Here is a 144,179-nt window from a genome sequence, read left to right on the forward strand (position 1 = left end):
GTCCCCGATCCTGTCCCTGCATCATCTTGCACCAGCAGGGATGCCTACGTCCAGACCCGTTTTCAGGCAGGGGATGAGCTGACGTCAACTGGCCTTCCTCTGCCTGCGGACGTGGCTATCCAGGTCCGGGTTGAGCCTGTCCTGGTTGGTGTGGCGTTGCGTCAACGGGCCATGCGAGGTGACCTGCAGTCTTTTCATGGAGAGACTGCACGTCATCTCGAATGGCTCGTTGACCACGTCAGCCTGCTGGGACAGGTCACCCAGACCGGATTCCTCCGTCTGATGGGGCTTGTTCCGACCCCCTCCTCAACTGGACCCCCTACGCGCCAGTCGTCCTCTGTGCCATCTTCCCACCCATCAGTCACCTGGGTGCCCTGTGGAGCTGCCTCTGACAGTGCGGCCAGGCTGGTGGAGGAGGCATCCCTGCCACAGTCGGGAGTCGGACGTCCAGCAGGGGTGGCCACATCAACAGGTGCACCCCAGCCGGCGGAGGATGTGCAGGCAGCAGGAGGCAGTGCACGGGCAGAGGCAGAGCAGCAGCAGCAGCAAGATGGTGGGAGCCATGAAGGCTCGGGGCCTTCGACATCGGAGGGGCAGGCATCGGCCGGAGGGCAGGAGGACCCAGGACAGAGAGTGTCTTCCGTGTGGCAGCGGTTGGGCCACGCCATAGGTGCGGAGCGGCGGCGGGCGGAAGAGGCGCGGCTCACAATGGTCAGGGCGGAGAACTCCATGCGGAGGGCCCTGAGGCGGGCCGAGTGCCTCGAGGCTATCCGCAGGGGGTTGGAGGAGGACACGGCGTCGTCCCTGCGGACCCTCGGGGCCATGGAACTGGACCGCCTCCGGGACATCGAACAGGAGTTCGATGATGCCCTGGCCCGGAACACCACAGAGTGAGCCGCTGGACTTGCCCGCCGCCTTTGTATATAGTTCTTTAGTTTTAGGTTTCCTTTGGTTTTTCTTATGATTTGGAGTCGACGGACACTGCTCCACTTTTTGTATATAGTTGATATTTAGGTAGGTTTTTTAGGAGGTTTCCTTAGTTCTGTTGTGATGATGGACCCTTGTTATTTTTGTACATAGTTCTTTGTTGCACGGAGAGTTTTGACATTTGACTTTGGACAAAATTTTTTGGATTAGATTTTCTAGTTTTGTGTTTTTATGCGGACATGCAGCTTCTTTTTTTCACATTTACATTGTAGTTAGTTTTCTTTCTTTAGCATTCGTATTTTTTTCTAATACATTTTTTTTTACATTGTTCACTGTGTGGTTTCATCTCATTGGTTTCATGCATGTCATGTTGTGTGTTTTCCCATTCAATTGGAAAATATGTGTGTGACGGACATGGGTTCATTTGCTTCATGAACATTGGGGGTGTAACATGTGATTTCCATTTCCATGTGGGTGAATGGGTTACTTGGTAGGGCTTTTTGGCTGTGGAGGCTGACCATTACGCACATTGTGAGGACCTGGTGGGGGCTGCACATGGTGGCAGGGGGGTGGGGGTGGTGGGAGACATGAGTGGGGGCCTGGTGGAGGGTGACCCTGGTGGCTGGGGGGTGGGGGTGGTGGGAGACATGAGTGGGGGCCTGGTGGAGGGTGACCCTGGTGGCTGGGGGGTGGGGGTGGTGGGTGACCTGAGCGGGGGCCTGGTGGAGGGTGACCCTGGTGGCTGGGGGGTGGGGGTGGTGGGAGACATGAGTGGGGGCCTGGTGGAGGCTGCCCCTGCACTGCTGGGGGGTGGGGGTGGTGGGTGACATGAGTGGGGGCCTGGTGGAGGGTGACCCTGCACTGCTGGGGTGTGGGGGTGGTGGGAGACATGAGTGGGGGCCTGGTGGAGGCTGCCCCTGCACTGCTGGGGGGTGGGGGTGGTGGGAGACATGAGTGGGGGCATGGTGGAGGGTGACCTTGCACTGCTGGGGTGTGGGGGTGGTGGGAGACATGAGTGGGGGCCTGGTGGAGGCTGCCCCTGCACTGCTGGGGGGTGGGGGTGGTGGGAGACATGAGTGGGGGCCTGGTGGAGGGTGACCCTGCACTGCTGGGGTGTGGGGGTGGTGGGAGACATGAGTGGGGGCCTGGTGGAGGGTGACCCTGGTGGCTGGGGGGTGGGGGTGGTGGGAGACATGAGTGGGGGCCTGGTGGAGGGTGACCCTGGTGGCTGGGGGGTGGGGGTGGTGGGAGACATGAGTGGGGGCCTGGTGGAAGCTGCCCCTGCACTGCTGGGGGGTGGGGGTGGTGGGAGACATGAGTGGGGGCCTGGTGGAGGGTGACCCTGCACTGCTGGGGTGTGGGGGTGGTGGGAGACATGAGTGGGGGCCTGGTGGAGGGTGACCCTGGTGGCTGGGGGGTGGGGGTGGTGGGAGACATGAGTGGGGGCCTGGTGGAGGGTGACCCTGGTGGCTGGGGGGTGGGGGTGGTGGGAGACATGAGTGGGGGCCTGGTGGAGGGTGACCCTGGTGGCTGGGGGGTGGGGGTGGTGGGAGACATGAGTGGGGGCCTGGTGGAGGGTGACCCTGGTGGCTGGGGGGTGGGGGTGGTGGGAGACATGAGTGGGGGCCTGGTGGAGGGTGACCCTGGTGGCTGGGGGGTGGGGGTGGTGGGAGACATGAGTGGGGGCCTGGTGGAGGGTGACCCTGGTGGCTGGGGGGTGGGGGTGGTGGGAGACATGAGTGGGGGCCTGGTGGAGGGTGACCCTGGTGGCTGGGGGGTGGGGGTGGTGGGAGACATGAGTGGGGGCCTGGTGGAGGGTGACCCTGGTGGCTGGGGGGTGGGGGTGGTGGGAGACATGAGTGGGGGCCTGGTGGAGGGTGACCCTGGTGGCTGGGGGGTGGGGGTGGTGGGTGACCTGAGCGGGGGCCTGGTGGAGGGTGACCCTGGTGGCTGGGGGGTGGGGGTGGTGGGAGACATGAGTGGGGGCCTGGTGGAGAGTGCCCCTGGTGGCGAGGGGGTGGGGGTGGTGGGAGACATGAGTGGGGGCCTGGTGGAGGCTGCCCCTGGTGGCGAGGGGGTGGGGGTGGTGGGAGACATGAGTGGGGGCCTGGTGGAGGCTGCACCTGGTGGCTGGGGGGTGGGGGTGGTGGGAGACATGAGTGGGGGCCTGGTGGAGGGTGACCCTGGTGGCTGGGGGGTGGGGGTGGTGGGAGACATGAGTGGGGGCCTGGTGGAGGGTGACCCTGGTGGCTGGGGGGTGGGGGTGGTGGGTGACCTGAGCGGGGGCCTGGTGGAGGGTGACCCTGGTGGCTGGGGGGTGGGGGTGGTGGGAGACATGAGTGGGGGCCTGGTGGAGGGTGCCCCTGGTGGCGGGGGGGTGGGGGTGGTGGGAGACATGAGTGGGGGCCTGGTGGAGGCTGCCCCTGGTGGCTGGGGGGTGGGGGTGGTGGGTGACATGAGTGGGGGCCTGGTGGAGGGTGACCCTGGTGGCTGGGGGGTGGGGGTGGTGGGTGACATGAGTGGGGGCCTGGTGGAGGCTGCCCCTGCACTGCTGGGGGTTGGGGGTGGTGGGAGACATGAGTGGGGGCCTGGTGGAGGGTGACCCTGGTGGCTGGGGGGTGGGGGTGGTGGGAGACATGAGTGGGGGCCTGGTGGAGGGTGACCCTGGTGGCTGGGGGGTGGGGGTGGTGGGAGACATGAGTGGGGGCCTGGTGGAGGGTGACCCTGGTGGCTGGGGGGTGGGGGTGGTGGGAGACATGAGTGGGGGCCTGGTGGAGGGTGACCCTGGTGGCTGGGGGGTGGGGGTGGTGGGAGACATGAGTGGGGGCCTGGTGGAGGGTGCCCCTGCACTGCTGGGGGGTGGGGGTGGTGGGAGACATGAGTGGGGGCCTGGTGGAGGGTGACCCTGCACTGCTGGGGTGTGGGGGTGGTGGGAGACATGAGTGGGGGCCTGGTGGAGGGTGACCCTGGTGGCTGGGGGGTGGGGGTGGTGGGAGACATGAGTGGGGGCCTGGTGGAGGGTGACCCTGGTGGCTGGGGGGTGGGGGTGGTGGGAGACATGAGTGGGGGCCTGGTGGAGGGTGACCCTGGTGGCTGGGGGGTGGGGGTGGTGGGAGACATGAGTGGGGGCCTGGTGGAGGGTGCCCCTGCACTGCTGGGGGGTGGGGGTGGTGGGAGACATGAGTGGGGGCCTGGTGGAGGCTGCCCCTGCACTGCTGGGGGGTGGGGGTGGTGGGTGACATGAGTGGGGGCCTGGTGGAGGGTGACCCTGCACTGCTGGGGTGTGGGGGTGGTGGGAGACATGAGTGGGGGCCTGGTGGAGGGTGACCCTGGTGGCTGGGGGGTGGGGGTGGTGGGAGACATGAGTGGGGGCCTGGTGGAGGCTGCCCCTGGTGGCTGGGGGGTGGGGGTGGTGGGAGACATGAGTGGGGGCCTGGTGGAGGCTGCCCCTGCACTGCTGGGGGGTGGGGGTGGTGGGAGACATGAGTGGGGGCCTGGTGGAGGGTGACCCTGGTGGCTGGGGGGTGGGGGTGGTGGGAGACATGAGTGGGGGCCTGGTGGAGGGTGACCCTGGTGGCTGGGGGGTGGGGGTGGTGGGAGACATGAGTGGGGGCCTGGTGGAGGGTGACCCTGGTGGCTGGGGGGTGGGGGTGGTGGGAGACATGAGTGGGGGCCTGGTGGAGGGTGACCCTGGTGGCTGGGGGGTGGGGGTGGTGGGAGACATGAGTGGGGGCCTGGTGGAGGCTGCCCCTGCACTGCTGGGGGGTGGGGGTGGTGGGAGACATGAGTGGGGGCCTGGTGGAGGGTGACCCTGGTGGCTGGGGGGTGGGGGTGGTGGGAGACATGAGTGGGGGCCTGGTGGAGGGTGACCCTGGTGGCTGGGGGGTGGGGGTGGTGGGTGACCTGAGCGGGGGCCTGGTGGAGGGTGACCCTGGTGGCTGGGGGGTGGGGGTGCAGGGGGACATGAGCAGGTGTGCAGGGTAGTCCCCTGTTTTGTGGGCTGCCTGCAGGGGCCGTGGAGGGTGTACAGGGAACACCTGTGAGGACCCACCCAGCCTAATTGCGTGTGATAATTCCCGCACACCCCTGTAATACACGTACCTGGCCAAATCGCATGTGAGAATTCCCGCGCACCCCTGTAATACACGTACCCAGCCGAATCGCGTGTAGAACTTCCCGTGTACCCCTGTAATACACGTACCCAGCCAAATCGCGTGTGATCATTCCCACATACCCCTGTAATACACATACCCTGGCCAATCGCGTGTAGAACTTCCCACGCACCCCTGTAATACACGTACCAAGCCAAATCGCGTGTGATAATTCCCACGCACCCCTGTAATACACGTACCTGGCCAAATCGCATGTGAGAATTCCTGCGCACCCCTGTAATACACGTACCCAGCCGAATCGCGTGTAGAACTTCCCGTGTACCCCTGTAATACACGTACCCAGCCAAATCGCGTGTGATAATTCCCACATACCCCTGTAATACACGTACCCTGGCCAATCGCGTGTACAACTTCCCACGCACCCCTGTAATACACGTACCAAGCCAAATCGCGTGTGATAATTCCCACGCACCCCTGTAATACACGTACCTGGCCAAATCGCATGTGAGAATTCCCGCGCACCCCTGTAATACACGTACCCAGCCGAATCGCGTGTAGAACTTCCCGTGTACCCCTGTAATACACATACCCAGACAAATCGCGTGTGATAATTCCTGCGTACCCCTGTGATACACGTGCCCTGGCTAATCGCGTGTAAAACTTCACGCGTACCCCTGATATGCACGTTACCCGCTTTGCGTTCCTTGTTTGGCAGCCCTGTGGACTGGTCCAGGGTTAGCGCTGCCCTTTGCGATGATTTAGCGATTTTGATGGCTTTTCCTTGCGCGAGGGCGTTCTTGGGGGCGTTACTGGCGCTGCTGCAGGGTCGCTGCGATACTCTGCGCCACGGCTGGTTTGGGAGCCTGAAATCCATGAATACGCTGTGCGCGGAAATCGGTTTTAGCGCACGTGCCTGGCGCAGTCAATCGCACGCGAACACTCTGCGCCAGCCGCTTGCGACACTTTTCTGCGAAATTCTATGAATTACCCTGTTAATATCATAGCATAACAGGACATTGCAGAGTGTGGGGCAGTATTCTGGACGTCACAAATAACTTCAGTGGCTGGGAGCAACAGGGGAGAAAATGTAATGTTGGTTCAACCACAGTTAGTATGCTATACTAGAAACACTGGTGCGCTGACTGGCTGGAGAGACTGTCAGCCTGTCAAATCAAGTGATTGGAGACTGGGGGAGGGCCAGTGCAGCAATTCTGCAATGATATGTGACAGTATTGGAGCCACTAGCACAGAAGCACCAGGGTACACCAATTTGCTTAGCTCCTCTGAAGTGCTTGCTTGCCTTCCTGGTGGAATCTCTCAGCGCCGCAGCCCAGGTCTCCTTTCTATGAAGTGCCACTGCCAATCCAAAAATACTGCGCATGGGCTGGCAGAAGTTTGTCTGGGGTAGATGGTAGCCGCACCACGGTAGGGGCCCTCAGCCCTACTCCCAATTCGCCTCTGCAGGGACTCACGGTTTTGGCACGTGCCGTGTCCTCTTCTATCCCCTTCTGGTGAATTATTCATCAGCTCACCTCCTGTGCTTGCTTTGGGTCAGTTCTGCCTCTTCGATGCCTGTTATGGTCAGATCTCTGCTACCAGTGCTGACCCACCCAGAAAGCACCCAGGATCACTGTTTGTAGGCAGAAAGCCAGTCTCAATGGAGGGGTGTGCCCCACCTTTGCTGTGTCCACTCAGGACGTAGTTGATATTGTATGGCTTCACCCTGACAACTCTTCCGATCTTTTGAGGTGATCAGTCCACTCTCCCAGAGCCCCTCTGACTTTTGTGGTGTGCTGCTTCCCTCCTTGATTGAGTAAGCATCACCAAGTGGGTGTAGATTTCTCTGATTCCATTCTATGGTGAGTGGGCTGCATCCTTGTAGATGTCAAGACAGGCAGGCAGCAAATAATGCACACGCTAGAAGCTCCATAGGATTGGTTCATACCAGTTCCATCAATCCATTTTTGGAGGGTATTCTAGAGAGAGAGGGTGTAAAATGCTGTAGCCTGAATGTTGTAGCACAGTCCTGGAGAGCTGGACGCGGTTCCTGAATGGGTGTATTCTCTAAGGGCTGGATCCCATTCATACATTTGCCAATCTCTTTCTCAGGAAGACGCTCCTCTCAGTATGCCTGGTAAATAGCCCCAGGGTAACGGGGGCCTTCCCCTGACTCCACCCCCGTCATGCCATACCGTCCATGGGTAGAATCTCACATACAGGACACTGCGTGCCGGTCTCCGGGTCAGTGGGACCCCCCCATATGTTTCGCTCTCCGGCGGTAGATTCAGAGCCTGATAGCGGTCCCGGGACAGCCCGCTGCGTGCCCCGTCACGGAGCTGGAGCTTCTAGTCTGTCCCCAGTGTCGGACGCCGGGAGCCGGCAGCAAGAACCTTTGCCCCTTCTTTCAGCACCGACCAAAATTCTGCTTGCACCTTTGGGTCGTGGAGCACTCTTCTCTCTGACCCTCCATAGATGTGGTGCTGCAGCTGTTGAGTGGGTCCTGGTTCATAGACATAATTTCGAATACAAAATATTCGAAAGTCAAAAAGTCGAAAAAAAAACGTCGAAAAAAAAATGTCGAATTTTTTTTTAATGACGTTTTTTTTTCGAAATGGGGGGGTTCCCCCCCCAACCCCCCTTTTTTTTTATTTTTACCTATTTTTTTCACAGAAACTAGAGCCCAAAAAAAAATATCGAAAAAAAAAACAATTCGACATTTTTTTTTCGACATTTTTGATTCGACTTTTTTGACTTTCGAAATTATGTTTTCGAAATTATGACTGGACACCGTGGGTCCTCAGCGCCTAGCTGCCATTTTGTCGAGTACGGGCTGAAGATTTTTGGTGGGCTGTTCTCGCCGCTCCGTCAACCAATCTGAACAAGATTTATTGGCCAGCCATATGTTTAGGCACCACTTCCTTACTTGTTAGCCGGAATTGGGCATTTTTCAGGGGGTTAGGGGGCATATGGAATGGGCTCAGATCCATGCAGCCTGAGGAGGAAACCCAGAAATAAATATAGCATGGCTGGAAGCGCGAGCCAAAGCAGAAATGTGAGCATCCAGGCTCAGGCTGTGTATATTTCTGGGTCCTCCTCCGACCCTGACTACAGACCATCGCGGGAAGTGGGCCGCGGTAAAATAGCAGAAAAAAATATTTTTTTTCTCACTGAATTGGGCATGTTATTGTCCATGAACAGTTGAGTGCAAAAAAACCCAAAAAAAACCCAAAAGAAAAAACATTTTTTGTTGCTTTTTCTCAGGGTGGCCAATGGGGGGCCTGCATTTTTATAAGGGTGGCCATGGACCCCCCTGGCCACCTCTTGGTGGCACCCCTGCATGGGTAGTGTACATTACTCAGGGACCTTGACATCCGATACAGCACTCACACAGATGAAGTCAGAAGGCCCATGATGTACTCACATGTGATGGGTTTGTGGCAGAGGAAGAATCAGAATGCATGTTGAGCACTGTATGATGCATTAGCCGGATGTCCAACATGATACACGTAGATTTGCCCATCATGCTTTCCACTATGTGATGACACCATGCATATGTCCCTCAACACCTTCACCCATGTGACCATGGCAGGATGGAATTGGTGGTATGGTCCGCCAGTGTAGGGATACGTTCCTTTGATAACGCAGGATGTAAACTGGCATGGTGGAACTGAGGTACTGTGCATTGTTCATGCTCCACTGGCACATATGTTGGTGATGTTGACTATTTGATGGAATTTGTTTTCTACATGCATGTGACATTGGATTAATAGGTGTCCCTTCAGCTGCACGGAATTGCATAGTGGTCTGCGGTGTTCCTGTCGGGCAGGGCCAGTGACAGGGGATTCCCTAAGAGGCATTCATTTTTTGCCCAGTCATGGCTGCATGTCCTGTGATGTGTTTTGCTGTGCTCATGTGAATTTTGCTTTCTGACTGCAGGATGGTGCATTGTGGTACCTGTGGCTCCGGTCTGATGATTTACCATTTACACATTGCAGTGCGGCTATAATAATAATAAATAATAATTAGGCTTTTATATAGCGCTACAAACCCTCAGGTATCTGAGCGCTGCTTATTATTACCCACGGTGTGTGGTGCTCATTTATCGACCTCGGAAGGATGAAAGGCTGAGTTTGGCCCCGCCGGGATTCGAACCTGCGTTAACAGGCTCTGCACGGGTGTCAAAGCGGGCGCTCTACTCGCTGTGCCACTTGACCGGCACATCTGCATCCATTGTGGTACATCTGCATCCATTGTTAGTCTCATGCATTCTGTAGAATTTGTTTGGGTCACAGTGGTGTTTGCCACCCAGGAGCGTGTCCGCACCCAGCAACATCCCCCATGGCCCAAACAGCAGACAGGTTGCAAATGCTTATGGTCTGCCCCCAACAACAACCCCCATGGCCCTGTGGTCAGACTTACGCAGCAGCCGGGCATGTTGTGCAGCATGTCGTTCCATGTAGCAGGGAAGCAGTGGTAATGGATGCAGCACCATTGCATCATGTGTGGATCCCGGGTATCTAGCACAGCAATGCATAATTATTTTGCTTGCACTGCACACCATCTGGATGTTGAGGGAGTGGTATAGCTTCCGGTTATGGTAGACCACCTCTGCGGCATGCTGGACTACCAGCTCCACATGGGTGCAGTCGAGGACACCAACGACGTTTGGCATGACTGCCAGTGCATAGAATACAATTTTGGTGGCATTCACCTCCTCTGCAGTCTGTGTTAGGGATATGTGGAGACCTTGTGTGCTTCAGGAGTGTATCCAGCACCTGGTTTAACACACCGGAAAAACATGGTTGTGAGATGCCATGCAGCTGAACCACTGTGTGCTGGTAGGTGCCTGTGGCCAGGAAGTGGAGCACAGACACTACCTTCAGCAGTGGAGGGATGGCGGTGCAGATGGTGATCAGGCTGACCAGGTGATCTTGGGTGAGGTCCACTATGGTGGTGATGGCGTGCCTGTCCAGGAGGTAGAAGGTGTGGATCTGTGCAGGTGTTAAGTCTAATGGACTGGCTTTATGCGTGGGATTGGTGGCTGCCTGCGGGGTACCACTGCCTGCACTGGTGGTATGTGCTGGCCCAGTCTCACCCTCCTTCTCCTCCTGCACCTTCTCTGCCTTCAATGGTTTACTGCCTGCTTAAGGAGTAGCAGGGCAGGCATGTCCTCCAGCTCCTGTATAGCAACTGCTAGTGGTATTATTTTGGACTTGGAAGGAGTGTGGTGTGTGGGTGTGCTCCTTTTGTGCTGGGCCAGACTCCATTGCCTTCACCTGTGCTGATTGTGTGCTCCTGTGGCAGGTCTGGACACAGCAGATTGCTGTTAACGGCTGCCCTACGATGCCAGCGTTACCGGCATCGTGGTGACCCTTCTTACCAGAATCTAGATGCCGGTAAGTGCTTGTCCATGCAACTCGTAATGTACCCTACTTTGCGGCATGCTGTTGTTACTGGCATGGCTGCTGCGTGCCCGCGCCCATTCCGGGTTGGTGCTACCCCGTCACAACGGGTCCCTGGTGATGCCGGTAGCACCGGCATCGTGGGTCATAATACACCGGTCTGGTAATGGATGCCAGTATTGCCTTACCGGTATCATTATTACCAGAATGTCGACCTTGTAATTAGGCCCTTTGTTTCCGCAGCAAGGGTACAGTCTTTGTTGGCTCTAATGAATGTTGCAGTAAGACCCTCTTGATTGCAGACATGATGAAGGGAACAGCGGTGATGTTGGATTACTACTGGGTCTGTGGCCAACAAGCTTACTTGCACCTCCCACTATCACGGGGGTGGTGTTGTTCACTCTCCACATTGCACTCAGAGCTATTAGTAATCCCAGAAGAACACCTGAAGGGGAGAGCACTGCCTGCCGAGGGGCAAACTAGTCACCCCACAGTTGAAAACAAAGATAAGGGACCGTGGCCCACACAAGAGTGCCACATCCTGCCAGGAAAAAAAGGACAGTTACAACAGCTAAAGAGGACGAAAAGATTGAATTACATATCCAAAGACTCTTCTGCATTGCTTGCCGAAATACCAGAAGAATACAGGCTCTTCAGCTCAGCAGAATACTTTTTTGCATCTTTACCTTTCCAGGCAGTGCAGGCCGCAGAAAAGGCCAAGTGGTTACAGATCGTGATCAAGGTTGAGTTGCGTGCATTTAGACTTACGACGATGCAAAACTGATACGTGTTCGACATGTTGACAGCAATGGAAGGAGGGGTTTGCAAAACATTTGGCGATTCCTGCTGCACATTTGTGCCTCCAGAGGATGTGATGGATGCATCATTATGCCACATCATTGCAGCTGTCCATGGCCTGGATGTCCACATGAAAAAGGAGTGGGGAGTTCATGACAGTGATTGGTTTATGTTGCCATTCAGTTGGGCCCTGTCGCGGCTTGGAGTGATCATGAAGATGTTAATGCCCATCATTGTGTTCATCCTTGTTATTTTCTGCACCTGTCAATAGGGTCTTTGATGTTCTGCCAATGTGGCACCTAATAGCGCAAGAATGATGGTATAAATTGGGGTTCCAAAAGCACCTCGCAAGATATAAGATAGTGAAGGACAGACTGATAGCCCACAAAGTGACCTCAAGTACGAAATGCTCACCATTCTGTACGGAGATGAAGTTGAGCATCTATACCACACTATCATTTCTCTAACCCCTGATTTAGAAAATTACACATAGGTCTGGGTGGACTTGATGGGGGAGGGAGGATGCATCTATATGACTTGCTCACCTGAAGAGTACTTGCATAGGGGGAAGAGTTTGCGGTCAGTGCGTAGGGCCTTGGTGACAATAAAGGGAACTCAGCCATATTTGGAAGCAGAGAGGAGGTAGCGGGAACATAGAGGTATTACAGTGTTTGTTACTGTAAAAGTAATGAAAGGGGGATGTTGGGAAGAAGATAGTACCATCCCACCCCCCTAAGTGCTTTAGAGTGACGTGAGATGCATTCAAAGCACTATGATAGGCCAGGGAGGAGTGGGGACGGTGAAAGGACCACCTCACAATACAAAGGAAGGGTGCTGCTGAGGAGAGAAAACAAAGTGGTAGCAAAATACGAGAAATTTTGAAATGAGATGATGTATGCCCAGGAGGAGCTAGATACAAGGAACTATGATAAGGTGTGATACACAGTAGCAGAGTGGTCCTGCGAGGCAGAATCACACATTCAAAAGTCTCTGTGAAATGTTCTGAGTTGAAGTCAATTAAAACAGGAACCTGTTGGGTGTCCTGACCCACGTTTGGACTATTATGCTGCAACATTTGGTGCTGTGGGCTTAGGAAATCCAAGAGGGCGGAAAAGCCCACATTTGCGCCAGAATCCAGGAGAACCGTGCAGTTTTGCGCACACCAAAATGGTCCCCTGACCTGCCACCCACCAGTGCAAAGAAAGATGGTTCTGTTCAAAACCCGTTTTTATTAATGTCAAAAATTGTTAAGATCATGGGCCCAGAACCACCAAACAAAAATCCAACTATGGTTGAGTGTTTTACTTTACTCTACTACTGATCCACATCAATACCATGTCAAACAAGGATCATATACTATCAAGTAAAATCCTTTCCTTTTGAAATGTATTAATTCAAGACAGCTGTCAAAAATAGGTGCAGTACCGGCATTGGACACTGACCGGCGCTGGCGCTCTATAAATCCTGACAGGAGAGCTGTCTTGCAGAACAGGGCAGTGAACAGAAGGGGGTCTTATGTAATTAAAAGTTCAAAAGACTGGCCTTTCCTGAGAACTCTTAACACTCCAGAGACCCACACCATGAGGCAGGATATCACATGGCTCTGTTGATTGAGAGGGAGGGGACTTCGCTGCAGCCTGCTGGACCCAACACAATAGACCCTTTCAATTGAATGGAGTATGCTGATTGTGGGTGTGGACTGTAAACAGAGCTCTGCCTGAAAGGAGAGACATGTGATCCCTGACTCCCCCAGTTCCTAGGGGCGGGCCAGACAAGACTTTGGATTATTATTTCAGCAAATATATGTTTAAGTTAAATGCTTCTAAATCTTGTATTAAGCTCACAGAAATGTACAATTTGGCGATCCTGAAAATGAAAAATGCCCTCACGATTTGAGCCCAAATTCCACTTTGTACGGTGTTCTGGGACCGAACCCCACTATTTATTAATATTGTAGACACTGTGTTTAGGCTAGAGACATAGTAATTTCCAGTAATATGCTCAGGGAAGTGGTGCAGGTCTGTGTAAATTTTGAGGAAAAACCAATATGGCGAAAGTCACTAAAAAGCACAAAATGTTGCCATTTGTGAACCCAGGCTCTGAGGGGGATCAGAGTTGGGCGAGAGTGTATCTTAAATGAATCTGTGAAATGTGTATGTAATTGCAACAACATGTGTATCTGGGAACCCTGTTATTTATGAAAAATTCATTTTCTAAGTAAAAGCAAGGGGGCGTTTCTTCAATAGACTGTAAGACTCTGACTCACTCTGACACACTATCCCTTCTCAAATCAGGTCACAGAGAATCCTTGACCTATCAAATCATGAGAGGGTTGGGCATGCAGAATGAGCCGACCCACCCACTTTCAAAACACATAAAAAGAGACTGCTTGGACAGGCAAGACATTCACTTTTCATTTTCTTGTGGAGCGTTTTGCCGGACCACACAACATCTAGAAGGAACATCCAGAACTTAGACTCCAGATATACTACAGAACTTAAAGCGAAGGCCTAACCCACAAGCTGAGAACTCTTCTCAGCAGGCCTTCAGAATCCAGCAATCCAACCAACTATTCTACAGCCGGACGAGCTGTTGGATTCATTGCCAAGAACTTTTGCCAGAACCGGTAGCAGCCCCAGAAAGCAGTGCTGTATCCAGAATCCATTTGATCCAGACCAGCAGAGCCACAGACCAGACCGCTGTGAAGTGCAGAGCAGAGCTGACCCAGAGAGCTGTGACTTCAGAACCACCCGCCCAGAGTCCAGTCCAACCTGCTGACCAGACCCTGACGGCCTATTTCAAATTCATAGTGTGAGTACTCAGCCAGAACTGTGCAAAACCAATCTCTTAACTTAAAATAATCTGATTCAAAACATTTGAACCTGTCCAGAACTGCATCATAGGAATCGTGTGTTCATTCTCCGATTTTAAACCTGTCAAAGTGTCATTTTGCCATTTCGAATCATAATTTCATTCTGAAAAACTACCTTCATAAAATCGTCCATATCTTTGGAATCGTAGGTGCTAGGAACGAGATTTAACTTTCATCTTAAAGCTAGGATTCTAATCTTTCCCGACTTCCTACTCCTTATGGTTCCTCCATAATCGCGATCGACGCACTCAGAAAAAAGTGCAGCGAATTGGCAGTTTGCTTAATTTCAAGCACGTGTAAAAATATCTGTCTTTTGCTTCCATTGCTGAATCCCGTTTTCAACCTGATAACCATCCCTGAATCATTGGTAGGGCTGACCTGAACTGATTTAAAGTATCTCTCACTGACCCTGAACCTCTAGAGGGAATTAAAAGCATTTTCAGCATATTTTTCACTTCATTGCAACCACATTTAAAAGGATCTTGCCTGCTTTAAAATCATACCTGTTTTCCTCTAAGCTTGCAAGGGGGAACAGGAAATTTGTATTGCATTTTGTATTTCCTGAGAATTGTGTGCTCTCCTTCCATCTCCTTATCTTGCAAAGGGGGGAGGGAATTGTCAAAGAAAAAGTGATCATATTATCTTTTGTTGAAATCATATCAAGTTTATTTCTGTGCTGCATTTTTCCCTCATTGCTTTTCCTTGAAACCATAAAAGTATTTTCTGCTACCTTATCCTTCCTATACTAACTCCTCATTGATTGTAAAGAAGTGTGCTAGTGTCAGATTATCTCTTGTTGATCAACATTATATTCATAAGTGTGCTATCAAATATTAATTTATTATAAAAGTGTGATATATATATATTGTTTAATTTTTCCAATAAATCTTTTAAATTGCAAAACAAACCTACTTCTTGGCTCAGAGAGGTCAGTAGGGTTCAAAGAGAGGGGCGTTATATAAGGGTTTATCATCCAGAATATAACTTGTCATAAAAATATATAAATAAGGGCTTCCTTTGAGCAATCCCAGACAAGGCACTAACTTAGTGGGAGGGCTTGATTGGAGTCATTTGACAGATTGGGGGCTCGTCCGGGATTCTGGATTAGATCTATCACTTGTGCAGATTAATACAGTGTGCTAACTGACAGGATATATAAATTCTGTTGGATCACCATGCCGTGTTACACTGTAAAAACACCCCTCAAAGGAACGCTCTAAGGAAACGGTCTGTTTTGCAAAATAAAATACAAACTTCTGTAAATCAGGAAAGAAATCAAATTCCAGAATGATGACCTTGGTAGATATCAAAATAGCCAGAGAACACCTCTTACATAAGCTATTTGTGAGAGGTGAGTGGGCTCATCAGGACCAGGTTGCAATCGCACCCCAGATCACTGAAACAGGGTCAGATACATGGAGCGATCAGGGTCCCTTACATGTGGCCCTGAGTGAACTATATATGGCCCCTAAGGCCAAGGATGAGCACAACAAGATTGCCAGGGTAGCGGCATATTTATATTTATATATGGGAGCCATACAGGACAAATGTGCTGAAGGCCAAGATCTGGCAAATAGGCAGCTGATGGCATTAGAGAAGGCCCAATCTGACCTGGTCTCTTCTGAGCAGAGGCTGCAGAGGAGCCAGGAGTCAGAAAATGATAGTAGGCAGTATATTATTAAAATAAATGAGGATATGGATATCCTGCAACAGGAAAAGGCTGACCAGGATACCAGATTTCTGGCCTTGCAGAAGGAGTACCAAGAAGGTTTGGACTCCCTACTGCAGAGCCAGAAAAAGCTGGAGCAACAACTAGACTTTAACAGGGCATGCACAGAGCAGGTAGCCACCCTGCAAATCCGACTAGACAGAGAGAAAGAGGAAAGCAATAAATTGATTTTGAAAGACCTGGATACCCAGGCAAAGTTTGATCAAAAACGCCAGAAAGCTGGTGCCTTTCAAAGGCAGAGGGACGACGTGGTGGCACACATGCAGGCTCTTAGTCAGGAAAGGGACACCTTAGGCCAGGAAGTCTGCCAATTAAAAGAAAAATTGAAGAAAATCACTTGGCCCTCCAGGGACTGGGTGACCTCCAAAAAGAGCATCAGAACTTGTTAAAGCACACCAGGAGGGTGGAAGATGCTCTGGCAAGAAAGGAAGAAAGGAACAGGCCGGTAGGGATGGGACTCAGGAGGTAACCCTCCTGCAGCAAAGACTGGTCCAGTATTCCAGGACCAACCAGGAGGCACAGAGAGAGAATGAGGCTCTCTGTCAGCACAATGATAGGCTCCAGCAACAGGTAGCCATGCAGGAGAGACTGATAGAGTCTAGTAAGGCCTTAACTGAGGAACTGAAAGCGCAGGCTCTTGCATTGCAACAGGGAGCAGGGGCTGATAGAGATGAGGTTCGCTGGGAAAGGGAAACACCGGAGCATAACCTCAGGATCCCCAGTACCAGAGACCTTCATCTCTCCCAGTTCTTGGACTCTGCCACCCCCATGTCCCATGGCGCACATGAGCCCAGGGCCATGGGGATGGCCGATTACTATCCAGCCAAAAGTATGGGGTTCATAGGCCAGTACCTCCCAGGAATGGATGGGCGAGCATACGGGTATGGGCACCCAAGCACAGTGCAATTTAGTGGGGAACCCCAGGAAAGTAGGCCCACTAAGGGCATCCTAAAAACCTCTGCCCAGTTAGGTCAGTGGGGGGGGGGGTACCCATCAAATCCTGGCAGCAAGGAGGGATCTGAAGACTCCTCTGAGTGGCCCAGGACACAGGAGACTAGGTCTCCACATCCTGCCAGCCATTCCCAGGCTCGCAGAATCCGGGAAAACCTGGAAGATCAGACGGGCACCTCTGGGAGCAGTGCCTCTGAGTCAGAGGATGAGTGGACCAGGGTTACCCGAACCAAAAAGGCCAATAAGGCAAAAGGGCCTTGCTTAAGGACCCCTTAAAGTAGATCAAGGCAATAAGGAGTGTCATCACCCCTTATCACAAGAACGCCAAGTATTCTGTTTGGGAACACTTGGAGCTTTATGAGCAAATGATGGAGACTTTCCATTTGAAAGACAGCAATAGCTGCATTCAGTATGTAAAATGGACATTCTCCCCAGAATACTCCAGTTTCTTTGCAGGGCTGGAGGACCAAAATCATTCAAGATGGTCCACCTACAGGGCGGCCATCTTGAAACATTTTTCTGTTCACAGAAATCCCCAAGAGGCTCGCAAGGCAGCCTACAATTTGCAATGTGGGGAAGATCAGGCCCCACAAGAATTTGTGCAGGAGTTAAAGCGTGCTTTTGCGCAGACTACAAAAAGGGTACGCACGGACAGTAAAGAATTTGTTAATACGTTTTTCCATGCCTTACCCAAATACATAATGACCCAGCTCGTGAGAGACTTTCACGAGAAAGATCTTTAGACAGGGTCATTGAGCAAGCCACCCACATCTATGAGGTGCAGAAACCGGTGGAAAATAAGAATCAGCCCAAAAACCCCAAAACCAACAGCACCCCTGCTGCTGCCAAGGTGGCAGAGGTAAAGGTTGCCCCCGTTTTAGATTTGGAGATGGGGGGACCTAAAAACCTGCCGGCACCAAATAATTCTAAGCCCAGAAGGCCTCAGGCCAGTCACAGACAGGGAGTTGAGGAGGTAGTCCCACAAATGGGGTCCCTCGCTCCCCTGACTATGTAAGTCCCCGCTATAAGGGAAACAGTCCAATCCTGGGTTATGTGTGGACTCCTCCGGTCCAAGGGGGGGATCCAACCAAGCGCCCAACCCAGGGAACTTCCCTCCGCACTTCCCCCAGGAGGGCAGAAATTCACCAAATCCTGGGCAGAACTTGTTCCCCGGGTATCCACCCAACGTCCAGCCCCAAAATCATCCATCCTCCTTTCCCCAATTCCCTGAGCCCAGACAACCGAATCCGGGAGAGGGGAGGCCAAGGGTGGAGGGGTACCCAAATCTTCCCAACCCGGGGCACTACCAGAGAAGGGATAGCTACCCTTCCCGGGATCATCCCAGGGGAGAAAATAGAACCCCGTATCAGCCTGAGCGGGTTTCACAGTTGGAGCGCCAGGTCCGAAATATGGCACGGGATCTGGGTCACATACTGAGGGCTCAACAGAACCCTCAGATGAGCATGCCACCGCAGAATGCCCCAAACCCTGGGCCTGGTGCTCCAGAACAATGACGGGGGCAGCACCCCGATAACCCACCGGTTCCCAGGGAGGAGACACAAGGGGAAGGGGGCTGTAAAGCCTTGGAGGAAGCTTCCTTCCCCACTTGTAAACAGCCCCTGGAAACCCAGGAACCAAAATCTCCTGCCCCTGAAAGTCTGCCTCCCAAGGAGCAGAGGGTGGGGTAAGAGAAACAAAGGACCCAAACAGACCCATTTTGTGGAGGAGGTACAGGTCTTCCAATTTGAGGGAGAGGGATCCTCAGAGGATCCTGGGAAAAGGATCTTCTCCTTCAGAGATGGGGGAACTCCTCCCAAGGAAAAATGGGTCCCAAGGGATTCCAACCCAGACTGGGTAGATGTGGGGATTGAGCTGTCGCCGCCCATCATTCTATCCCAGAACCAACAAGACCGAAAACCCCTGGTTCAAACCCATCCTGGCGAATGCCTCCAAAAAGGGGGGGCGGCCCAGAACTGGAACCAGGGGAACCCAAAACCGCATCCATAGACTGGGTAGATGTGGGGATTGAGCTGTCGCCGCCCATCATTCTATCCCAGAACCAACAAGACCGAAAACCCCTGGTTCAAACCCATCCTGGTGACTGCCTCCAAAAGGGGGGGCGGCCTAGAACCGGAACCAGGGGAACCTAAAACCGAATCAATAGACTGGGTAGATGTGGGGATCGAGCTGTCGCCGCCCATCATCCTATCCCAGAACCAACACTACCAAAAACCCCTGGTCCAAACCCATCCTGGTGGCTGCCTCCAAAAAGGGGGGGGGCGGCCCAGGACCGGAACCAGGGGAACTCGAATATCCTCTTTCAAGTTGCCAACTTTTTCTTGCAGATTCCCATGACTCTCCACAGAATTCTGCCCAAATCTCTTCTCTCCCAATGTCCAAAACCAGAAAATTAGCCCACCAGTTGTCCAAAAATGTGCATTATCTGTGCCCCCTTGAGGAGAAGGAGGGCAGATACTATGCCCCGGTACAAGTACAGGGGCAGGGTACAATTTTGGCACTGGTGGACACTGGATCCCAAGCTACTCTTCTGTCCAAAAGGGCCTTTGATGAACTAAAAGCAGGAAGGGGGGAGAATTACCGTATTCCTCTCACCTCTCTTCCTGGACAACTCCAGAACTTTGACGGGAAGGAAATTTCCGTCGAGGGGACTGCAGATTTGGACATCAAAATTGGGCGACATAAGGTGAAACACCCGGTCATAGTAGTGACTCCAGAGGGCACCCCTTGTTTACTAGAGAATGACCTCCTGAGAAGGTTGTCACCCCTAATAGATTGCGTAAACAAGGTCCTCTGGACCCAGACTAGCCGACCAATAAAATGAAAACAGAGCGTTAACCATGTTAGTTTAAATGGCACCTGCCACATGGTTGAACAGAAATCTGACCAAGTAGAATTTCACTTCCAGAACAACCAAATTCCAGACGTGACAGTAATATCAATAGGACAACAGACTGGTGATGGGGGGTCCTCTCTATTTCTGAAAATCAACCTCCCTTCCAGTTTAAGGTGGTATTCCACACTGGAAGGAAACACTCTGAAGTTCTTTACTAATCCACAATCAGAAATTCCCTCTCCGATAGTCCGGAAAGATGTGAAATCAGCTCAGAGCCTGGCTGATGTTCAGCAAATTGGAGAGCAGGTGTTCATCCCTGTTCAGTTAAATGAAGGGAAGGACTCTGTTCTTGCCCGCGTGTGTGTGAACAATGGTAAGAGCTTCATCAGCGAAGCCATGTTCCTCCAACTCCCAAAAGATCCAGCCATTCCCACATTCAAACTGATAGACAAATGGGAAATGGATCTGGAAACACCCAATTCGAAAACATCTCCTGCTAAGCAGGTGTGTGCTCAAAATCTCCATTGGCAACAAGAGCATAGTCCATAATTGTTGGGTCGTGCGAGACCTCACTGCCGCCTTTTACTTAGGCAGTGACATTCTCAATCGCTTTGCCATTAGTTTGGACCTAATAAACTTCAAAGCTTGGTCCCGATTAGCGGATAATCCCATGGGCTTTGATGATCCAGAAAAAGCATTTAGGTCAGCTCAATTGCTACCTTATGCAGTTGAAATTCAGGTTAAAGAGGAAGTCACCAACCCAGAAAGGACCCGACAATTCTCCCTGGGAGTGACAGTTAAAAGAGGACGAAAATTGAAAAACTCTGATGCTTATATTCATCTAAATGCTTCCCTCCAACAGCAAGGGTTAGGGGTAAACCCAACACCATTAGTCAACATAGAACATGACACCATTCCAATAGAGATGGATAACAGCGACTTAAAGAGTATTACTCTAGCCGCGGGCACCATTATTGGAATGGCGGTTGATGACCGACATTTCTCCATTGATTTAGGGAATGAACTGTTAGGACCGATCCCCAAGGACTGTTTTGACAGTGACAGTGAGGACAATACAACACCAGACAGGATCTTTACCCGGCATGAAGGGAACTTCCTGGTGTACACTTCCTGCCCTTATGGAAAGGAAGATGTGACTTGTGACTTCAGAAGGGATGAGGTGATTTTCCAGGTCCATGAGGGCTGCCTTTCCCACCTGAAGCCACCAGTCCAAATCAGCACTCTGACCAGGGACTTCTCCACCCAGCGAAACCAGAAGTCTTTTCAGGCTTCAGGCAGATGGTGGAAGAGAGAGTCAACCTAGCTGATGCTTGCGTGACTCTGGAACAGAAGCAAAAGTTGAAACAAGTTTTCTTGGATTTCCAAGATCTCTTTGCGGTAGACTCATATGACTGTGGTCGCACCGACATCCACACAACAACAATTCCCACGGACCATGGCATGACTCCAGTGTTTGTGAAGCAATATCGTTTGCCCCTCGCATCCATGGAGTCCCTTACTGAAATAATTAAGAACCTTGAGTCCCGGGGAATAATCCGTCCAGTCCACAGCACCTTAAATAATCCGGTGCTGGGAATATTGAAGCCAAACGGCCAGTGGAGACTCTGCGCCAACCTTAGGAAGCTCAACAAACGGGTCCATACTTCCCGATGGCCTCTGCCCTACATTGACCAAGGGCTGGCCCAGATTCAGGGGTCACAGGTATTCACTGCAATGGACTTGACCAATGGATACTGGACCGTGCCTGTCAGTAGGGAGGACCAATACAAGCTGGCTTTTACCTTCGGGGGTCAGCAGTACACATGGACCCGAACTCCCTTAGGATACCTCAACTCCGGCAATGAATTCAACATTTTCCATGCCCGACCTGGGTGCGAGGGGTAACCTGGCTTATGTAGATGATGTCCTCATCAAAAGTTCATCTGTGGACAAACATATAGCGGAGATCCGTTATGTTATGACCCAGTTGAGGGCCGCCGGAGCAAAACTTTCCTTTCAGAAAGCACAGTGGTGTAGAACCCGTGTTAATTTCTTGGGGCATGAGATTACTCCTCAGGGTCTCTGTCCCCAAGAAAAGAAAGTGGAAGCACTTCAGAAACTGAAAGACCCCACAACGCTGCGGGAACTAAGGAGCCTCCTTGAACTGAATAATTACAGCAGAAAGTTCATTGAGGGCTACGCAGAGATCACCAGACCCCTGATTCATCTCTTGAAGAGGGGGTCAAGTGGGAATGGGGTCAAGAACAATCCGAGGCAGTAGTTTTTCCTGGAGACAGGGTTCTCTAATACGTGCTTGACGGCAGTATTATACCAAAAGCATGACAAGGTCAATAAAGTAATCTCTTATGCGAGCAAAACTTTATCCTCTGTGGAGGAAAAATTCAACGATTGTGAGAAGGCACTCCTGGCAACGGTGTGGGCATTGAAGAATTACCGCCCGTTCATCCAGGGGGAACACATCATAGTGGAGACTCCTCACCAGCCTCTGCAATATCTCCAAAGTGACAGAATCCGAGCCGGAAATGTGAGTAATTCCTGGATTCTGTCAATGCAAGGCTTTCCTGTGGAGGTCAGATATGGCCAAAACAAGAAGAGTCCCCTAGCGCAAGGTCTGGCTGACTTGCATGATTGTGCCAGAGAAAACTGTCTCGAGGACGAAAGTCTGAAAATCAAGGACAACATGGAGGCATACCTTAATTCCCCACAGAAAGTATTTGAAGAAGACAAGTGTGAGGGAATGCCCACTGTCTATGTGGATGGATGCTCTTACCATGTTGACAACAATGGGGAGAAAGAACTGGTGGCCGGCGTAGGGAATGCATGGGTGAATGAGTCCCCAGAACCCTCCGCTGGGTACACAATTGGTCCCAAAGTAGTCAGGTGGCAGAATTGATGGCTGTGCCTCAGGCCATCCTCACAGCTGTCCAACATCAACTCCACGAACTGGTCAGAATTACAGATTCAGATTATGTATGGAACGGGTTTGTGGAGCACCTGGTTAACTGGAAAACCAGAGGCATGTTATGTGCTAATAACAAACCCTTGAAACATGGGAAGTTAATCCAAAATATTGATGATCTGGTCACCTCGAATGGGATGACCATCTACTGGAAGAAGATCAAGGGTCATTCCAAAGTAGAGGGACCAGACAAAACTGGAAATGACTTAGCTGATCAGCTGGCCAAAACCGGGGCCATCCAAGGGGATCTAATAGAGATTGAGTCCATGTTGGGGGAAATCCAGGTCACTGCTATCACTAGGTCCCAGACAAATGCTCACAATGATCTTTCAACTGCACAATGGAGTAAGGAGACCCCAGATGCTGATTTGATTACGGCTCAAAAAGGGGATCCAATAATTGGTAAGTTTTACCAACACATTGAGGACCCTGAGAACTTTCCCCTGACGGATTACGATTACATTGGGAAAGAGGACCTTAGAGTGTTGATGAAATGTCCAAAAAATGTTCCGAATCCAAGACGGTTTGTTGGTAAGGAAATCCCAAGCTGGCCATGGTCAGTGGGTGGTCCCTACCTCATTCCGAAGCCTGATGTTAAGTCACGCCCATGATGCGGCCACCGCCGGTCATAGGGGGTTTCATACAACACTTGAGATCTTAAGAGAGGTTGCTTACTGGCCACACATGGGGCAGGACCTCGACCAATACTTGAAGGGGTGTCTTGTGTGTGCACAATTTCAGCCAACATCCCTCACACACCGTGCGCCTCTCCAAAAGAGGGGGATGACACTGCCATGGTCAGATTTGCAAATCGACTTCATAGGCCCCGTGATTCGCTCCTCTAGGGGGAATAAGTACATGTTGACAGTGACATGCTTATTTACCAAATGGGTGGAATGTCTCCCGGCCCCAAACTGCAAGGCAGAAACATCAGCTGCCCTGATGATCAACCACATCTTTTCGTGTTTTGGTCTACCCCAAAGGATTGAGTCAGACAAAGGTAGCCATTTTACCAGCGAAGTAATGACTAAGATGTGGGAGATACTGGGTGTTAAAAGGAAGCTACATATTGCTTACCGGCCAGCCTCTTCTGGTGCAGTGGAGAGATACAACAGAACCATAGTGAGCATATTAAAAAGGTTTGTGGCAGATTCTGGGCCAAGTTGGGATATCCGATTACCTCTGGTCCTAATGGCCATCAGATCTACCCCTTCATCTGCAACTAAAATGTCACCATTTGAGCTGATGACTGGACGCAAGATGGTGCTTCCCCAGCATTTGCTCTATAGGACCCAAGAGCAGACATTGATAAATGCCTCCACAACTCATGAGTATGTGGAGAATTTAAGGAAACACCTTCAACATGCTTTTGCCTATGCTCAGCGGAATCTAGAAAGATCAGCTGATAGCATGAAGACCCATTACGATTTGAAGACCACCCGGAAAGAATACGATGTGGGAGCCCGGGTCTATCTATACAATTTCCAAAGAAACCAGGCCAAACAGCGAAAATGATTGCCTACATGGAAGTGTCCTTTTGAAATTATAGACAAGATCTCCCCAGTTGCCTACAAGATCCGCATCCCAAAAGGTAGTTTGGCAGAAGGTGAAGACAAGTGGGTCCATAAAAATCAGTTTAAGTGTTGCCATCCCAGGCACACTCTGCAGCAACTGGAGGAGTCCTCTGCAATACCAGAGGGGGCCGCTCCAGAGTAATTCAGTTCCAACCCTAAAATATCCCACATATAGTCTCTAAAATATTATGATTCTTGAATGAAATGTCTTCTAATTATATCTTGTTTTTTTTGTAAAATAAGAATGTAAATGTCTATTGATTTATAAAATGTATATGCCGCCCCACTATATCAATAGTGGGGGAGAAATGTCTACGAATAGGTATTGCCGCTTTGCTTTGTCATCCTAGGAGAAAGAAAACCTAGAGACTGACAACGGAAAATGACCCGGGGACCGGGAGCAAAGATCCGAGGGGCCCGGGGTACCGCCCAAAACTCCCATCAGGACCGGCGAGGAGAACTGATCGATCCACCCTGATGGAGGAAAAGATGCTGAACTTTATCATCTGCGGAATCGGAAGAAGATGATGCGCACATCCCAGCGTGTGGATCAAAACATCCTTTGCACCCGACTACCCCTCGACTCGAAATCAAAGCGCAGTCGGGCGGGGAGGCTTGTTGGGTGTCCTGACCCACGTTTGGACTATTATGCTGCAACATTTGGTGCTGTGGGCTTAGGAAATCCAAGAGGGTGGAAAACCCCACATTTGCGCCAGAATCCAGGAGAACCGTGCAGTTTTGCGCACACCAAAATGGTCCCCTGACCTGCCACCCACCAGTGCAAAGAAAGATGGTTCTGTTCAAAACCCGTTTTTATTAATGTCAAAAATTGTTAAGATCATGGGCCCGGAACCACCAAACAAAAATCCAACTATGGTTGAGTGTTTTACTTTACTCTACTACTGATCCACATCAATACCATGTCAAACAAGGATCATATACTATCAAGTAAAATCCTTTCCTTTTGAAATGTATTAATTCAAGACAGCTGTCAAAAATAGGTGCAGTACCGGCATTGGACACTGACCGGTGCTGGCGCTCTATAAATCCTGACAGGAGAGCTGTCTTGCAGAACTGGGCAGTGAACAGAAGGGGGTCTTATGTAATTAAAAGTTCAAAAGACTGGCCTTTCCTGAGAACTCTTAACACCCCAGAGACCCACACCAGGAGGCAGGATATCACATGGCCCTGTTGATTGAGAGGGAGGGGACTTCCCTGCAGCCTGCTGGACCGAACACAATAGACCCTTTCAATTGAATTGAGTATGCTGATTTTGGGTGTGGACTGTAAACAGAGCTCTGCCTGAAAGGAGAGACATGTGATCCCTGACTCCCCCAGTTCCTAGGGGCGGGCCAGACAGGACTGTAGATTCATATTGCAGCAAATATATGTTTAAGTTAAATGCTTCTAAAATCTTGTATTAAGCTCACAGAAATGTACAATTTGGGGATCCTGAAAATGAAAAATGCCCTCACGATTTGAGCCCAAATTCCACTTTGTACGGTGTTCTGGGACCGAACCCCGCTATTTATTAATATTGCAGACACTGTGTTTAGGATAGAGACATAGTAATTTCCAGTAATATGCTCAGGGAAGTGGTGCAGGTCTGTGTACATTTTGAGGAAAAACCAATATGGCGAAAGTCATTAAAAAGCACAAAATGTTGCCATTTGTGAACCCAGGCTCTGAGGGGGATCAGAGTTGGGCAAGAGTGTATTTTAAATTAATCTGTGAAATGTGTATGTAATTTCAATGACGTGTGTATCTGGGAAACCTGTTAGTTATGAAAAATTCATTTCTAAGTAAAAGCAAGCAGGCATTTCTTCAATAGACTGTAAGACTCTGACTCACTCTGACACACTATCCCTTCTCAAATCAGGTCACAAAGAATCCTTGACCTATCAAATCATGAGAGGGTTGAGCATGCAGAATGAGCTGACCAACCCACTTTCAAAACACATAAAAAGAGACTGCTTGGACAGGCAAGACATTCACTTTTCATTTTCTTGCGGAGCGTTTTGCTGAACCACAAAACATCTAGAAAGAACATCCAGAACTTAGACTCCAGATAGACTACAGAACGTAAAGCAAAGGCCTAACCCACAAGCTGAGAACTCTTCTCAGCAGGCCTTCAGAATCCAGCAATCCAACCAACTATTCTACAGCCGGGTGAGCTGTTGGATTCTTTGCCAAGTACTTTTGCCAGAACCGGTAGCAGACCCAGAAAGCAGTGCTGTATCCAGAATCCATTTGATCCAGACCAGCAGAACCACATACCAGACCACTGTGAAGTGCACAGCAGAGCTGACCCAGAGAGCTGTGACTGCAGAACCACCCGCCCGGAGTCCAGTCCAACCTGCTGACCAGACCCTGACGGCCTATTTCAAATTCATAGTGTGAGTACTCAGCCAGAACTGTGCAAAACCAATCTCTTAGCTTAAAATAATCTGATTCAAAACATTTGAACCTGTCCAGAACTGCATCATAGGAATCGTGTGTTCATTCTCCGATTTTAAACCTGTCAAAGTGTCATTTTGCCATTTCGAATCATAATTTCATTCTGAAAAACTACCTTCATAAAATCATCTGTATCTTTGGAATCATAGGTGCTAGGAACGAGATTTAACTTTCATCTTAAAGCTAAGATTCTAATCTTTTCCAACAAGCCTAAAACCGACTTGCCACGAATTGACAGTTTGCTTCATTTTAACCACGTGTAAAATCTGTCTTTTGCTGCCATTGCTGAATCCCGTTTTCAACCTGATAACCATCCCTGAATCATTGGTAGGGCTGACCTGAACTGATTTAAAGTATCTCTCACTCACCCTGAACCTCTAGAGGGAATTAAAAGCATTTTCAGCATATTTTTCACTTCATTGCCACCACATTTAAAAGGATCTTGCCTGCTTTAAAATCATACCTGTTTTCCTCTAAGCTCGCTGGGGGGAACTGGACATTTGTATTGCATTTTGTATTCCTGAGAATTGTGTGCTCTCCTTCCATCTCCTTATCTTGCATAGGGGGGGAGGGAATTGTCAAAGAAAAAGTGATCATATTATCTTTTGTTGAAATCATATCAAGATTATTTCTGTGCTGCATTTTTCCCTCATTGCTTTTCCTTGAAACCATAAAAGAATTTTCTGCTACCTTATCCTTCCTATACTAACTCCTCATTGATTGTAAAGAAGTGTGCTAGTGTCAGATTATCTATTGTTGATCAACATTATATTCATAAGTGTGCTATCAATTATTAATTTATTATAAAAGTGTGATATATATATATATTGTTTAATTTTTCCAATAAATCTTTTAAATTGCAAAACAAACCTACTTCTTGGCTCAGAGAGGTCAGGGGGGTTCAAAGAGGGGGCGTTATATAAGGGTTTATCATCCAGAGTATAACTTGTCATAAAATATATAAATAAGGGCTTCCCTTGAGCAATCCCAGACAAGGCACTGACTTAGTGGGAGGGCTTTATTGGAGTCATTTGACAAACCAAAGGCAAGAAAGTAACCGTGATCCCTAACGAAAGTTGAATAAGTGAAAAGCAAAGTATGTGAACTCTTAATATGTCAAGAGGGAAAAGTATATGAACTTTGAAAGAGGCCAAGAGGGCAAAGTAAAGAGAATAAGAAACTACAAGTACCAAGAGGCATTGCTGTTGCAAGATGACGAAAATTGTTGACTGTTGAATTGTTTAAAGAGAGGTTGAAGTGGTCATGCAGAGGTCTAGGTAAAATCCTTCCTGTTTTGAAAGTCTTCGACAGTAAAAAGATATAAAACAAGTGGGGAAGGTAACCCCTCCAAAGAGAAAGACAGGCTCGAGCCTGGCAGAGGGAAGCCTGTGCTGAACTGTGATGAAGTGGAACTGTGATAAAGTGAAAAGGTGCATGTGAAAAGAGAGGCAGGACCAAGCCCAGCAGAGGAAAGCCTGTGTAGAGATGTGGAAAAGTAAAAGTCAAGAGCAGTGCTGTATATTTGTGACAAGTCAGACAAAGCCTAAGGAACTGATTGAACTGCCAAAAGCTTGAAGCTCAAGCCTGAACTGCTGAATTGTACCAGTAAGCCAAAGTGTGCAAAACTGATAGAACTGTGCCATCCACCTATCCTTTTTAAGAAACTCTCGAGACCCTTTGCTGCTGAACATGGAAAATAGAGTTGTTACCTAAGCCATTCTGACATTTCTATTTTGACTAGACTGACTTGGACATGTTATTTGTTTAGTGGTCGAGACTACTCCCATTCTAGAGTTAGGACCAGTTAGGAATTCTACCAACCCAACCAAAATGCCAAAATAAAGGTTTTCAAAACATGCATCTATTGTGTGTGTGTCTACTATTGATACCATGCCTTCCCTACAAATGGTGTTAGTAGTGGGATGCGGCCCATTTGAAACAAGTTGGGGAACCCAAACATACAAAGAGAGACCAACCTTGAAACCCAATACTTTACCAAGAGTGGTAGGATGAGAGCATAGGAACTACAGCTCTCCCTCGGGTGATTTGAAGACCCTTCACCTTGAAGAAAGACATATACTCCAGCCCATTTTTCCATCAATGGGGTGAAATCTATGGAAAGACCATGAAAACCCACTATAACCACCTTAGGACAAAAAGTGGGAATCCAATTATTTCCCTTAACTAAACAAGCCATCCTTCCAGTTAGGAAAAATGTGGAAAGTAATATGTACCATCTTTTATTCCCTCGTACCTGTCAAATACCTAGCAGAGATAAGGTGATAATTTCCATAGAGATTAAGGCAGAAATACCAATCCTTACTGTCATGTATCTTATACCCCTAGGTGAAACAAGACATAAGAGGTGATTTAGGGTGTTACCCCTTTTGGCCAATGGAGAAGAAGTAACATTGGCACTCTTAAATCTATTATATAGTCTGATACAGGTTAAGAGGGGCGAGCTGGTGGGACCCCTGGTTTATGAAACCCTGTGTGTAAGCCTGGCCACACCAGACCTCTGGAAGGGAGACAAGGAAATCACGGAGAGACCATTAGACCAGAAAAAGGCCCAATATTCTTTTTGGAATGATTCCCAACTGGAGGCATATAAAAACACTGTCTCTAGTTATAAGGTAACTGAGTCAAGTAAATTAGCGGAAACATCTGGGAGTTTCATCTTACAAGGAAATCATTCCCCTGTTTCCCCAACATTTTGCTATGATCAAAGGTCCAATGGAACCTACATACTGACCCTGAAATATCATACTCTGAAACCAGGTTGGGGACTCTATCATCTCACCAATCCCCTCATCTAGTGAGGATGCTTTTTTTTAAATCCAAGTATATCTCAAATATCAGACTGATGAGGGTGAAGAAAAAGAGGATTCCATAGTGCAAGGAGAGGGCGAAAATTACTCTGACTACTTTGAGGAGCGGTATGGGTCTCATACGTGACACCTAGACCCAGAGCAGGAGGAGTTTCTGCATGAAAAGTTAGAACCTACCTCCTTTAACTCCCTCACAATTTACAATTACCCAGAAGAAATCATTTTCCCAAATAACAGCCAAAACCTAGTGAAATCCATAGAATTCCACAATAAAGATCTAGAGGAGGGTAGTCCCATGAAGGAAAGAGAGACAGTGTTAATTATGAAGATACACTATCTCCTAGACCATCAATCTACATGGGAGATGAGTCGAATTCATCAAGAAAGAAATTGACACATTTTCCAACCCAATCTTCTGTAATGCAAAAGGAATTAGAACTGTCTACCCCACAGGTTTCATTCAGTGGGCTAGTAGAAATAAGTAAGAATATGAAAGGAGCGATCCCTATCATAATGAGAACCATTTGCAAAGACCAAACCTCAGAAAGCCCCAACGAAATGCCAACCTCTTCATTAGAGTCAGTAAACAACCTACATACCCAAATAGATTTTCAGTTAACTTATGAAACTATAGACCATGATCAGAAATCTAATCCTTCAGATCGGGGGGAACTGGTACTCATTAGTTTTGTCCTTAAACTGTTTTTTTCTGTCGGGAGGTGGGTCATAGGGCATGACACTGTCCTTGCAATAATAAAATAAATCCCACTACCACCTTGCCAGAAAACCCTATTCAAGACAGACTGAGCAGAAAGGATAATATTGAATCATCCTGTATTCGTATTCTTTATGCCCATCCTAGTGAAACACCAGTTGAGAGGGAAGAGAAGCATAAGAAGCCCTGCTTCCAAAGTAAAAAGAAAATCCCAATACAATCCAGTACCTTCTTCTATACTGGCGATACAATGAGCTATACAAACCCTGCCCTTAAAGGAGAAAGAACTGTAGTGGCCCACTTGGATAGTGGCAGTAAGAAATGTGCGTTACAGGCTGAGAGGAGGAAGAGAGCAGGGAGGAAGAATATCCGTTGTGTTCATGGCCGTGATGAAAGCCATACCCTAACACAAGCCCTTGTTACCATCTTTGGAGGGGAATTGTATCTAACCATGCCAGTCACCCCCAACCTGCTAGCCTAATTAATCTTCGGGACTAATTTACCCCAATTTGATCAGTGGGTTTCGAGGGTGGCTGAAAGGAAAACCAAAATGAGTTTTAAAGAAGATCATCATCATTTGAAACGGTCCAACCCAAGAGTTATGCAATATGTTCTGGAGTCACAAACCCTCTGCTTCCCAGTTGAACATCAAAAGGGACAGGAACCAAGCACCATAGCTTCCTTTTGAGGTACCCTTGTAAGGCAGTCTCATCCAAATTGCATTGGGGAAAGGTATGTGAAAAACCTAAGGGCTTTTCCCACCTTACTCCCTGAGGATCTCCTACACAGGTGGCCAGGGAACGGCCATCACTCTTCGATCCCAATACTGGGTGTGGACTACGGAGGGAGGACTACCTAGGTAGAGGGCCCTCAGGGATTGTGGAAGGAGTGCCTTAGGGTGAGCCATGGTATCCCACCTTTCCTGACAGTAGTCTACCCAACTTTCCGTCCCTTTTAGTGGGACACTACAACTCCCATAATTCATGTTTTCCTTTTGACTGCCAAAGCACTGGGACAAGGAAGAGGCAACCAGGACAGGAGTGCTGAAGATTACCCAAAGGAACAACACTGGGAAAGAAAAGACCTCCTATACTCCAACACTTGATTGTCCCACTAATGGAGTCGGGCATTTAAAGCTAAGTACAATCACCTGAAAGCCATCAACTCTAGCTGGCAGTATAAAAGCAACATCTAGAAACAGCAGTCTGAACGAGTTTGGGATGCTGCATGGTCCACTGTAGAAGAGCAGATCCAGAGAGGATTGGAGAGGACAGAACACAAGAACGCTGGCCCTGTGTGCAGAGAGGGTTGCAATGTGGCGAGGGAGCCATGTCTCCAAGGAGCCTTGAGGGAGAAAGCTGTGTCTGGCTGGTCGTGCCCAGGGCATTGTTTGTTCCTCTGAGACACAGGTGCCAGGGGTCTCAGAGGGGCAGTGGATGAAACCCTGACCTCAACACGTGTATCCCGGCAAGGCAAACCTGCCAGCACTGCGCTACGGGAGAGTTTCTTATTCATGTGGAAGCGAGTGAAAATCCATAGCGTGTGAGTGGCTGCAGCCGTAAAAGGGATAAAGTGACAGAATAAAGACCCCTGGCAAGTAAAAGGTGCAAAAGGGGTGCAGAAGTAAAGTAAGAGACAAAGGATAGAAAGTAGACAGGAGGTGCAAGGGCACCTGAGAAGTGCTGAAGCACAGCATTATGGTACTTGAAGTTTAAGGGAACAAATGAGACAGTATCACAGCCGGGGAAACCTTGAGGGAGGAAAGAGACCGCTGTATGAAAATGCAAATGGACGAACTTCGTCATGTCTTTGGCAAGCGCATCTCCAAAAAGACAGCCTTTCACTGTAGTGACTTCTACGGAAGATGTCACATTTCAAGCTTCTGATCCATTTTCACGGGTATAGATCTGCGCCGCTCCACCGCGATGGCGTAGTTTTTATTGCCGACAAGGCAAGACGTTTGCTGGGCCCAACCTGCCAAGACTCGATCGGAGCGGCTGTCTCCCTGGCCTCCTCTGACATCTCCATGATTTTTGCCAATGGCCCTGTGATGTCTAGAAGCTTATCTTGGCAAGCAGTTCATGATATATCTATCCCCTTGCGTGTGTCTTTGGCATACTACACAATGAATGTCAGCATTTTTGAGTCAATCACATGGGCGTCGTCCTCCTTGTCTGGCAGGAGAGGCCTAGGGCATTCTGCCCTGAGCTTGTTGTGTGCTTCTTTGCTAAGTGGCGTTCTGAGGCATACACTAAGGTGGGCCACTGCCTTGACCGGGGACTCCAACTCGGATGACCTGGGATGCACCAAGGGGTGGGGGTCAAATTCTCCTTTCGATTGCTCCAATGGGCTCTTGTCCCGCTTACGCTTGCGCGATTCCTGCTGTGGCGTGCTATCTTCCGAGCTGAGTGACAACACTGATTCGTCGTGGCCCGTGTAGCTGGGCATATCACTGGCCTCATTGCCCTGTTGATTCGGCTCCGGGCTCGAGGGTACATCCTTGCGCTGTGCACTATACCTGGACTGTGGCAGCTTCTTGGAATGGTGAGAGCTCTATTGACGATGCTTACAAGGGGAGCTGTGGGGGGGGTAGCGGCTTGTATCGCCTTGCGTCTCTGCACTTACTAGCGCGATCTTCCCCCTGCGTGCCCTTCTCTTTTTGAGTGGGCCAAAAAGCCCTGGGGCCTTGCAAAAATGACAGCCAGTCACTGAGGAAGTTCGCCTTGCCAGACAGAAGCCCCAGCCCTGCCCTACCCAAACCACCTGTTGTAGCAATTTCTCCTTTTCGGACTGATTCACCCATATGTGCCATGGCAGGCTGCTGCTCACTGCCTCTCTCCAAATGGGAATGCAAGGACTCTGGCACAGGGAAGTACACCAGGATGCTTGGCCGTGGATCCGTCACACGTGGGGTTGTGCTTGCCAAAAAAGAGCAGGTGGCATGCTTCTGCTACTTGTCGAGCCAGACTGCGTTGTATATGGAAGCAACCAGCAGGCGACACCTGTCACGTATTCTTCAGCGGACCGGGAAGCGCTTTCCACTGTAATTATATGTAGACGGATTACTACAGTTTCACTGCCTTTATCAGAGCCACTGGGAACAAAACCTGTCCACTCGGGCCGTGGAGGGCATGTGACGCAGGTGCCCGGAACTTCGTAAAAAGGTCCTGGCGCCACGCGGTCTCACTTCTGCCCAGGTCGAGCTCCAAGCTTGCAGCTTCGTGCTGACACCCCAGCGCAGTTTAATGAGCAGAAAGCTCGGAATGCTGCGCCATGAACGCGCGTTCTGTACACCAAAGCGCTGAACTGACTAATTTGGCACTAAACGCTCCCCCAGCACACAATGAGAAAGAAAGGAACTTATCTGCCGCTCAAGCAGCGAACAAAGAGGAAGAAGAGGAAGGACGCATAGAGTTTATGAGGGGATCCGTCTATGACTGGATGACAGTGTCACATGGGAGTTGATGTCAGAGCAGTCAAGTTTCATGTACAAGAGACTGTTATTTCATAGAAATAGAAGTTCTTGTAGTTAAAAAAAATGAAACTTGTGTTTTGCTGCTGGAGTAGTGTATTAAAGAGTTGGGCATAATACGAGCCTCTATGTCTTTGTACTGGAGGTTTGGCTTGTAAAAAACGATAATGTTCCATCCTGAGGTTGGGCCTGTGTGAAAGCACAGCTGGGGCTGCCTGGAAGCACATCTGGATAGCACAGGTTCAACCAGAGAACCGGGAGAGATGCCAAAAATACTGACGCACTGGCTTCCCAACAGATGCATCCTGAGCCCTGACTGTCAGCCAGTGCAGACACCTAGCAGCCTCCAAAGGTCATGCTTGCAGGGTAGTGCAGGCAACAGGCTCCCTCTCTACCCACAGCATTGGAAATGTTACAGGCAGTTGAGATGATAACATTAATCTGAAGCCTGATGTACAATAGAGAGCGCTCTTCCTATCTCAGAAGGCATTTCAGCAGGCGACTGACTGCCCCAAAACCCCTTGCACAGATAGCTTTCACCTAATTATTGGGTAGCACATATAATGATTTGTCCCACTGAAACTCCACTCTAGCCTGGCTGTACAGAGGGCATGCACACTGTTCCTTTGTGGCCTCAAGTTCGACAGTAAAGCTTCTTAGATACATCTCTGGCGTTGCAGATATCCCGCCTCAAGGAGTCATCTTGAGCGGCATTGACTCTGTTTAGGTAGCCTCGCTGGCAGTAAAGGGGGCAACCTGCCTCCTTGTCACCTCAACTGTCACTTACAAAACACATAATAAACACTCTACCTGCCCCAAGCAACCTATTACGTCTGACAGGTTTACAATTTGCTTCCCAGACACCAACAGCCCGACAGGCCCCATGAGTTATGGTCCATCTTCCAGTAATCCCACCTTATTTGGCAGTTCTACAGAAGAAAACCTGTTTTGTGCATCTCAACCCTGCCAAGTTTTATAGGCAACAACTTACCTTCCTGGCACCATTAAGCCCTCCTGACTTGTTGTTTACCTGTGGTTGCCTGGATGCTTACTGTTTGCATTGCCATTGGAAAGTTTTCAAATAATGCCAGCCGTTTGGTCGGCCATCTTTATATTAGTGTCATTGAAGCATGTGTCTTTGAGTGTGTTTATAAGCATACATATAATTATGAGAGTGCATATGTAAGATTGTGTGAGTATACGTGTTCTTTTGAGTACCTGCACCTGTATGCAAATGTATGCAATGGGTCTTGACACGTATGTTAGGACAGAATTCAATTTTCCGGCATTTCTGCTGTCCAATTTCACGTTTTTTTCTTTTTCCTGTGGGTTTTTCCAGCTCTCTGACCTCATGGTTGTGGTTAGAGGTACTTCTAATAGAGCCCCCCACCACTGCAACTCTTTTCCCCATGCTGCCATGTTAGCCCACATGGCCCCTAGGAAATGGGTGCTTTCTGCGGAATCCGTTTAGCCCTACAGTGAATATATCTCTCTACACTTGTGTTTTGAGGCATGCTTGAGGCAGCTGCAATTTCGTTTTGGCTTTTCCAGAGGTGCAGCCGATTTTATCACATTAGAAGCCCAATGTACCAGCCCAATGTACCAGTATGGTAGCCATTGGGGTACTAACACATTTTCTCGGCCATTTTGCTTTCGGCCACCCCCTTATGGGACCCATGAGGCAGGCTTAAAAAGTCTGGTCACCCGTGCACTCACTCTGAGCAGTGCCCAGAACTGTGTATAGTGAGCAGTACTGGTCACTTGTTTCAAACAGCCCAATACACAAATGGTTTTGATGGACCTAGGTATTTGGCAGTTTTGAGGGCCACCCCTATTAGCTGTTGACCAATTGTGCGTCTAGTTGGAGTGTGATTGAAGAGCTGGTGTAGGCCAACCTTTGTGTGAATATGTTTATCTAGGGTGCAGTACATTGACAGATGGCTATATTATCCCACTCCCTGGCATATGTTCCCATTACCCAGTCACACAATGACACTGTCTTAGAAGTGTCATTCATCCACTGAAACACTGACACACTATTTTATACAAAACTAAAATACACACGTCCACTAACAAAACCACGCAGACCCAAATTATGCTCCTTGAAAACCAACACATCCCAAATGTTGTATCCCTCCAGACTCTTGGCTTTGACAATGCCTGATTTACGTAGGAAAAACTACACTTCTTTTCAAGCCTACCAAGATGTTTCATCTTTGTGTACATTCATAATAGAGATACCTTCAGGAAGTCACATTTAGTCAGCCACCTTGCAACACTATAATTTAGTTGCATATTAGATATCCTTTGGGTCCACACAATATAGCTCAGCAGGTTAATGTTCATGTTGCAGAATCGTTTCTGCATAGTCTCTCCTACTGGATCCTTGAAGGTTCAATGCAGGCTTTCATCCTGGCCACATTTGTCAAATGAGTACCGTTAAGTTTGGTTATAATAACCTCTGTTATCGCAGCACTCGGATATATCATTGGGGTTATGCACACAGCAAAAAGAGTTCACTATGATTATTCCGGCTGCTGTGCCTGAACGGTAGTTCCGGCATTACAGAATTAAGACTGCACTACAAGTAGCCCAAGCCTGACTCACAGAACAGCTCAAATAGCTTTTTCTGTGAGAAAGAAAGTCCGAAACCTGGAGCTGTCGGGCAGTGCCACTGTAACTTTTTTTCTTTGGTGAGCCCAATGAGGAGTCTTAATGTATAGGGGGGGGCTAAGGGGGCTATAGCCCCTGATCTTTTGGTTGTAGCCCCGGATAGAATCTCAGGAGCTACAACCAAAAGACTAGCTAGCCCCCAGTCCCAACAGTTCCGACATCAGCTTAGCCCCGGGTCTTTTCCAGACCTAGCAACTCCCCTGCTTAATGTTATGATACATTCTCAATGTAAGTATAATACCCGAGGGACCCACAGTGGCTTGGCGCCAGGTACACCGTTAGCAGGTAATGCCAGTTTATTTGAGAGGTTGAAGCCACATCTGGATACTTTGCCCCTGAAAAAGCCTTCAAAGTTAAAATGCGGTTGGCCCCACTGATTGGGTGGTGCCCAAAATGCATGAATGAGTGCAACCCTGTATTTGAGCACAAGGCCCTCTCATCTTAAAGGAGAGTTCCGGGACTTTTTTTTTATTGTCCCTACGGTTCGGCCATGTGTTTTTAAGCATAACTCGGTAGATCGTGGAAAACTTTCCTATGGACCTTACCCGACTTTTCGTCCATTAACACACTCGAAATCAGCCGCCATTTTCTGATAATCCTATCACTTGCCGCATCGCCCTGGCTCACCTGCTTTTGCGGCACTAAATCAAATCCCCCGCCCCCGAGGCTGACATCAGCAGACGCGTACCGCCCATTTCCCAACGCCAAAGCACGTTTCGTGTCAACAATCGCTGCGCCTCAGCTAATGAAGTGTCGCCATGGAAACGGCAGGACGCCTCTTTCCTCAATAAGTATAAACACACCGTTTCACAACACACAGCAGCAGATTTTCGATTCCATTACTCTCGCTGTGTTACTTTGAGTATTCTGTGACTCGTTTCTGTGCTCTGGTCAGCTACCTTCGTTGATTGTAGCCCGTGTGAACAGATACCAGTACCACCGCTATAAATTATTTTACTTTCTTTACCACACAATGGCTACAATAATGCCGTATATGTACGAGCCCGAGTACACCGAGGAAGAACTACTGGAAAGGCAAGCACGCGAAAACGATGGGGATTCGGACGGCAGTTGGGAGGACCAGTCAACGGATGAAGAGCCTGGACCATGTCGCATGGACGGCGTCTCCACCTGGTGCACGTGCAATCCTTGCGAGCTAATGCCAACTGAGGAGGAGAACTGCTGCTGCCGTGAAAATTCCGGGTGCTTGGCCTACATTTCGGAAGGCGAGCCAAGTCCGCAATGCATCACCGAGCTGCCAGAGTTCAGGGAAGCCTGCCTCTCACGGACAGTGTTGAGGATGATGATGGTGCTTATGCACGAACTTTGCGGCACTGTTCGTCCGCGTAATCCGAGTAACGAGTAAGTATACTCTGGTTGTGATGTCAGTGATGCCACTACTATTTCATGGTCGTCTCCCACATATAAAACTACATCTACATATCATTCGAATGCATGTAAATTGGTTCCATGTTGTGCATTTTCTAGATAGAATTTTTTTCAAAGCAGAATGACATTTTTGTACCTGAATCGACAGTGATAAGAAAGTTGTCATTTTAATACAGTTTGCATCTTTCATTTTCACAGGTGATACAGGCTGGTGGCCTATCGTTGCTTCACTTGGTGGCTTCACGGGAGGCTCGGACACCGCGTTCGGAGAGTAATACCTGCCTGTGCGGTACTTGCCATTAGACAACATTTCCCCAGCGACAGTGGACAATACCGCGGCTTTTCCCGGGATGTGCTGCAACCGCAACTTTACAATGTGTAATGTTTATTATTTATGTTCAATTGAAATTAAGATCTAAAATAAAACCCAACATATATTTTAACAATGGTTGTTTTGATTTTTTAAATGAATCTAGTGTGTCTCCATTGAATAGTCTTCCTGTGCCTTGTCTTGTCACACCACATGTCTCCGGCCAGCATCCTCCCTCACGCTGGCCGCCCACCTTCAATCCACATAACCGTTGAACCCATATGCAGCAGACATACATATGTTATTTTGCGGGTTGGCATCAAGCCTCCCGGCCTTGCCTCCTCCCCCAAAAATACTTACCACACCACTTTGTTCAGGGTCTCCAGGGTGAACTGCACCCATATATTCTCCTGGGAGGCTGAGGTATTTATAAACTCACCCCCCTGCCTTCCATGTACTAGATCCTGCAGCCTGCCTCTTACATGCAGTTAGATGGCCTCTCCTCGGTGAGGCCCTACGGCAAACGAGTCTTGTCTGCACGACCACCGCCCGCACCGGGGTACTTGCGCTGGCAAGTGGAGCTGTCAGGGAGCGATAAAGGCCAAGAGGTGCCAAAGACCATGTACACTTCAAAGTGGTCTATAGAGCATGGGTTGTTGTTCCCATGTCTACCGCCAGACCCCGTGTCTCCTGCCAAGCATCTCCCCTCACGCTGGACGGCCCCCTGCAATCCACATAAGTGTGTCTCCATTCACGAGTCTTCCTGTGTCTTGTCTGCACGACCACCGCCCCAATCCACCCCCCGCCCTATCAAAGGCAGTTCGCACCGGGGTACTTGCGCTGGCAAGTGGAGCTGTCAGGGAGCGATAAAGGCCAAGAGGTGCCAAAGACCATGTACACTTCAAAGTGGTCTATAGAGCATGGGTTGTTGTTCCCATGTCTACCGCCAGACCCCGTGTCTCCTGCCAAGCATCTCCCCTCACGCTGGACGGCCCCCTGCAATCCACATAAGTGTGTCTCCATTCACGAGTCTTCCTGTGTCTTGTCTGCACGACCACCGCCCCAATCCACCCCCCGCCCTATCAAAGGCAGTTCGCACCGGGGTACTTGCGCTGGCAAGTGGAGCTGTCAGGGAGCGATAAAGGCCAAGAGGTGCCAAAGACCATGTACACTTCAAAGTGGTCTATAGAGCATGGGTTGTTGTTCCCATGTCTACCGCCAGACCCCGTGTCTCCTGCCAAGCATCTCCCCTCACGCTGGACGGCCCCCTGCAATCCACATAAGTGTGTCTCCATTCACAAGTCTTCCTGTGTCTTGTCTGCACGACCACCGCCCCAATCCACCCCCCGCCCTATCAAAGGCAGTTCGCACCGGGGTACTTGCGCTGGCAAGTGGAGCTGTCAGGGAGCGATAAAGGCCAAGAGGTGCCAAAGACCATGTACACTTCAAAGTGGTCTATAGAGCATGGGTTGTTGTTCCCATGTCTACCGCCAGACCCCGTGTCTCCTGCCAAGCATCTCCCCTCATGCTGGACGGCCCCCTGCAATCCACATAAGTGTGTCTCCATTCACGAGTCTTCCTGTGTCTTGTCTGCACGACCACCGCCCCAATCCACCCCCCGCCCTATCAAAGGCAGTTCGCACCGGGGTACTTGCGCTGGCAAGTGGAGCTGTCAGGGAGCGATAAAGGCCAAGAGGTGCCAAAGACCATGTACACTTCAAAGTGGTCTATAGAGCATGGGTTGTTGTTCCCATGTCTACCGCCAGACCCCGTGTCTCCTGCCAAGCATCTCCCCACACGTCATTCATTCACAAACACACCCCTGTTTCGAATTCTTTATAACCCACTTCATATTTCTAATGAGAACTTCTTTGCGCTTTGCTAGTCAACCCGTGAAGGTGCTGGTTGTCTGCTCTTCGTCTCTGTGAACTTCCGTGACCACTTTGAGCAAACTCATCAGTTTGCAACCTGTGAACTGCTCCCTGTTCTACGACAAGAAACTACTCTGATCCCTGCATCTAACTGTTTGCTCGTCAAGGTAAGGCCATGTACCATACTCATTTTGCGTCCAATTTCTTTTCGTTCAAGACAGTACATGCAAGGAACTAGTCACATGTTCTGAGTTTAGTCAAATTATTTTTGTATTTTTTTAAAGTTATTCAAATACTTATCCGCATGTGAATACCGTGTATAGTTCCAAAAACCAAAACATACCTTGCATTGAACCTTTTATGTATTTAATTTTTTAACACATTGGTATTCATAGAGAATTGTTGATCTTTACTTTTCAGAACTTTCCACAATGCCTGCCTGTTCCATTGGCGGTTGTCCTTCGAAGACCCATAATAAATCTGAAGGTACTATAATGCATGTTTTCCCTAAAACAATAGATCAGATAAGAGAATGGGTCCGATATTGCGGATATCCACCCTCTGAGCTTGAAAGTAGAGTCCTAGAAGTCTTTGCGGACAAGAGGGGTGATCGATACCGCATCTGCAGCAGGCACTTTACCTCTGACATGTACTCCACATCATTGCTAATAAAGAAGAACACACCGCGAGCGAGGCGAAAATTGCTCTCAACCGCTATTCCCACTCTATTCGTCCACATCCCTCCACTGGTGAGTCAAGTTTACGTATTTATCTCTCGGCCTTGCGGTAGTGTGTAGCATTAGCTAACAATAATTTCCCCATTTATGTATCCACTCAATATGAAGGCGGAAGATTCTCCATCCGTGTCGTTATTGCAGTCATCAGCCACTTCAAGCGCCTATCGGGTAATATTACTAGGCTATTCTGCCACTGACTTGTTTTAGGCATGTAAATCAATAGTTTTAATTTATCGTGTAATTATTTTACCTAATGGTACACCCTTGTACTCGTCCTCTAGTCTTTGTTTTCAGTTATAATTATTGTTATCCAAAATAATTCAAGTACTGTCTTTCAGGGAGATGCTGAGGAGTCCAACGTATTGACGACTACCGTTGATGTCACTCAGATGCTCGAGGTACGTTTCAGGACAGTTCCATCAATGGAGATCATCAGATCTTGCATTCTTGTAGCGTGATTGTTACACACAATGTTTCTTTCGTTTTTAGCCATTGATATGTCCTTCTGTCGTCGCCCTCCTATGTGTCTTCTTTTTTCAATATTGTGTTCATTACTAATGAAAGTCCTATGTTTCAGGGAGTCGATGGAGCATTAGTCCAAGAAGAAGGGGGAGCGTGCAGTTACGGGTCGGCGCAACAGCTTGCAGAAGTGTGCACCGCAGTTACATCGTCCCTTGATGTTCTTATGCATTTCGAGGTATGGATACTGACAGCTCGATCAAGCGAGATCATATGACGTGATTACATCCGCTATACTTCCTTCTTTATTAACGCAAGTACTATGTTTCAGGGAGATGACGGAGCTTCTTCTACAAGAACATCACCCCTAGTAGTTGATGCAGATCTCTGGGTGGTGACACTTCCAACGATCGAGCAAATCGAATCATATTTAGATATCCATTATTTATTTTAGACAACTGATCATTTGTGCAGGTCTATTTAGATGAGCCGTTGACGCCTGCACAAAGTGTATGTTCTTTTTAACAAAATAGAAAACCATACTAATGCAATTACTGTGTTTCAGGGAGTTACTGAAGCATCATCTTCAATAATATCATCAATGGAAGTCTATGAGGAGCCCGAGGTATGGATCTTGACAGTTCCATCTAACTAGATCAACAATGCGTGAATAATTGTCGTTTGAATGTTCTACACAAAGCGTTCATTCGTGTTTTGCTATTGAGATGTACGTGGGTATTGGTCCCCAAGTACATTTTGTGTTTTCGATATTATTATACATACTAATGAAAGTTCTATGTTTCAGGGAGTCCATGGAGCGTCAGTGCGTGATGGATGTGCTTATCAGGAAAACATAGTCGTTGCAGCGCAAGAGGAAGTGGAGACATGCACACACGAGTCGGAGCAACAGCGTCCTGATGTTGAAGTTCGAGGCAAGAAAGTTTCAAAGAAAAGAAAGCAAAAGAAGGTTAGTGTCCTGGTCACTATATTATGTTGTTTTTCACTGTTAATAGTTCAATACTGTAAGTTGTGTTTAAACTGAACACCCCTTTTCCAATCTGTCCTCTAGTTGCGAGTGGGTGTACGAACTAGATCTACACAGACAGTGAAGCGAACGAGAGATGTTGCTTGTCAAACCTTTTGGCAGGGACTTGAGACTGGAGAAGCATCGTGCCAATGGGAAGAATATGAAGTGATTGACAACGGAGCTATACCACCACCAGCCATTGATAGTGAATGTCCTCCTGGTAGTTCGGATGCAGTCGGAGATCAATTCACAGAATCCACACCCGCAAAAACTAAGACGGCGAGAAAGTTGAAGAAATTGTTTTATTCACCCATCGCCGGAGAAGGAACAGATGTTGCAATGGAAGAGAATGAAGTAGACGACAATGAAACACCATCAATATCACTGAACATAGCGGAAGACGATATCAGAGATTCTACCTTTCATGTGAGTGACATGTCCTCAACGTTACAGGCCGAACCAGCTGGGATGCAGAGTGACAGTATAAGGAAAGAGGCCAAATTCATTGTATTCGATAGTTGTTTGATTGATATTATTATTCGGATTAAATGTGGGCATTTGGTAGGTGGGGAAGTATGTGGGGAGCCATTGATTAATGTGACTCGTGCAATTCGAGGCACTAACCTTAAAATACATGCCACCTGTACAAAATATCATCCTTTCACATGGTCTGCACAACCTATGCTGGGACAACTGCCAGCAGGCAATCTACTTTGTGCAGCGGCTGCACTTTTTAGTGGTTCAAGTTTTAAAAAATTAGAGTCTTTCTTTCAGTTTGTGGGAATCCATTTCATTGCGAAAACTCAGTTCTACAAATACCAAACCGATTATCTATTTCCAGCCATTAGCGAAGCTTGGAGAATGGAAAAAATGTCTATTGATAGTACATTCGCGGGCAAACGGTTCAGGCTAGCCGGTGATGGACAGTGCGACAGCCCAGGATTTTCAGCCAAGTACTGCACCTACCACTTTCAGGACATGGAAAGTAAGAAAATTGTGAGTTCGGTGGTCGTGCAGGTGTCACAAAGTACATCCTCAGCGGCCATGGAGAAAGTTGGCTTTGTAGCATCATTGCAAGAACTACAATCGCGGGGAATGGTGATCGACCTGATAGCCACGGACAGACACGTTTCAATTGCCAAGACAATGAGAGAACAGTACAAAAATATAAATCACCAATTAGACGTTTGGCATCTTGCAAAATCAATCAATAAAAAATTGTCGGCTGCAGGTAAAAAAAAAGAATTGCAAGGTATTTCACAGTGGTCCAAGTCAATCAGCAACCATCTTTGGTGGAGCTCAAAAACATGTGGAGGGTCGTTGGAAATTCTACTGGAAAAATGGCGGTCAGTAATGCCACACTGTACAAATGTTCACCGATGGAACACGAACCAACATTTCCACAATTGTGAACATGGCCATTTGTCCACAGAGGAGGCACGGAAGAAGAAGTGGTTGATTCCTTCATCACCCACTCACAAAGCCATTGAAAAGATTGTATTTGATAAAACTATAACAAAAGCTTTGAGGGGACTCACGGAATTCTGCCACACAGGAGATTTGGAGGTGTTCCACAATATGTGCCTAAAGTACAGGCCAAAACGATTGCATTTTGGCATGGAGGGCATGATAAATCGGACTCTTTTAGCGGTCTTGGCACATAACCATAATGTTGGCCGTCAACAAAGTAGGACGACCGGAACTTTAGGGACGCTTCGCTACAATAAGGCCTTCACTAAAAGAAGTAAACAATGGGTGATCAAACCAGTGTTTGAGGATATGCAATATGAGTTTATTGAGAAACTTATTGTTGACGTCCTAGATAGGCACATAAATGGAGTTGTGAACGAACCTGTGCAGGGGACAACTGCATTGCCACCCAACATTGCATCTGTTCCATGTCCACCTAAAGAAGAACTCATTGAGAAATACACATCACGGTTTAAATGATTGTAATTTGATTGTCTGTTCTCTCAAGTCTCCTCATGTCGCAGGCCCATTGAATATGTGTATCTATGTATTGTGTAAATAAAAGTGATTGCTCAGTGTACATGCAATGTGTCTCTCCACCCTTGTTCATTTGCGCATTAAATTAAACCAAACAGTAATATAAATCATTTTTCAATAAATATAGAATCTCTCCGTATTTATGGTTCTGTGTGGCTGCAAAGCACGCAGACAAAATGCAAAGATGGAGTGTAAATTTCAAGTCCTGTGAGAATGCCTTACACTGAATGTAGCTAACTTGGAATGTGTGCTCGTTCGAAGTGAAGGTCAGCTGCTTTGATTTTTTCTCGGGTGCCAGAATGGCCCACGACTCAGAATAAGGTTCTATTGTATTTTGACCTTGACAGGCCTGGACCACGTAAGAAACGATAATGAATATAATTTCAGAAACGAAAGCCATTTCATGTTCGTTCATTAGAAGAAATAACGTCGGCATAGAAGGAGTGGTATTTCGGGGCTGCCCTACGCACAGACGCAATGGAAAATGCAAATATAATGTAAGTAACTCTTTAGATGAGTTTATACCGCAATTTAATTACTATACAGTTGCTTTAAAGACGGGTTAAGTTGTACTTGTTCGTTCTATGTGGCATGTTGTTTTGTACCGCACACTATCTTGGGGAGAACCGTCTACTTTTACGGAAGCACCTCAAAACCTTTGCTTCTGCTTTCTCTCTCCCTCTCCCCTGCAACAACTGGTCCACTGTCTGCGATCTCGGTCCTGGGCCCTTCCACTCTCCACCTGCACTCCCTGTCAACCCCTGCACTGAGGGACTGTCTCAGTATCCTACAGCCCCCCCTTGACGTTTAAAACCCAGTTGCACTGTCCTAGCTATGAAATAATTTACCGACCGAATATATAAAATGAATAATTTTAATAAAGATCTGATGGTGAGACTAATTTCATTGTTTATGTTTTTCAAACAGGTACATCATGCATTACTGCATGTGTCACGAGTACCAGACACCGGCGGACGGCTTCTTTAACCGCCAGTTGCTTCTCCGCGTGAACAACGTTACCACCCTGACCATTTTATGGGACGATCGCCAAGTACAAGTATGCCCTTACGCGGTACTAACGGCTAGATGCAACATACAGACCGTTGTGGTGGCCTAGTGCCTCGTTGTTGGAACAGCCATGCGATTATCAGTGCGACCGAAGAGCTTATTTTATCGTAAACCAACACCATATCTACTGCACACGAACATCGCTTGCCTCAAGACGAAATATTTTGGATCGAGAGCAAATAAAAATTCATTTATCTAAGACCCTGTGTACAGCAAAGGAACATCGTGTGCCTCGAAACGAACTTTTCGGAACGTGAACAAATAAAAATGCAAATCGCTGAATATTCTCAAAACATTTGATGTCAAATAAATGTACTTTGCCAAATGTACAATCTTGCCGTTTGCTTTTAAACCACTGTTTCATATTCCGAATTGTGGCGCTGTATTGTGAGATGATCTAAGACCCTGTGTACAGCAAAGGAACATCGTGTGCCTCGAAACAGAACTTTTTGGAACATGTGCAAATAAAAATGCTAATCGCTGAATATTCTCAAAACATTTGATGTCAAATAAATTTACTTTACCAAATTTACAATCTTGCGGTTTAATTTAAAAGTACAGTTTCATATTCCCAATTGTGGCGCGCTGTGTTGTTTGAGCTCATCTGTGTTGATTTCCTGGTTCTGTGTGGAGTCGCGTAGAAGACGCCTGGGCGCGTTTGCCTACGCAGCTCAGTCACGTCACGGATAGAGGCGGGGAATATGAATGTTTTGATCAAGTCTGTTTCAGGGGCGGGGGATTTGATTTAGTGCCGCAAAAGCAGGTGAGCCAGGGCGATGCGGCAAGTGATAGGATTATCAGAAAATGGCGGCTGATTTCGAGTGCGTTAATGGACGAAAAGTCGGGTAAGGTCCATAGGAAAGTTTTCCACGATCTACCGAGTTATGCTTAAAAACACATGGCCGAACCGTAGGGACAATAAAAAAAAAGTCCCGGAACTCTCCTTTAATTACAAATGCAAGTGGAGGGATAGCTCTAAAACATGTGTAGAATAAGTGTGCTCTTATGTAGACTCTGACTTGAAGAATGCGTGTGAAGAAGCCCTGCCAGAACCAGCAATCTTCTGGGAACTTGCTGATGAAAAGGCACCATCCTTCTTCTGCAACCAATTTCAGACCACTCCCCATTTATCAGCTGCACCAACCTTGAGACAAGCCAAAATCCCTTCTGTGTCCTCTGAAAGCCTTGCTGGAGCTGATCGTTGCACTCACCCCAAACATTAAGACGGAGTAGCACGATCACTGTCATGCCCCAGATAGTGACAGACCTTACTGAACTTCACCTGCCTATGACTCTGAAATACAAACCAATCTACCCATCCAAGTTGCACACCACACTGAGGAGGGCCTCCTTAGTGTGGTCACTGGAGTCCGCCTGCACCAACAAAGGTGCACTTTAGTTCAGGGTTTCCAGTTCAATTACAATGTTTCCTATATGTTCCTTTGTCCCCACAATCCACTTGCAATTGTTATCCGAGGGTACAGGAGCCATAAGACACTTAGAAATCCTTCCCTGGAGTCAGTGAACATAGCTGGAGCTGACCAACTGCAAGCTGGGGTCAGAAAAACCAGAAGAAACTTGACTTCAATGGCTCTGGGCATCTACAGATCCACCTAAGAAACCATAGGCTCCCTAACTCAAGGCACCTATGGACCACAAAGACAGGACAAATCCTCCCTCTACTAAAGAAACCCACTCTGGATCCTGACAACCTAGGTAACTATCGCTTCATCCCCCATTTCCCCTTTCTAGGTAAGATCATTGAGAAAGTGGTGGCCGTGCAACTGCAGGAACACATCAACCCAAACAACCTCCTCCAAACCTACCAATCCGGGTTCAGAACCAACTGCAGCATGGAGATTGCAACCATTCAGGTGGATGACGATGCCCTGAACATCCTTGACGACGGTTACCCCTGCCTCCTGGTTCTACTTGACCTTTTTCCGCTTTCAACACAGTAGACCACCAGATACTCATGGACACCCTACCTCGGGACGTGGGGATCAGCAACCTTGTCCTATGCTGGTTCAATGCCTACTTCGCCAACCAACAGCAGTTTGTTCAGATGTACTCCTCTAGATCACCAATGCTACACGTCACCTGTGGAGTCTCCCCAGTGATCTTCAATCTATACATGGAGCCACTTGCAACCCTTGTAGCCACATGCAACATCCACGTCCACCAATATACCAACAACACACAGCTATACCTCAAGATTGACTCCATCAAGGACATCAGTAGGCTCAAAACCTGCATCTTGCTGATCCAGTCTTGGATGTCCAGTGCATACTTGAAGATCAACCCCTCAAAGACTGAATTCCTACTCCTCACCAACAACAACGAACACCCAGACACACAGACCTGGCTATCAACCATGAACTCTGAGGGCTTCACACCTGAGCTCCTCTCCTGTGCCAAGTCTCTTGGCTTTCACATCAACAAACACCTCTCCTTAAAGACACACATAGCTATAAGAAAACTCAGACAGCTTGGTATCAGCTCTCCCTCCTGCAAAAAAGTAAAGCCCTTCCTCCCTCTAGACAGCTTTAGATCCACTATTCAAGCACTGGTCCTATCCCACCTGGATGGGGGCAATGTACTCCTCAAAGGCCTCCTGTCGTCCAACCTTGTGTCCCTGAGAAGTGTCTTACACACGGCTGCATGCCTCATCAATGGTCTACGCAGATATGACTACATCACCCCGGCCCTCATGAACCTTCACTGTCTCCCACTGCATGCACAAATCGCCTTCAAGTCTTTCTGTATCATCTACAAGGCAGTCACCCTCAGGTCATCCAGCTACCTCATTGAGAAACTCAGCATCTCCGGTGGATAGCACACCACCAGAAGCCAGGGCACCTGCAGACGTGAAATCTGCCGCTGCAAAAAGGAACCAGAGAACAAGCCTTCTATGCCTAGGTCCTAAGACTATGGAACCTCCTCCCTGTCAGCATCAGACTCACCCCTACGCGCCTACAATTCAGAAAAGAACTCAACACCCAACTCTTCAAGGAGTCTCTCCTCCTCAACACCTAAGCCATCACGTCGCCCCTCGCACCACCTGCCTCGCTAGACACCGCCTGCTCCTCTACTCCCTGCAACCCGGCACAGATGTACCCATCCTCTGTGCCCCTCTGTTTCCTATTCCCGCTGTATAAATCTGTTCTGTTGTTACCTTTGAAAAGCACTCTGCTATGCATCTGTAGTGTTGTATCCCTCTGTAAAGCGCTCCTTTGCTTCTCAAAGCTAGGTCCATGCTCAATAAATACCTTCATAATTATAATAATGATAATAACAATAATTGGCTGCCCTAGTACATCTTCTAGGCGTGACCAGCCCCAGAAATCCACCTTCATAACTTCATTACAACGACTTACATGGAGGCTAGGATGAACCTGGTTTGGAAAAATCTGCTCTGTCCTTACTTGGCACTTTACCGAAACCATCATACTGATTCATCTGCACTACTTTAGCAGCCTACTCCTGGGCCTTCACCACTCCTCCGGCTCCCACTCTCGACAACATGCTTACCTTCACCAGCCTTTACCATCTACAGTTTCCCCATTTCTCCCCTGATTCCCTTCACCAACTCCGTGCCAGCTGGCTCTCTATGCAGAACCCGTCCTTATTCAAATTACTACTTCTTGTCCTCAAATCTCTGCTTGGCTCACACCCGAATACCTGGCCGACATTATCTCCTGCTACTTTTCCCCATTTAACCTCTGCTTAATCGAGCTGCCTAATCTCTATTTAAATGACTAGCCTAAGCATCCTCTTGCTTTTGTTCCTTCTCCTTCCCCACTGTGCACCACTGGACTATCGTATCCTCTTTTTGAAAACTTTATTACCATGCACTCCTTTAAACTTCACTTTAAGACCATCTCATTAGCTGTGAGTGTGAACCCTTTACTACCCCCACATGTCCACCCCTCCATCACTACCCAGCACTGAACTCTTCTAAATACAGAAAATTGCACATAGGCTGTCGACGTCTGTCTTTTTTTGTGTCTTGTCCCTGTCCTGATCAGATGTTCATCTTCCATAACATCCTTCCCCCTAACATACAACACCTGTTTCAGGATTGCTCTGTTGACTCTATCCTTGCTAAGTGTTTATGGGTGAAATAAATTTGCACAAATAGAAATATACATAGAAATTCAAGAATCTCTTCTAGAGTACCAAATTGATCCTGTGAAAAAGATACTACTCATGGTGTCTCACTAACTTCTAATATGTGGCTTTCATTTCCTATTAATCTTTCAATTCAAAATACTATTTAACAGACAGATCGACTGTAGTAACAGAACACGCTCAATGGCACTTAATGCTCACTCAACGAATTGACCAACTATGAACAACATATAGCAACCCTCTTTCAAAACCAGCGGAATCCTCAAAATGCAATATATTTTAGACATGTAGCCCCCTTTTGTCTTTGTACATCTCCATGCAATCATTCCAGACACACACTAAGTCCCATGTATGAGAGCAAAACAGATGTATTGTTGGGATCCCTTCAGCCAATTGAAATACAGGGACCTACTTCTCGCTCACCCTCTTGCGTCTCTAACATATATTTTTGACATCATTGTCAAATTAACGCATAGAAAGTATTGATATTAAGTCAAAGCAAAACAGAAATAAATTAATTTCTACTGTACACATTGGAAAACATCCGAAAATGTTGTTCTCTTCCATATTTCGTTAAGGGAATATCGTCATAATGTGGGGTAATAAAGTTATAGTGACTAAATTGCAAATATGGTGCGGAATGGCAGGTGGGATGTATCATTAAAAATATATACTGATGGTAGCAATATCAGTTACCTTGATTTACAGTCATATGACCCTGGCTTAGGCATGTTCTTTTCACCAAATACCCTCCTTAAATGTAGATGGACTAGGGGGCAATGTTCTCATATTCTTGATTTATGAGGTATGGGTGCCATGCTGATTGCCTCAGCACCTACCTTAACCAATTTGATCGTATTACCTTCAGGGTTGCGGTCTTGTGATACAATCTTCAGTGTAGTGGGATACTGGGACCTTAGTCCGCTAGGAGAATGTGACCTCTGCACTCTTGTTGGGGTGGCTGGAAACTGCAGTATTTGTTTCATGGAAGGACAGAACCCAATTACGGTGCAAGCAGAGTAGATGATTAAGGAGATCTCCATGATCTACCTTAACCATCTTTTCTCTTTGGGGCCCTCAGGTTTACCATTGTTGAATAACGTATGCTCCTCAGTAGAGTGAAATTTGACCCCTGCACAGTGAGTGGTCTTGGGCTTAACACAGCAGTGTGGGGACGGCAGGATGAGAGTCTTCATTTTAATCCCTCCACTGGCAATCCTGTGGCTGCAAGGATCAAGTTCAAGACCCTCTGCATGATCCACAAGGCTATCTATGTCCGGCCCACATACTATCTACAATGCCCTCTTCCTAAATACTCTCCCTCGAGAGTCCTCTGCTCGTCCTCCTCCAATTGTCTGCGGGTGAGCCGCTTTCACAAACAGAGGTTTGGGCGTAGATCTTTATCCTCTGCCGGTACCTCACTCTGGAACAGCTTCCCTGACTCTCTTCGTCTTGAGCCAGAGCACCTAAAGTTCTGGAAACTCCTCAAGACCTTCCTCTTCTCCTCCTCCTTCTCTGTGCCTCTCTCCTGCTAACCTCCGTTCTCGTTTCTCTCCACCCTCCTTCTCATCCCTAACTCTGTTCAGTTTTTGCATACATTTGCATTTCTTGATCTTAAACAACATCCTTGCAACTCCATTCTGAGCTCTTTGCCTTCGGCTGAGTTGTTTCGATGTAAATCCAAGATAGATGGAATTATCAAAATCGAATCTGCATGAGACAAAGGCACTGGGCCTCATTATGAGTTAGGTGGTATCCCAACAGGGATACCACCCAACTTTATTTGCGTTAGCGGCCACTTGTTCCAGCGGTATTACCGCCGGATCACGGGTTGGGCGATAAACATCACTCCCCATTCCCCACTGGGACCATTGGACCCAATGGGGAATTTTCAGTGCAATTACTGCGTGGTAATAATGGGCATTTTCCCAGCATGTTTACCCCCAGCTCTAAATTGGGGGTAAACACGCCGAGATCGACATTTAAGGGCTATCGCCCAACTCATGATGTTGCCCATTGAGGTAACGCATGTTATTACTGCCAATGTTTTACTCGTGTGCACTAATTTTGTTCACTTTTTCTCGATATGCTTTTCATCAAACGTTTTGGGGGAACGTGTTTGTGTTTGTGTGGTGGTTTGAGGAGTGGTTGTTGAGTGGGTGCGGGTGGTGGCTAGAGAGAATCTTGGGGAGGGACAACCCAATTAAAAATGTTTTTGACTAAAGCATATCGAGGAATAGTGCACAAGTCAAGTGCACACAAGTAAAAACATAGGCCAAAATAACACATAGATCTGGCATTAATAGCTATTGCCTTTGATAGAAAAGGTGGGTATTTAAGGATATGTTTTAATATAGACAGTTGGTGGAAACGAGATTCGACCTCTTTTGCAATTTCACTACCTAAAGACATCTCAGAGTCTAATAATATTCTAAGATTTCTAAATGCTCGGACTGGTTCAAGGCTTTCACCCAAAAGCTGTGACCAAAAAGTTGAATCAGAGGGATACAAAAATGCTTCAACTGTTAACACCTTAGTTTATTTGAGTTTTATTATAGGAAAATACTCGTCCATCCATGTTGTGATTCCCACAAAGTATTCTTTAAGATGAGTGGAATAAAAAGTCTGATCTACTGAAAGGTTTTCCCAAATGTGATTATCATCTGCCTAATTTAGGAAAACCAGACCTTTGTTTTGAATGTTCTGAGATAATGGCTTATTGAACAGGATAAAAAAGAAATGGGGACAGGGACTATCTCCATGCGACTCCACTTGGTGAAATCTGTGGCTTAGAATGATAGGTTCCTCAGTTAACAATTTAGCACCTAATTACAATGTCAGTGGTGCAGGAAACATTGACAGGAATGTGGCAGTAATTCCAATACTGCTGCATTCCAGCTGCATATCGACACCACTGGACTACGAGATTTGCAGAAGGGTGGAGGATTTACCACCAGCACAAAACTGGAGGTGAATCAGCCAAACAACTGCTGTTTTTCAGTGGAATTACCATGGCAGAATGAACGCCAGGGGTAATTCCGCCGAAAATCCCACAAAGTCCTATGGACTCCGAAAATGGGGATTTACAGTGCCATCATACCACTGGTAATCCCACAGTATGTCCGCAGAACCAAGTGGTGGTAACGGTAAGCAGGTTTGGCAGTATATCGGCAGAATTACCACAAAAATACTGCCACACTTGGAATGAGGCCCCAGTGTCTATGTTGCAGGTAGGATTTTATCCAGGAAAGTGCAATATCCTGAATAGCAAGCGAACTCGATTGGCGGAGCAGAATGCTGTGTTCCACCATGTCAAAAGTGTCAGACACTTCCATAGAGATAGGATCTAGCATAGCTGTTGCCAGCTCAGTGCTGCCACCATTTCTAAAACCAACTTGATGAGGGTCCAATAACTTTCAGGACTCAATGCAATTAGTACGTTGTTGCTTTACCACTCTTTCAAGCTGTTTGGCACCTAATGAGATCTGGGACACAGGTCGATATTAGGTCTTTGGAAGAATAATGACTGATCTCTACAACATCACTACAGTAATTATCATAAAAAGGGTGGTCAGTCAAAATGTCGAAAATAAAATGTAGAATGACAATAATGTCGAAAAATAAATGTAGAAAAAAAATGTCGAATTCCCTTTTTTTTAATTATATATTTATTTTGGGGTCCGGGAATAAAAAAAAAATAGGTAAAACAAAAAAAAAAACGGGGTTGGGGGGAACCCCCCATTTCGAATAAAAAACGTCATAAAATAAAATTCGACATTTTTTTCTACATTTATTTTTCGACATTTTGACTTTCTATATTTTGTCTTTCTACATTATCACTATAAACCCATAAAAAGAACCTGCATAAGACCATAAAAACATGGTAACATTTGCAACGTGAGCATGCTCCACCATTTCAGATACAACAGCTCACATAAGTAGCGCGAGTCCTCACCTAAGTCACTTAAACACTGCAAGGTTTGTTTTTCTCTGCTGTGCTGCTGGTACAAAATATAAAATGTATTTCAAAGGATTATTTTACTTTTACAGCATAAAAACATTCTTTGAGGCTTTACTCTTTTATGAAATGGCAGTGCCTGTTTGTCAGAACATAAGTAATCATTACAGTGATTGCCGAAAGTCGGAAGTGATGTAGCCTAAATGCCACCAGGGAACGTTCTTACATCTTATGAGATCTACTACACAGATTACCGCTGTGCCGTTGTCTTGACACTGTAACTAGCGCCTAGATGCCCCTGGGCTGCGTGCACTGCTATACATGCATAAATAAATAAAATATTGCAGAATGTGTGATTACAAGTTTGCAAGTTAAGGTTCAAAACGCCTACTACTTTGTTTGAACAGAGTAGCCATATTCAGCTACTTTCCTTCTGTTTCTTAAAGAGAGAGAGGTGTTGTGCTGTACTTTGTTTCTCCCTTGTGTGCTGTTCTGAGTGACTAGATAGACGTTTTCTTAATGGGGCCTGTGCTGTCCCCAGCAATTATCAAAGTACAAGAAAAAGGGCTCCCTTTGAAACTGGTGGCTCCAGAATTTCCAGGACCCACTTACCTTAAAGCTCCCAACGAGTGGGAGCCACAGAAGCCTGCTCCAGCACCGCTGAGACATCATGGCCGACTTCCATTGATGACTGACGGGTTTATTGACTGGGAAAACGGCTTGGTTCATGACGGATTTCAAATGGTTTCTTGGGTTCATTCCAAGCCTTCCTATTCACTGTGGGTATGTCAGGCTGCTTGAGTTCTCACAGAGTCATGTGACATATATGTTAGCATTTTGCCTAAGTGGAACGTTATGCTTCTGTGTCGTCATATGCTTTTCTTGCGCTCTCACATGCTGTATTAAGTGCATTCCTTGCATGGTATATGCTAAGTGCTGCATGTGTGCAGCACTGAGGGTGAGAGCTGGCATAACAGTTGAGAAAGACTGGCTGTGTGACAGTACAGAAGAAGTCCCTCTCCATCCCCCACCCACTAGGTCATTAGCAGGCCCATACGTGGCCAACTTGTTGTTAATGTTAAGGGATCAGGGATGAAGGAGCTGAAAGAGACACCAGTACAAACGTGAGTTTTTTTGTTTCTTGTACTTTCAGAATCGGTAGGGACTCGACAGCACCCAGTACGAAACCAGTGCTAATGTTTGTCCACTGGCCTATCCACTCAAAAAACCAGTCTCTCTTTTCAGCTGTTACGTTAGGAACATCCAAAAGCTTCCTCGTTCGGTATTGCACACATGAAGCACTACGCACATTAGTAGGCACCCTGTCCAGCATACACGCGAGAAAGGAAGCACATTACAACACATATCCTCTACAAGAAATAAAAGCAAAAAAGGGCACAAATGAAGGCGACTAAGCAAGAACATGGATGCATGCCAGGGTGACTCACTGTTGTTTAGACGCCTCTGCTGTTCTGTGACCTTGCCTCCCTTGAGTCATGATCGTTTTTCAATGGTTTCTATGAGCTGCTGAGCTTCCTTCTCGGAAACTCCAGTGTTCATTCTAAATCCCCTTGCTCTTTCTTGTTCACTCTGGGCAGGGCATGCTATTGGTGTTCCCCTAGGGCCTGCTGGTGAGGGGGGTTGCCTGTGTGCAAGCAGGGCATGCTATTGGTGTTCCCCTAGGGCCTGCTGGTGAGGGGGGTTGCCTGTGTGCAAGCAGGGCATGCTATTGGTGTTCCCCTAGGGCCTGCTGGTGAGGGGGGTTGCCTGTGTGCAAGCCTTTGAATGCTTTTATTCCCGTGTGGTAAGGTGCTCACTGTGACTCGTGATGCCTAGTGATGGGGCGTTTTCTAGTTCCCCCAAGTGACTGTACTGCAGATGTGTTATGCTGCACTAATGCAGAGTGATAGGGGATGTTGTTTCACTTTACAGTGGTGTAGTCTTGGTTGTTAAACGCATGCACTTTACCTACTTCTTACTCACCCTTTCCTTCTATTGGTTGTTCACCTTTACATGTATTCCTATGTTCCTTGTTGGTCCTTAAGGAGAGTGATGTGCTGTGATGTGCTTTGGTTCTCCATCAGATGCCGCACTGAGTCTCTGCTTACATGTCGGATGCAGTGAATGTTCCAGTAGTACAGGGAGTAGAAGCTGTTACATGTGCCTAGCATGACAGCTGAAGGGAGAGGCTGGCTGTGTGCCAGGATGCACTAGTGCGACTGGGGCTATCTTGTTCCTACTACTGCTCTATACACAACACAACTCCTTTTTGGGGTAATGACTCTTGAACTTCTCCAACTTCAGCTGCCTTAACATCTATCTTACAAATTGTAGATACATGTCATGTTTCATTAAAGAGAAGAGTCCCTTTTAAAGAGTATTACGTACACAACATGCTGAAATCCTCTCTTCGTATTAGTCTAATGTCGGTTCTCATTTAGGTCACATTCACACTAGTGAAATTAGTTTTGTATTAGTACACACTATTATGATACGCTGTACCCCTAATGTTATTTGAAATCTATCCTTCAAAGCAGACTGGCCCTATGCTGAAGAGCACACAATGCCCTCACGGTCAAATGGAATATGTGCAGGAAGAGCTTAGTGTTCTTTTTAGAACATTTCCTCTAATATTACCTGTGCTCATTTAAAATTAATGCAACTGTTTAAGAAACCCGAAACCCATGTTCAAAATAAAGGTTTCATTAGAAAAGATAAGCATTCCGTAATTTCATAGGCAATATAGACCTGTATGAAAGACAAGAGTCATTGCTCAAAGCCAAAATGTGTTTCTCTTTGCAGCCAAGTTGTATTATTTCCACTGTGGGTAGCTTCTCCGAATTAGTGTTCTTTGCAATTTCTCCCGCACAGTTCTTTCTTGCAATTGTACCCTTGTACAATTTCCAGATACTGTTGGAAATTTGATACCTGACTTTTTTTTTTAATTCTGCTTGATAGATTTCAGGAATACTAAGCAAACCTTGTTCATTGTGCCAAAGTACGAACAACTGCAAAAGACAAAAGTAAAACAATCATTTTTTAAGCAGTTTGGTAAAACAGTTTTGTGTGGTTCATGAGAAACTCTTCTTGTGACTCACGAGGAAAACAGGATGCCCTCGTGGAGTGAAATGACCTGCTTTCATGTCACCTTCCACATTGTGGTAGTGCTTAGCCGCTTCTTACAAGCAAAGTCCCAAGTGTCAAAGGATGGCTGTATATTTGGGCATCCCTCCTGCAAACTCTTCAGTGGTTTCACCACTTGTTTCCTAGAAATTGCAAGACAAATGCTCAAACACACAATATTGGCACTACATTCCAATAGAGGAGAGCTGATCAGTCATGACGCGCCCACTGTGGGAGCATCTTGACGCCTAAATTGAATAATGTCTGACTGAGAAGTGTACCTGCAGACAACTTGTCCCAAACAACATTGGTTTCAATCTTTACTGTGTTGGTCAAGTACGCGTTAGCACACGATCAGCTGCAATTGTTCTATCAATTGTATACTGAACATCAAAGTTCTCCTTCCAAAGCAAAGGAGTGATTGGATTATAGTCATTAATTCAGTTTGATTCTTTGTAACGCCTGAGGTTGTATGATTTTTTGGTTGAGTTGCCAGTGACATTTTAGCAAACAGTTAACATAACACTCTTGGCCTGAACCGCTACACAAAGAGGTCCATGAATAACAAATCTACACTTTGTTTAAATCCTCCACTTATTCTTTTGTCTCCCACACCAATATTCTCTGCAATATTTTCTGTTCGAATTGCTCAAGAGACATGCTTTTCAAAATATTCCATCAAGAGGATGTCACAATAATTTCCAAAGTTACGAGTATCTTTTAACCTCAAGAATGTGTGAATGTGGAGTGGCCCTTGGGCCTGATAATGTTTTCTCCAATAAACGTGCTCACTGACACTCAGGGGAGTTAAATCTTTGTCACAGATAATTGAAGCACAGCCAGGAAATGATGGTGGAAGAAGCATGACACACAAGCAGGGTCCATGGGCCTCATTACGAGTGCGGCGGCAAGGGGTTAACGGTGCCGTTAAGGATGCCGGTGCTGTTAACCCCTTACCACCGCATTACGAGGTCCCTTAGCGGGTCCCGCTAAGGGTGGCTGGTTTTACCACCCGCCCATGCGGGAGCCGCTAAAAGACCAGGGAGCTAATAACGGGCCTGTTATTAACGGGCCCGTTATTAGCTCCCTCCCCCATTCTTAATTTAGTCCTATGGGGGCTCGAATGGGAATGGGTATTTTGAATGGGGACTTACCAGGTCCTCCAAGGTTGGAATAACCCGGTAAGTCCCCATTCAACGAACCCCGACCGGAGTTTGGAGGCAGCCATGGCGCTAATAGCACCATGGCTACCTCAATACTCGTAATGACCCCCCATGACTCACAGTTCAGCGAATGACATGCACACTATCCCCCATTTCTCAGGGTTGGTTTCACAGATAAAGTCTGCAAGATCGTTAGATCAATACACTGTGAAAATAAGAATAACAAAATGGAAGGATCTCCATTTTGCAAAATGCCCCTCACATCCGACTGCCATTGATACAAGGTATCTTTTATTTCCACGGTTATCACATCATCATTGTTTTTAACCTTCTGAACTATCTCTCTTGCAGTAACATGCTGGCAATGGGGACAGCCTTCAGAGCATTAGCCACTGAATAGCAAAGAGTGGAAGGCTCATTCTTGCATAGTAAGTGGAAAATGTACTCTATGTTGATGCAGAATACGGGGTCTTAAGAATACATCAGAATAAATCAATGCTATTCTGTCCCAGAAATACATACTGTGCAGTCATCTACTTGTCTGCCTTTTCCTATAGGAAAAAGCCTTGAGAAACATCAGGCTTCTAAGCTCTTAAACCCACAGACTGATTCCTTTGACTTACTGCACTTGATACAGTTCAATAGCGTCTCTCATCAAACACAATTGTTCAATGGATGAATGGTGTAGTGCTTTTAAAGGCAACTAGCTTTAGAGACATACTCAAACTGCCCCTCCTTTCTGGGTCCTTCGACAGCAAGCGTAGCAACTGTGAACATTGGTGCAACCTGCAGAGTAGCACAATACTCATTCTCTTGATACAAATGCTCGAGTTCTGCCTTTATCTTCCCAAAATCTATAAATTGCTGTCACATTTTTCTGTCTTTTGTGGCAACACCATTTAGCAAAACTAAAAGAGAATCTCCAATCTGTCATCTCACAGCAAGATTGTGAATATGTACATTCACTTCAAATGTCAAATATACCACTTTTCCATTTAGTGCCCGTGCAAGGTCTTTAGGCATAAGCTTTGATGTTGTTATTTTAAGCCTCACTATTACCTGAAATGGAGAAACTGCCTGCAGAGCAATGACTTCAAACATATTCAGGTTCTTGGGGACTGGGGGGACAGTGTGAAGCCCCATACTTTTCCAAATGCTTTGGACAGGAATTGAACCACGTTTTTAAATCTACGAAAAGAATACTTACCCATTGTTTAATTGTCAGTCATGTAAGACCAACCCTCCACAAGCAAATACAGGATCAATGCTCTCCAGGCATCAACTCTTCCTCCATCTACTTGCAATATCCACTTTCTGTACCTCAGACATGTAGAATGTGTGATGGCAAGATGCAGAAACTTTTTCTGTTTTTTTCAGAGGCAACATAGTCAAAGATAGCCAGTCGTGTTACACATTTCTCTTTAGTAGCCTCCTTGGAAAGCATGACGTATGCATATGCGTTTCTTGCTCCAACATCTGTATCTTCATTGGAAAAGTCCAAGCTGAAAAATGACTCATGAACAGGCAGAAGAACCTCTTTCAAATCATTGGGCCTCATTACACAGTAGGCGGTAAGGGTTTACCCTTACCGCCTTACTACGAGGTCCCTTTGCGGGTTGGTACATTAACACCTGCTTTTAGCAGGCGTTAAAAAACAAACCCGCAAAGGGACCGAGGTGCTATTTACAGTACCGCAATTTGCGGTACCGTAATTAGCGCCTTTCCCATTCCCATTATGCCCTATGGGGCAAAAATGGGAATGGGGAAGGGCAATGGAGGAAGGAGGAATTACTGCCTTCCCTTGCAATAGGGCGGTAATTCCCCTTTCCTCCAAGGCGGTACCGGTAAATTACCGGCATGAACCATGGCGCTAATAGCGCCATGGTTTACCGCCTACCGTGTAATGAGGCCCATTGACCCTTTCAAAAATGGATGCTTTATTCAAAAGGTCTTAGAGAAGGAGCGGGAGTTTAACAAAAGTACACATTCACAAAAGGTGGGAAATGTGTATATGGTGTGAAGCCACAATTTGCATATCATGGGAATTACTAGTACAGATTTCCTTGGTCAGACAAGCCAAAGGATGACCCTGCAAACCAGATAACTCCAGCATTTCATACTAGTCAAGGTTTTACAAAAGTCTTATCTGTCTTTTTACATTGTTCGTGTGAAGAGGCATAAGGTAGGATTTCAAAGCTGTACAGGACTCCTGCACACACTTGACACATCAAGGTTCACTTTCTTTTCAAATCTGGTTTCCCACCTGCATGTGACAGACAATCTGAGTCAGCGTGTCTCTGTGTGTGGCACTGTTTCTGTCATACCATCCTCTTGCTTCTGGAATAGCAAAAAGAACATCAGTGGTCTGTTAAGTCTCTTCATTAAAAAATCTCTCAGAGTGAAGCAACTTTTCACTTAACACTGAAACAATTACTTGAAGTGGATGGACTGACAATTCTGAAATGAAAGAGCTCACAAATCAATGATTTCATTCAATTCAAAATCAAAATGTTTTCTGTGTACCCTTTCCAATTTCAACTTTTCTTTAAAGTGCAAACAAAACATAAGGTTTAGTTTTTCATTGTTCCACAAATTAGTGTAAACTCTATGTTAAAAGATCTTTTGCTATAGTGTTTGGAATTTACTTTTTTTGCCCTGTTTTGGTAGCCTGCATCATTTTCACACTATCAAATTACTAAACAGATGCTTGTTTAATTATGCTGTAATGTTTCTTTGTGGTTTTGGACTGCTGTACATTTTCAAAGGTTCTTCAGATATCTTTTACAGCCGGCATTAATCAGACAAGTAAGTTCTGCTTGAACTTGATCACTATCAGCCACAAGTGGCTCTCATGTATTTGTCCTTCAGAAATTGCATTAGTAGATTTAGCATGCACAGTGAATGTACCATACTTCCCTGCAAACAGTACTTGCATTTCTTCAGACACCAATGAGAGTCCTTGGAAGGTATTGTTATGTTACAGTATGTTATTTTAGGTGGTATTTGTACAATTTCTATTGTCATTGTTATAGCCTCAAAGCACTGTGGTGGATGAATGCCCCCTAGGGAAGACCGTGGTCTGAGCAGGCCTGTAGATGAAATAAAGCAGTACAGTGTGTCTGTTTAACACTTGTTGACTGTTAAGAATTATTTTTTAGAATTCTATAGGGGCGGAGGGTGATCACATTCAGTGGCTGCAACTGTGTGTACTTTCAATTTGTAAATCGAATATTTTCTTGTTGCTTTTAAATAAAAAAAAAGTCTAAGAAGAATTAATTTTAGGAAGATGCATATTTCAAATAGTACCTCTGCTATATTTTTGTTAGGAGACAAAATATGTGTTGCTTGTGAAGAAGACAGCTTAGAATTCTTTGGCGGCAGGAGTTTACATTCAGTGGCTATGCATACATGTGTTATCTCACTATGACAGAACATACTACTTTTCGTTTTGAAGTTAAAGTCTTTGGGGGCTTTCTTTTTGTAATAAAAGTAAATATGTGCAGTGTATGAATAGTAAGTCTGACAGTTCTTTGGAGGCAGGAGGAGGCTATATTCAGTGGCTTCAACTGAGTGGGTTTTCATTTTATAAAGAGAAAAACTACTTGTTCGCAAAGAGGAAGTCGTAGAATTGAGCAAGATTAGTTTGTAATCCGTGTATGTGCAATGATATGCTTATGAGAAAGAATACTTGTTTCTTGGGAAGAAAATGTTTTAGAATTGTTTGAAAGCAGGGTGAGTTACATTCAGTAGCTGTACCTAAGTAACTGGGTGGTGATCATTTTGTGAGATGATATATTGGGGGTCTTTATGAGTTTCCTGATATGCCGATGGCAATTCTGGTGGGATACCAGGAAATTGACCTACCGTTATCGGCACTTGATATCCTTGTGTTACTGGGATATTATTGGTGCCGGCAACAGGGTTTGTTCCCCATTCCATGGAGTCCGATAGCACTCCATGGGGAAAATACTGGCTGTTTTTAGCGGTGGGGGCCTGATTTACCTCCAGCTCTTTGCTGGAGGTAAGTCTGTGAACCCCCACAGGCAAACTTGTAGTTTGCTGGTCCGGTAATGTGCCAGCAAACGGAATTTACTGGAATTTTGATTCCGGAATGGCAAACCCCTAATGACCCTCATTGACTGCTTGCAAAAAACACATGATAACTCTTTAATTTCATTCAGAGGTTACATTCAGTGGTTTTCTCTGACAGACCATGATACATGATACTTATACTTGTGAAGTACATTTCTTAGAATCCTTTAAGGGCAGGCGACAATGGCATTCTGTGGGACATCTTTGTAACACGACTTCAAACATGTTGCTTATTAATAGAACATGTTAGAATTCTTTGAAGGCAGGAGTAGATTAAACCGAGTGTCTGGACCATTTTTGGTGATGAAACAAATATGTGTTGCTTGCAAAGAACACATTTTAAAATTAATTGGAGGCAGGAGGATATTACATTCAGATTACTCAGTGGGCTATCCTTTTGTGATTTGAAATAATTCTTGTTACTGGTGAAGCAAAAGTGTTTCAATTCTTTGGTGGAAGGAGGGGGCTATATTCAGTGGCTGTAACTGAGAGGCCCTTTGTTTTGTAACAGAGAGTACGGGTATTGCTTGCAAAGAGAACATCTTAGGTGGCAGGAATAGATTGCAATCAGTGTCTGGGCCTTATGTTTGCGATGAGACAACCTGCGTTGCCTTCACAGAGAAACATGTTAGTATTTTTTGGAGTCAGGAGGCAATTAGACTCAGTGGATTCAACATGAGGGGATCATTTTGTGGTGTGGTAAAATATTTGTTGTTTGCCATGAAAAATTCTTAGAATTATTTGCTGGTATACAAAGTTTGCAATCAATGGCTGTATCAGAGTGGGCCATATTTTTCTAACAGAACATTATACTTATTTCTTGTCAAGTCATATTCTTAGAGTTCTTTGACAGCAGGACTATGTGATATCCAGTGGTTGTAACTGAGTGGGATATCTTTTTTTGTAATAAGATGTTTTAAACTTGTAAAGTGAAACAATTTAAATTATTTGGAATCAGAAGTAGATTATCATTAGTATCTAGGCCATCTTTTTGCCATGAGACAAAATAATTGTTGCTTGCAAATAATGTTTGAGAATTCTTTGAATGAAGGAGGAAATTGTGTTCAGTTGCTGTAACCGAGTGTGCCATTTTTTGTCATAAAAAAAGTCTAGGGGTAGATTATATTCAGTGGATGGACTATTATTTTGTAATGAGATAAAATACTTATTGCGTCAAAGAAAAGTGTTCCCATTTTTTGACCGCAGCAGGAGATTATATTTAGTGGCTGTAACTGATTGGGACAGCTTTTTATGATAAGGCAAAATTATTTGAAGGTGTGCCATCTTTCATGGAATACAGAAGCAAGAAACTAAGTGACCATGTTTTGTGGCATACACCATTTCACATTTCTTATCAGTGGGAGAAGAAATGACCACCTTAAGATCCAACATGTCTGGAGCACCAAAATAGTCGCTAAGTGGAGACATGCATCTCGAGGCAATTGTAGAATAGCCTCAACAGCTGCCGTGTGCACCTGCAAGCCTCAGTTTTGTAATACAATACAACATAATAGAATTTATTAAACACATTCAGCCATTGGCATTTGGTACCAGACAAAGGGCCTCATTACACGGACGGCGGTAAGGGTTAACGGTCACAGTTAATGGTACCGGTGACCGTTAACCCTTACCGCCTGATTACGAGGTCCCTTTGCGGGTTGGAGACTTTAACACCGGCTTTTTGCAGGTGTTAAAAACCAACCCGCAAAGGGACCAGGGAGCTAATTACGGTACTGCAATTTGCGGTGCCGTAATTAGCACCTTCCCCATTCCCATTACGCCCTATGGGGCAAAAATGGGAATGGGGAAGGGCAATGGGGGAAGGGGGAATTACCGCCCCACCAACCTTGGAATAGGGCGGTAATTCCCATTTCCTCCAAGGCGGTGCCAGTATTTTACCTGCATGGACCAAGGTGCTAATAGCACCTTGCTCCACCGCCGTCCATGTAATGAGGCCCAAAGATATATTCAAACACAGCATACAGGAATCAATACTCAATAAATAAAACCATAATAAATACAGGATACAAATTCAAAAAGAAAATGGACAATGAAGGAGTTTTCTTGAGGTTTTATAGTAGTAAAAAGTGTTTTGCTATTCTAAAAGTGGGAAGATCCAAGATAATCTTGAGAGATGAAACTTCCTCAGTTCATCATTCCTCTCTTGGTACTTGGCAGAATATTCTTGCCAAAGTATACAATGATGCAGTCAGTTGATGAACTCCATTCAGGGATATGACCTCTTGTGATTCTTTTCAAATAACTAAGTCGAACGGTTTGAGGATTGACATTTTTATTCAGCCATTGGCCTTGTGTCCGCCGTAATTATCTTGTTGATCTGGAAACATGTTTATCTCAACACAGTTATCCGGTATTACTAACAGCAGCATTTCAGAGTATATTGACAAGGTTTAAAAAGACTTTCATAGAGCTGGTGAAAACTAGAAAAGGTAACAAAAGACACTGGTTCCTGCTATGACAAAGAATGCAAGCAACTTAAATCTGCACTTTTGGTTATCCTTAAAACTGAGCACACACATGTAGCCTTAGTGAACCATGACCACGAAGGTTATATAAAACAGCTACTGAAGCCCAGTAAAAGGCTGCAATATTTGAAGCATTGTGAATGCGCTACAGGAAGGCACTTAATATGTCAAATGTTTGAAGTTTTTGGGAAAGGATTACATGCAGTCCAGGCTCACATGTGACTAGTATTGTTTTGTACCGATAGATTTCATTAAACATCTGGATTCCTATAATGGCCAATTACTTTCCTGTGATGATTAACTTGAATGTTTATTCAGAATCCTGGGCCCAGGCTGCAAATGTTCCAATGTATAAAAAAGGAGAGAGATCTGAACCAAATAACTATCAACCAATATCTCTCCTGGATTCAACCCTTAAGCATGATTTGCCAAATGTTGTCTCAGTCCATTTGAAAACTGTATTACGAAAAGGGCGATATTAACTTCTATTCAAATCTTTAGGAAAGGCATGGGTACAAGGCATCAGATTCTTAAGTGTGTCTTACTTTGGCTAACTTTGCCTTTATCAAGAAGGAGCCAGGTTTTGCAGCTTTCATTGATCTTAGCGCTTGGCCAAGAGGCAAAAGGTGCAATTGTGAATAACTGTCTAATGTGGGTATACACAGTGATCTTGTGTCAATGTTGGTATCATTACATGGATCAAACAGTGCTCCAGTATGATATTCCATAGATGACGTTTTGACTAAGAATTTCCCAGTCATTTTAACAGTGAGACAAGGCTGCCTAAAAGTACCTTTGCCATTTTTAATTTATAGACTAACTGCCTTTATTATTACCTTGTGAATTTAAGGCAAGCTGTTCCAAATCTGTTTTTGTATGCTAGTGGGCTCCCCAGAAACTCATTGAGGGTTATATGAATTACATGTATAGTTTAGACCTGAAAGGTGACACCTAAAAAGTGTGTGGTAGTGATGTTTTGCCCTTCTATTAAATGTTACCAGTCATGTTATTTCAAAGTTCATCATGAGAGTATTCCAAAAATATCCAAATTTTGTAAACTCAGGGGCTAATTTTCACAGAAATTTAAAAGGCACGAACTATATAAATAATTCTGGAATTAAATTGGCACTGGCTTTTGTGGGCATATGGCTCTTCCGTAAAATGTACACATCTCAATCTATAGAACCTGGCCTGAAGGTTTCTGACTCTAGGCCTAAGGCTACTGCCTTATATGGTGGTGCACTATATGGCTATGAAAATGTGTCTTGTCTCTTGGTGGTGGAAAGGGTTTTTAGGGAACTGTGGGGTCTACGAAACTCAGTCCCAAATGTAGGCTCTCGCTGGGAACTTGGCAAGGGGTGTATAGCAGATCATCTTAAAAAGGGCCTGCTAACATTATTTTTAAAACTGTAATTAATTCTAAAACATGTTAACTCTAATTCTAAATTGTTTCTGAAGCCACCTGTGTAGAAGGTCTATTACTTGGGCAAAACATATCCTCAGTGATCTGGATTCACTCTCACTAACTAGGAATCAGGAAGACCTTTTGTAGTTCAATAATCATTTGGTCAAAAAGCTCCTAAATGTACTAAAACGTTAATTAATAGCTCAGAATATCCAGTTTTGAGATTTTAACCAACCATGCCTCCTTTACTCACCTTACCTCACCTATGCCAGGCAAACATCTCAGGGCAACGCGCATGTATTGGAAGTAAGACAACGCCTACAAACACAGGTTCGCAACCCGGTCCCACGCTTAGAAGCTGGACTCTGGCATGAAGGGTGATATAAGAACCCAATTTAATATTTTTCACCTTTTGGATTGTGTTTTAATTGAGAGGCTACACTTTAACTGTTTACCTATAAATTGCAACCTCAGTAAGTGGTGTCAGAATGTATCTGTTAATAAAAGTTGCCCTTTTTGCCAGAATAAAATAGAGAGCAGAAATTAGGTCCTTTGTTTCTGCCCAGTGTATCGGAATATTCCAGTTTTAAAGAAATTTGAATTTGTAAAATGTATTCCTGCGTTTGTCTTTGTCTTTTTATTACCTATGAATTCTAAATTTGTAGCTTGGGCCCGAAAACCATTTCACGTGGATTCGTGAAAAGAAAGAAGATGCTTGTTCAGGATATTTCAGTTTTATAAATCATTTTTTTGTAACATTTCAATTGAAAAACAGCATTGATACCTGCTTGTTTTAGTTTTGGTTTGCGAATTATTGTTGATGATTGTTGTTTAACTCACAACATTTTACATTGTTTTAATTGTTTTTATTGTTTTAATTGCTTATGCCAAAAGTAAAGTTAGTTGATTTTGACTCAGCCATGCTTACATTGTATTGTGAAGAACCTCCCATTGCTCATGTCATCTTAGTGTGGAAACATTACTGATAACAGTGTTTCTGTTATCCTTTATTTGAGACATTATCTTCTTATCCTTGATTTACAGCATTTGCCCTTTCCACCTAACCATCATACCCACACTTGAGATTGTGTTACTACCTGGATAAAAAGTGAAGGCAGTGACATCCAGAGGTCCCTTGTTCATTGCCTCTTATCCATGTTAATTACTTGGGAACACCTTTGAGTCAATCGTAAATAATCTTCCCCATGATATAGTTATCAGGAACATTGAGAATGAGGTACTGCAACCTGATTTGAGGGCATGGCATGTCTCCAAGCTTGGTTTTCAGATCAGGGGTTTTCTGACTTCTTTGCTACAGTATTTTCATTAGTCAGATTACTGACAGTGCTTGGAGAGCAGAATTGTCTGACACAGTAACATCAACACGGTCTGGAAACAACAATTAATTCTGACTATCCTCACTTTATATTCACCTCTGCTAGTTCTTCTGTAAGTCTCCGAATTTCATTCTGTTTCTCTGCCACTAAGGTTACTATTTCTGTACATGTAAAGGAGGGATGCACAACCACATGCGTCGAAAGATAAGTTTTATTTGTGATGATGAGCTATTCCTCTGTCAGGAAGCTACTGTGATGGAGAACGCCTGGTTCCTTATAAATGAACAATAAGTACATTATGATGAAAACTAAATGAGCTGGGGCTGGAGCTCTGTCAGTCTCCATTTTCAGATGATATTTCAGTAGTGTACAAATAACCAATTGAGAGATATGGGTATCCATTCGGCTGGATTGGCTGTCTCAATGCAAGCTGCTGTAAAATACACCGTCACACTTGCACACATAACAATAATGTACCACCATTAGTATGTAAAACCTAATGCTTTTTGTCATATTTCGGTGTTTTTTTGGACAGTAAATTGCACATTTTGGATAGCATTTTTCAAAACACTTTGTGGGGGGATGACCCCCCCGCGCCCCTCTTGGGTAGTGTAGGCTTGTGCGCACCACGCACTCGCTCAGAAATTGTCCGGGGAAATGCACGCCCCCCCCCCAGGTTTCAAACTCACCAGCCGACATTGTCAATCGTATAACAATTCCCCCAGTGATTGGACAAGAGAGAACATTTCCTGCCCAATTCAAATGCGCAGCAACAACTTGGTGATAGTTGGGGGCTCAGCCGGTTCCCCTTATGTGTAATAGGGGTGCGCAGTTAATTCCCACTGCTCATCCAATGTCTCACGCCCCAGGTATCCAATTTGTGTCCCACTTCTCTTATGCTGCAGGCTTGCTGTAGGTTCTTGTTGTGGGGGAGAGATGCACAGCTGCCTACTGACTAGTTCAATGCCAGTAGCAGGACGTATTGGCCTGAATGAACTCAAAAGGTCAGTGCACCCAATAGGGAACTAAAGCACCAGACTCCAGTCGCCACCTCAGTAGCTCACGTCACGCAGGGGCCTGACCGCTGCAAGTTGTTGTGAAGCGCAATCAGGCAGCATCAGATCAAACAGTGTCCTTTCAGGGCCTGCTGTAGCCCGACAAGCCTAGGTTATGTTGATTTCCCCCTAGCCCCCAGGGGACCTTGCCCTCTAGTGATCCCAGGTGAGATTTAGTTCACCTCCACCACTTGGCAATCACCCTACTGTTGTGTGTGCAGAGTGCAGCCACAAACTGCGAATCGTTTCCCCGAGGGGGCACACTACCATCCTACTCGCCTCTCACCTCTCCTCCGGGAGTTGCCTGTGCCTCCGTTCACCTTTTCTGCTGCTTATCTGTCTTAATCCTGGCTCCTGTTCTTCCTCTGATCTTTGTTGCCTTGTCTTGTCTCTAGACTGCCTGTCCCACTTTATTGCCTCTGCCTATCTCTGATTGGATTTGGTCATTCTTACTACATACACAAGTGACCCTCTTCTGTTGGTACCCCGCTACAGTGCTTTGCACTGTCCTTATACCACGTTAATCCGGGGTGCCCATCCATGGTACAGGGAGGACAGCCCTGGTTTTAGCCTCCACAGTTCTTTTTATCTGTTGGCTTACTTAGGGTGGCCTTCCTGTGACACCTGTACATCCATCATTCTTGGCTTTCACCATGGCGTTGAAAGACAAAGGACTCATCAGATCAGGTATGCGCCAGCGCTCTTCATTCTTGGACTGTAGGTAGTATAGGGAATTATCAAGTGTCAGTAAAGAATTGCATCATAAGACCTGGTTTCACAACATTGGAAGCTGGGACATTGGAATTAGTCCAATATGGAACAGATGTTCCCTGGAAGACCCTGAAATCCTGATTCTGATAGCAGATGGCATTACATTTCCACCACGAGTAGACTACAAACTACGATCAAAGAGGTGTGTCAGCTAAAAACAATCCTTTAGCCAACTTGTACAATAGTGTCTCAAATACTAATGCAGCATTGGTGCCACTGAGGCAGATGAATTGTCTACCTCGAGATCAGCTTGCTATTTACACTGAAGAGCTGTTAACGTGGCAAACGCTATCCCTTTGAAGATGTCACATATCCAGTAAATTCTTCAGGAAATCCTCAAACCATGTGTCCTACCTACAAAAGACATTCTTGAGGTATATTTTCCCATTCAGGGTAGGGTCTTGCTGGCAGAGATCCTTCTGGTGCCCTCAGGTGTATTCCAATTGCTAGTAGCAGAACAGGCATCCCTCTTGAACTTGGGCTTTAATGTTTTACAGACGACGGGTTTCATACATACAACAGAGAAGCGGGAGTAAAGGTATTGATGAAGCACCTTAATGGTATAAGCTGCTCTTTGTGGCAGTGAACTTGGAGTATTTGAAGGTACAATACTACATGATAAAAAAGGAGGGAGGTATGTAGCTCAGAGAGATATTTGCAGAGAGATTTGGTCTGGAAATAACACAGACTGAGCCGGGCTATCCAATGCCTTGCAACTTTTGCAGTTAGATCATCCCTGAGAAGCAACTAAATACATCTGCACCCTCCTTCAGTGGGAATTCACTGAATGCATCAGTGCTAAGGATGTCATTCCCATAGACCAAACCAGCTTCAGCAAATGCATGACTTCTGTGAGCCTAGTTAATGACCTTATTTTAAATATTTACTTAAAGCCCAGTCAGTAAGTAGGCAGCGAAGATCTGACTTAAAGATGCAGGTGCTTTCTTGGAAGAAATAAGGACTGGTGTTGGGCCCAAACACGGATGTCTGGTGGCCCCATGCCTTTTTAATCTGTAATTAGCAAATCTAGACAGGGCTCCATCTAAAGTCATGACATTTCCACCTCAAATAGCAGAAAATCACGTTCTGCGCTTATCATACTTATTTTTACTGTATTATTAAAGTGTTAATAATTACAATATAACCTAATAACACTAGTACACAATACAAGAAGAAAAGAGAGAAAGTAAACATCAATAATCTTTACATACTCTTTATCATACATATTATATTGTCCTACGTGACTGCACTCCTATCGGTCTACAGAGTAGGCTGAATGTTATGAAGTAGTATAATTCTACTACTGTTCTCCACATAAGCATTGAGAAAGTGAAAGTTGTAGTATTTTCACTAACTTGTAAAATAATCAACCTGGCGTGGTATTTAGATACCATTACATTTGTGGTAGTCAATACATTTCTGTAGCTAGGCTTTGGGTTAACTTCAAACCCTTCACGCCCTTCTGTGAACACTGTAAATTAAAACATTACAAAAAAGGATACATTCGTAATGATGCTTGGTATCCCCCTAAGAGATGTATTACCAACTGAGACGTGAAGTGCTTGTAAAACACAGCTGTAAAGCCATCAGGTCCCGGGGCCTCCCCGACGAGAGTGCCCTAATCCCCTGTCGAATCTCCTGTTCAGTAATGGCAATTCAGGAAAATGCAAATCCTTAACAACAGTTTGCAAAAAGACATTGCAAGTTGTACAATTTTAAAATGCCTGATACATTTTCTGGAACACAGACAGTAAATGCTAAGTGGAATTCACCAATAAACGGTTCTGTGTTTATAACTAATGAAAATATAACAAATGAAATTATAACGACAAAATAATAATGAAAAATACTGAATTTCTTTTTTTTCTTGTTTTGTTGTAAGCCCTAACCCAAGTTCCTCCTGACCCTTTTATCCCTTCTCCTATTCCCACATATATATATATATATATATATATATATATATATATATATATATATATATATATATATATGTATATATATATATATTCAGTGAAAAAACTTTGTTAAAGGGACGTTATGGTTAAGTTGCGCTACTAAAAACCTATGAAATTCAGTGAAAAAACTTTGTTAAAGGGACATTATGGTTCCAAGTAAAACCGAAAAACCCTTGAAATTCGCCAGTTATGGTAAGCTAGGCAACCATAACTCGCGCCACCACCGTGCACTGCTAAGACTAACACCCAGGACATCAAAGATGACATCACAAATGTCATTGATGACATCACTGATGACATCACATGTGTATGTAGTTTTCATGAAATATGTGTACAAGGGATTCTTATTATAATGTTGCGAAAAATGTGTCAAGGATCATTGCAATAAATATCATACCCTAATTAGTGCATTGAACGATGCATTGATATAAATAGCATTCTATTATGGGGTTATATCTAGTATACTAAGCTACTCATACAGAAACATAACATTGTGTGCAGCGTACAAGATGAAGGTATAATATGCGTAATGTTAATATGTTGAATAATGAAATGATAATTGTTTTCTTAATAGATTTTTGTGTACTGTGAAATATGTAATAAGTAGCTAATAAAACACATGTATTACATAATTGTATTACTATAGACAAAACACAAAGACACAAGAACACATACCAATATGGGTATATACAGGGAAAGTGAAGTTAGCAAAAAAGCACAAGTAGTAGCAGAAACAATTCATAACTTAACTGATTATTTTCATGCAAATAAATGATTGCTCGGTTTCAAAGCTGCTATTTACCCTATGTATATGTATCACTTGATGTGATTGGACCCTACGGAAAGTAGTGTGAGTACAATGTATACAAATATGACCATGTACAGGGAAAGTACAGCCATTAAAAAAAAATAGAACTATCAGAAAGTGCTCATAAGTCTATTGATTATCTTTATGCACAAAAAGGATAGCTGTCTTTCAAGCTTGTGTCTTCCCGTATGTATATGTTTCATATGATGTGACTGGACTCTAAGGGAATTACTGTAAGAACCTACTTGAAGGATACGTCTACAAATAAAATAAAATGTTTAGTTTCTGAATGTTACTGAAGAAAACCATGTGGCCTAGATATGTCAGCAAAAGAAAAAAGAGTGAGCCAGACATGTGATGTCATCGGTGATGTCATCAATGACATTTGTGATGTCATCTTTGATTTCCTGGGTGTTAGTCTTAGCAGTGCACGGTGGTGGCGCGAGTTATGGTTGCTTAGCTTACCATAACTGGCGAATTTCAAGGGTTTTTCGGTTTTACTTGGAATCATAATGTCCCTTTAACAAAGTTTTTTCACTGAATTTCATAGGTTTTTAGTAGTGCAACTTAACAATAATGACTTTCACTTTATATACATATCATATGGAACTGACTGAATCTCTTCTACTGTACTTGATGTCCGCGAACTCATTTAATGTTCGCGGACATGTTTGAAGAACAGTACCACTACCTAAAAAACTCTGGGGGGGGTATGTTTGATTGTTATATCATAACATAGGAACATTTAACAAATTTAAAAAAAAGCACACAAACACATTATATGTACTAATACATAAGAAATGTAACCCATATATACAACACACTAACCATTCATTTAAATGCACTATGTTCTAAAATGGAATATACCACAAGAAAATAAATTGGCTTCCAACATAATTACCTCACAAACACAACAGAACTGAGAACAAGAGCAGACCCACTGAGTACATAGGACATATCTTACCTGAAATAGTAAGTGTACTTAATTGTATTCATATATTTATAAACTTTCTGTATTAGATAAAAAAATATATTATCTTTTTTTTTTTCTCTCACAGAAATGTCTATGACTCTGGAATGGCTAGAGGAACATTTCCCACATGAAGAAATGTCACAAGATAGTGAAACTAATGGTAAACACTTTATAATATAAACCATTTAATTATTATTATTTTGTATACATTTAACATATATATATATTTTTTTGTACAGAGCATACCAAAATAGAAAATACTTCAGAAAAACCTGTTATGGATAACACTTTTCACAGTATAGAAGAAAAAATTGATTTATTGTTGACTAATTTTAATAATTTGAAAACTTTTGTGGAAGATCATTTTAAACCAAAAACCTTGTACCATTGCCCCACATGTACTTGTCCCTCCTCACCATATCCCAGTCAATTATCCCCAAACCATCTCCATAACCCAAAACGTTTTGATGAGACTTCCATCCCTTCTTCACCTAATAACAATCATGATGAAACCCCTAATTCTCCTGTTTTTGTTTCTGTTTCTGCCTCACCTTCTCTGTCATAAATTATTAATATATGTTAAATAAAGTTTAATTTTTATATTGTGTTGTAAATAGTTCGTTTTTAAAAAAAAAAACAATGTAGGTGTCCGCGGACAGTGCAGGTGTTCTGAAATGTTCATAAATAAACAAAAATGGAGGTGTCCTGAAGAACACTATACCTGTTCGTACTGTTCGCTAGCAAGATGAAACTATTCTAAGAACACACGCGGTGTCCTGAAATGTTCGTAAAAAAAAAAAATTAAAGTGTCCTAAAGATATATCTGTCCGTAGTGTTCGCTAGCAAGTTCAAACTGTTCCAATCGAAGAACACACGCGGTGTCCTGAATTGTTCGTAATTAAACTAAAATGGAGGTGTCTTAAAGAACACTATACCTGTCCGTACTGTTCGCTAGCAAGTTGAAAATGTTCTAAGAACACAATTGGTGTCCTGAAATGTTCGTACATAAACGAAATTGAACGTGTCCTGAAGAACACTATGTCTGTCCTTACTGTTCGCTAGCAAATTTAAACTGTTCTAAGAACACACGCAGTGTCCTGAAATGTTCGTTTCACGTGTGACTCAATTTTAATTAGTTCAGGACCCGATCAGTGTCCGTAGAACATCAACGCGCATGCGCTAGCCAATCTCCGTGCATTTGGTGTCCTGCGGACATGCGCTTCTTTCGCGGACTTGTTCGCGAACGGATCATATGACCGCGCCCACGCTGATCGCGTGTTCTGAATGAGGACACTGTTCGGGTCCCTGAACAAATTAAAAGTACATTTTCAATTAATCCATAATATTTTTCAATAAAATCTCACCATGGCACAAGTCCCACATAGTAATCCTGAGTTTCTACATACCTTTTGAAACTTTTCAAACTTTTTTTTGTGTGTGATCTGTCCGCGGACAGCGCGCATGTCCGTGAACCGCGTACAAGCACTCCTATAAAAGACCACGCCCTAGAGCTTATTCTCATTGTGTTTCTGGCTATTCTTCAGAGCACAGCAATTTCTCCAGCAACTTGCTGATTACACCATCGAGATGGCAACCCTGGCTGCAGAACTGCCACCTGGTGCTGCACCTGCTTCAGCACCACCCCCACCCCCTCCACCACCACCACCTCCCCAAGGGCCTGAAGAGGGGAACAGGGGTGAGGATGCGGAGGAGGAAGAAGAGGATGATGAGAATGAGGTAGAGGAAAACCCTACTACCCGCACTAGGCGTGAGTCTTGGGTGTGGCGGTTATTTACCATTCATGGTAATGTTCCTAAGGCTCGTGCGAACAGTGTTACCTGCAATGAGTGCAAAATGATACTCAGTCGCGGGAAGCACGGTAAGTACAGCTTTGGGACCACTACTATGAAGCGACACCTGAGGTCATTTCACTCTGGGGCTATTTGCAGGGTTGTACCTTGCGAAGAACGTAGCAGGTTGATTTCCTCTACTTCATCCTCTGTTTCTGATCCTGTCACCACAAGGACCACCTCTGTGGGACAGCGTCTTCCTCAAGCTGCCTCACAGGCCATACAGAATGCTGATGACCCTTACCTTTCGAGGGTCACAGTTGTATGTAGGTACTGTGACACAGTACTCTGCAGGTGGGAGCGACTTCGTAGTGCTTTTGAGACTATCGTCTCAGAGCATGAGAAGATCTGCTCATTACCCAAATAAAACCCACTCTACATCTTCCTCTCTCAGCTCGCCCTTTCTTATCCCTGTGGTTGGTATCCCCCCCTTTACCTTCCTTTCCCCTCCTCTCCTAGTGTGTCGTGTATAAAAAACCAAAAAAAATACAAAATATCAAAAATCAAAAAAAAAAATAAGGCTCTTTTCAGAGCCGCCTTTTACAGTTAAAAAATAGAAGTGAAAATAAATGAAGCAGGGCCCTTTGTATTTTTTAGAAGTCCGCGGACAGTTCGCGAACATTTAAAAAATTGGGTTGCTACCCCATCACAAACATTGCAATTTTCTCTGGGAAGAAGTGGTGGCTCTGAAAAGAGCCTTTGGGTGGTGTTTGTAAGTCAAAAATTATAAATGCTTAACACCTACTTCAAAATGGTTGTTGTAATTCCAAAAAAGGTCGCAATGCATTTTGTACATTTCTCAGAAAAATCTGATTGGCAGCATAAGTAAGATGGACTCCATCTCTGCGAAAAATGTATGTACTACGAAACATAATATTTTCATTGTGAAAAGAGGACATGCCAAAATCTCTTAGAAAGGCACAAACAGCCTTATTAACATTGCGCCTTGCTTTTTCCATTTGTGGACCAAATGAAGAAGAACGAAGCCACATTTGTCTCTGCGCAATCCGTGAAAATATCACTTGAGAATTAGGAAACATGTCCATAACCTTCCCAAGTCCTTCTTTCATAGCAAATTGCAAAAAATTCCAGTCACATGTCCTAAACTGTTCCCTCCACAATGAATTACAATTATGTCTGGATGTTGCTCTGTCTGCAAAGTAGCACAGAGAGGTAGCAAGTCCAACCACTTCATTCCACGTACTTCATGCCAGTGTACTTCCACATGTGGGAATCCAAGATCTACAGCTACTCCACAGCTTTCTGCATGCACCTTCAACCAATGTATCCACAAATCTCCCAAAATCCAAACAATCTGTTTTCTGAAACACACAGCCATAGCTATCTTTTGTTCTATCAGCAAAAAGAGTATCTGAGAAACTCTCTCCTGGCAAAACACACCCACTAAACTTTCCTGACCAATCCCTTTCAGTGCTTATTCTCATTTGCATGACTTCTGAACCCAAAAATCCCCGGATGTAACTCCCGATGTCCGCGAACTACCGCCATGTCCGCGGACATATCGTAACATGAACAGCCCTTCTACCATTTCCACTTCACTCTCTCTGCCATTCCCTCATTGGATGTAGCTAAAAAATCACATGACCATGCACCAATCACATTCAATACCTCTAGATATAACTGCATCATCATAGATCAGCACTGCAAATGTACTGTGAATCTCTCTGAGTACAAGTGTCATATCATTGGCAAGCACCATCTACCAGAAATACTGTACAAGTCTCCAAGATTTCTACTTGCAGCTCCATACATATCCATATGCATGAACACAAACTTCAGGTATGCATATTTTCTGTACAGTAGATGAACACATTTTCAAACAGACTTTTAGCTTGTGTAATCTGTAAAATGAATTTACTGTATTTATTTCAATTTCCTAAAATCAACTATCACTTATAAACCTTTATACTATTTACTTTCTGTATACACACACACTCAAATCATGTTAAACTAACATTTTTTAAATGAAATATATAGACTACATATATTCAAACAAAATTGCATGCAAGCACAATCTATGTTTACATCTTTAAAAAAATACTTATACAATTTCATATTTTTTTGTTTTTATTTATTTATTTACTTAATTACTTTAATTTAGACATGACATTGAGGCGCTATTACCTAGAACAGCTTACTTACAGAAATAGTGGTATTCACTGGTATATTATAAATTTCACAAGACATAGTAAAGATATTTATTTTTGCTACAGGTAGTCATTCAATACAATTTGTTCATTAAGAACATATCATATGTACTGAACTGATGCAATGTATCTTATGTAAATAAATTAGTTTAATGGTTTTAAAGAAGGCACTGAGGATTTCAATTGAAAAAATCAATATCTAAATTAAAAACAGCGCTATATACAAACAAAGTTACTAATTTGAAACTTTTACAATTGCAGTGAAGACCAGTCTCCTGAAAAGAAGCAGCCGAATTCGAAGAACAAAGAAGAACTAAGAAGTTACCTGTTAATTTAAGAAAAAAAGTAAGTAGAATATCACCATAATATTTGTATTATTAATCAAACATACTATAACGTTAATACAAGCTATTTTGGTGCCTAAAAATAGAGATTGTGTACCATTTTGTCCAAAAATCTCCATGTCTTAAACAGCGATTTACAGCCAGAATGGGCCACAAATTCCTATTTTTGGACACACAAATTACCCAACTGAACCGCTACAATTTTCATATTATAGAACAAACAACTGTTTTAATTGTATACATTAGATTTACTATTTGTACTTTTCCACACCGCTAGCTTACTTTTTTTTTGTCATCTGAACCCCAGTTTAGTAACACATAAATTCAAGAATACCTATCCCTACTACTTGTAGTTCCCAATGCACAATCACACACCATTACATACATCTTTATCATATTACTCAAACACTCATGCACACAGCACACATACATTCCAGAACACCCCAACCCATATCTTCTTTATTTTTTTCAACAGACCCTAAAGAATGCCTACCAAAAGTCAAGTCCGTAGAAAGCAATGCAAAAGTAGAGCAAATGAAAATAAAAGTGTCCAACAGAAGCATCCATCTCTAGCAGAATTTGTAAAAAAAGTTGAAACAAAACAGCTAATGCAGTCATTTAGTGAAACACAAAAAGTTTCAAGTACAAAAACTTTGCATCCTCTATCAAAATGTAAAACAAACCAAAAAACAATTAACAGAAAATTAGCTATCACTACAGATAAAACTACTTCTTCAAATTTTAATATAGTGCAAAGTAAGCATACCAAGAAAAGTGTTTTAGCCAAAATGTACCGTCACAAAGTCCTTCAAAATCTTATAAAAACAGGAGAGAAATCAGGTTCAATGCTTAAAACCTATCGTAGGAAATTAATCTTAGAAGCGTTGATGGACAGTGCAATTCTTCTGAAAAGAAAGGTATTTATTTTACTGTTAAACAAAATGAAACCACTAACAAAACTAATAACTAAATTACAAAAAAGACTTCTCAATAAGCGAAATGTCAACAGAAAGAACTTCTTAAGTATCTGCGGAGGTGAATGGAATCACACTACGCGCACAGAACCATATTTTATTGAAGAAGCGTACAAACAAAAGCAAACAAATACAATTGCCATACATAGCAGTGGTCGAGGTTATGAAAAAGTGAATAATACCATAATGGAACAAGAAGTACTCCTTACAAAAATATGCCCTGAAAACTTAGAATTACCCCTCCATTCAACTGAATCAGAACGTCTAGTGTACAAATGGCCATGCACGTCAATGTGTAACATTCCCAAACAATGTTTCAAATCTTTACGCGAATTTCTCAATAAATATGTAAAAAGCAAAGACAAAATCAAAATTAAATTACTGCAAAATATGGATACCTGTCCAGTGCGCAAGTACACAGGACTACAAGGACATTCATTGGCCTGCATTAGAGGACCTACTTGTAAAACCACTTTCCATGATATCAAAATGATATCAACACATCATTCAACTATAAGAAATCTAGTCTATAAACTGTACTATGCTAAAAGTCCTGCTTTAGCACTAGCAAAGTTAAATAACATCCTTCTACATGGTACAGCAAAAGACCTACTTGAAGAAATTCACTATATCCAGAAAAAATATTTTGGAAGTGAAAGCCATTTACAGAATGAAATAGCTTTAAACCAATTAAGCAACAATTTAACATATGGCAACCTTTTGCTAAACACATACAAAAAAGAAATACTAAAATTTAAAAGTACATCAGATGAAGTACCAAACCATGTATGAGTATGCTGCCATAGAACCTTTTATAAAAGTAACACAAAAACTGTAGACCTATCATACAAAATAGAAGAAAATGAATATTCTAAAGGGTTTGAATTAGCTCTCTACCTTGTAGCAGAAAACAAATTCGAAATAACTGAGCCCTTAATACTTTGCAGTTACTGCACTACAAAACTTGACAACAACCAAACTCCTTCACGTGCTATCACAAATAATTTGGAATTATACCCAGTACCAAAACCCCTACAACAACTTCATTTATATGAGAGCATCATAATTCAAACAGTACACCCATTTCAAGCAATAATACGCCGTCAAAAACAGCAAAATTACCTCCCTCTGAATTGGTAAAAGGCATTCGTGGAAAAGTAGTTTATTTACCATTAGATCTAAAAGAAAATGTGCATACTCTAGGAGTGCAACGTCCAATGCAGCAATCTTTAATTATCTTAGTAAATGGAGTACCTACAAAAGACAAAAAAATATGGCAACAGCTGGTAGATTTATATAAAGTTAGACAAGCCTTCCAATATCTTAAAGAGAATAATGAATATTACAAAGAAATTAATATTGAAGAAAACTTGAAAGATACAACTGAAATAATTCAAGAAACACAAGAAGCTCGTCAATTTGAGCTACTAGATCCTGCTACAATATCAAATACTTTAGACCATTATACAATTCATCCTTTGCACTGTAATGACACCGTAGAAGATGTACTGGAAACTTACCAAATGCGTCAAACAAAAGGATCGCCAATCAGCATATGGGAAAAAAGTATAGAAGCACGTGCTTTTCCTCTACTCTTTCCTACTGGCAAAGGAGGAAGGTATGATGATAGACCTATTCAAATATCAGCTTCAGAATACCGCTCATTACGGATGTATTCTGAAGATCCCAGATTTAGACAAAATGTGGAATACATATTCCACCTACTCTTTGAAAGTGAACTAGCAACTTTATGTTACAGAGTTGCACACATATTAAAATCAGGATCACACTTTCAAAATATGACAGCTACACAATTATTAGAAAAAGGCAACAAAAGGATGAAGTTTTACAATCAAATATTACAAATCTATTAGCAAATATGCGTGGTACTAAATAGTACTGGTTTCGACGTCATGGAGATGTACGTTGTATGATCAGAAACCTTGGCCCACCCACTTGGTTTGTTACATTAAGTTGTGCAGAATATGCATGGGAAGATTTACATGATTTCCTACGCATATCAAATAAAAACAAAACAAACATAGATATACTAACACCTGGAGAACTTTGTTCTTTGGATCCTGTTAATGTTTCAAGATATTTTCACCATCGCTTCATTGCTATGCTACATTTTATTTGTAATAAAACTGTTCCTCCCCTTGGAGAAGTGCAACACTTCTTTTGGAGAAAAGAATACCAAGCCAAAGGAGCACCACATATCCACATGCTTTTATGGATTAAAGATGCTCCTAAATTTGGTCAAGACAGTGATGCCACTTTTTTACAGTTTATTGAAAAATATGTCACTTGTGAAATTCCATCAGAAGCCACAAATAGTGATCTTCATGCACAAATTTTACAATTTCAAAGACACAAATGTGGAAAATATTGTCGTCGCAAATACAAAACAAAGGGAAATACTACACCAAATGCCGATTTGGTTTCCCTAGACCAGTTACAAATACAGGTCAAGTGAACAACCTCATGTCTTCAGTTAGACATAGTGTTAAAGGTAAGTCACCTAAAAATACATATTACATGAAAAGAAAAGAAGAAGAAAAATATATCAATGATTATAATGCAATCATTGCCCACTTATGGAATGCAAACATAGATGTGCAGTACATTGCAGACAATTCTACTGCAGTTGCACGATATGTCACAGCATACTTAACTAAAGCAGAAAAGACAGAGCTCCAAGACCTCTGGAATGACCTGTCATCAGATAAAACAGTATCTCAGAAATTATACAGCTTGGGCATAAAAATGCTCACCCATAGAGAATGTGGATCATATGAAGCAGCTGATCGTTTAACTGGTACTGCATTGTATGGTAAATCTGAAAATATAGTATGGCTAAGTCTTGGTCCAGCTAAATCTAGAAAAAGAGTTCTAAAATCCTATGAAGATATAGAAACAATAGCCAAACATGATCCCAACAGCCAAGACATTTTAAAAAACAATTTATTGGACACATGCTACCCAAACAGAAGTAATACTTTGGAAAGCATGTGTCTATACCACATAGCCCAAAACTACACATACAAGAATAATATGAAACCTGATGAAAAAAAAGGTAAATATAGAGTGACAAACTGTGAAGGCAGCTTAGTTAAACTCACTAAACCAAATTTAATTAATCATATCAAATTGTCATTAAAGACTCCTCAACATAAATAAGTATATTACATGTCCCTGCTACAACTCTTCAAACCATGGAGAAAAGAAGAACAATTACTAGATAACTATGACTCATATGAGGATGCTTTCAAAGCAAATGAAAGCACTATAACTGATGTAAACTTTACACAGTACAAAACAATGTTGCACAATGAACAGCAACACGAAGAAGAACTCCAAGCCCAACTAGATAAGGACACTCCTGACAGTAGTCAACCTTCTGTAACAGGAAGCCAAGAACCACTGGGAGAACCACTAATAATAAATGAGGCAGAATTAGCTATGATAGAAGTAGAAAACACCATGTGTCAGTATGAAGATAAGGAAGGCTTAACTATACTACAATCAAAACTAAACAATGAGCAAAGTAGCATTTTTCAAGAAGTAACAAAACAAATTGCACATGGTGTAAAACATGAAAATAAAGAATGTTCCTGCCATAATTATAAACCTATACTACTGTACGTCAGTGGTGAAGCTGGTTCTGGCAAAACATTCCTAATCAAAATCATTAGTAAGTTCCTTCAACAATTGACAAACAACAAACTGTCAGCTGTTGTCACTGCCCCCACAGGTTTAGCTGCCTACAACATAGGTGGTGTTACATTACACCGATTACTACTATTACCAGTAGAACACCAGAACAAATTAGACTATTACAAACTTTCTGCAGAAGCTGCAATGGAATTACGCAGAGTATTGAAACAAATGAAAATGCTACTAATAGATGAAATGAGCATGGTCTCCAACCTGATGTTAGCTTTGACTCACCTCAGATTACAAGAAGTACTCAAAATTGACTATGAAGAGCTCTTTGCAGGAAAACACATTATTGTTTTTGGAGATCTGCTTCAATTAACACCAGTAAAAGGTGTGCCTATTTTTAAAACATTAGGACACAAACTCTGCCGTAAAACTGTTGGCAGCATTGGAAATGTCAACCTTTGGCAACATTTCCAATACAGAGAATTAACAGAAAACATGTGGCAATCTGCAGATCTCACTTATGCCAACATTTTAAAAAGTATCAGAGTTGGTATACTTTCTAAAGAAGCAGAAGCAATATTGAAAACCCAACACATTAATGCACTTTATGGCGATAATGCATGTGCTACAGATGTTATGGAACAATTAGCCCACAAAAATGTCAATTGTATGGCCTTAATGCCAACTCTTGCAAGCTGTTTCAAATTCAATTAAATCATGCTAAGTAAAGAAATGCAACCAATCATGGAAATTAGCGTCACAGACAAACTAGATGTACATGGTATGACACTACCCATGTGTGACCAAGCCACAACAAGACTAAATAGTTTAGAAAAATCAATCTCAAACACAGCAGGCTTAGAAAAGATATTAAAATTATCCTTAAATTGCAGAGTATTGCTTAAACGTAACCTTGACGTGGACCAAGGACTAGTTAATGGAGCACTGGGTACAGTTGTTGGCTTTCAAACATACCCACGCGACAACAAAATTCAGTTTGTCAATATACTCTTTGACAAACTTTCAGAAGTAAAAAGGATAGGACGCTCAACAGCTAGATTCCTTCTCTTCAAAGATATGTATGTACGCAGAGAACAATTTTCTCTAACTCTTGCATACGCAGTCACGATTCATAAATCACAAGGTCTTACCCTAGACAAAGCAATGATAGATATTGGTAACACAGTCTTTAAAGAAGGCATGAGCTATGTAGCACTATCACGCTTACGTACACTTGACGGTCTATTTCTAATCAACTTTGATGCAAGTAAAATAAACACTGATATTCCTTGCATTTTAGAATACAATAGACTATACACCCCGCACCTAAACACACCTAAACACATATTCTGTTCCACAAAAAGTAAAATGTTTTAAAAGAAAAATAAATCAAACAGAAATGCAACAGGATGTCACTACAAATCCTCCAAAGAGAGTAAAAGAAACTAATACTTCATCAAGAACCACAAGCAAAAAAGAATCAATTAGGGAAAGTAAACCAAGTACTTCTTTAAAGAAGGAAGACAAACTCCAAAAAAAGCAGTTAGATACAGAACTACCTGGACCATTTAAATTCTCAAATATAGTTGGTGTAAATTGCTACGCAAATGTAGCAATGAATATTCTATTTCAATTACCACCAATTGTTGACAACATTTACTTACACAGTACAGACCCATTGTGTTTGCAAATGTTAGTACTTCACAGAAATGCAGCAAACAATCCTGACAACACGTATAGTGTTTTTGGAATAAGACAACAATTGGACTACTGTGCTGGAATGGTGAAATTCATTATAAATTCACAGGAAGATCCACAAGCATTTCTAATGTACTTACTACAAGTACTGGAAAACAAAAACATACCTATAAATGAAATCTTTCAGATTTCATACATGTGGAAACATACATGCACTCTCTGCAACAATGTGACACAAGAAGAAATCCCCAATGAACGCTTCATATATATATCAATACCAAATTGTGAATCCATTCCATTTCAGCGACTTGTACAAAATGCAAACCATGGTAGATTATGCTCTACCTGCAATTCAGATAATCGCTCCACGTTAGTAATACAAACACATAGTAAATACATAATACTAATGCTTCTACGTTACAATGCAGATGGTACCAAAAACAACTGCAAGCTGACTGGATTCACACATGGTCAAATATCACTTGGTAAGAAAACCTTCACAACAATAGGTATAATCTACCACGCAGGAGCCACAACCAATTCAGGGCACTACACTGCATATATAAAAAAGAAATGTGGATGGTTTGAATGTAATGATAGTACCATTACTCTAAAGCAGAGATTACCAGGAAATCTTACAAACGCTTATTTGATGTTCTTAAAACCAAAATTTGATAACTAAACTGTATTTAAACCCTAAGTAAACTTGTGTTAAAAAAATATAAACTGTTAGAATACTCCAAAAGCTATCTAACTGCTCAAAGATTCTACAACAACTAATCAGATAAATGAATACCACTAAATTAGACCAAAAAATACACAGTTAGAATACGCCAATTGGTATCTAACTGTCCCAAAATTTAACAATATCCAAATTGATAAATCAATACCACTAAAATTCATCAAAAAAATAGATAGTTAGAATACGCCAATTGGTATCTAACTGCTCCAAAATTTTATAACATCAAACAAATAAATAATATGGTACTGCTCCAAAAAAATACAACAAGCCAAAGTATAAAGCATTAGCCAGAAACAACAAGTGGACACTGAAAACAAACAAACAAATAAACTGTAGCATAACAGAAAAAGTTTTTTTTTTAATCCAACATGGATTTTGTTTTCTCCCACAGACCCAATGATTTTAGCAACAAATACAGAAACTGAGCAAATTGCACAGTACTCTGATTTGTAATCTACTAAATATGAGGGTCCAAAAAAAAAAAGTATATTGATTATACAATGGAATAAGTCATTACAAAATACTAATACTAACACACTATTTTCTTTAATCACAGAAATGAACAAGAAAAACATGGACTCCCGTTACTAGACCAAGCAGTAAGTATACAATAATAAGGAGAACCATAGCAGCATATCACATCCATAGTATCTAATACCTTTGTTCCTTATACATTTGTTTTTCACCCAAAGTTATAAGCAAATATGAATGTGATATGCTGCGGTGGTTGTTGCCAGGGCATACAGTCTTGGGTGCATGGCCAAATGGCCATGCAACCAAGAATCTATGCCCTGGCAACAACCACCGCAGCATATCACATCCATAGAGTCAAACATTTCAACTATGGTCTATGGAAACTTTTAATGTCCGCGGACATTATGAGTGTTCTTAGAACACTTTCAACTTGCCAGCGAACAATACGGACAGCGTTTTCAGGACACCCCCTACGAACATTTCAGAACAATGCGATAGTTCTTAGAACACTTTCAACTTGACAACGAACAATACGGACAGTGTCCTCAGGACACCCCCATTTTGTTTATTTGCGAACATTTCAGGACACTGCAAGTGTTCTTAGAACACATTCAACTTGCCAGCGAACAATACAGACTACGCCTTCAGGACACCCCCTACGAACATTCCAGGACACCGCGAGTGTTCTTAGAAACGTCTTCAGAACACCCCCATTTTGTTTATTTGCAAACATTTCAGGACACCGCGAGTGTTCTTAGGACACATTCAACTTGACAACGAACAATACGGACAGTGTCCCCAGAACACCCCCGTTTTGTTTATTTGCGAACATTTCAGGACACCATGAGTGTTCTAAGAACACATTCAACTTGACAGAGAACAATACGGACAGCGTCCTCAGGACACCCCCATTTTGTTTATTTGCGAACATTTCAGGGCACTGTGAGTGTTCTTAGAACACATTCAACTTGCCAGCGAACAATACGGACTACGCCTTCAGGACACCCCCTACGAACATTCCAGGACACCGGTAGTGTTCTTAGAAACGTCTTCAGAACACCCCCATTTTGTTTATTTGCGAACATTTCAGGACACCGCAAGTGTTCTTAGAACACATTCAACTTGACAGAGAACAATACGGACAGCGTCCTCAGGACACCCCCTACGAACATTCCACGGACACCGCTAGTGTTCTTAGAAGCGTCTTCAGAACACCACCATCTTGTTTATTTGCGACCATTTTAGGACACCGCGAGTGTTCTTAGAACACATTCAACTTGACAACCAACAATACGGACAGTGTCCTCAGAACACCCCCATTTCGTTTATTTGCGAACATTTCAGGACACCATGAGTGTTCTAAGAACACATTCAACTTGACAGAGAACAATACGGACAGCGTCCTCAGGACACCCCCATTTTGTTTATTTGCGAACATTTCAGGACACTGCGAGTGTTCTTAGAACACATTCAACTTGCCAGCGAACAATACGGACTACGCCTTCAGGACACCCCCTAGGAACATTCCAGGACACCGGGAGTGTTCTTAGAAATGTCTTCAGAACACCCCCATTTTGTTTATTTGCGAACATTTCAGGACACCGCGAGTGTTCTTAGAACACATTCAACTTGACAGAGAACAATACGGGCAGCGTCTTCAGGACACCCCCTACGAACATTCCCCGGACACCGCGAGTGTTCTTAGAACCGTCTTCAGAACACCACCATCTTGTTTATTTGCAAACATTTCAGGACACCGCGAGTGTTCTTAGAACACATTCAACTTGACAGAGAACAATACGGACAGCGTCCTCAGGACACCCCCATTTTGTTTATTTGGGAACATTTCAGGACACTGCGAGTGTTCTTAGAACACATTTAACTTGTCAGCCACAACCCCCATTCATATTTGCGAACATTTCAGGACACAGCAAGTGTTCGACAACGTCTTCAGAACACCCCCATTTTGTGTATTTGCGAACAATTCAGGACACCGCGAGTGTTCTTAGAACATATTCAACTTGACAACGAACAATACGGACAGCGTCCTCAGGACACCCCATTTTGTTTATTTGCAAACATTTCAGGACACTGCGAGTGTTCTTAGAACAGTTTCAGTTTGCTTGCGAACAAAACGGACACATATTGAGTCCTCAGAACACCCCCCATTCAGTTTATTTAGAAGATTTCAGAACACCCGTGATGTCCGCAGACAAATCGAACACAAAAAGAACGTCTAACACATAAAAAACACAACTTTCATCCTATCTCATACACTCCCACCCTCCCCAAACACTCCTACACACCAACACACTCTACTAAATACAAATTTTGAACAAAGTTTCACGCGCTGTCCGCGGACGACCGCGAATCCAAGATGGCGGGCGCTCCCGAAAATCTGACGCGCTTCACGCTCCACGCCCTCCAATCAGCGAACACATTGCATGTCCGCGAACATCATGCAAGCCGATTGGCCAATCAGGACACTGTCCGCGGAGCGAACAGGGAAGTGTGTCCGCGGACCGAACACAGATATCACTAATTTTTTTTTACCTACTTTTTGGTCATTTTAAAAAAAACTACTGGACTGATTTTCACCAAATTTGCAAAAGCACGCTTTCGGGACCAAGCCGCTGCTCCTGGTCCAAATTTGGTGAAAATCCGTCCAGCGGTTTGGGCTGTAGACACGAGCAAAACATTTTTCCCATTCAGTCTATGGGAAAAAAAAAAGTTTTGGGACCCCCCCTATAACCTTGCCCCCCCTGGACGAATCCTTCCCAAACTTTGCAAAATAATTCAGAGTGACCCAAATACTTTTTTTGCAAAGTTTGATGAGGATCCGTCCAGGGAGAGCGAAGTTATAAGCCGCCCAAAAAGTGCTCTTCCTTCCTATGGAAACACCAACTTAATCATAACTACAAGGCCACTACCGTGGCCATGTAATATATATATATATATATATATATATATATATATATATATATATTGTCAATTCTACCTTAGGGTAGCCAAGTCGAGCTGCACTCTCCATAAAGCCATGCTTGCCCAATTTCCACCAAACAGCAAACAAAGGAGGGGGGGGGGAAGTAAAACTCCACACCAACCGCTTTCCGTTTTGTTAATTTTCTTCTTTTATTGATCCACACGGGAAAAAATATTTAAAAATCATGGAAATCCATTTCAGAAAGTAGAAAGTATGACCCCAATGTGGGTCCTCCCAAGTGCAGCACTCGAGGCGTGACGCGTTTCGCGGCCAACTCGCCGCTTTTTCACAACAAACAACCTCTCCACCATACACCACTTTAAAACATGAGGCTAGGAGGAGTAGAGAGGGAAAGGAGGGGGTGGAACGGCAGGCAACATAGAAATCAAAGAAGGCCTCATTTAGTGATCTGCATTACGTGCCTAAACCATGGCAGACATCTTTGCCTAGTAAGTTTGCCTGACAGACATACATTCATGCGAATGAGCATTTTGATTCTAGAGGTAAATTTAAAGTGCGTTGTGCATTAGCAGCTGGGGGGGGGTATGAAATATTCACCACCCAAGTTTTTTACTTTATTTCTTCCGATTTTGAAGTGACTAGTGCATAATTAAAAACGTCTATAACTACCTTGCTGGGGTATAAATAAGTATCTAAAACCCCAAAACATGGATCTCTGTAGCTCACCCTTAATCTGTTAGGTCTTTTAGTCACTATAATATTAGTGTCCAAGGTATAATCATTTATAGTATTAGATCTCTGCTTGGTCACTTGTTTATCTGTACTTAGTGCAAAACCATGGCAGACATCTTTACCTAGTGAGTTTGCCTAACAGACATACAATCATACGAATGATCATTTTTTTCTTAGAGGTAATTTTAAAGTGCATTGTGCATTAGCAGCTGGGGGGGGTGTGGAATATTCACCACCCAAGTTTTTTACTTTATTTCTTCCGATTTTAAAGTGACTAGTGCATAATTAAAAACATCTATAACTGCCTTAATAGAATATAAATGAGTATCTAAAACCCCAAAATATGGATCTCTGTAGCATACCCTTAATCTGTTAGGTCTTTTAGTCACTGTAATATTGGTGTCCCAGGTATAATTGTTTATATTATTAGATCTCTGCTAGGTCACTTGTTTATCTATTTGTTTAATGAAGTACTTAGTGCAAGGGAAATCCCAATTCCAGCATAATAATCGAAATTGAGATAATATTCTAGATATATCCAACCATAAATGGAAGATTATCCCCAGATGCATAACAGCACTAATAAATCGATATCCAGTTTGCAGACTATGTTTTTCTAGTTAAATCTACTTCCCAGTTAGCCTCTCCTTGCTCTTCTTCTCCCCTTCTCTACTCCCCCATTACCATATGTATAGAAAGAATAGTGCAGAGCAACAAATGTGCTCCGAAACAAACACACCATTACCAACATCATAAAAAATTGTTTAAAACACAGAAACTTTAAAACCAACTATTTGATCTCTTATATCGTTACAGAGCACTAGGAGGAAAGAAAGGGACAAGAATATTCCTTTAGCTGCCCAAAAAGGTGTATAACTCTTCATCAATGTTGTGCCCGTTGGGATGTTTACTTTCAAAATCTAGTATACACCTTGTTTCTTTTTGTCTCAGTTGCTTCTCCCTGTCACCTCCCCGGGGGCCCAATTCTATTTTGTATACCCCAAAGAATTTAAAACTGTCTATTTCTTTGTTGTGACATTCATAGAAATGTTTAGCCATGGGGTAGTTCACATCGTTATGTGTGATGGCTCGCACATGTTGTTGTATTCGAATCTTTAACTTGCATTTTGTGCTGCCAATGTAGTATTTATGGCATGCACAGGTGAGGGCATAGACTACATAGTCTGTTTCACAGGTGATCCGTTGTTTGATCTCTGTTTTGTGTCCTGTCACTGGATGTTTAAAAGTGTCGCCGTCAATTGCAAATTTACATATATTACAGCGTGTGCATTTATGAAAGCCTTTCCTTTTCACTGTTAGCCAGTTTCCTTCTATCTTTTCTTCTTCCTTGGCCATAAAACTGGGAACCAGCATATCTTTTTCGTTATTAATTTTTTGTTATATTTTCATTCGTTATTTGAAATTCATTATATCCACTGTATACCCAATAAACTATATGAAAATGATATGGACCACCAACAACGTTAAGAAAAAGAGGAGAGCAGGTGGGGATGGTGATAATTAAGCAAATGAGGCCCAATAAAGGGCCTGATTCACAGTAGCATTTTATAATGGCACAATCCCATAGGGAAACGCTCTGTGAAGCAGGCCCAAAATCTTAAACAGGAGATAAGGCTATGTAACTATATGAGGGTAACCAGCGCCAGATAGGCTCTCCAACCATCAACATAACAATACAGAACTTAATTTAGGATAAACTGCACATTATTAAGCGGGATACATTTCATAACCAAAACTGAATAGAGAATATCGACAGAATCAAATCATCCAAGAATATAGTAAGAAACGTTTATTAAATATAATAATGGTTGAGAAGTACCTGTGCAGCTAATCTAGTTCATCTGGAGTTATTTAAAATGTGCAGAGCCAATGGAATCCAATATAGAGTGTAGGTCTCTTGGCATGAAACGCATGTATTAAACGACTTTTCAGTTGAGTGCAGTATTCATGGCCACAACACGAGATTTGTCAGCCCTTAAACAGAATGTCACTTGTCCCCATGTTAGGGGATACCAAATTATTCCCTAAGATTTGCTGGCCAATCTTCCTCAATACTTATACAAACTTTCTGCTCCCTCTGAAATCCTTGCTTGGAATATTTAGACAGCTTCACATTTTTTGCTAGCGTACCTTTCAAGTATTGTTTCACGTTATTTATCCCTTTCTTATCCTTGAGAACTCCCAAATGCATTTAGATGGTTTTGATGTTTCCTCATTTCTAATTTGCCCACAAACGACTCACAGTAGGTCTAGAAACAAAATACTCCTATCTCACTCGTGCTTTCTTAACAACAAATTTTACATATTTCAAATGTGTCTTAAATGTGTCTTAAATGTTCTAGTTGACAATTAGGAGGTTGTTGTAAGGATGAACTCTTGGAGGCAGCAGGTACGTTTGGTACGTTCATTTATTAGGCATCAAGGTAATCTGGTAACATCAGGTATAGATGAATTAGGATAGGAGCTAAGGTTAGGGAAAGGAGCAGGGAATAGAAACCACTGGCTCCCTACCACCCAGGCTACATCATTCTAACTGCCAGTGCGGAACATTCAGTCAAACACTAACATTCCACATACACATCAAATATTCCATCATGACATCACACAGACTCATGCAACCTCTCAAGACATCAGCTCACACAGACAGGAGAAAAGGCACAATACAACAGACCTCCTTTCCTTAAACATGGAGACAAGGCACACATGCAAACACAAACAAAGAGTATGCACCCAAAGGAAAAGCACAATACAACACACCTCCTTCCTTACACTTCCACAACAGACACAAACAACAAACACTGACACCACTGCACCCTGCAACACTCACACGGAACACCACACAAGAACTGAACACGACCTCACCCTATGATACACCACCTTTCATCCACCAGCAAGCCAAACCACAAATTAACATTCCCAGACCATCGTAACCTACGTGATAACTTCTATCTACTGCCGCCACCAGAGCGTCTCAAGCCTGCCAAACCTGAGCACATTCCGGCCCCAGCGTGGGCAACAAACTACCTCCATTAATCATCCAAGGAACGATGCACCTCCCGTTCACCACTGCCACTAGCAAACCTCAAGCCTGCCACACCTGACCACAACCGGAGCCCCACGTTGGGCTGGCATACGAACCTCCTGGCACAGTTTAAAAACTCACTACCATCCAAGTGACGACAACTAACTCCAGACAAGCATCCCACTGCAATCCACTAGTCACAACCACAGACCAAGTACAGGAAGAACCACTGTCACATTCCAGGCACACACATTGACACTCACCATGCAAAAGAGACACACGCAAACAGAGAGACAACACAGCTGGCAAAGCCTCACTTCAAAAAACAATCTTCTCATCATTCAACATAAAAAGCTGGCCGGGCAATTTAGGAAACTAAAATCTCAGCAACAACCACTGAGATACAATGCCACTGACCATGATGACCTGTTGCCACATAGACTACCCAAACCGACACTCCAACCACCCAACAACAGCATGAAGGAGATCAGAAATGAATGGGGGATCAACACAAGGATGAAATAACCACAAACGAGACCCAGAGGACAACACCCGAAAGCCCACACATCATCTCCGACGTGCGACCGAGCCCCATCACTCCAAGCCACTACCAACGGGAAGGTGCACAGAATATGCTACACACAGGCAAAAACCTACCAGGAACAAGCTACACACAACATCCCATAAAACACATCACAACTTCACTCCTAATTATATGTATAAAACTCCATAACTCAAACCAGACAAAGGCATCCCCACCCAACATGAATCAGTGCTTGCAAGACCAAACACACACGTGATCACAATACACTCTAAGACACTCACAAACCTCTTAACAAACAGTAGGAAACTCCTCATTCCACAGTGCCACTCCTTTGGCAATGTCACACCCAAGCAACATGTTATGTCAGGGCAGACAGTATAGTGCTACTCCCTAAGTAGCAATTCTATAAACAGATAAAGGAGTAAGATTAGCTAAAATGCATACAAACAATAAGCAGCCTACAGCTGAACTAGCATGTAAAAGGTTAAAGTCAGGCACTTAACTAAGAGTCCATGCTGCTCAAACTCACTGCAGCGTAAGGCTGAAATTCCTCAAAAGGAGGCAGCAGGAGTAACCGGGTGCAAACAAGCATGCGCAGAGGTGCTGAAAAGTCAAATTCAGTGCTGATAGTCCTCAGTATGGTGGTCCCAAAATACAATGCAAAACTCTATGTCCCTCATGGAAACAAGACCACATACCAAAAGAAGGAGACAATATGGAGGCACATAGCATACAATGGGTCTGATTTACAAAGCGTTTTCCAATGGAATTGCGCCATTGAAAAGATCTTTTGTAAATCAGGCCCAATGTGAATACTGTCAGCCAGGTCACACACAGCAGATTATGTACCCAAATGATGGAAAGACCTAAGATTGGAATCCAAGAAAAAGAAGGAAGTAAAGTACCACGCGAGGCAGGACAACATAACCTACAAACCTCTCAACCGTAGTGGAGGCAGCACTGTCCATGATGATTGAGAAACTGATCAACTGATCCACGGGATTGGCGATGTCGACACCGAAGAAGGTAAGAACACAATGCATTATAAACGAAGTTGTCCCACAGCGAATGCGAATAAATAGCCCACATGAAACACCCGCATTGAGGGTGTGGGGTGGTCACAAATAGCAGGGTTTAACCAACATGCATATTGATGTTAGAGATATCACTTAGTTCATCTGGTATTGCTGGTGAGTGGACCGTGTCAAAGGCATGTCAGACACACAGACACAGGTGCTGACAAAAGATAAAATCAATATATGGAGGAAAGTGGACTTGGGGCAAACATCTATTAAGGTTACAGAGCCACATGAATAGTTCAGGCATTGAATAAGATAACTTTTTGGATCACATATTACCTAGAAGATTGATGCCTCACACAAAGGCGTACTCTGCATGATATACAGGCAAGAGGCTCACTGATGAATGTGGCGGCATGAACATACTTGGCCTCTGAGTGCGGCAACTGTGTGGCTGGGTGTGGAGTATGACGTGGAGTATTATGTGAGTCACCAGCATTCACATGATGTTCACGCCTGGCTTTCAAAATCCTTGAACACTCATGAAGTCTGTTAGTGGATGCAAGAGTGAGTGACATGAGGAAAGGTCAGTGCCTGTCAGAGAGTTAGAAAGAAGAAGGAAGTGGAAGCATTTGTGACACATGTCAGACGTCACAAGTTGTAAGGACAAGCAGCGAAAGGACATGACGAAAGTCTTGGTGCCACTTACTCACAGGAGCTCTGAATGCGAACAGTGTTCTGACACTGAAATAGACCCGTGATATCCACCTCCAACCTTGTACGTATGACACACCCTTATCTCGCATGCAAGTGTTGCATGTTTGAGCGCCCTGCTTGTTTCAGGGGTCTTAAATTCCACACTGTTCTTGGTAGCGTTTGATTTCCTGTATTGGGGATTTCCTTACCATCAGTGGACATTTGTTCTTGCCGCCAGTGTAGTTCACATCGTCCTTTCTGTAATATGCCCATAGACTTTGTTTTTGGGGGTGTTGGTAGTACACTTAATGTTGGCATTACCAACTTCTGCAGCAGGCATTAAAACATTTCATAGATACACCAGCAGATTGAACTCATTTTCCCACCGTTATATTTACATGTGTATGTGTTGTGACGTGGTGCACTACAGAGCACTTGGAATGAGAGATTGAAACTGGGTCAGTTGCAATTAGGGAGGGAGCAATGTGCCAACTCATAATGCACCCTTCTTGCTGCACAGACATAGGGGCTTATTTTATTGAGCTGCATTTGCCAGTGGGAACCTGTAATGTGTAGACACACATGTAGGCGGGTCCCTGGCACTGAATTTTGGTCATTTGCACACAGAGTGCATAGATAGGTGCAGGGCAAAAGGCGATGTACAAGTGTGCACTTTTACACTATGACGTGCAAATGAAGTAAACGCTGCCTGCCATGTACGCATGGCAAGCAGTGTTTACAATAGTGGCCCATGCGGTCTGTCTGCTTTATGCTGGTCCATAGAGCCAGTGGACCCCTTAGGTATTGCCAGTATTTGCGCCAGCGTCAAACTGCATTCGGGTGCAAATGCTGGTGCATTTGTATGGCAGAGAGCAAGGTAAGTGGCGGGAACTCAAGTTGCCTTCCAGCCTCCCCCTCCGCCATACAAATGGATGAAAATGAGCTCTGACGTTAATGGAAGGAGTAAAAGCCTTACTTTTACTCCTAAAAATAAGTCCTAAAGGAGCTCCATAGGGTTCTTATGGTTTGCGTTAGAACTATGACCAAATAGTGTGATCTTATATGAAGCACAGAATTTCTTTATGTCTTTTATTTGTGCATGCTTACTGTAGTACCTATAACAACATCTCCAGATTCTTAGATCTTCAAGTAATTAACACCTTGTCCGTCCACAGAAATAGTTAATTGGTCAGTTAATTGCTCAGGCTGCCATCTTGACTAGCCTTTCTCCTGCCCCTGAATATTATTGAGACGTCACTTCTGCTCAGATAAATCTAACCGTTGGTAATTCAATCTATCCTATTTCTGTCTACCACATTATATACATACTCTGCTGGAGAACAAAATGGTTGCAGAAATGTCGTCTGTAATCTTTGCAAAGCATAACTGTGCCATGACGCTTCAATGTTGCCGACTGACAAGATGTCTTGTGGAGTTGGTGAAGCTAGTCTGAGATGCATTGATTGTTAGCACAGCCACATGCACTCTACCACCATCAATTCTGGGGCAAAGGCTGTTTTTAATTTTTAAAGTTTTTGAAACAAAAATACTAGAAAGATATTTACAAAATATCATATTCATTCTCAGTGATAAAAGGCTATTGATTGTTTTAAAAAATGTATTTGGTTTATTCAAAACCTTTACAATATAAAACACAAGAAGATAATCATGTAACAGTATTAAAAACATAAAAGCAAATTAAAAACGTACATATCGAACATAATAGCAAATATATTTAATTACAATATTCTTTCTAAAATCCGTATTGACCTAATAAATAATCAAACATACATATAAAGGATGGGTAATCAATTCACAGCAATTCATTGAAGGTATCCAAACCCACCTTCATATGATAAAGGCCCTTAAACAATAAGTTACATAAAGAATTATAAAACTAGTTCATCCCATAACCTTAAAACAATCTAAAAAATATGTAATCCTTAGAATCCAACGTCAGGCAGCGCAAATAACATGAGAAAGCAATACCTACAGAAGTTGAGTTCACCCCAGACATATTTTCCACAGATGGTCTCCATCAGCAGAGTTTAAATCAACCACTAAGATCCTAAAATAACTCCTTTTCAATGGTAAGAGGGCAATGCAGTCAATCATTAGATGTTTTAGAGTTTTATTGGATTCACATCTCCACAAAATCGACAGCCTCCTCTCTATTTATCAATCTTGGTCTAAAAAGGACCTCTTTGGTGTAAAGCAGATTCCATATAAATCCTAAAATAAGATCGCTATAAAAGCGATTTCCGAAAGATATTAGGGTAACGTCCCACTATACCTCTTTCTTGTGTTCTTGAGATAGGTGGGACATAGATACGTATTTATTAAACAAATCCACAGTATTGCACCAATCCCGGGGAAGAAAAGCGCTTTTAACTTTCCGTAGATTATCCTCTAATTCTTTCAAATTACGTCCCTCCTCAATTAATATCAATTCATACTGCTCACCCAATTTGGTCAGAAAATGGTCACAATAAAGTGAATTTGGCAATAAAAACCCTTACTTTCAAATAGAAACATAATAACCTCCATTTCACTCTCACTTGCAGCGATGATATTCCCAATCCGTGCTGACTAGCAGCTAATGGAAGGGAGTTAGGCACACTCAATACCCGGCTCCAAATGGCAGCCTCGATGTTATCCAAACATAGCCCCTACAATTCCATACCATATGTCCATTTAGGGACCGTTTTACCTTCATAAAAGGTTGACATTGGCTTAATCGAAAAAGTCTACATTTTCGGTTGATTTTCACCATTTGATTCATTAAAAACATGGCCTTATGCTTCAACGTATTGCAGATTGTTGTTCTCTGCGGCTGCCTTGTCATCAGAAAACCCAAATAAGTAACGCTCACTGCAGGGGTCAAAATGTTATTTTTACTCGAAATACCACTTCTGCATGGGATGTTTCTTCCCTTTAGGGAATTCCAAAATGCTGGATTTGCCAGGATTTATTAACAAACCATTATCACTGGCAAAAGTAGCAAAGGCAGACAAAAGGCGCTGCAGCCCGATATGCGTGTTATCAAAAATCAAGAAATCATCTGTGTATGCAAGCCATGGAATTTTAAAAGAACCCATTTTAGAGATATAAATGCAGCAGCATTCAAGTAGTCTCCGACGACGTCTGATACATAAAGATTAAAGAAGCAGGGAGGCAAAGCGCATCCCTGCCTGAAACCAGACCTTGTCTCAATTCGGCGGCTCAACTGTCCCTCCTTGTTAAGTCTGACTCTAATCCCAGATGACTCATGTAGACCAATAATTAATTTTAGAAGCCCCTCATGGATTCCCCAAAGTGCCAACTTCGCTCAGAGAAAATTCCTATCGATTCTATCAAACGCGGCAGACAAGTCAATTGATGCTGCATAAGTCAAATGGTTTTTATCATACCAAGCCTGCTCCTGAATATGTCTTAACACAAAACCTTTTAGATTAGTACAATAACACTTACGGAAGCCGGTTTGCAATTTACCGACTAGCAGTATTCACCAGTCCTGTAAATGCAGTAAGTGCAATTGGACGATCATTTCTTGGGTCTGTCTTCGTGTTCCTTTTAAAAATGGGCACAACAAATGAAGTACTCCAGGAACTAGGAAAGTGGTCTGTAGAAACAATACTGTTAAACAGTATGGACAAGACACTTGCCCAAGTTAAAGGGTTCTCTTTAATTATTCTATTTGGCATCTTATTCGGACCAGGGGCCTGAGAGTTACTACTATGTTTAATTAAGTCTATAACCTTTTCTTGATCAAAAGTAAGAGTCCAATTTTCATCCTTACCCTGACTCGACTCAATTCAATTATGTGACTATTACCCTTCAGAGAATACACTTTTTAAAAGTGCAGCACCCATTTATCCTCAGAGACTGCATTTAACTGAGTCTGCGATTGGCCTCTCTCCAAAGCATTCATGACCGCCCAGAAGGAGACAATGGGCCTCATTACGAGTCTGGCGAGAACCCTGCTGGTGCTACCGGCGGGTTGCCACCAGACTCGTAACATTTTACCGGTGATTGACTTCCCGGTGCCACCGGGAGATTAGAAGTCTGATGGCCCTGGGAAGTCAGGCGCCGGTAAAATGTAAATCCCCATTCCCATAGACTCTATAGGAGTGGGCACTCGGAAGCGCTGGCACTGTTGTTAGCGGGGCCAGCGCTTCCGTGAACGGTCTGCCTACCATGGCCACTGCACCCGGCAGGGACAGACCTAACAAGGGTTCTGGTTAGCTTACCGGCACCCTTGTTTTCAGACTGGCAAACTTGTAATGAGGCCCAATATCTCTGTTTTTCAGAATTCATATAATCACGTCAGCCTCATTCTGCATTAATTTTGCTCTATATTGCTTGCAAAATGTTTTATATTTCTGATTCACTTTCTGCGTCATTACACATTTCTCTGCTTGGGACATACTAGAATTAGTAATCATTCTAACAGAAGTGCACATTGCTCTTTTTTCCTCGGCTATAATACAATTGAATGCAAGCAGGTGCCGTTTTCTCAACTTCTGAGCATTTGTATTAATTCTAGGTAACATTTTCCCGACAAAGGCTTGTAAACAATTATTCAAGCTAAATGTTTCTAGCTTCCACTCCTATATGGTCTCTTTGCTCACCCCCCGTCCTAAAAAGGCACCACAATCTGCAAACACCATGCTGTGATCACTGCACTCGTTCCTATTAATTGTGAACGTTAAACATTGTTGAATTAGGGAGTAGTCCGAGAAGAACTAATCAAGCATAGATACACTTGTATCTCACTGCCACGCCGGTTATCTTGGGTAGCCCTCACTGCACCTTTCCATTCAACATATGAAGGACACCAGAGGAGAGCCGAACCACCCATTTCCTTCCCCACTTCTCCTTTTGTTTATAACCCGGATCATCGAATATATCATTGCAATTCTCTTCTTCATTATCCAATTCTACACAAGTGGAGTTCAGATCACCCGCTAAAGTTACTTGACCCTCCTCCTTATCACATTTCCAAATTATCACTAACTCTGTGACTATGCTGAGGGACTTGTCCGAATCGCTCACCCACATATGCAGTAAATGGTTAACAATAACAGAAGCTTAAAATCACGCAGTATCCCTGATGATAACTCTACCGCTAAAAAGCCAAATGGGAGGCATGGAATTATTTTAGAAATGATGCCCTGGCAAGATCTGATTACTGTTAACAAACCACCGGACAGTTGGCCCCTAATGTTGGGTCTCTAATCCTGCCTAAAAACCTGGTAACCGTCCAAGAAAGGGGGAATTGAATAGCCATGTCTCCTGCAAGAGGACACAACCAAACTGTTTCAAAAAATCATTACATCAGAGGAAGTGTACAACTTAACATTTCCCCAGGAATTCCAGGATACAACTGTCAACTGTTCCTCTAGGCTAAATGGTCATTTTGGGGAATCTTTCATCATTATCCCCCATTCTCAGTATTGCCCCGCCATCCAGGACCAATCTTCTTTGTCCATTCTGCATGTACTCTTACTATTTGTAAAAGCCATTTGCTGAGTGAACTGTTATTACCAGATTACGGCCTCTTGTTAAATCACCCCACTCGTTCTGCTCAGCAAAATAATCACCAGATCCCTGACAATTCTAGAACCAAAATGAAGAACACACCTAACTGTTTTTACCTAGTCCACAAATTCTACATGATCTATATTATGAATAGACGGAGCCCAGAGACTTGGAATTTCAGAGAAAAATGCCATCATACTGGCTCCTTTTAGGCAAATAGGAACTTCTTCACCATACAGACTACATAGCCTTACTTTGTTGCTTAAGGGCACTGATTGTACCTGAGCAATTACCTGGGTAATTGTAGAAGGCTTTAACAAAGGTCTACTTTACAATTTCTTACCAAGTTGCAATACATTATCAGTACTACAAGCTCCCTGGAGTATACTGAAGAAGACCACCTCAACTCTTCCCTCACTAGATCTCTCTTTTACCCATACATTCTCGTTACCACAATACCCTTTATCACTCGAGGAAGCAAATGTCCCCCCTCCAAGAAGCCCTTTCAGCAAATGTGCTCTACTTGCACCAATCATTTAATTTTCTCAATGTCTGGCCTATAAAGTTTTCCCAACAGGTTAGTATTTTAATTTAGGGTGGTTGGTCCCCACTGTGGAATCAAAATCTAGAATACTTTTTATTACCAGGTCCAGAAAAACATACTGATTTCTCCTGTCTTAGCACTTTCTTACTCTTAGTTTGAGAATTCAAAGCGATACAAGCCCATGATACAGAGGGTATATAATTCTGTCTATATCCACCACATTATCTTGCCTCCCTTCTAATGCTGGTAGTACTTCCGGTTGAATTGCCGTACTCACAGTGGCACACTTGACTTTACTAATATGTGCTTCATCATCTGCAAAACAATAAAATGTTCCCCCAGACAGACACTTTCATCCACCTCCTCCTCACTTAAAGCAATCGGTGAGGTAGAATTGAAGCCTTTTTTTGTAACGCCAGGTGGCCTGCGGTTGAAAGTTTCAGCAACCCTCAAATTCTGTATAAATGTACAGGAAGAGGTACCTTTCGTTCCTTGCATTGTATCGTCGTCAATAGGAGCAACTATCCTTGTAATCTCTACATTTGTGTCTATAGAAATGGAGTTCTTGTACATTCTTTCATTTACATTCTGCAAACTTCCCTGGTCATTCCGATTTCACCAGCAACACCACTAGGGGGCATACACGGCACCACAATTGGGCAAATGTCTCTAGCGCCAACACTGCTGAATTGGAAGCAAAAAGGTAGAGTTAGATTAGGGTCTTGGTGGTAGGCTGGTGAAAACCTGCAATCAAAAACTCCAATTTCAAATTGATTTAGCTCAAGAGTATTGTACGAACTCTCACTTCATCACAGATATTATCATATAAATTGACGAAGGAACTTAAAACCATGTTTAGAGCAGAAATAGTTGGTGAAGTAAGGCAAATGCGGTCATCTACGTCCCAGAGAGTATGATCATAAACCCTGCTTTGCGCAATTCATCTTCCGCCCTAGAATCATTATTTTCAATTAAATCAGTGAACTCAGTTGGTAAGCCCGGTCTGGAGACTTTGTTCATTTGTGAGGACCATCCAACCACAAGATCCCCCATTGCCTCCATAAAAGCATCATCAACCTAGGCTTGATCTACATTCTCAGCAAACTCAATCATAAGGTTCTTAACATGAAATTTCTCAGCAAGGACAAATGTACACATAGAGTTAATGGGCATGATTTCAGTACGTGTGCCTGCTCTGGGAAAAGAAATCTGTTATTTTGCTCCCTGTAATCAGAGTTGTCAAACATACTGCATCAGTGGTTGCTTTCTCATGGATTAAAGAATGTAATATTGTTTGGCACCCTACTAACAGAAAACGGCCTAGAGGCAGATCACTACCACCCGCTGGTGATTTCAGACCCCCCAAATTCTGCAATCATTCTTAGACCAATGCTTCCTCCAAGACGCCTCCATTAATTCTGGTCAAAACCTCTTCACGCACCATAGAAAGATCATCTCCCTCATCACCTCCATTAATCACGACTCACTGATCCTTGTCGGGGCTCAATCTACAGCAATCACGCTATATCTTGTCCGGCAGCGGTTCACCATCCACACTGCCAAACTGCTTAACTGCAGCACACTTGCTGCCCTTGCCACACTTATCACCCTTGTTGCACAGCAGCCAAGCAGCAACCAGCAAGAAGCTCAGTTCAAAGGGACCCCATACAGGAAACCCTGTAGTCACTGAGTACTTTCCAAGCTCACTGCCCACTATAAAATCTTGGAGTTAGCGACTAGCCACCAGCGCAGGCTTACAGCCCCGAACCCCCGAAAGGGGAAACTCACCACAGGCTTCCCAGGTCCACCCAAATTCGGTCCAGTACTAGAACAGAAGGTACGGCATGATATCTGTCCAATTGAAGAGCCCAACTGAGCATAGCTAGCATAGCTATCCCAGTGGCACTCTCCGCTCTCCACTCCACTCACCATTCGCTCTGACGTCTCATCCAAACATGATGAAACATGAAAAAAGGACCTTGCTATGTCCTCTGCATATTACAAACTGCTCACACACTCGTCAAGCCACACCAGATGGAGACGCTTGCTGCTACCAGCAAAGTTCCAAAACCTCCTTGCCAATAAGTATTATTTTTCTCTGTGTTTACAGTACTTCCCCTATTGATTTGCAAACACCTCGCTCTGCATTCTGAGGTTGTAGCATTATGAAGGCTCATAACCTTGCAAAACTATACATGCCGTATTAATAGATTATTCTTTGTTGTTCACTAATACTTGTGTGCACTTTTCAAACACATCCTATTTGAAAAGTCAAGCTTTAAGATGTCTTACTTTTTTAGCAATGCAACATATGCCTTATGGTTTGTGTGTTATGAACACCTATCTCACACATTAAAGAAACTGCACAGCTTAGGCAACACCTTGCAATGATTAAACATGACTCATAGATGCACCTGTATAATTAGGGTCAATTGCTGTTGAGAAAACTGCAGGTGCTCAAGGGATGATAACGAGCAGAACAAGGAAAACATATTTATCAAAGAGCAAACTTGCAGGATATACATAGGTGCCTTTGGTGTGCATGATGGAAATGTTCAACACACATCAATTCCCAGAATTATACTCACCTGCTTGGTGCAGTATGTTGCAAGCACACAAAGTGATGAGAGGAAATAAGTGTGAGGAACCCCGGGCCTCCTGCCTCAATTAGTGTGATAGTTGAATTAGCACGAGTTTAATGAGCGCGTTCTGTGATGACGCTAAATCAGAATTAGTGCAAAATCTATCACTGGGGCAATGATTGCATGTCTACGAAAGTTAACGTGGGATAAACATATGGTGCTGCTCCAGGGGTGCATTGCTCAACCTCTGCTTGCTGTAATGAAGGGCCAATGCAGACTCCATGCTATAGCGTCTGAAATGTTCAGGAAGACTTTTCAGCATAAATTGGTAACTGCGTCTCTATCGAGAAAAAAAGGTGTGGGAAAGTCAGATGGTCATTGAAAGTCAAGTTTTACAAACAGCAGAAGACGGCTGAATGGCAAGCATGCTAAACTCTCTATTCTCATTGGTACAGATGGGTGGCGTCACACAAACCTTGCACTGGTGCAAATGATATTAGCACTAGAGCCAGAAATGCGCAAATAAGTAAAACATGCTTTAAACGCATGTTTGCACCTGAGCAATGGTTGCCCTAGTCCTAGCACTAGTGGGAGATGCAAACATGCATTGAAAAGATCGGGTTTTTAGACGTTGCCAATTTTGGAACTAGTGCAAATTGCCCTTGCACTGATGGAAAGTTTCTGTAGGAACACAAGCATTGCCACGTGCAACGACCACTGAATCTAGCATGTTATATGTATTTCAGTGGGTAGAGGGGGGAAGAAGAAGAGGGGAGCGCCAAGTAATCTAACTGTGAATGGGAGAACGGAACTAGGGGGAAAGCACCTAAGTGCATGATGGACTCAGCTGCACAAACTGATGACATGTGGGGAAACAGTAAAGAGCCAATTGCCTGTGAAAAGAGAGGCTTACAAAAGGACACTTCCAATGACGCATCCAGTAATTGTGAAGGGAACGGGTTGGAGGGTGGAGGGGAGAGCGTGGCAAAAAACATTGATCATGAGTGGGATAAGGCCACAGATCCAGGTTTCACGGGCCTTTCTGAAAAGTTCTATCAACCACCCAGAAAAAGTCTCGCCACCACCAAATCACAGGATACCAGCAGTAATCAGGGGAAGAGCAGATGGGCAGAAACAGGAGGGAGGGCGGGACCTGCTGAGGTTTCACACTTCTAGTGAATATCAGGGGGTACCCCCATTTAGTAAAACAGTGCACAACAAAGAGGAATTCAAGCTTTCCCTCACAAGCACCCTGGGGACCGACACACTAGTATGTTTAAACCGATTAAACGTGCTGGCCATTTCTAATGAGGTACCGAGACTGGTGGGCATATCCTCGAGTGACATCGACAGGGTAGCATTACCGGAGAAGTCAAATAACGGCACATGTATGTTACTCTTTAAATCCTGATTGGAAAGAGACCTTGTACAGATGCAAGAGGGAGATTTGAAAAGGATGGGGTTTCGGGTAGAGAGGGTTGAGTATCGGGAGGAAATGATGGGGGCGGGTGTGTCAGGAAACAAAAGAGTTGTGGTCAATGCTTTGGAGGGAGTGGCCAGAGAAGTTAAAGAATGGAGAGGTGAAGAAAGGGGGCTGGCAGAGCACTGGTCTGCTGTGACGTCAGTACCACATGGCACGTTTTTTTTGGAGGAGGAGGTAAAGCAAAAAGATTGGTCTGAGCGTCACCTCACGGAACACCGGAGGACATTCTCACTTATTGACCAACTAGAAAGCAACAAAACAACTGAGACATAGCAACTGTATTTTACTGCAGGAAACCTGGTTGACAACGGCCCTGATAATGGATGGTTATAATGTGTTCCAGCAAAAAACAAGGACAAGTGAGGGCGGGCCCAATATGGGGGGCTTGTTAGTGGCAATTAAATCTGGCAAGGGCCTGGTAGTGAAGTGCTCATTCTCCCATTTGAAGCGATGGGTGTAGAAGTGAGGGTATGGAGGTGAAAAAGCCTGTGCTAATAATTAATATGTATTGGCACAGGGGAATTGCAGTGCTACACACCTTCTTGAGGCTGTTGATTGGGACAATTGTGGGATGGCAAAAAACGAACCCCGGGGTAACATTATCTTGGCGGGGGATTTAAATGCCAATTGTCAAGTGATTGAGCTTGAGGGTGAAGAGCGGGAAGTGACCCGGGACATGATTACTTTTGACCACAAAAGCCAGGCAGGAAGGAAATGATGGTTGCTTTGGCCTTGGTGGGCTTAATTAAATTGAATGGTAACGTACAAGGGGATCTTGGGGTGAGGCACACCTGGCACAGGGGAGACAGTGAGTCAACATTGAACTACGTTTTTTGTCGATGCCCAGTTGCTACTTTTGTGTGAGGGTTTGGACATACTGGAAAACACCTGGAGTGATCACTCAAGGATGCGTGTGAAGTTTCAAGTTTCTTTGAGTAATGTTGCGTCAAGTGCCTTTGTGAACGTAACCACAAATGTGGCTGGTACTAGATTACAGTGGACCCCGCCACTGATGTCCAAGCTAAATTACAATGTGATGGTCTTGATTAACAAGACAACGTACGATTGGAAATTGAATGTGTTTAACGTGGAAAACGTTGACCAAACTATTGCTGATTTGCTGGCTAAAACCCAAGGGAGCGTAGGAAAGGGTGGGTGGAAAAGAATGAAAAAGACCCACGAACGGATGTAGATGAGGGAAATAAAATACTGAAATAATACATGGGCCTGGAAAGAAGAGAGGGCTAAAGCGGTGAAACAGGCCTATAAAATATTCTGTAAGGGAAATCGGGCCAAATTGCTAGAGAAGAACGCAGAACTAATCCTAAGTATTTTGATTGGGAAATATTCAAGAGCCTTATGGGCATTAGCCAATGCTCAAGATGGGGCTAAATGTCCAGCACAATTGAATGCTGTGTCTCAGGACGTTTGGCAGGAACACTTTAAAAACGTATATTTGCACCCGGGGGTACAAGAGGAGGAGGAGAAGGGGAAAACCAAAGGCAAAAAAGCCAACTTGGTAATCACAACCAAATATAACCAGACAAAAGATATGATACTGAAGAGTAAATGTTCAAGGGCGCCAGGACCTAATGGATTGACAAATATGATGTTGAAATCTAACCCACAACACTGGGCGGTGATGCTAACCTTCCTTTTTAAGGACGTGGTAGTGACAGGGTGCGTGCCAGAATCCTGGAATACAGGCCTTGAGGTACCCATATTCAAAGGGGTGACCGCGCAAATCCAAAAAACTACAGACCTATAACACTACTGAATGAAAACAGTAAGATTTTCGCGTCACTTATTTTGAAACCCCAGCTTGACTGGGCAAGATCAGTGGGAAGGCCCTCCAAGCTACAAACGGGTTTCATAAAAGACTGTTCAATGAATCTGAACGGGCTGATGGTATGGGCAATCCAGGAGGAGGCCTGGTCGGGGAAAACAGGGTGTACGTTTATGAGCTCGGTGGACCCTGTTAGGAAAGATTTCTTAATTGTAGGTAATTTTCCTTCGATGTGGCAACCCCTAAACTTTTTGCTGTTGTTTTCACCCTGATCTAGACTTTGCCAGAGAAGCAAAGCCTTCCGCCGCACTCCTCTGGGCTTTCGCTCCATTCTTACGGGGAAACTGACATGCCCTTAAGACAGTCAGGGGGTCATTCCGAGTCCGGCGTTAAGGGAAAAACGAGGCCGGTAAAGGAATAACGACTTCCTTTACCGGTACGGTCCATTCTGACATGCCACACCGTTATTTACGCCACCGTAAACTACGATTGCGTAAATAGCGGACCAGTGTCGCGCGCCCGACACACCATCGCGTAAATAACGGGAAGGCGTAAACCATCTCCGATTCCAATCATGGCGAACACGGAAATAACGACCTCCACAAGGGCGCAAAGTACCTTACCGCCATGGCGTTAATACCGGCATCGCGGGGAAGGTGTTAACAACCCTGATCAGTGCTTGGAAGAGGAACAGGTGCACCCAATCAGCACAGGTGGAGGCAATAGAGTCTGGCACAGCACAAAAGGAGCACACCCACACACCACACCCCCACCCACACCAAGATGATACCAATTGTAGCAGCATTCCTGGAGCTGGAGGCCCTGCTTGCAAGGCAGCAACTACGACAACAGCAACAACAGCAACCACCACAGAGGATACACAGGAGGAGATGGAGGGTGAGACAGGGCCAGCATGCCCTACCGGTGCAGCCACCATTACCACGCCGGCAGCCCCCAATTCCCCGCATCAGAGCCACCCCCTTCAACCTCACACCAGAGCAGATCCACACCCTGTACCGGCTTGACTGGGACACCATAACCACCATAGTGGCCCTGATACATACCGACATAGTGAGCCTCATAGAAATCAGCACTGCCATCCCCCCTCTACTAAAGGTAGTGTCCGTGCTCCACTTCCTTGCCACAGGCACCTACCAGCATACAGTGGGGCACATGCATGGCATTTCACAGCCAATATTTTCCCGGATACTCAACCAAGTGCTGGATGCCCTCCTCAAGCACAGAAGGGACTACATATGCCTCCCCCGGACTCCACAGGAGATATATGATACCAAAGCTGCCTTACATGCACTTGCAGGCATGCCAAATTGCATAGGTGCCCTCGACTGCACCCACGTAGAATTGGTGGTTCCCCATGCCATGGAGGTGCCGTATCGCAACCGCAAGCAATACCACTCCATCAACGTCCAGATGGTGTGCAATGCCAGTAAGGCCATCACACAATGCAATGCTCGGTACCCCGGATCAACTCATGACTCCTTGGTCCTGCGGAACTCAACACTACCACGCTACATGGGCTGACATGCCGGACAACGTACCTGGCTACTTGGTGAGTAACCATGATGGGCCATGGCAGTGCATTGGGTCTCTGAGTGGGTTGTCAGCATACCCCATTGCGAAAGGGGGTGGGGGAGATGCATACCCCACCCGGGAGGGAAAGGGGGGGGGATGCATACACCACCCGGGAGGGAAAGGGGGGGGGATGCATACACCACCCGGGAGGGAAAGGGGGGGGATGCATACTCCACCCGGGAGGGAAAGGGGGGGGGTGCATACACCACCCGGGAGGGAAAGGGGAGGGGATGCATACACCACCCGGGAGGGAAAGGGGGGGGATGCATACACCACCCGGGAGGGAAAGGGGGGGGGGTGCATACTCCACCCGGGAGGGAAAGGGGGGGGATGCATACACCACCCGGGAGGGAAAGGGGGGGGATGCATACACCACCCGGGAGGGAAAGGGGGGGGATGCATACTCCACCCGGGAGGGAAAGGGGGGGGTGCATACTCCAACCGGGAGGGAAAGGGGGGGGGGTGCATACTCCACCCGGGAGGGAATGACAACGCTATTGTAAGTTGTGCACCACACAGAACACTGTGCCCCATGACAAGTGGCACGCCACATTACCACCTAACCACACAGTAGTGAATACGAGCCAACACATAATGGTACCTGACAAACAGTTACCCTGGCCTAAGACCACGAAACATGCACCACACATCGGTGTTCCTAACACACCGTAAGGCCATCGTGCACCATGCAGTGCAATAGCTCCATGTCGCAGACTCCTGCATCTCAACACAAAGGACAGTCATCCATGGGAGTGCATAGAGGTTAGTCTGACAGGGATCCTACTGCGTGTGACTGGTTCGGCACCTCCATAGGATAGCTGCCAATCACCATGATAGGGATCAGTGCTGAATGAAGGCTATGCTACCAACTACTACCAACACACCCTTACAGCAGGTCTCATGCAAGTCATCAATCAATGCAGTCCAACACTGCTGCATGCATAAACGATGCACATGCAACAAGACATGAGTGCGCACCATGACCCATCAGGGAGAAGCTACCCCCTCCATCATTCCATTGGCCAGCACACATGGCCGGACCAGTAATGGGTTGATTGTATCCAGGGACATGTGTGCATGGCCAGTCATCACCTGCTGCAATGTAAGACTGGCACAGTTCTCCACCATGAATGTACCAACACTTACCTTCATTCCACTCTCATGCAGGTGATGCTGGCTACCCTTTGAAACCGTGGCTCATGACCCCGGTCCACAACCCCCAAAACAGGCACGAGGAGGACTATAATAGATCTCATACCCGTACACGGGTGGTCATAGAGCAGGCCTTCGGCCTTCTGAAGGCACGATTCTGTTGCCTCAGCCGGTCAGGTGGGGCCCTCATCTACAGCCACGAGAAGGTGTCCAAGATCACCATGGCATGTGTAATGCTGCACAACATGTGCATCCGTCGGAACGTGCCACTGCCCCCTGACGTGGGACTGCTACCACCAGATGAGGAGGAGGAGGAGGAGGTGGAGGAAGGAATGGCAGAACAGCAACATGGTGCCGATGCACGGGAGGGACGTACCGTGCGACAAGCATTGATCGAGCAATATTTCTGAATCACAAGTCAGCTAAGGGGGTGAGGATGACAGGGCATTGGGCACTGGGTGTGGGGATACATGTACTACATGCACTGTGAGACATTAAAAGACACATGCACAATAATGAATGTCCACTCTGTATTGTAGGATAGACCAAACTGTGTATTGTATCATGATGTCTAAACGTGTACAACAGATCCTTCACCCTCACCCCCCTCCCCCTCCCCCCCAACTCCCACACACACCCTCAACCCCCTCCCCCTCCCCCCCAACTCCCACACACACACTCAACCCCCTCCCCCTCCCCCCAACTCCCACACACACCCTCAACCCCCTCCCCCTCCCACCCAACTCCCACACACACCCTCAAACCCCCCCCCAACAGCCACACAATGTTCCCATCAGTGCAGCATTGTCCACATGTGTGTGGCTGCACGGTCAATGGGCACTGCCAGAGCCTGGGCCATCCCTTCCATTCCGGCGCATCGTGCGCAGTGACCTACGGACCGGGCTGGTCTGCGTGGAGGAGCTCTGGGAGGGTGGCTCCTCCTGCTGGGGCTGTGGTCTGGGGGGTGCTGCCTCCAGGGCATCAGCAATCCTGCCAAGCATCTCACAGATGCGGTTTGTGCTGCTACTGATGACCTCGCCCAGGGCCTGAAGGTCATTATGTAGCACCGACCCTGATTCCCGGTTGTCCCGGAGGAACTCCTCTATCATGCCCGTGAGGTGCTGGCAGCGCACTGTTTCTGCAGCCGATGTGGGCGATGTGGTTGGCAGGCTCCGTGTTGTCGTGCCTGCAGGACTTACAGGACTTCCTGCAGGGGAAGTGGGCACATGACAGACAGGTGTATCCGCTTCGCATGTGAGCCCTGGGCCGTCACTCGACCCAGGGTCGCTATGGGCAACCTGGCTGTACGAGGGAGTGTCTGGGCTCTGTACATAGCCATTGGGCTCCTCCACGATGTTGATGGTGTTTGGTGATGTGCTGCCTGGCACATCGAGGATGCACATGGCAGCATTCTCCCCTGACACACTTGATTCCTCATGGTGCAACGTGGGGCATGTGTCCCGCAGAACTGCAGGCATGTCCAGGGCCGCGGATGTGGGTTGTGTACCCTCCATGGGGGTTGCTGGGGCAGGTGGTGTGGCATGTGCCTTCTTCCTTGCTGCAGGTGTGTGCTGTCCCCTGCCTGTGGCCCGGGAGGTACTTGCCCGGGGGCCTTCCTGGTCCTCACTTTCATGACCGGTGCCTGTGGGGGGCAAGAGAGAGACAGCATGAGCAATGATCTGGGTGTCAGAATTACTTCCAGACAATGGTATTACGATGGGATAGCAGCGTTTTGGTGACATTTGGGTGCTGAGTGGGACTGTGAGCTTTGCTTGGATGGTAAAAGCATACTGTCGGCAGGGTCACTCATGTTGGCGGTGTACTGTGGTGACTGACATTGACCGGCTTTTTGTGTGGCATGCCCAATATGGGTGTCAGCCTTGCACCTGACAACATCCTGGGTCCCAGTTGTTACGGCTTCATTGGGGGGGGAGAGGGGGGGTTTGCCCAAACATGATGTGACTGCTTGACCTGCCCTTGGCGATGACTTGCATTAGGGATGCATGTACTGTTTACACTCATGGCACTCACCTGCGTCAGCTGATGAAGGATCACCGCAATCCATATCGCCAACGCCTTCGATGGCTTCTGTGCCCATCATCTCTGCACATGTTTCCTCCCAGGGCATCATTTTTATGGGTGAGCCTGGGCCTCCTCCTGTCTCTAGGGCCAGATTGCGGTTTGCTGAGAGGATGGCCCGCACCCTCAGACGGAGGTCATCCCAGCGTTTGCGGCAATGCGTCGTGCTGCGGGGGGTGTTACCGACAGCGCTCACCCTCTGCGAGACCAGCTCCCATATCTCCTTCTTCCTGAGGATGGTGGGCCTGCGCATGTCGCTGCTGAAAACAGTCTCTGCATGTTCATGCAGAGTATCAACAAGTACCTGGAGTTCGTCCTGGGAGAATTTCTCCTTCCTGATGCGCGCAGCACCCTTTTTTAAGGCTTTTGGCATGATGCTTGTCTCAGGAGTCTAATTTGCCTAGCACGATATGCCCACGAGTCCTGTATGGGGAGGATTGCAATGGATTGTGATTTTAAAGATGGCCGCCATGATGCTTCCCGTTCCTGTTCGATGACGTAATTTCCGTTTGCGGTATTTAACGGTGCCCGTAATTTACGGTCATCGTTAATTACGGGCACCGCTATTTACGCACTAGTTGGAGGGCGATGGTGTTAGTTACGTCTCGGTTGTTGTCGGTAAGGGGTTTGACACGCCCTTTACCGGTAGGGCGCTAGGGGGTTTACCGGCATGGCGGAAAGCTCGTGCCCGCGAGGTCGGAATATGGTGCTATTTACGCCCTGCTACCAACGCGGATACGGTATTTCCGCCATGCCGGTAAAGTCAGTGATTTACCACGAACCTCGGAATGAGGCCCTCAGTATCAGGAAACATTGTTTTCCGTAGTTCTTTTATCATGTTGCAGCTTTCACGCAACATGACACAAGGGGGCACTGTAAGCTAAGTTACTGCTCTCTTGGGTCTCTAGTCATTCTACAGGCCCTAGAATCTCTCGATGGATTTATAACGAACTGTGCAAGTATGTCACGGACGGGACTGGTGGCAGCAATCGTTTCTTTGTGTTTTTGAACTCCCTTTTGCCCTGTTAACTGCGCTTCTCGCGTTTGGCCAAAATGGGTGGCCTGGATTCCAAAAATGGCCATGCCACGAGGTTGCCCCTTCACCTTCCCCAGGTCGAGCCGACCCGGGGCCTTCCTTATTTGGGCATGTACTTTCCCGCGAAACACAGATGCTTTTGCGGGCTTCTACAGGCCTTGTGTGCGCCTCCAGGATGTGGGCTGGGATGTCTGGTCCCAATACACATCCTGGGTGCCAGAGAGTCTAGTGTGTCTTGAATGACTGGGACCACCGTGGTCCGTGATAGGTCCACATATGGTGTGAGTGTTTTGTGAGCAGATCTCCCATTGGGTCCTCTCCGTTTTGGCGCGAAGGGAACTCTGGATAAGAGGAGGCTGAAAACACCACTACCATGTCGATCTCCTGCGTTCTCACGAACGACGGATACAGGAGCCAAGTACCCTGCAACTAAGAGGCTGAACCGAGGAATCGCTGGTGACCCGCTGAAGGACTGCTCCTCTGCACTGCTGTCGCCCTGTGAAAGCATTCTGCCTCTGATCGAACGAGAAGGCCTGTACTGGTACTTCGACCCTTTGGAATAGTGGGAACAACTATTCTCGGCATCTTCATAATCTCCTGCACGTAAGCCTTCGGAAGCGTCTCTGGGCCATCCAGTGGACTGACCAGCTTACCCACGAGCCTTGCTCTGTAACCCCCGTCAGGTTGCTGCTGTATTCCGAGTCCTTGACACTCTCACTCGATTCGCACACTTGGCATTCCCAGGTCTGAAGTGAGAAGTGTACATTGGGCTGAAATATACACAGCCAATTCATTGCCCTGCTGTGGTAACAATCTGTGCAGGTTCTCTGCATTTGGGACATCCTCTACTCTAACTTCTGCTGCCGCGGAATCTACACGACGCCGAGACGTTTCCTGCTTGTATCTGAACCTGCCAGCACTGAAACTGACGCGGAGAATCCTGGGTCTGCCTGCATCGGGGAACGGTGAGTAGCAACGCTAGGAACTGGTCGCCCTCCTGCAGTAGCCTGTAGCTTTTCCTCGCTGTGTTAAACAGCACACCCTTTTCGCACTCGTGCTCTGCTTCTGCCTGCAAGTGGAGGCCGCGCTTGAGTAGCGGAGATCTGTTCGCCCTCCTCTGTTCACCGCTCTGAACTGCCTGACTTCCTTGAAGAGACTCCCCTTGGCCCATTGGCACCAGCGTGTGCAGGTACTTTTGAGCACAAGGCTCCACTCTTCGTAGGGCTCGGACGTCCTTCTAGTTAGGTGGCCTCTGAAGGCGAACAGGGTCTAAACGATTACTTGCACTGCCTGTTTTCCCTCCCCATCTAGGTGGTCTGCATATTTCGTGCTTCTAACTCTTTAGACCCTTCGGTAATTTTATATATATTGTATTTCATTGTGAAGTGTTGGTTTACTTGAGTTTTATCGTGATTCTTTACTATGGTCAATGTTACAAAGGCCTTGTAATAAATGTGTCTATATTTTTAATATAACACCTGCTTGGAGTAATTTGTAAGTGTCCTTGCTTTGTGTGCTCATTGCGGGCTTTCAGTCACCCTCACCCCTCTTGAGACCTAGTCTTGGCCGCCGCGATCGCTACCTTGATTGGTTTGTCTTGTCCAGAGGTTACCCTGTTCCAAGAAACTAGGCTGGCCTTCTGAACCTCTGCCCCTCCTGGACTATGTTTCCACTGATATTTCACTTTTAAGGTTGAAAGTGGGGGTATGAGGCCTTAGCGCAGAGTTATGTTTTCAGAATCACATTTTATATCAGCACACTACTGAGCAACAACATGATAATAAATAGAATGTGTTCTCATAAAAAAGTGCTAATGAAACAACTACCAATTCATCCAATCGTCAGATGGAAGTGTGACACATGTCATCTCAGGACATGATATTTCTGGCAATGAGAGGCTTTTAAAAGCCATTCTAGTGCATGACAAACTTTATCTTTTGCTATTTATACAGGCTTTATGTATCCAATTTAGGGGCCAGTCTAGTGTATGTTTTGTCATGATGATCATAGCAACAAACAGGATGAACACGTGCATGCTTCGGAAATGTTCACTTGTAGTGTGATTAGGTTCCTGAGAAGAGTCCTTCAAAGTGTGGGTCTACCTAGCGAGATCGCCACTGAGAAGTTGAAATTGCGTTATGTGGGATTTGTAAGATGCCTCTATGTAATTCACACAACCTCATAGTTTTCTGGTGAGATTAAAATATTTCTGGGTGAGTGCAACAATCCTAGGTCTAGTGGCTTGCTGAAAAGATTGATGGTTTAATGAAACAAGCCATTCAATAAGATCAAGTCAGTAATTTGGATTGGAAAATAGTAGTGGAAGATAAATGTGCCCATACACACTGAAGGAGGGAGAGGGTCATCGTAAAGAGAAGATCTTGCTTAGTTCCTCAGAGGTCAGTTCTCGCTTGTCTTTTCTCTTGATCATTAAAAACATAGCATTGCATTGACTAATGTCACTTACATACAAGTACAAGTCTTCTGGTATTTTCAGTTTTGTCCCTTAGATGCTGCTGGTCAGCCAAATGTCGTGTTCTCCTGATTTACATAATATAATAAATTCCTTGTTTCTCTGGAAAAAATACAAATGATCACAAGAAATTACTATAAATGTGCTTCTTGATGTCCTTGCGATCCATTAGTTCCTTGTAATTTCCAGCCAAGAGCTCTTCCTTTATGGTATGAATTTGATACACTGAGGAGGCCAATTTTTAGCAGGTGTTTTGGAAAAATAAGTATAAAATTAAGACTTAAAGCTTTTATGTCTCAATTGACTACTTTAGACCATTTTCAATTGCTTTCAAGGCGGAGAAGGGGCACACAGCAAAGCTAACTGCCCCGTCGTGATTCTCAAAGTATGGGGGTCATTTAAACAAAATGCATATCGAATGCAAAGTGCAAAAGTAAAGAGTAAAACAAGGTGAAATTGCCTTCACTCTTTTGTTCTATGTTTTGGAAAAAAATTAAAAGCTGTTTGCAAATTATACCTTGACGGTTTACTGAAGAATTCCGATAAAATCCACCTGCTCATTACAGGTGCAAATTCATGGAGGATTACATAGGAATCCATTTGTGATATGCCTGCATGAAAATCCCATCTAGGTGTAAAATGAAGTGCTCACTGAAGATGGAGGAGGAACTCATCCTGGAGATGTTTATTCCCCTTTGTGCCCTTCCTCCGCCATGTTCCTTCACAAAAATTGGTTTGGCCACAAAAAGAAGGCTTAAATCATTACACCTTACTTTTACACTTTCAGTTTGTACTTCAGCCTGATCCAATATGATCCCCTACAATTAATTTGTATGCCCAGGGCTTATAAGCAGAAACAAAATTAATGGATTCCTATGTAATCAGTCTCAATTTAGCACCTTCTAAAAGCCAGTCTTCCCATGTAAATGTTAAAAAAAAACTACAAGATAGACCCAACAGCACGTACAGTGCTTATGTTGCACTCGCTGGGATTCAATTAACATTAACATGACCCTATAAAGACTTATTTTTGGATCTACCCAGGGTCATAAAGGAGCCATAAAAAAATGCATGGCTTAGCATCCTCTTTACCACTCCTGGGGATATTCTTTTATTTGTCTGATGGAGTGCAGGCACAGATCAAAATGTTTGTTTATGCCACATGCTTGACAAAATGACAGCACACGATAATGTGGTGGATATAGACAGAGTTATACCCTCCGTATCGCAGGCTTGCATCGCTTTGAATTCTCAAACTAAGACTAAGGAGACAGGAGAAATCAGTGTGTTTTTCTGGACCCTGTAAATAATAATAAAAATAATTTAGTATTTATATAGCGCTACAAACCCTAAGGTATCTGAGCGCTGCTTATTATTATCCACGGTGTGTGGTGCTCATTTATCCACCTCAGAAGGATGAAAGGCTGAGTTTGGCCATGCCGGGATTCGATTTTAATGTGAGCGCTCTGCTCGATGTGCTATCGGACCAGCTTAAAAGTATTAAATAAAAGTATTCTAGATTTTGATTCGGCAGTGGGGACCAACCACCCTAAATTAAATACTAACCTGTTGGGAAAACATTATAGGCCAGACATTGGTGCAAGTAGAGCACAGTTGCTGAAAGGGCCTCTTGGAGGGGGGACATTTGCTTCCTGCGGTGGTAAAGGGTATTGTGGTAATGGGAATGTGTGTGTAAAAGAGAGATCTAGTGAGGGAAGAGTTAAAAGGTCTTCTTCAGTATACTTCAGAGAGCTGGTAGTGCTGAAAATGTATTGCAACTCGGTACGAAATTGTAAAATAGACCTTTGTTGAAGCCTTCTACAACTACCCCAAATGCTCTTATTATTATTAAACGTGTACTGGCATAGGTGGGTGAGTGATTCGGAAAGTCCCTCAACATAATCACAGAGTTAGTGATACATTGGAAATGTGATAAGGAGGAGGGTCAAGTAACTTTAGCGGGTGATCTGAACTCCACTTGTGTAGAATTGGATAATGAAGAAGAGAATTGCAATGATATATTGGATGATCCGAGTTATAAGAAAATGGAGAAGTCGGGAAGGAAATGGATGGTTGGACTCTCCTCTAGTGCCATTCACATGTTGAAAGGAAAGGTGTGGAGGGGACTACCCAAGACAAACGACGTGGCAGCGAGGTACAACTGTATCTATGCTTGATTAGTTCTTCACTGACTACTCCCTATTTCAACAGTGTTTAACATTCAGAATAGGATCGAGTGCAGTGATCCCAGCATGGTGTTTGCAGATTTTGATGCCTTTTTAGGAAGGGCAGGGGAGCAAAGAGACCACATATGAGTGGAAGCTAGAAACATTTAGCTCGAATAATTCTTTAGAAGCCTTTGTCAGGAAAATGTTACCTAGAATTAATACAAATACTCAGAAGGTGAGAAAATGGCACCTACATGCATTTGATTGTTCTAAAAACAATGAGGTCTTACTCGTTGTGGGCGTTCCTACCTGACAGTGGCCCTGCCGTATGCCCCCAATACAGGGCAAGATGGATTAATCCATGAATCCATAGTTTGTTGTCCCTATTGAGCAACTTTGCAACAGGTGACATCCTTCTCATGGGATATTTCAACTTGGCATGGTCACTGACACTACAGATCCCCGGGAGACAAGACCCCAGCCAAGTCCTTGCAGAGCAGCATGGACTGGATGCATTTTAGGGACAGTTGGAGGGAAACAAGGGAAACTGAGAGGGGATTTACATTCTTCTCCAATGTTCATAGATCACACTCATGGATTGAATGTTTCTGGGTTGCAGGCCCGCTACTGGATAAAGTCACAAGGGTTTAGATTTGTGCAATCACTTTATCGAGCAAGCACCACCTGGTCTGGTTACGCTAAAGATTCCAGGATGCAGGAACAAGATGCAGCGATGGGGCTTTCCCTCCGATCTTCTTAAGGACCCAGTTATCACAGAGCGAACTGTCCCTTCTTCCCAGGGCGAAGACACCCCCTTTGAGGCTAGGGAGGTGAACCCACTCCATAAGATCCTCCGAAGGGGGGCAAGTGGGACCACAAGGGGAGTGACATCCCCTTAGGGGGAAAGGACTATCATTCCCACAAGGAACTCTCTAGACCACCCACCGAATATGAATAAAAGGGACTGCCTTCCAAAAAGAATATCTCTTTAAGAAGAGATCTGTATATAACTGGGACAACTATTCACACAAGCCGCAGAACCCGCGACAGTATGAAAAGCCATGAACTCCAGTCTAAGATGCCAGAGGCTTGGTGTAACGGACAACGGAGAAGCCGTTGTGAGGACAGGGAGAAAAAACATGTCCGAATTGATGGCCTGACCACGACCATCCCATGATGTGCCAGATGCACGTCTATCGTTTCGATAGAGTGATGTGTCAATTCAAAATTCGATCATAGTCAGAAAGTATTTTACAACAACATGCAGTCAAGTAAGTTCATTCATTTTTTTAGGGGTATAGACCAAGTTGGAACAGACGTATATATATATATATATATATATATATATATATATATATATATATATATATATATATATATATATATATATATATATATATATTTGCAAAGCCGGGAAAAAGAATTTCCAGTTCTCCCAGGGAGGGATGGCACTACTCGTGGCAACACACAAAACGCTGGTGTCAGTTACTTCCTCGAATCAAAAACCAATGCAGTGTAGGGTTAAGTTCATTATCCAGTTTTATTAGGCATCTGCCAGATTTAAAAGTGCATGGTACAACGCGTTTCGCCGTCTACTCGCAGCTTGTTCGCGTACAAGTGAAACCCACAACCAACTGTGTTAATATAGGTTTACAAACAATTAACCAGTCTCTATGGTTCTTTGTGCCATTTGTCCTTTGTCGCTTTCTAATACCGGCTATATGTATAGCTTCAGTGATGGAGAGAAAAACACGGCGGCCATTTTGTAAGTGGCAAATTTGCCTTGTATAATGGATGTGTTATAGCCTAAACCATGTTAACAAGATGTTTATTTCTGGCAAGTATAACCCGAGTGGGTCAACTCTTTTGTAAATCTGCCAGGGTTACAACCAATATCCCTTTAAAAAATGCACATTAGTCAAGAAATTATTAATTCTGAATAGAAAACATATAATCCTAAAATTCTTCATTTTTCATTTTTGCTTTTACTTTTACTTGCACAGTGCACATGCCTGAAAAATTCGATTGACAGGCTATGATTCGATATAAATGTTTGCAGCTGATTGAATATAAGCAGAATAGTAAAGTGCTAAGTGCTCAAAAGTGTCATGTGCTAAAGTGCATCTATTGCTATATAAAGCAACAAGGATAAAGTGCTAATGCATAAAGTGCCTAATTTGGCTAAATCCAATTTCTGCTATTAAGTCTGCAAACATAAATATTTAAAATAAACCACTCAGTACAAAAGCGATAAAACCAATAAAAATATGTGCACCATTATAGTACAATAGGATTTAGAACAATTATGCAATGTAGGGGAAATAACTATGTTTAAAAGTTAACCTCTCAATTCAACCTTTTGACTGGACAACCATAAATTGGAGAACTGGCAATAAGAACCATCTAGGTGAGTAAAATTTAACAATATAACACAACACAAATTTAAAAAGATGTTTTTGTTGACGAACAGACTTCATATGGAGAGCTTAGCACTTGTCAATACACCAAAGAATAGGCTATATCGGTCCTGTGGCTCTAGGTCCCCAAGTAGGTATATAACTCTTCATCTAGATTGTGTCCTTTAGGTTTTTTGGATTCAAAGTCTAGAATATATTTGGTTTCTTTTTTCCGCAGATCAAGTTCTCTATTGCCTCCCCGTGGGTTGGCTTTTATATGATGTAGGCCAAGGAAACTTAGACAGTCCAGTTTGCCCTGATGAACATCTTTGAAGTGGACAGCCATAGGATAGGAGGGATCTGAGTTTTTTATGGCTCGCATGTGTTGTAAAATTCTCTATATATATATGAAAATATAAAAGATGTCTTTTATTTATAAATGGAGGGGTGATTTTGTACCTTATTCTTTTCAAACACTCAGGAAAAATAGCAGGTTTTGCTGCGGGGATCAAGCATATTTATGAAGCTGGTCTTTTGTGCATAAAGACACAAGGTATTTATACCTTGTACGGAAATGCTAGATATATTATTGTCACTGGCCATCCATAAGTGAAATTAATTAGGACTTATGTTGTTGTTTTTTAGATTCACCATCTTTTGGGTTTTGCGGACCTACTCGATTTGCTTCAGTAATCACACAATTATGAAGATTGCACTGCATACCTCTTGTGGAAGTGGGTCTTTGATCACCATAACCCAAAGCAGGCCCACCCTCAAAGAGTATGTGCACGCTTTATCCGTAAAGCACGTTTATTGCACAAATGGCTGGGAGGGGTTAGATGACATCAAAGAGCCAAACTAACCTGTCTCTCTGAACCACACAAAGAACACGCATTTTATACAATTTGCAACAGATAAAAAACACTCACAGAGGTTGTGTTACAAAGTCAACCCCCCACACATGATTGGTTAAACCTCTACAATGTAACCATATTACTGTGCATGTTTCCTATTTACACTACACCCCTCTATGGAGCCTCTCCATGTTTGGTCATAACCTTATCTCCTAGTTACACAGTGTACACAACTTAGAAACAATTTCAATCATCACAGGTTCCATATGCTTGGAAACCTTTATCCCTACTTGTGACACACACAGCTATACTATGGAAATTCCGTTGATTTGAAGAGGAGGGGAACAAACACATTTCCTTTTGATCTATTTTGGCTGGTTTTATCGCCCATCTGTGTTGATGTCCACATTTCATTCTAAACTATGCAATTTACCATTCTAGCCCACAAGGTCCCAACCCACACCTTGATAACTCAATTGAAAATCCATGATCTATCGATGCTCCTTTCCCTGCAAGCAACCCGCACCAGGTTTAATTGTCTGGCCCTAAAATCTAGCCCTACCAGGTGGCCGAAATCCCTCTGTCATTCAATAACCGACTCCCCTATACTTACAGAGATTTCATCTCCCTTTCACAATGCACCAGGCCATAAAGAGGTCTGCCTGAAACTGACATCTGATATTCATTGCAACTGCAGCTGCTTTGCCCAACCTTGTAGAACTTGTTTCTCAGTCACACAGAGTTCAATTGCCCAACCCAGTTTTTCAGCCAGCACAATTCCTAGTTTATCAGATAACTCTGCGGCAAACATTTTGTACATTCAGACTGCCCAAAACCTATTTTCCTAGAGACCCCCATGTATGTGTATCTATACATGTATGTTCAGGACTACCGCATCCTCTCACACTGATTTTCCCATTTCAAATCTCCTAACTCGCATGCACATGTAAAGCTCCTCGCTGGGCTGATTGTTAGGTGCTATGTGGCAAAACACACCTATATTGCGTTTATATTGTATCAGCAGTTTTGACACTTATCTTGCTGCGCACATGCAATTTGAAAATGTATCAACTAAAAAACGAACAACACTAAAAATAACACATATCTTATTCCCATTAGCTACACTGGATGCAAGCTAAATTGCAACATCATGTCAACATCGCTGTCACCTCAGCCACTAATATGGCGCGTGCAATTCAAACTTCTCTTGACCCGTGGGACCCTTATCAGCTACCTCAACATTCTAAACACATCCGAATCAAGTATAGTTTCAGTGTAATGAAATGATGTTCGCTGAAGAATGTCTGCATTAGCAGCTTTGAGACAGAAAAATGCTGGATATGATATAGACATATGAGCACTGTCATGTATCAGAAAGTGCGTACAAAGGTGTTTTATATGTAGAGGTTATCTTCATCGATTTTTGTACATTCAAATTGGTGGCAGAGTGGTGGTTGTTTTTTTCCTTTCTTACTTTTCTTTCATTGTTGCACTTGTAGTTGAAAGTAATGATGTGTACATGCAGATATCAGAAATAGAGGTTTAGAATAGAGGTGCAGAGGTTTCAAGAGTTTTATACACAAATTTGTGAATAAACAAAATATGAACTATTGAAAACAACAGATTAAGCAGTATCTTACTCATGTAATTATTGATTTAGAAATCCAGGTGAAGTAAGATGCATGGGTTGTCCTGGGGTCTTGCAGTATATAATGAGTATGAACAAAGCGTGGCCAGGATGATTAAAGCCCTGGTAAATGAAACGGGGAACACACTTACAAATACAGAAGGATTATTGGAGGAGTTTAGTGATTTTTATCAGGAATTGTACATGTCGAAGGCACACTAAGTGGGATCGCAGGGAGAGTATTTAATCGGTCAACGACTGCCAAAATATCCCTGGTAGAACAAGGGAGGCTGGAGGAGACTATTTTAGAAGAAGAGGTACGGAAGGCAATACAATCTCTGCCAAGCAATAAGGCCCCTGGTCCAGATGGCTTTTCCACCTCGTTTTATAACATTTTCAGGAATATTCTGATCCTGAAATTGACAGCTTCTTTAAATTCTTTTGCATCTCGGGATGCATTCCACCATCCATGGAAGAGGCTAAACTGATCATAATTTCGAAACCAAGGAAAGATCCAACTACATGTGGCTCATATAGGTCCATAGCTCTAATGAATAAAACGTTCCACCACACCAATACTTTCATTCAACTCCCCTCAGGTGAGGTTGAATTGAAGCCTGTTTTTGTAACTCCTCGTGGCATCTGGTTGAAAGTTTCAGCAACCGTCAAATTCCATAAAAATGTACAGGAAGAGGTACCTTTGCATCTACCATTCTGTAACCAATCCTCAAGAGCACAAGTGGCAATATGGAAGACCTCTCAAACTACAGACCTATTTCAAACATTCCCTCCCTGGCAAAACTCCTAGAAACCTACGTAGTGTAAGGGTGTCCCTAATTACGCTCACACCAGAATGAATACACCCCTCTAGGGAAATAAGGCCAAAAGTCTATCTTGTAAGGATAACAAGCTTAATCTTACAAAATGAATGAAATGAATGTGCATCTCTACAGAGAACAATGCTAATAAGCAACCCTACTAAAACCTCACCCCTCTGCATACACCTCTCAAACTCTAAATAAACACAACCATACCTCTAAAAACCAAGCAAACCGCATACACTTCACTACACTGCAACAAACAAAACACACATAGCCTTACACAACAGCACATGACGGATATCGACCGTATGCAACACCAAGAAGCTCGGTGAACTGTGTTAACCAAATTGGAGCTGCCAACAGCACATCACAGCTCTCTTGCTCTTTCTCCAAATGTTGTCTTTCTAACGTACCTCAACCAACCCCCTTTTTTTCAGATCTGCCAGAGCACCAGAGGACCACTCCGTTGGTGATAGTGCGTGGTACAAATATCCTTTAACATTAACAGTCTTAGCATGTTTTTCTCTTTTACTCTGCCTCTTGCCACCCAATTTATTTGCCTCCTTTTGTGTACCCCCCAACATTCCTTCCATTGTATTGTCGTCAATAAGAGCAATTATCCCTGTAATCTCTACATCTGTGTATATAGAAATGGAATTCTAATACATTCTTTCATTTACAATCTGCAAACTTCCCAGGTCATTACGATCTCACCAGCAACACCTCGAGGGGGCATACCCTTCACCACAATTGGGTAAATGTCTCTAGCGCCAAAACTTTGCTGAATTGGTAGCAAAATGACAGAGTTAGTTGAGGACTTGGTGGTAGGCTGGTGAAAACCTACACCTAAAAACTCCAATTTCAAATTAAGTTCACTCAAGAGAGTAGTACAAGCTTTCACTTCATCACAGATATTATCATATAAATTGACGAAGGAATTTAAAACCGTGTTTAGAGCAGAAATAGTTGGTGAAGTAAGGTGAATCCAGTCATCTACGTCCCAGAGAGTATGATCATAAACCTTGCTTCGTGCAATTCATCTTCCGCCCTAGAACCATTATTTTCAATTAAATCAGTGAACTCAGTCGGTGAGCCTGGTCTGGAGCTTTTGTTCGTTAGTGAGGACCATCCAACCACGAGATCCCCCATCGCCTCCATAAAACCTAGGCTTGATCTACATTCTCAGCAAACTCAATCATGCTAAGGTCTTTAACATGAGTATTCTCAGTAAGGACATTTGTACAAATAGAGTTAATGGGCATGATTTCAGTACTTGTCCCTGATATGGGAAATACAATCAGTTATTTTGCACCCTGTAATCAGAGTTGTTAAACACACTGTAGGAATGGTTGCTAGCTCATGGATTAGAGAATGTAATCTTGTTTGGCAACCTACTGACAAAAAACGGGCCCGAGGCAGATCACTACCCCGCGAGGGTTCTGCAATAATTCGGAGACCAATGCTTCCTCCGAAACACCTCCATTCATTCTGGTCAAAATTCTCTTCACGCACCATAGAAAGATCATCTCCCTCGCCACCTCTATTACCCATGTTAACTAGAGAAGTGGTAAGTCATACAGCCAGCCATGGATTGAGAGAAAAAAAGAAAAAAAGAAGAAAACATGACTCACTAATCCCTGTAGGGGCTCAATCTACAGCAATCATGCTATATCTTTTATGGGACCGGTTCACCGTCCACACCACCAAACTACTTATCTTCAGCACACTTGCCAACACTGCCACCTGTTAGTGTTGTGTTGGGTTGAGACTTGACTGATGATGGCTCAGGTTGGAACGGCTGCCAATCTGGGATCTGTTTTTGGGTATTTGATTTGGAATTCCTCCGGTTGTAGTGGCCCTGGTGTGAATGATGTGTGAGTGAGCCGCTGGGTGTCTGGTAAGTGTGTGTGGTACATGGGTCCTGTTGTCTGATTAGGATCGCTTGGGTGATTGTTGGATAGTTAGTGCTTGCTTTATCAGTGCAGGACCTGGTCTATCCCGATGTAGGGAGTTTGCGTGTGGGTGTGGCAGCCCCACGATTCGCCCGTGTCAGGGGTTAAATAAAAGGACTTAAGAGTTCTTTGAGGGTTTGTAGTTGTGTATGGTGTAGTTGGCCATGGTGGAAGTTACTGAAGCACTTGCTACCGGTAACCACCCGTGATCCTCCATCACTTGTGATCCTCCATTGCAGTTACCTGTCCGCCAGCACTAGGCAGAGCCCATCTGGACACCTTCCTCCCCCAAAACTCTTCCAAACAAATTGGATGCTCTAATGCCGCCACCTTACCCAGGCAGCGTGATACGAATACCACGCGCACTTAGTCTTGCAGTGAGCGTATGATGTTGGAATTCCAGTCACGGCACACAAGCCTCTCCTAAGATTCCTTCAACGATGTAGCAGCTCTCGTACGCAACGCCGAGCCAGGAACACAACCTCTGGTCTACTTAATTTTATTTGCATAGGCTACCTGAACACGTTGCGTGGAGGAACCCAAGGTCCCTTACTCAAAACCACGTTGACAGCAGGAAAGGAGAAAACATCACCACTGGTAAACGAATGCCAGTCGTGCTCGCATTCCACTGAATCGCCAATACCCCCAGCATCAATAGTGACGTCAACAGTCCAACATGTAGAGCAGAGCAGCACAGATCTCTGCAGTCCAACTGTCACAGCAGCTGAACTCCCGAACAAAACGTGATACACCAATGCATTGCCTTCTGAGCCTTTGCAGCTAGCCAACCAGTAGGTACTCCTTTGCCCGACACAAGTGAAACTGCACACCAGCGGCACTCCCAAAACCAGGAAGCCAGGAGCCCCTATTACAGTCTCTGGAGACCTTTGTTGTTTACTTCCTTAACATTCTGGCGGCTCTTGAAAGTGCTCAAAATTATTAATGACAGTAAAGTCTCAATCCCCAACATTTTTCCTTTACTGCGACTAGGGAGAACCAAAGTCAACCAGCTCCCTTCCAGCTTCTAGGGGCTCTCCACTACCGGGTGCTACACCCTCTTAGTTCCTGGGTGGTGGGACTCAACATGGCGGCAGTGGGATCCCTCCCTTAACTCAGTCTCTTTGTGATCCTGAGCTGCACTCCCGCAGCAGTCTCTTTTCTCCTGTCAGTTTTTTTCTTTTCTTTCTCTTCACTCCCTCTGGCCCCCAATCACACAGATACCTTCTTTCCAGGGTTCTTGAAGACCATCCTCGTCGCCAATTATGTTGTGACCCTAGGCAGGGTCTACAGATCAAAGGATACACTGGAGGCCAGGAATCTTCATTAGTTGCTTTAATTAGATGAAATCAGGGGTACATGAGATGATTCAGGGTCAGAGCTGAGCCCACTGGCTCCCACCACCCAGGCTACATAATCTCAACTGTCCCTGGGTGGAATACTCACCACACATCATTCTACACAATCATACCCAAACACTTCATTCATGACATCACCACTCAGCCACTCATCATACATGCAGGCAGGTGTACAGAGAGCAGAGAGTGTCACCCTTAACACCACCCTTGTTGCACAGCAGCCAATCAGCAACCAGGAAGGTGCTCCGTTCAAAGCAACCCCATACGGGAAGCCCAGCAGTCAAGTGGCACTTTCCGAGCTCACTGCCCACTATAGAAGATTGAAGTTAGTGGCTAGCCACCAGAGCAGGCCTAGAGCCCCCAACCATGAAAGGGGAGATTCACCACAGGCTTCCCAGGTCCACCCAAATTCGGTCTGGTACTAGAACAGAGGGTGCAGTACGATATCTGTCCAACTGAAACTATCCCAGTAGCGCTCTCCGCTTTGCTCACCACTCACTCCGGAGTCTAAGCCAAACATGAAGAAACACGAAAAAAAGACCTCGCTACATCCTCTGCGTACTACAAACTGCTCACAGACTCGTCAAGCCGCACCAGAGGGAGACGCTGGATTCTTCAACAAAGTTCCAAAACCTCCTTGCCCATAAGTATTAATTCGGTCTGTGTTTACAGTGCTTCCCCTACTGATTTGTAAACACCTTGCTCTGCATTCTGCAGTTCTACCATTATGAACGCTCATTTATCCTTGCAAACTATATAAGTGATCGCGTATTTATAGATTATTCTTTGTTGGTCACTAATACTTCTGTGCACTTTGCAAAGACATCCTATTTGGAAAGTGAAGCTTTAAGATGTCTTACTTTTTGAGCAATTCTACATATGCCTTCTGGTTTGTGCGTTATAAACACCTATATCACACATTTAAGAAACTGCACAGTTTAGGCATCAATTTGCGGTGATTAAACATGACTCATAGATGCACCTGTATAATTAGGCTCAAAGGCTGTTGAGAAAACTGAAATTGCTCAAGGGATGATAACGAGCAGAACCCAGAAAACATATTTATCAAAGAGCAAACGTGCAGAATATATATAGGTGCCTTTGGTGTGCATGATGGAAATGTTCAACACACATCAATTCCCAGAATTATACTCACCTGCTTGGTGCAATATGTTGCAAGCACACAAAGTGATGAGAGGAAATAAGTGTGAGGAACCCCGGGCCTCCTGCATCAATTAGTGTGATAGTTGAATTAGCACGAGTTTAATGAGCGCGTTCTGTGATGGCGCTAAATCAGAATTAGTGCAAAATCTATCACTGGGGCAATGATTACATGTCTACGAAAGTTAACGTGGGATAAACATATGGTGCTGCTCCAAGGGTGCATTGCTCAACCTCTGCTTGCTGTAATGAAGGGCCAATGCAGACTCCATGTTATAGCGTCTGGAATGTTAGGATGACTTTTCAGCATAACTTGGTAACTGCGTCTCTCACGAGGAAAAGGTGTGGGAAAGTCAGCCGGTTATGAAATTAAAATGTGTGCTTTAAACGCCTGAAAATGTTAGCTATTTTTTTACATTCGTCTTCTGAGAGTAAATGACTTAATCGTAGACCTTCATCCAATTGATTAACACGCACTGAAGTCTGTTTAAAAACAAGCATTGGCAGAGGAAACATGTTTGGCTCATGTATAGGTATTAGGTATGCATGTGCCAGGTTCTCAGACCATTTTTCAGCTGTCATTGTTTGGCAAGGTATTATCAAATGCCTAGCTTATGCCCACACAAAATCCAGAATTTTGGATTTTGCCAATGTTTGTCGAGTGCTGTCTTCTGAGCCATCACTAGTTCAATTGTAAATACTCATTATTTAAATAATGGTAGCTCTTGATTCAAACAACTTTAATCTGTGCTTTAATGTATAGATTGCAACAAATCCATAGGGACTGGAGCTCTTTGACACACCTCAGTGTAATCAGGTGAAACAAATAAATGCTTAAAGGTTTCAGATAAAATCTATGCTGAGTCTTAAAGGCATGGTCTAGTAAAAATTTGTATTGTCCCTACGGGTCGGCCACGTTTTTTTAAGCCTACGTGGCACGATTTTAAAAACTTTCCTATGGACCTTACCCGAGTTTTCGTCCATTGAACGCACGCGAAAACAAGCACCAGGGAGCCGCCATTTTCTGATAATCCTATCTTTTCCCCGATCGCCCTGGCTGACCTGCTTTTGCGGCACTAAATCAATTCCCCCGCCCCTGAGCCTGACATTATCAAAACATTCATATTCCCCGCCTCTCCCCGTGTTGTTACTGTGCTGCGTAGGCAAACGCGCCCAGTCGTCTTCTGCGCGACTCCACACTGAACCCGGAAACCAACACAGATCAACTCACAACACAGCGTGCCACAATTCGGAATATGAAACTGTACTTTAAAATGAAACAGCAACACAGTACTTTTGGTAAAGTACATTTATTTGACATTAAATGTTTAGAGAATATTCAGCAATTGACATATGAACTCCGGAAGCCATATATTTTCTTTTATCTGAATCCGCAATAACTGTTCCGTTTCATCTTGAGTCACGCGCTGTTCCTTTATGGTACACAGGGTGTTCATTTTCTTAAAAAGAATCACTTTGGAAGCACGGTGAACCGCAAGGCTGTTCCATCAACTAGGCACTAGTCCAACCAAAAGGTTGATATGTTGCTTCTAGCCACTAGTACAGCGTAAGGGCATGTGGGCCCTTGGCGATCGTCCCATAATATGGTGATCGTGCTCCAGTTGTTGACACGAAGCTGCAGGTGTCTGCTGAAGAATCCATCCGCCGGTATCTCAAACAGGTGGCAGTGGCAGAAAGGGATCAAATACCTGTTATGAAAACAAAAAAATGATAATTAGTCTCGCTAGCCGAACTTCATTAATATTACTCATTTTATTTATTACGGCCGATCAGAAACTATTTGCTTGCAAGGATAGTTCAATGGAGTATGTTCGTCTCTAAAATCAATGCGAAAAGTAACGAGATAAATCGAGGCCAACACACAATGATAAACGACAGTCTACATGCGTGAGGAATGATATGATATATGATATGGCATTTGTAACGCGCCTATACTCAAGTGTTTCTAGGCGTGACGAGGCAGGTGGGGAACAAGGGCAGACAGACAACGATCCTACTAGGCCAGGTGTCTTTCTGATCGCGCATGGGGAAGGGCTGTACATGGTTAGTTGAATACAAATTAAATAATAGGGCCAGCTTGTGGCAAGTGCAAGGTAAATGCCGGGAGAAGTGGCTGAAGGATACAGAGACAGTCCCGTAGTGCAGGGAAAAGTGGCTGGGCCAAGGACCGAGATCGGTGAGACCAGTGGACCTGCATGCCCATGTGCCCACTACGAACAGTTTTACTTGCTTTTCCTAGCTCTTCATTCATTCATTTATTCATGCATCCATTCATTAAATCTTCATTCCGGTATAAAAGCGTGTAAAGATTTACTTACATTATATTTCAAATTTCCATTGTGTCTCTTCGTAATGCAGTCTGTAAAACGGACCGTGTCCTTGACAATGATTTTTCGTATACTGACCTAAAACTGAAACTCGGTCTAGTTTCTGAATTTTCTGCCTTATCGTCTCTTACGTTATTGCGCACTCCCTTCAAATGTAGTTCTTTCGGCATGGTCCCTGTCTCAAGGTCAAAAAACAATAGACCCTTATACTTCCAGTGCGACTTGTGGGCCTCATCTGGGCGCTGTCCTTCGCATTCTTTATTTGCAACATCACGTAGTATAGGCATCTGTGAGAACTTGAAGTTTAGAATCCGTCTATGTAGTGCGCCTCAATGTGCAAATGCGAACTGGCTTTTGCATTTTGTCTGCGAGCTTTGCAGCCCAAATTGAGACATTTAATTTTTGGCGGAAGGTCAGGGAAAGTATAAAGTACCACAGGAGTTGAGTTAAAAGTGAGATTTATTGTTTGTTTGTTTTATTATTTGCAATACGCAAGCCTCCACTCCGTTAACAGTGCGCAGCATTTACATTTACATGAGATGAGACATGAGAAAAATATATACATACACATATATGAGGTGAATAGAGGGAATTCAAAGATGACACCCAGCTTGTTCGCCACCCATGATGGTGAAGGTAGGGGTTAGGGTTACAGGTACACTGTACAATAACATTTATTTACAAAAAGACAATCGTATTGCAATTATTTAAACCGGGATTTGTACTTCACAATCAGCTGTGCTTCGGGTGGGCATGGCACAGTCGCAATGTTCGGTGGCAATGGATCACTGCTCTGCACAGAAACGTCAAAAATTCCATATCTGTGCTTCTCTAACACAGCAACAATAAGGCCTTTCACAAAGTCGAACTGCATTTCATCATAGACTGGTTTGATCACCCATTGCTTACTTCGTTTTGAAAACACCTTAGTGTAGCGAGGCATCCTTACTTTACCCCTAGTCCTAGATTGTTCACGTCCGACATTGCTGTTATGGGCCAAGACCGCTAGTAGAGTGCGATGTTTCATGCCCCGAAAGCTAAAATGCAAGCGCTTTGGCCTGTACTTTAGGCACATATTGTGGAACACCTCCAAATCTCCTGTGTGACAGAATTCTGTCAGTCCTCTCAAATCTCTTGATAGAGTTTTGTCGAAAACAATCTTCTCAATGGCTTTGTGTGTCGGTGAAGATGGAATCAACCACTTCTTCTTCCCTGCCTCCTCTGGGGGCAAAGGGCCATGTTCACATTGGTGGAAATGTTAATTTGCTGTCCAGCGGTGAACGTTGGTACAGTGGTGCATCAGTGACCGCCATTTTTCAAGTAGTATTTCCACTGACCCCTCACAAGTTTTTGAGCTCCACCAAAGATGGTTGGTGATAGAATGTGACCACTGCAAAATACTTTCAAAACCTTTTTTTTTCCCTGCAGCCGAGATTTTCTTATTGATTGATTTAGCAAGATGCCATACGTCAAATTGATGTTTAATATGTGGGAACTGCTCTCTCATTGTCTTGGCAATTGAAACGTGTCTATCTGTGGCTATGAGGTCGATGTGCATTCCCCTCGATTGTAGATATTCCACTGATTTTATAAAACCTAGTTTCTCCATGGCCACGGAGGATGTACATTGTGTTACCTGCACGACCACCGAATTCACAATTTTCTTACTATCCATGTCCTGAAAGTGGTAGGTGCAGTACTTGGCAGAAAATCCAGGGCTGTCGCACTGTCCATCGCCGGTTAGTCTGAATCGTTTGCCTTCGAATGTACTTGCTAGAGACAATTGTTCAATTTTCCAAGCATCACCAATGGCCGGAAACAGATAATCACGTTGGTATGTGTAGTACAGCGCTTTAGAAATGAAATGGAGTCCCACAAACTGAAAGAAAGCCTCTAACTTTCTAAAACTGGAGCCACTAAAAAGTGATGCAGCTGCACACAGTAGATTGCCTGCTGGCAGTTTCCCCAGCATCGGTTGTGCAGACCATGAGAACCTATGATTTAATCTACAGGCGGCATTTATTTTGACGTTACTGCCTTTTATTTGACGAGTCACATTAATCAATGGCTTCCCACATACTTTCCCTCTAATGGAATGCACACATTTCAGCATACTTATAATTTCCATCAAACAACTGTCGAATACAATGTATTTGCTCTCTTTCATTAGACTGTCATCCTGCGTCAACGTTGTTTCGGCCTTTGACGTTGTGGAGATTTCAACACATTGGTAAGTAATATCGCTGATATCAAGTTCTGATGCGTCTATGGATGCTGCGGCTGGTTCATTCTCTGTCATTTCAACATCTATTACTTCGACATTGATGGGAGAACACAACAATGTCGACAGGTTTTTTGGTGGCAAATTTTTGGCGGGTGTAGATTGTGTAAATTGATCTGCAACTACTTCAGGGCTATCTTCAATACATTCAATAACATCTTCTTGTGATGGTGCGGTCGCACTGTAGCTATGGTCCAATGCAACTTTGCTGTAGTCTCCAAACACAATTAATTCATGTTCTGGCCATTGGATATGAGCATCTCGAGCCTGAACACGCCTCGCCTCAATTAATAGTTCCTCCATAGTGTACACGGTCTGGCAAGCCACATCTCTCATTCGCTTCACTGTCTGTGTGTGTATAGTTCTGACCCCACGGGTAACTGGAGGAGAGATTGGAAAAGGGATGTTCAGTTTAAACACAAGATGGAGTGTAGTAGAATTGACTGGAAAAAAACATAAAACAGTCCCCAGCACAAACATTTTTTTAAAGTTATGAACTGTTTGTAACTAACCTTTTTTTGTTTTTTTTTCTTTGCAACTTTTTTGACTGGACCTTCAACATCTGCACGCTGTAGCTCCGATTCGTTTCCGCATGTCCTCCCTTCCTCCTGCGCTGCAACGACTATATTTTCTGCATCCGCATAGACAGCACGGAATGAGGCTCCATCGTCTCCCTGAAACATAGTACTTTCATTACTATGTATCAAAATATTGTTAGCATAAAACACAAGTGAGGACGAACACACAGGTACATCTCAATAGCCAAATACGATTTAAACATTGTGTGCAACAATCAAACGACAAGTATTCGACCAGTGATGATCTATTTCGATGGAACTGTCAGTATCCATACCTCTGGCTCTGCATGGACTGCCATGAATGGTTGTATTGGAGAGGAGGCATCCGCATCTCCCTGAAACAGAGTACTTGCATTAGTATGCTTTTCAATATTGGAAACACAACACACGCTTGGGGTCGACGGCACAGGTACATATAAAGAGATAACCGCAAATGATGCATTGTCCACAAGAATCAAGGAAAATCCAAATATGATCACATTTCATCGACTTATTCCAACGATTCCTTTACATCTGCATCATCTAAATGAGATGTTGTGATTGTGGTGGAAGCTTCGTCGTCTCCCTGAAACACAGCACTTGCGTTAATAGGGAAGAAAATATAGCAAATGGAATCACGTTATATGATCACGCATGATGGAGCTGTCATTATCCATACCTCGTGCTGCTGAAGAATATCTATGGATGTTGCAAATGTAGTGCGCACTTCCGAAAGCTGTTGCGCCGATTCGTATACTTGAATGTCAGGCTCTGCATCAAGTGCAGGGGTTGACGCTCCATCAACTGCCTGAAACATAGTACTTGCATTAGTGAGGATTACAATTGTGAAAACATAACACACACCTGGGGTCGACAGCACAGGTACATATCAACGGCTAACCACGAATGAAACATTGTGTAGAACAATCAAACGACAAGAATTCCAGCTCTGATGATGACGCTTGATGGAGCTGTCAGTATCCATACCTCCTGATGTTGAAAAACATCTAGAAATGTTGTAGATGTGGCGGATGTTTCAGCATCTCCCTGAAAGACAATACTTGCATTAGTATGGATAACACTAATTATAACTGAAAAAAAACACCAGTGGACGATAACTAAGGTGTATATCAATTGGAAAGCAGTAACTAAACATTTGGTCAAATAATTACACGATAGAATAAAACTATTACTGACATGCATAAAAAGTATGTAGCGGATTAGCCTAGTAAGATTACCTGATAGGCGCTAGAAGTGGTTGATAACTGCGACCACGTCAAGGATGTAGAATGTTCTTGCTTCAGATTCAAGGGATAGTCAAGAAGTTGTAAAGGTCAATTAATGATTGATAATGAAATGCCAATATTAAAAATAGCCATGTAAGCCGACAGAATACTTGAAAAATGCTCAATACAGCACAGTTCCCTGTCCCCATATATATATACATTGCGTTTGTGGGTTATGAAATCGAAAAAGAATATATTGATAAATGTCAATATTCAAAAAACTATACACTCATATCAATATCGAAATTATTACAAGGGATAGAAAACACCTACAATATCTATTAATCCATTCGGCTACACACTACCGCAAGGCCGAAAGCTAAATCCGGACACTTGATTCACCGGTGGCGGAATGTGGACGAATATAGTGAGAATAGCGTTTTCGCGCAATTTCCGTGTCGTTCGCCGTTTATTCTTCTTTGTTACCCAAGAAGTTGTGTACATGTCCAAGGAAAAGTGCCGGCTGCAGATGCGGTATCGATCACCCCTCTTGTCCTCTAAGACTTGTTGGACTCTACTTTCCAGCTCATCCAGCGGATATCCGCAATGTCTGACCCATTCTCTTATTCGATCAACAGTTTTCGGGAATACATGCATTGTAGTTCCTTCAGATTTCGCATGGGTCTTCGAAGGGCAACCGCTAATCGAACAGGCAGGCATTGTTGATAAATCTGAAAAGTAAATATCGACATTATTATACAATCTTCAAGAGTAAAGATTTGATACAAAGTAAACGAATCATACAATGATCAATGCAAGGTTTGTTCTATTGATAGCATAGCAATGTAAACTCAAGTCAATACCAATGAGACCAATGAACATAGCACTATTGTGTACTCTACTCGAAAATAGATAGAAATTTAAAAATCTGTGAAATATGACCAGGATACATGGCCTTACCTTGACCAACAAACAGTTGGATTCAGCAAGCAGAGCAGTATGCTGCGTGCGGGAGAATAGGTGGATGGCCACAGGTAGCGCACTGATGGGTATGCTCGAAGCGGTCACAGAAGTTCACGGATAGCACGACGACGAGCAGATTAGCATAGATCTCAGTGGTTCCCAGGTTCCCAGGTAGCACGTTCAAGAGGTGACTTGCAAAGCACAAAGATGTTCTCATGAGACATATCGAGTGGTTTTTAGAAACTGGGGTGTGTTTGTGAATGAATGACGTATGTATGTTGTGGTATTAGGGGGACGGCCTGCTTGAAGGGGAGGCCTGCCTGGAGACACGGGGTCTGAGGAGGCCATGTGACCGATGGCCCCTTGGCGTGGGACACCTTTTGAAGTGTACATGCAGTTTGGCACCTTGGCCTTTCGCGCCCCTGACAGCCCCCCATGCCAGTGCTCATCCCCGGCTGTGAACCGCCTTTGATAGAGGGGGGTGGGATGGATGGGCCTGGGGCATGCAGATAAGGCACAGGAAGACTGCTGAATGGAGACACACTTATGTGGATTGCAGGGGGGCGGCCTGCCTCAGGGGAGGCCTGCCTGGAGACACAGGGTCTGAGGAGGCCATGTGACCGATGGCCCCTTGGCGTGGGACATCTTTTGAAGTGTACATGCAGTTTGGCACCTTGGCCGTTCGCGCCCCTGACAGCCCCCCATGCCAGCGCTCATCCCCGGGTGTGAACCACCTTTGATAGAGGGGGGTGGGATGGATGGGCCTGGGGCGTGCAGATAAGGCACAGGAAGACTGCTGAATGGAGACACACTTATGTGGATTGCAGGGGGGCGGCCTGCCTCAGGGGAGGCCTGCCTGGAGACACGGGGTCTGAGGAGGCCATGTGACCGATGGCCCCTTGGCGTGGGACACCTTTTGAAGTGTACATGCAGTTTGGCACCTTGGCCGTTTGCGCCCCTGACAGCCCTCCATGCCAGCGCTCATCCCCGGGTGTGAACCGCCTTTGATAGAGGGGGGTGGGATGGATGGGCCTGGGGCGTGCAGATAAGGCACAGGAAGACTGCTGAATGGAGACACACTTATGTGGATTGCAGGGGGGCGGCCTGCCTCAGGGGAGGCCTGCCTGGAGACACGGGGTCTGAGGAGGCCATGTGACCGATGGCCCCTTGGCGTGGGACACCTTTTGAAGTGTACATGCAGTTTGGCACCTTGGCCGTTCGTGCCCCTGACAGCCCCCCATGCCAGCGCTCATCCCCGGGTGTGAACCGCCTTTGATAGAGGGGGGTGGGATGGATGGGCCTGGGGCATGCAGATAAGGCACAGGAAGACTGCTGAATGGAGACACACTTATGTGGATTGCAGGGGGGCGGCCTGCCTCAGGGGAGGCCTGCCTGGAGACACAGGGTCTGAGGAGGCCATGTGACCGATGGCCCCTTGGCGTGGGACACCTTTTGAAGTGTACATGCAGTTTGGCACCTTGGCCGTTCGCGCCCCTGACAGCCCCCCATGCCAGCGCTCATCCCCGGGTGTGAACCGCCTTTGATAGAGGGGGGTGGGATGGATGGGCCTGGGGCGTGCAGATAAGGCACAGGAAGACTGCTGAATGGAGACACACTTATGTGGATTGCAGGGGGGTGGCCTGCCTCAGGGGAGGCCTGCCTGGAGACACGGGGTCTGAGGAGGCCATGTGACCGATGGCCCCTTGGCGTGGGACACCTTTTGAAGTGTACATGTAGTTTGGCACCTTGGCCGTTCGCGCCCGTCACAGCCCCCCATGCCAGCGCGCATCAGTATATCGTTGCTTATCATTAACAAATGCCACATACCGGAGATTCTTGTGAGCACAGACCCACACTTCAACCGGTGTATTATAGTGGCCAAGACTGTATAATCCAATGGTAAATGTTAGTATAGATATATGTGTGACTTTATAGAGACATAACCTACTGAAAGACTTTGAACAAGTGTGTTTTAGTGCATGCATTATCGAGAATATGTTATGTTAGCTTAGATAGATAGTGACCACCCTGCTTCACAGCAACCAGACCTTCACCCATTCGGAGCACAGATGTCTGACGTCCATCCTTGAATGGAGACACACTTGATTCATTTAAAAAATCGAGACAACCGTTGTTAAAATATATGTGGTGTTTTATTTTGTATCTTATTTTCATGACACAAAAATACAAGACTTTAAAGATTATACAGGTCAGGTTGCAGCACAGCGAGAGAAAATCCCCTGTACTGACCGCTGTCACTCGGGAATGTTTCTCTAATGGCACGAACGGCACAGGCGGGTATCACTCTTCGAACGCGGTGTCCAAGCCTTCCGTGAAGCCACCATGTAAAGGAACGATAGGCCACCAGCCTGCACCACCTGTGAAAAGGAATGAAACAAACTGTTTTTAAATTACCAAGATAAGTTTAATAAACGTTTGTTGTCAATGACAATTCTTGTAACTAATGGCATTTTACACGGACAAATGCTATCTAGACAATGCACACTATTCAACGACTTACATGCGTTACAATGATATGTAGATGTAATTTTGGATATAGTAGAAGACCATGAAATAGGAGTGGCATGACAAGCAGAGTATACTTACTCTTTACTCGGATTACGAGGACGAACAGTTGCTCGAAGTTCGTGCATAAGCACCATCATTATTCTCAACACGGCCCGTGTGAGGCAGGCTGCCCTGAAGTCTGGCAGCTCGGTGATGCATTGCGGTTGTGGCTCGACTTCCGAAATGTAGACCAAGCATCCCGAGTTTTCTCGGCAGCAGCAGTTCTCGTCCTCGGTTGGCATTAGCTCGCACCGATTGCATGTGCACCAGGTGGAGACGCCGTCCATTCGACTAGGCCCAGGCTCTTCATCTGTTGATTCGTCCTGCCAACTGCCGTCCGAATCCCCATCGTTTTCGCGTGCTTCCCTTTCCAGTAGTTCCTCCTCGGTATATTCGGGCTCGTACATGTAGGGCATTATTGTAGCCATTGTGTGTTAAACAAACTAAAATAATTTATAGCGGTGGTACTGGTATCTGTTCACACGGGCTACAAGCGGCGAAGGTAGCTGACCAGAGCACTGAAACGAGTCACAGAATACTCAAAGTAACACAGAGAGAGGAATGGAATCGAAAATCGGCTGCTGTGTGTTGTGAAACGGTCTGTTTATACTTATTGAGGAGAGAGGCGTCCTGCCATTTCCATGGCGACACGTCATTAGCTGAAGCGCAGCGAATGTTGACACGAGACGTGCTTTGGCGTTGGGAAATGGGCGGTACGAGTCTGCTGATGACAGGCTCAGGGGCGGGGGAATTGATTTAGTGCCGCAAAAGCAGGTCAGCCAGGGCGATCGGGGAAAAGATAGGATTATCAGAAAATGGCAGCTCCCTGGTGCTTGTTTTCGCGTGCATTCAATGGACGAAAACTCGGGTAAGGTCCATAGGAAAGTTTTCTAAAATCGAGCCACTTAGGCTTAAAAAGGCCGACCCGTAGGGACAATACAAATTTTTACTAGACCATGCCTTTAATTTCCATTTACTGCACTGAATGAAGAGAGAGAATATTTTCCCCAATATTTTCCCCAATATCCGCAGCGTGAGGTAGATTTCATCTATCACCTCCCCTTCCTTATCCTCCTGTAATTCTTGTTTCTAATCCTAGTTCAAAACAACTATTAACCTTACTAAAATATTGTTTAATCTCTGTTGGTTGAACATAGCTGTTTCAATAAGATCCCTTCTCTGTAATATTTAACTGCCAAAGTAATTGGCGCCATTTAATAGCAAATGGGTGCTAAAGGCCAAGGGATAATTACATTTCAGACCTGAAGCAATTAATCCCCTCTAATGATTGTACCAACGTTGATTGTGGAATATATGGTAAACCGGTATGTCCAGAACTCATAGGTTGTCTATCCCATTTAACGCTGAGTAGCTCATCTAGTCCTGTTCTTTTTTGCATTCTGGGATTTGAAGTCCTGGAGTCATAATGGGTAAAACAAAACTACAAATAACAGAAGACAAAACATAAAAGTAGGAATTGATATTCTTCTCACCCAAAACATAGGTTAATGTGAGGGCTCTGTACTGCATATAGGTGCCATTGTGGTGCCATATCTTGCATTTTCTGAGTATCCCTTCTATGAGATGTTGTAACCTAAAAAAAGAATGTCGGAAAAAGAGCTTCTGATTACAGATATGCAAAAAAGAAGCTAGCTAATCGTATATCCAAAATCAAATCAAAATGATCAGAGGGCTCTGCTCCTGGCCTGGGTGTACTCTTTGGGGGGTTCACCTGATTTGTTTCTGGGCATACCATGCCCTTATTGGAGTCCACAGTCAGAATGTGGAATCAAAGGTTGGTCTGGCCTACATTAGTCTTCCACTTTCAAGGTTGAGTGGTCCTTGAAAGAAATGATAATTGAATAGAACTGACTCTGGCATCTTAGATGTGAGGGCCATTAATTCATCTCCTTATGTGTATGTTTTTATGTATGCATGGATTTATGAAGAACAAACTTAGCTGGGAACAAATGGTCAAAAGCAGTGGTTAATGAGGCAATCGTCTGGAATTTCCAGCTCCAACTTTGTTCTCAACCACATTGTTAAATTATAAGAGTCAGATGGTGTTTTGACAAAATGAGTGAATTTATATAGCTCAACCAAATGAATCTGGCTGGCATTACACCTTAATATAGCTGAATAATTGTCAACTTTGGGATAGGTGGAATGGTTTTCACCTTTGGCCACTCCTCCATGTATCATTAAATAGAACTCAATGAGGGGTCTAGACATCCGTCATTGTTGGTAACCCTGTGGTTTGCCCATAGGTATATGAACTTACCTTTTGGACTGTGTTTCCACTGCTATTTCACTTTTAAGGTTGAAAGTGGGGGTGGGAGGCCTTAGCAGGGAGTTATGGTTTCAGAATCACATTTTATATCAGCACACTACTGGGCAACAACATGATAATAAATAGAATTTTGTTCTCATAAAAAAGTGCTAATGAAACAAATACCAATTCATCCAATCGTCAGATGGAAGTGTGACACATGTCATCTCAGGACATGATATTTCTTTGCAATTAGAGCCTTTTAAAAGCCATTCTAGCGCATGACAAAAGTTTTCTTTTGCTATGTATACAGGCTTTATTTATTCAATTTAGGGTCTAGTCTGGTGTATGTTTTGTCATGATGATCATATCAACAAACAGGATGAACATGTGCATGCTTCGGAAATATTCACTTATAGTGTGATTAGGTTCCTGAGAAGAGTCCTTAAAGGTGTGGGTCTACCTAGCGAGATTTGTAAGATGCCTCTAATTCATACAACATCATGGTTTTCTGATGAGATGAAAATATTTCTGGCCGAGTCCAACTACAGTACACAATCCTAAGTTTAGTGGCTTGCAGAAAAGATTGATGGTTTAATAACACAAGTCATTCAATTAGAGCAAGTCAGTAATTTGGATTGGAAAATAGTAGTGAAAGATACATTTGCCCATACACTCTGAAGACGGAGGGAGAAGATCATCATAAAAGGGAAGATCTTGCTTAGTTCATCAAATGTCAGTTCTCTCTTGTCTTTTCTCGTGATCGTTAAAAAAGTAGTATTACATTGACTAATGTCACCTACATTCAAGTTCAAGTCTTCAGGCATTTTCAGTTTTTTCCCTTAAATCCTGCTACTCTGCCAAATGTCGTGTTCTCCTGCTTTACATAATATAATAACTTCCTTGTTTCTCTGAAAAAAATACAAATGATCACCAGAAATCACTAGAAATGTGCTTCTTGATGACCTTGCTATCCATTAGTTTCTTGTGAGTTGCAGCCAAGAGCTGTTCCTTTATGGTATGGATTTGAGACAAAGAGGAGGCCAATTTGTAATGGTTGTTGTGGAAAAATAAGTATAAAATGAAGGCTCAAAGCTTTTATGCCTTAATTAAACACTTTGCACCATTTCGAATTGCGTTCAAGGTGGAGAAGGGCAAAAAGCAAAGTTGACATCTCGGCCGTGTGAAACCATAGGTGTGTGAAAAACACATGCACATTTCGGTTCCCAATATCTCAATGTACACATGAAGTGTCTTATACATATGTCCCAAAGCCATCTCAAAAAACGGATTTCAATGGTGCTCACTACTCACATGTATACAAGTATTTAACATACGGCAGAAAGTGGGCTTCACTACTCTTCTGGTCGCTTTCAACAGGCGGCCCTGTTCAAAAGGAGAATGTCATGTCCAGTAGCAACAACTAAGTTCTCTGCATGAACACTAACACTCAGTCGACTATAGCTCAAATGAGAAAGGAACAGAGCCTTGTTGCGCTTGTAAAGTCCAGAATTATCCGTCCTAGTTATCTTAATCTCTGCTTCGCGTCTCTCTGCTGTGTCCCAATTAAATCATTATGTTCGTCACCACGCTTCTCAGCATGCAGATCATGTGATCACTGGATCTGTATAAGCTGGCAACCATCTTATAGTGTGCTTATGTATTGAACTAGGTGAAGGTTGAGTAACCCGGAATGAGACTGCACCCAATATGCAAAGGTGTGATTTATTTAACAAAATGCCCTTTTACAATGACACATGTTTCGGTCTACCATGAGACCTTTTTCAAATCAGGGCCAATGTACTATCATGACACCAAGTATTATAACACAAATTAGAGAAATAAACATGTATGCGTTACAGTCAATTTAAATCCAAATTCAAACATTCATTTAAAAAAAAATAATAATAAAAGAAAATAAAAGCCAGACAATAATTGGGATGGGGAAAGGGGAAGGAGTAAGGAGGAAGCAAGAATAATGTAAAACAACTCGTTAGGTTTTTTCCTTATCAACGTGATAATCAACTTGCTTGAATTAGACCTTGTTATAAGTTATGGACATTTTTTTCTCATTTTTACCTTAGAATCTTCTAGTGCCCCTACCAAGTTTGGCAAAACGTTGTCCACAATAATCGGGTTAGATCCCTGAAATTAGGAAGGAATATCCGTTTGGATATAGTTGAATGAGATGGTGAAAAATACGTGATTTAGTTGCATCATTGTGGTCCCTTGTTCGCCTTTGCGAGATAGGTGTTTAAATTTGACAAATATATCTATGTCGTCCGTTTACTATTATGTTATATTAACTTAGCTGTATTGAGCTTCAAGAGATCGGGCGCAAGGCTATGTGTGATTACCTTTAAAGGTCTATGAAGTTGTCAAAACTGTTCGCATTTGAAAGCGTTGTCTTAGCTATTTTGATCGTGTAATGGTATGTCTATATTCGGGCTACAACAATCAATGAAAACACACGTAGTGTTGTACACTGGGTGCACAGTTGGTGAGTTGGCAGAGATTATAAAGAGGACAGGGTATACACTTTCCAAGCAAAATACAATTCCCCCATGAAATTTGGTTCAAAGACAAGCACATCCAACACTTCATCGGCGAGCTCAGATGCAGAGTCAGAAGAGGAATTGCCAATCACAGAAGGTGAGGCATCTGGGACGGAAGCGATGGGGGAAACTACAGATACGAGGACAGTGGAAGAAAACACAAGTGGGAGATCAACCTCTGGGTTCATGAACCAAATCAAAAGATACAAGAAAGGAAATAGAAACCCCATACCCAAACAGGTCCGTTTTCAATTACCTGTGAACACAGGATCAACAACCAATACACCAGGAGGAGAGGAAGGAGGGGGGGAACAAGGTCTAACAGATCAAGGATCTCAAGAAAATATAAACAAAAGGCTTACCAGAGCGAATTCAAAAGAAATAAACAGAGTGAAATAGGACCAAATCTTATTTTGAACTTATCCAGCAGAGTGATATCATCAGAAGAAAACAAGCTACAAAATAAAGGTCTTTCATTCGTCCCTTTGGCGAAGCACAATGAGACAGATTTACATATAGACCTATTCAAATTTGTACGCAAATTGAAGCTTAAAAAGTTTTTTGCAACCAAAGCACCAGGGAATTACCAACAACAGCCAAAAAACATTCAGAGTGACCTAAGTATCAAAGAAATAGAAGAAATTCACTTACTCAGATCCATCACAGAACCAGGGGATTATGAAATCTAGTGTATTACGAGATCTAAATGTGGAACCAGATTTGTTACCGATTAAAGAGTTAAAACCAGCATCCAGATTTGTACCCCAATTCTCAGCAGATAATATTATTGACACCTTTTACAAGGCAGTATCACAAGATCTTTATCGGACTGACTTTAAAAAACAACATTCAAGAGTCAAACACAATCTCACCCCGAAAGAACAAGAAGCCCTACACAATCTTAAGAGTGACCGCTCCATTGTGATTAAAGAGGCGGACAAGGGGGGCAACATTGTGATTATGGACAGAGAGAATTATCTGGAGATGGCTCGAAGACACCTGAACACCCCAGGTTGCTATGAAACACTGCTCACAAACCCAACAAAGGAAATCATACAGAAATTGGAAATTAAAATCTATGATTGGCACCGCAAAGGTTTCCTCATGGACAATGAAAGAAGTTACCTCTTAATCAAAGACCCAATCACGCCAATTATGTATTTCCTACCAAAGGTTCACAAGGATTATGACCTAATACCAGAGGGTAGACCAATCCTGAGTGGAATTGGTTGGACAACTGAGAACATTTCGCAATATCTGGACAACATTTTGAGGCCTAGAGCCATGCAATTAAGAGCGTACCTCAAAGATACTACAGATGTAATCATCTAACTAAAATCTTGGAAATGGGATAATGATTGTCTTCTGGCAACCTTAGATGTAAAAGCACTCTACACATCAATTCAACACACATGGGTATTACAAGCAACAGACCATACGTTCAAGGAGGAATCGGCATCAATGTACCACCAGATTCAAATGGTGAAGGAAATGTTGAAGCTATTGTTTGAATGCAACATTTTCAATTTCAACAACACATATTGTAGACAAATCAAGGGCGTTGCAATGGGCACCAAATATGCCCCGGCCCTAGCAAATATTTTCATGGGCCTATTTGAAGACACAATCATCTACAAGGATAAAGCATATAAAAAAGAACTTGCCTATTGGTTAAGATATATCGATGATGTGCTGATACTATGGAAAGGTACACAATTAGGATTCATTGAATTTCAGAACAGGATTAACCAAAATGCAATGGGAATTCAATTCTCTGGTGTCTGTGATGCTAAAAGTATTAACTTTCTAGACCTAACAATATACATTGAACAGAAGCAAATCTTAACATGCACCTACCATAAGCCTACGGAAGTCAACTCAACCTTACACGCAGCAAGTTGTCACCATAGACCGACCATTTTGAACATACCAGCAGGGGAATTCATAAGAGCAAGAAGAAACTGCCAAACCAACAAACATTTTGAGAAGGAATGCAAAATACTCAAATCAAGATTCCTGGCCAGAGGTTATTCAGAACAATGTGTCATTAAAGCATTGGACTAAACCACATCGATAACACAAGACCAAACACTATGTCCTAAGATCAAAACGTCAGAACAAACAACGATCAGATTTATCACCAAATATAGTGTTGACCATAAAGTCTTGAAAAAGATTCTAGCCAAACATTGGTATCTTTTGAAACTGGATGAAAATATTGCTAATTTTGTGGATGACAAACCGAGAATCACCTTCAAAAGAGCGCAAACACTCAAAAACAAACTAAGTCCATCTAACCTACCGGATCAAGAATTGGGAGAACCATCCAATTGGCTCCAAGCAACAACCATTGGCTTTAGAAAATGTGGGACTTGCACGATGTGCAAATATGCACACAAGAAAACTGACCTATTTTGCAGTAGTAATAACAAGACTTTGAAAATCACACGACCCATCAATTGTAGGACAAAATATGTGGTCTATGGCATCATATGTGTGTGTAATCTGGTCTACATTGGAAGCACGATCAGAGAACTCAGGACCCGTGTAAGAGAACACTTAGCGAAAATCGGAAGTCAAGACCCGAGACTTCCACTTGCATGCCACTGGCAAGAAAAACACCAAATGGACGACAAAGCGGGCATTCAGTTTATTGGCCTGCAAAAAGGGACACTAGGAAGAAGAGGAGGTGACAAGGAAAAGAAACTAAGGCAAACAGAGGCAAAAATAATTTGTAAACTAAACTCTACAGTATTTGGTCTGAACACTGACAATGAAATGATATAATTTCTCTAAACCTGTACGCGAGAATTAGTATTTCAGAATGATGATACATTATGATCTCCATACTAATTGTAGAGTCAATGTATAAGAGTTTATATGGCACTCATCATTGTAAAAGACAAAATGGATCAATCTGGATAAGTGAATGAAATTCTCCATATAATCAATATACTTTCAGAACATGTGATACTACTAAAGGTTTGAAGCTCACGGATATGTTTTAGGTTAGCGCCCCTAGCATTATGCCCCACTCATCCTATGAATGGAACATCTCTGTTCTATCAACAATATTAATACAGTGAACTTAGATTACTGATTACTTACATATTAAGCTGTGCAACACGCAATCTATAACGCAACCGCACAAATACTTGTCTTCAATAAAATCTACTGTCAAATGTAAAGTGGCAGGGTATCCCCATTTTTAATTGAGTATACATATAGAATAACTTTGAACAGTAATTAACTAATAGTGTAACACCGTAGCTGCTCGTTTCGATCAGTTTTCAGGCAACTGAGTATACTACAATATGGCCGACATGCAATATACTAACGAACAGACTATCAACAAGAAATAGAGAAAGGACTGGCAAGGAGGCATGTTACCCTGGTTACTCTGAGAACCAAATATATACAGAGAGGACGCCTAATGGCGCACCCTC

This window comes from Ambystoma mexicanum, chromosome 6q (assembly GCF_040938575.1).
Source record: "Ambystoma mexicanum isolate Mex_15411 chromosome 6q, UKY_AmexF1_1, whole genome shotgun sequence".
NCBI lineage: Eukaryota > Metazoa > Chordata > Amphibia > Caudata > Ambystomatidae > Ambystoma > Ambystoma mexicanum.